At 47.2% G+C, this 143,364-nt stretch overlaps 1 protein-coding gene across 4 annotated transcripts; it reads left to right on the forward strand.

Moving 5' to 3' along the window:
• The first annotated feature begins 37,054 nt into the window (after nt 1-37,054).
• ADD2 (adducin 2) lies at nt 37,055-86,800 on the forward strand. 4 transcript variants are annotated; one of them, XM_040993243.1, is made up of 16 exons: nt 37,055-37,100; nt 40,290-40,404; nt 43,746-43,965; nt 45,385-45,523; nt 50,713-50,864; nt 51,266-51,346; nt 54,494-54,643; nt 55,841-55,984; nt 57,701-57,799; nt 62,176-62,352; nt 66,437-66,694; nt 67,804-67,923; nt 68,898-68,987; nt 70,879-71,026; nt 73,471-73,596; nt 80,584-86,800. In XM_040993243.1, the coding sequence occupies exons 3-16, from the start codon at nt 43,783-43,785 to the stop codon at nt 80,889-80,891; spliced, it is 2,175 nt and encodes a 724-aa protein (XP_040849177.1). In that variant the 5' UTR covers nt 37,055-37,100; nt 40,290-40,404; nt 43,746-43,782; the 3' UTR covers nt 80,892-86,800. The 4 variants fall into 4 exon arrangements, with proteins under 4 accessions (XP_040849177.1, XP_040849176.1, XP_040849179.1 ...); XM_040993242.1 differs by having other exon boundaries at nt 37,071-37,104; XM_040993245.1 differs by having other exon boundaries at nt 37,071-37,104; nt 80,587-86,800.
• The last annotated feature ends 56,564 nt before the right edge of the window (nt 86,801-143,364 follow it).

Below are 143,364 nucleotides of genomic sequence, written 5' to 3' on the forward strand. Positions count from 1 at the left end.
ATATTGGAGTGTTTGGATTCTAGCCCCAAATCCCAGCTTCCTGCTGACTTCCTTAGTAATTGAGTTCCTGCAGTCCATGCGTGAGACCTGGACTGTGGTCCCAATTTCTGACTTTGACCTTGGGTATTGTGGGCACTAGGGAGTGAACCAGAGAGTAGAAGCTCTCTATTTCTGCCTTTCAAATGAATAAATTAAAACAACAACAACAAAATCAAATAAAATAGTATAAAAAGTTTTTGGGATCCTGCAGTATATCTTAACTTAAAATTAAGGGCTATGAAACTGTTTTGAATTTACTGTATTTAGTCCTGTATTGGATATGTCAGAATTTAGGATAGCAAAGAATTAAAATTTCCTCTTAAAACATTAATTATGTTTATGGATGAATTATAATGGCTAGGATTTGTCTCAAAACAAGTTTTTAAAAGACATATTTATTTGAAAGATAGAGGGAGAAGTATCTTCTCTTTGCTGGTTCAGTCTCCAAATGACTGCAACAGTTGGGTCTGGGGCCAGGCCAATGCCAGGAACCAAGAACTCCATTCTGGTGTCCCAAGTATAAATCGGTTGTCTTAAGTTCTTGGGTTGTCTTTTGCTGCTTTCCCAGACACATCAGCAGAGAGCTGAATCAGAAGTGGAGTAGCTGAGATTCCGACCAGCATTTCACTTTGGGATGCTGGCTTTGCAGGTGGCAGCTTAACCCCTGAGCCACAACGCAGGCCCCTTCAAATAATTGGTTGTGTGTAGCGCTGGTGAGGTTAGAGGTGAGCTAGGATAGGCTTTGACCTGATCATAACTGAGATTGAGGGTAGTCTGTCATGTAAACTGGTGTGCTTTTCAGAGTGAAAGGTGTGGCTACTACTTAGTACTTTAGGAACAGGGGCATATTAGGGATTTCCTTGGCAACCAGCAGCCTAACTCTGAGGCTGCTAAATGGTGGATTGTTGGAGTTCATTGTAGTATGCTTTTTAAATTTTTATGTTTTTTTCTTTTCAAAAAGACTACTATTTAGTACTATTTACTGTTTTATAAAAATTGGAGATTTTCTTGTCAAACTGTGATATTAAACATTAGCTTTCAAACACAGAATGAAAATAGAGAATCTTGTGAAAGTATAAATTTATTAAGTTGATTTATAATGATGGGACAAAAAATCCATAGATTATGCAACTGGGACACCCAGGAGACAATGCTTAATTAAATCTACAGTGTCATAAAGCTGATCTGTAGATTCTGTTTATGCAAGGGAACCTGGTTTTTATTGCATGCAGTGAATGGGGTCTGTGGGGATGCTATAGATGTGTGGATGCATCCACTGAAAGAACAGCGCCTCAGAAGGGGCAGTGCTGTGAAAGTGGGGTTCCTACATGCAAAGCAAGTCTGCATGTCCTTGAATAACTGTCTTGATGTGTCTCCTGTTTGAGTCCTCCATGATCTTTCACCTGCTAAGGTGTCTTCTTTAAACTCAGATTTTGAGGGAGCGAGCTTTCACTCTCATTTTGTAATTGTTACTGTCCAGTCCCTGCAAGGACTGGTGATGTGTTTCGCAGCTGCTATGTGAGGCAGTGTGTTTGAGGCCCTTGGACAAGGCTGCAAGGTGGGATCCAACTTTCAGGATGTCAGTCATCTTGATTCAGCCAATCAGAGGGTTCAGGGGGCTGTGAATTTGGAGGTCCCTTGTGCCCTCTTCAAGGTGGGGCTGTGAAAGGTCACCACCCAGCTCTCCGATGGCAGGCAGCAGGGTGGTATTTTAAACTGAGCCGGGGGACCAGGCTGGGTATGCATCACTATGTTAGTACTTTGAGGCTACAGTGTGCTACTGTCGGTCAGACCCAGGTTATCCAAAGATGATTTGTTCTGAGGCTGTACTGTGGGCTTCTTCTTCATCCTCCCGGTGCTGTAGATACAGAAGGCTGCAGTCACGTATTTGGCTTCGCATTTGGTTTTATCTTTTCCAGAATGTCATATACGTGACATTATATGGCCTTTGTATCAGGATGTTCTCACCTTACATAATGTTAATGAGTTTCATTCATGCTGTTACAAATGTTAATAGTTCATTCCTTCAATCACTAAATAATGCACCTCAATGTCGTTTATGTTGTTCCCAGTGTTTTGTGATTATCAATAAAACCATTTTATATCTGTTGGTTTACAGGTTTTTGTGTCAATAGTTTTCTTGGGTAAACACCTGAGAGTGGGATTGCAGTGTGCTGTGCTAAGTGTGTTGACCTTTGTAAGAAACTGCCAAACTGTTCTCCAGATGACTGCACCATTTGACATTCCCATTAGCAATGTATGAGAATTCCAGTCACTCATACTTAGGGCTAAATGGCCCCACTGTAATTTGCTCAGGGAGGTGAAGGGAGAATTACATTACAGATGATTGAGAAGGCATGTATTTAAAACTGCTTGAGGTGTGCTGGTAGCAGTGAATCATTTTTATTACAGTGGTAGATAAGTTTGCAGGGCTCCACTATGTATGTCAGTGAGCTAGTTGAATGACAGTTATGGAGTACCTATCATATGCAAAGATACTGTTCCAGGTGCAGGGGGATGACTTGGTAAGTGAGAAGTTCACACTGTAGGGAGGGCAGACATGGAAACAGGTCTGAGTAGGGATGCCTGATACACAGACGCAAAATCTAGGATGGAGGTTATATGCTTTCTGTATGACAAAGTTTAAAATTTTTAATCCTTTTTTTTCTTTAAGTTTGAAAGGCAGAGAGACGTAGGAATGCAAAGATACAGACATCTTCCTTCTGCTGACTCACTTTCTAAATGCTTGCAGCAGCTGGGACTGGGCCAGCCTGAAGCCAGGAGTCAGGAATACAGTCCTAATCTCCCACCTACGTGGGCGAGATCCAAGTACTTAAGCCATCATCTGCTGCCTCCCAGGTGTGCATTAGCTGAAAGATGGAGTTGCCCACCTGAACCCAGGCCCTGAGACACAGGGTACAGTTGTTCCAAGCAGCACCCAACCACTGTGCCAAGTGTTCACCCTAGCCATGGGGTTTTTGCAGGAGCGAGCCTAGGCACAGGTGGTTATATGGCACAAAGAGGGTGTGCTCTGGGGTGGAGCATGCGGGATGTGGGAGAAGACCCTGTGGGGCAGCCATTTGCTTGGGAGACCCAGGTGTTAGTTTTTCGTTTATAAATCACAAAAATGGACTTTATGTGGCTGGCTTAGGAAGTGCTCCAGAATTGTGTGATTGTTCAATTTGATTGGTTTCCCAGCAAGAAGGAGGGTAAGCAAGGGGGTGTTATTGACTTTGAGCTCTTTAAAACCTCAATTAAGGGTAATTAACAGTATCTAGTGTTGTTTACCAAACTACTTGTCTCATGAGGGATCTCCTAGCAGTTCTCGGGGATTGGAAGAAGAAATCTTGTTTTCGTGTCATTAGTTCCTGCGTCACCCTCAGCCATAAATCTCATGGAGAGGACAGAAGGTTTCTGTCCTTTTGTATCACCGTCTTGCTGTGCGCTGATTCTGTTGTCTAGCCGGCTGGGTTGAGGGTGACCTTTAACGTAATCAAGTGCTTATGGGAATAATGAGAATTGATGAAGAACATGAACATTTTTGTGATTCATGCCTCTGTGTATTAGAAAAGGACAATTTTTTTTGAGGAATGCATGTTATAGGAGGCATCAGAAGGTTTTTTTTTTTTTTTAATGTATGGCCAAAAGTCTCCAAAGGGCAGCCTGCACAGTGTGGCAGTTCTGAGGCATTTACTTCCGCATTTTGCACAATGTGGGATGTGGGCAGGAACTGTAGGGCAGCTGCGTGCTCAGGGCAGAGCCAGGCTGTCACACTGCTTACCTGCCACTAGGAATGATGAACTGGGAGTTCCCCCATCTTTTATCACCAAAGGTCTTGTCCCTCTGACTGCTCTGGGTCAGGTAACCTCTGCTTCCAGATAAGATGAGTTCCATCTCATCTTTGGCCCCTTTCTCTATCCCACCCCAGAACTGGCCTTTCTCTCTTCTGAATCACCATCATCCCCTCTCGCAGTCTTCTCTCTGGCTCTCTCAGGTGCCATATCCCCTGGGCATTCAGCATGATCTAGCATCTCCCGCCTCAGTATCTCTAGCTATAATTTCCATTTCTCTATTTTCTCAGCAAAACTCCTGGAATCGATTATCTTTGCTCCCTGTTGCACTTGTGGGCCCCCACTGTGCAGACAGTGGACCCTGTGCAGACACTGTGCAGCATTGGACTTTTGTCCTCTCTGTCACCAAGGTCAGACTTGGCAAAGTCATTGATGATGACTTCCATATTGCCAAATCTAGTGGCCAATTCTTGGTTCTTGCCTTACTCAAACCATCTACAGAACTCAGCACCACTTCTGGGAACACTCCACGCTATGTGACCTCCTTTGTTCTAGCTTCCCTTGCCCCCACTGGTTGTTCCTCTACTTCCTCTGCAGTTTCCCTCCCCTCCATCAGACTCCTGAGTGCAAGAAAGCAGCCCACCTCTGCCATGGGCCATCTTGTCTTCTTGGTACACTCTTCCGGACAGCTTATCAAGGCTTTGGCTTTAGACTTCATTGATGTACATTTGAACTCACAGAATTCTATATCCCAGACCTCCAAATCAATGCTCCTCAAACTTGAATGGGCATCTAGGAATACTGTTAAAAGATAGGTTCCAGTTGTGTAGGCCTGAGATTTTTATGTTCAGCATGCTCACAGGTACTTCTGCTGCTGCTGGGTTTAAAAATCAGTGCAATAGACTGTGGCAATCGTAGCATCCAATATGATACTGCATTCATTTGCTGGTGGAGTTCAAAGGGATGTCTTCAGCAACTGGGAGGATGGTGTCAGGAAAATGCAGAGAGGAGTGAACTTGAAGAAAGCAAGCAGCATTAGTAGTTAGGCTTAGTTTGAGATGCCCATAAGACTTCTGTGCAGAAATATCAAGGAAGCAGCTAGTGATACAAATCCTCTGCCTCAGTAATCAACACTACTTGTATAAGATTTTCTTTAAAAAAGATACGTTCGGGCCCGGCGCAATGGCGCAGTGGTTAAGGTCCTCGCCTTGCACGCCCGGGATCCCATATGGGCGCCGGTTCTAATCCCGGCAGCCCCGTTTCCCATCCAGCTCCCTGCCTGTGGCCTGGGAAAGCAGTCGAGGACGGCCCAAAGCTTTGGGACCCTGCACCTGCGTGGGAGACCCGGAAGAGGCTCCAGGCTTTGGATCGGCAGAGCATCGGCCGTTGTGCTCACTTGGGGAGTGAATCATCGGACGGAAGATCTTCCTTTCTGTCTCTCCTCTCTGTATATCTGCCTTTCCAATAAAAATAAAATAAATCTTTAAAAAAAAAAAGATACATTCATGTATTTGAAAGACAAAGTTACAGAGAGATGGAAAGGCAGAGAGAGTGAGATCTCACATCCACTGGTTTACTCCACAAATGTCTGCAATGGCCAGGATTGGATCAGGCCAAAGACAGGATCCAAGATCCAGGAGATTCATCCAGATCTCCCGTGTGGATGGCAGGGCCCCAAGGACTTGGACCATGTTCTGCTGCTTTTACTAGGCCACTGACAGAGAGCTAGATCTGAAGTGGAGCAGCCGAGACACGACTAGTACCCACATGAGATGCCGATGTCGTAGGCTGCAGCTTTGCCCACTATGCCACAACACTAGCCCTGGGATAAAATTCTTACATATCGTTGCTCTTCAACTTAAGATGTTCAGCTTGGGAGTTTTTGATCTTATGGTGGTACACAAGCGATTCACATTAATATAGAAACTCTACTTAGAACCTTGAGTTTGGGTCTTTTCCCTGGCTAGTGGTGTGTGGAGGGATCCTCTCTGGGGCAGGGACAGCAGCTGCAGTTCCTGGAGAGCCTGGCCTTCAGTCACAAGAGAAGACACTCTCGGCTGAGCACTGGCGGTTGCCAAGGAGTGTTACATAGCTTTGGGACTTAGGGTTTTTTCATTTAAGATAGTTGACTGGGACGTAATCTTGTTGTTGTAAACCAAGGCACACTTGTATAATTGGACTTGACAAAATTCAAAAGGAGCCCTATGCAGCAGCTGAGGCCTGCTGCCTGTCATCCCAAGCACGCCTGCTTGCCTCCTGAGTGTCTGAGGACCACATGTCAGATGTTACCCATGTGAAGCGTGCCACTGCAATTCCCAAATGTCAGAGTGGAAAGCACAGTGGAGTTCTCCCCGTCCAACCCTTTAATTAATGGAGATCAGACAAATTAAGCCAAGAGAAGAGGAGGCACTGACCCAAGGCTAGAAATAATTAAAGGCAAATCCAGGGTTCCTGAAAAGCTGTTCTTCAGGGCACTTCTACTTATGCATCAGCTTCTCCCTTTTTTAATGGCAGAGTTTGCAAGCTGCCATTTTGATTTTAAGGGAAGGTGACAGGAGAACTATCACTTATGTAGAAAAATTTAAAATATGGCCATGGAGTTGTAGGGGGAGGGGGCTGGCTAGCCCAATCTCGATGTTGAACTTTCATTGTCATCCTCAGGCATGGAGGGTGTGGGGAATAATTGTAGACCATGTTACAATGTTGTATGGGAGGTTTGACTTCTAGGGCCGTCTTACCAAAGTGGGATGGATTGAATAGCTTGAAATCATGAGTATCTGAAATCCAGGCGTTAGCAGGGCCATGTTCCCAGTGAGGGCTCTGTGGAGGAATCCTGCCTTCTCTGCTAAGCTTCAGGCTGCTGCTGGTGATCCTTGCCACTCTTGGTGTTACTGCCATACCCCTGTGCTTCCGTTGTTACTTGGTCTCCTCTGTGTGTGCACACGCATGTGTGTTTTTGCTTGGTGGCTCTGCTTGTCCGCCCTTCTTGATGAGTATGCTGGCTAATCCACTAGGACCTTAACCTGATTATGTTTGCAAAGATCCTGTTTCTGAATAAGGATGTTTTTACAGGCTTCCGGTGCATGTGAATTTCTGGCAGAAAGTCTTCAACCCAATATACAAAGTTATGGTGGTTTTGTTTTGTTTTGTTTTGTTTTGTTTTGTTTTGTTTTTCTCCTCAAGGATTTCTGTTTCTGTGTCTCATGAAGGGTTGTTATTTTGATGTGGTTGGGGTGGGGGTAGAATGAGTGAGCCAGGGAAGAAGGGAAAGGAGAGAGAAGCTGGAGCTTTACTTCTACGCTTGATCTTAGCCAAAAGGCCGAGAAGTGATTGGAGCTTTACTGCTAGAAGAGCATTTAGTGGAATCCTGTCCCTGATAGAGATAACATTACCTGGAAGCCTTCATGGTCCAGAAGATGGGGGAGACCCTTTTCTCTGCTCCCCGCACCCTGCCTGTGTCCCTGGGCAGTTAGGAGGTAAAAGTCCGGGATTGAGGACGTGAATTTACCCTTGTAGTTCCAAATCTTGCAGGATATGGACATCTTTGTCCTGTGTCAGATAAGAATGACCCCCGGCTGCACGAAATGGGAACTCAGCCACTGTGGCTTAGCCAGCTGGGGTTTTTACTCCCCTTACTCTAGAAGTCCAGAGGTTGGCCGATGCTCCATGCGTGGTCCAGGCTACTTCTGTTTTGCCATGCTCAGCTGATCGTGTTTTGCTCTCTGGAAAGCTTGTAGATCAGTCGTCTTACTATCTTCCAGATAGGAAGAAGAAGGAAGATACAGGGAAGGAGAAGGAATAGTAGTCTCATTGGCAAATTAGATTTTCTCAGACATTCCCAGCAAATGTCTGCAGACACACACAGTTGACCAGGGCTATGCTGAATAGTGGCTTCTAACTTCAGGGAATGTAACATTTCAGTTGGGCGCACTGTTCCCAGAACAAAGCTGGGCATCTGTTAGGGAGAAAAGAGCGGAGGCAAGCATTGCCTCGGCAGCCAGTGCCCCCGTCACACATATAGCTTCCTCTGTATTAATAACAGGAAGTTGCCCTTGTCAGGTGTCTGTCCCAGCTGTGCTTTGCAAGAGTGCTTCCTCTGGAACTATAGGTTTGTTACATCAGCCTCCCAGTTTCAGTCTGCTGTTAGTTCACCACAACACCAGCCAAATAGGCCTGCCTGCACACAGGGGGCTTCACGCCTCACCCAGGGCCTCCCTTGCTCTTTAGTGGCTCGATGAGTGTGTGCATTCCCAAGCTGATTTCATTTTTCTAGTATGCTCTAATGAAATTTGGAATATACTTCCTTGCAGCCTCTAGATCCCTCTCTGGGCAGCTGACATGTTTAATGGAACATGCTCAGAATGTATCATGGAAGCAGCAGTGTTTGCTGCGACCAGCATTTAGAGTAGTTGGAAAATGGATGCTTCTGTCCTCTCAGCAGCGGCTGCTGCAGGTGGCTAGGCAGACGCTGTCAGTGACTGTCACCTCTGTGGCTGCACATTCCAGCGAGCACCAGGTGCAGGCCTCCATTCCTAGGAGGAAGTGTTCTGTTTGGATCCAGATAATAGACCTGCAACAAGGAGCCTCTTGTAGGAGAAAGAGCTGTGAAGCTCTCCTTTCCCTTTGGGTGTTCCTTGTTTTCAGCTTCTGTGGTCAGGGGAGTCTGGGGAGGAGCTGCTTATCACAGCAAGTCAAATACAATCAGAAACATAGCACAGATTCCAGAAAGTGATTCGTTTTGTCTTTGAATAGGTGACATTTCCTCTCCAAGGCCTGGAGACATGTGGTGGGGAGGGTGGAACAGACATGACAGCCTTGTCACACAGCTTGTGAACAGGACTCTATGCACGAGGTGGGGCCTGATGTCCTAAGGGACAGCCCTGTGGTGATCACCACTTTTTCCATACCTTGCCGTGAATACAAGCTCACTTGGTCCTGGGTGGAGGCAGCTCATGACAAAACATCTGCTTTTCCTATCAGCAATTCCACATCAACATTTTCTAAAAAACATCTACATTTTATGCTGTTACATAAAATGTGCACTTTCCCCCAAAGTGCAGGTCACAGGCCTCACATCCATAGGCAGCAGCAGAAAAGATCAAGTGCCATTTTGCTGGTTGACCTACCAAAGCACTTGAATGTCAAATGGCAGTCCCACTGAATACAAAGGAAACAATGTGGCCATCACAGAATGATGTATCAAAAAGGTTTGTCTACAATTGTAAGTGGTTCTGAAGCCACTGACCCATAATGGGATACAGAGATGGGTAATGGAGCAGAAGACAGGATGTGGTCCTCCTACTTGAGTGACAGAGCTGTGGTGTGACGGGAGGGCATAGGGCACAATGGGAGTACATGTGGCTTGGTGAACATGGCTGGAGAGCACATGGCTTTGTGGGAGAGCATTTGGCATGACGAGAATTGGCATGGCATGAAGAGGGAGCGTTCTGGACGATAATCTTGAAACTCAGTGTCCTGTTTGAATCCGCTCTAGGACTGTCTGCTCCTGGAGCACAGGGGTCATTGGTTGAGTCTTTGCTGTCTTCCAGTGAGTGTCCCATCTGATCTTCAGAAAGCTGGGAGGTGCATAAAGACATCAGGAGAGAATGATGTCCATGTGCATCCATCCAAAAACTTCCAAGTCATTTGGCTTAGATGCTGTTCTGGCAGCTGCAGGGTATGGGTCAGCAGTGGGAAGTTGAGGCAGGGAACTGTTGGTGCTTGCCGGACAGTGTGGTGAGACCTGGAACTCTGGCAGGGGCAGGGAAATCCCAGCAGCTGGGGAGGGGTCCCTGAATGTGCTGGGATACACAGTGCAAAAATGACCCAGTGAAGACTGGACTGCAGGTGATTTGGAGGCCAGGCTAGTGTTTTTCTATCACACTCTGACAGGGAGGTGGCAGAGCCAGGCTGCCTGATTGTTCCCAGTTACTAGTGGCCTGACCTTGGATGTAGCTTCCCACTTCCTTTACCTCATATCTTCATTAAAGTTATTATAAGCACCGGAGGAGTTGGTGCTTTGGTCCTAGGGTTTCCCCAAGTGTAGGTAAGTGCAAGCTCTGCTACTATTGATGCTTTAAGTATCTGTGTCTTCATTAAGGTTCCAGAAATAAAAATGAATGAGTCGTAGAGAACAATCCAGGAGACTTACCATAAATAATCCGACTGCCCTCCGGTGGATACCCCAAGAGCTCAGAGGAGAGGCCTGTTAATTCTGCTCCCAGGAGCAGAAGAAACTTCACCAAGGGGCTGGCATTTGAGCCAGGCCTTACAAAGCAGGTTTGAATACACCTGCTTTGTTCATTTCCTTCTTGAAAGAATCCTTGTATTAGGTGCTATTTCTCAAGTGCTCATCACAGCTGCAGCCTCACCAACTCTTTATTCTTTGACTTCTGCACAGGGAATGTCTATTATTTACAACTCTTCTCCATAGTTTACATAACCTGTAGGTTTTAAAAATAGTTTCAAGGCAAATTTAGGTCAAAATAGTCCTTATTTTTGGCAACAAGCTACAGTGAGATTTATGTAACCTATACCGTTAATCTGTTTAATTATTGGCTACCGAGATTGAGCTGAATTAATCTCCTCTCTACAGGGTCTTTTGTTGTCCTTGGATACCATGTGCCCCTCAGCATATACAGCTGATGAATCAAAAAAATGGTGACAGTCCCGGGAGTGATTGGACATTATATAAAAAGCACTTGCTGTGCTTTCTCAAGAAAGAAGAGCAGGCAATCTACCAGTTAGTGCAGGCAGCCACTCTCTTGGGATTTGCAGTGAGGTTGCCGGCTGGCTTTGAATGCACATTGCCCTTCCCCCCACATGTGGTGAGATTTTCCAGCTGTGTGCTGGGGTGTTTTAGGAGTACTGAGCCAACCTCGGGGTGTGGGCAGCCCATGCCCTGGAAGGGGACCAGCGCCATTACACCCAGGCGTAATTTCTGTGCTGCCAGCAGAAACCTGCTCCGCCTCCACTTCCAGGCTTTGTGGCACTGTCTGGAAAGGAGTGGGACTGAGAATTCTTAAAATGGGGCCTGTGTTGTGGTACAGCAGGATAAGCTACCTCCTGTGACACTGGCATCCCATAGGAGCATGGGTTTGAGTCCTAGATGCTACACTGCTGACACAACGCCATAACACCTGGGAAAATAGCAGATGGTGGCTTGAGCCCTTAGGTCTCTGCCACCCATGTGGGAGACCTGGCTGCAGTTCTGGGTTTCTGGCTTAGGCCTGGCTCAGCCCCAGCTGTTGTGGCCATTTGGGGAGGGTACTAGTGGATGGAAGATCCCTCTCTGCCGCTCCCTCTTTGTAACTCTGCCTTTCAAATAAATTAATTAAATCTTTAAAAAAGGAAACAAAAATAATAGCCCTCCAGCGGCCTTCTCTGGCTAACCTTGCAGTCCTTGATTCAATTCTCCTAAAAACTAAGAATCAGGGGACACTTCTAGATTAATACCGAGTGATTTTTTCCCCTGAAACACACCAAGGCCACCCTTTTCCTCTGCATCTCCCATACCCCGAGTTCTTCCTCATCACCCCTGCATGAACGTGTCTGCTGCTGCCTCTACTGACCTTCCCACATGCTTTGTTGTGCCTCACCAGGGCTGTGTTTGCTGCTACAGCCAGCATGCTTTCCACGTGTGGATGGCACCTGGCTCTCCTCCAGTGTGAAGCCCAAAGGTGCTTCCTGGAGTAGAGCAAAGCTCCCATCTCTCCATGCTGGTATCTCACAGTGCTTGCCCCATTGCCTGACCCGTCCCAGCTCTCCTGGCCTTTCTGCTCCTTCAGCTCACCCAGGGCTTCCCTGTCCTCCCTGAGATGCCCTGAGAACAGGCTCTCGCTTGGCTAGTTCCCTCTTGTCATTTCTCCATATGTGTCTTGCTTGCTCACTTATAGTGTATATGAGTGTGTTTGGACACACACTCACATATATGGACACACACCCACACATATGTACCCACACAGAGACATTTCCAGGTGTGCTTAGATTTTCCCCAAGTATTTACTCTCTGCTGCCCATTTATTCTCTAAAAGACTTCAGGGTGAGTATATCAAAAGAAAGACATTCTTTTCCATATCCCGATGAGATTTTTAAAAAGATTTTATTTTTATTGCAAAGTCAGATATACAGAGAGGAAGGTCTTCCCGTCCAATGATTCACTCCCCAAGTGACTGCGATGGCCAGAGCTGTGCTGATCCGAAGCCAGGAGCCAGGAACATTTTTCGGGTCTCCCACGCAGGTACTGGATCTCAAGGCTTTAGGACTTCCTCGACTGCTCTCCCAGGCTACAAGCAGGGAGCTGGATGGGAAGTGGAGCCCCTAAGATTAGAACCGTTGCCCATATGGGATCCTGGCACATTCAAAGTGAGGACTTCAGCCACTCAGCCACCCATGCTGGGCTCCCAATGAGATTTTTTGATAATTGTAAACTGGGCAGTTAACATTGATGAACCAGGTAGTTAGAGCTGGTATAAATCTTATCTACATTGCATTCAAATTTTGTGAATTTTACTATTATTGTGTAACAATAAAATCAAAATTTCAGAGGCACACATACACATATATAGGGAGAGAGGGAGAGGAAGGGAGAGACAGTGGGAAATGGAGGGAAGGAGAAAGAGAACCTTGAGGCTGAAGTCAAGAGCTAGCCACTCAGCCTTCTGTGTGAGTGACAGGAACCTGATTCTTGCGTCATTGCCACTGGCTCCCAGGGTTTGTGTTTGCAGGAAGCTGGAGTTAGGAGCTGGAATTGGGCATTGAGCTCAGGCACTCCTATATGGATGCAGGTGCTCTAACCAGTACCTTAATTTGTTTTTGCATCTGGGAACAAATTTTCTGGATTCTGGTTTGATCCAGGGTCATGCCTGTCTGGGCTGCTTCAACCTAGAATAATTTCTTTGTCGTCTTGACACTTTGAGGATCCAGGCCAGCTCTTAGGTTTGTTTGATATCACAGCCAGGTTCAGCTTATGCACTCTTTGGAAGCATACCAGAGAAGACAATCACTGACCTTATTGGGGTAAGTTGGTGTCTCTGCCAGACTTCCATGCTGCAAAGTTGCTGCTTCCCTTTTCCGGTTACTAAGAATCCTGGTGGGGGAGTGGGCATTGGTGGGGGCGGGGTGGGGAGGCTTGGCAACAGTGGAATCATTCTTTCATCATACTTTTGCCTGATAGTTTTTGCAATGGATGATGTTTCTTGCTTGAAACACTTATTATCATTGTGGTGGCCATGATAATAAGGATTTCTTGTCTTTTAATTACTTTGTGATTCTTAAGACTCTGAGATTTAGTAACCATCAAGCATCTGAACTCTTACAAATAGGTTCCTATCTCTCCGTTTTACTCCTGTGTGTCCCTTGATATATCTCTTGATATGGCATTTAGGAGGCTGCTGGTAAGCGTGTTGATTGATGAATGCCATTGCTCCAATGGCTGAATGGATGAGTATGGCCTCATGTGGTTTTGCTTTTATGAGTCTCCTGCGTTGACGTCCTCAGCCTCTTGGCTCTGTGCTTGCTGCATGAGCCTGCCTTTGACGCCTGCTTGCTGCGCTCTGATCCATCACAGGGCCTTTGCACATTCCAGGGTCCTGGCCTGGGATACTCTTCCCTTCCTGACTCTTCTTCCTCCCTGTTATGTCAAATGTCACTTCCTCAGGGAAGCTGTATGCCATCTCCTTCCCTAGGAGACAAGTTCTCCAGCTGTGTCTGTTCTGGTCTCTGCGTGACTCCCATTCCCAGCAGCTGTTACAGTCAGTTCTGTGACAACCAATCCGGTCCCAACTTCTGTAGTTGACTGCGGTGTTGCTTGGTTCTGCTCAACACGCCCTTCTCCACACAGCATTTGTTGATTTCCTTCCTAAATTAAATAGCTGACAACAACCAATAACAAGCAGCATTCATTTCTTTTCTGCAGTTTTTCAGTTTGGAATGATTTGATTGAATGAGCTCCTTAGCTAATTAAATCTTCACTGTTGGGTTGAAAAATTTTCTCCTTGTGCTTTTAATACTATGAAATGTTCCATAATGCTATTAAGATTTTCTTTACCCTTCTGTCAGATGTTTGTCAAGATGTTTTTAACATAATCAAAAATATATTTCATTTAAAATGGTAAGTCTAAGTGTTTTTATTGTCAATGTGAAATGAATTTGTAAGCAGTAACACTGTGACCCTAAATTGCCAAATTAGGCTAATTTAATCTTTGCAAAATATTTTCAAGATATGCAAGCTAAGGCACCTTTGTTATGTTTATTATCCAAAAAAGACCCCAAACTCAGAATAATGTTTTTGTCCTATTTAAACACATAATGCTAACACCTTGTTTGCGGACAGTCAACTTTAAAATAAAAAGGGAATATTCTGGAATGCACTGCTCAAAGTTTGACAAGGACTAATCCTGAGGAGCAGGGCATTTAAACACAAGGTGTTAATTTGTGTGGCAAATTAGAATTTGGTTCCCAAGGCAGGCCCCCTCCTGTCAGCCTGTCTTTGCTGTGAACAGTAATTGTCTTCTGTGATTCTCTTGGTGTTTGCAGACTGGGCTTAGTGAGAAATCAACTGGTTATCTCTTTCAGAATGTTGCAGTCTCATTCGAAATTTTACGTACTTAATGAGAGGAAAAATACATTGCCTTCTTGTGCCAAGCCAAGTATTTTTAAAGATTTATTTTTATTTATTTAAACGACAGAAAGGGAGACACACGTTTCTTCCCCCTGCTGGTTTAGTCCTTGGGTGGCTACAGATGGAAAATGGGCAGAAATGCTGCCTTTGGCTCCTTCTTCAGCCCCTGCAAAACCAGAACTGATCTTTTTCTCTCACTTTAGAGTTGTGCTCCCTGTAGACATACTGTGCTGGAAATCTGCCCCCTCTGGCCACAGTCTCTAACTGCTGATAGACATTAGCCCCTATTCCTTTCTCACTAACGGTCAGCTGCAGCTTCGATTTCTGAACAAACACTATTTAGGCAGGTATGGTTCAGATTGCTAGATGATGGCTTTTTTTGTTGTTAAAACTTGAATACCCTGTCTTTGTTCTGGTTGAAGAATGTGTCTGTGTTAGTTTTTAGGCTTTATGAAAGGTTCCTTAATGGTGTAATTTGCAGCAAGTTTTTACAAATGCTGTTATTCCACAATCTAAGTATCCTGGCTCCAGCCCATGTTTACTACAGTTGAAATGGCTCTGGGGCTGAAGCTGTGGTGCTGGTATCCCATATAACCGCTGATTCGTGTCCTGGCTGTTCCACTTCAATCCAGCCCCCTGCTAATGTGCTTGGGAAAGCAGCAGAAAGCAGCCCAAGTCTATGATGGCCCAATACTCATGTGGTAGATCCAGAAGAAACTCCTGGTTTTAGACTGTCCCAGTTCTGGCTATTGTGACTATTTGAAAAGTGAAGCAGTAGATGAAAGATTTCTTTTTGTTTCTCCTTCTGGCTTTCTCTCTCTCTGTAATTCTGCCTTTTGAATAAATAAATGAATCTTTCGAATTTTATTTTTAATGTTCTTTACGTAGTTGAGAGGGTTGCACACTCATATGGGTCTCTTGATTAGAGTGTGGGTGGTCAAAGTGTGGAGGAAGCTGGGTGGGACAAATGTTTCCATTCTTTTTTCCTCCTGTGTCCCTGGAGGTTGAAGAGAAGGAGAGGGGACCACTCCTTGCTGTCAGACAACATCAGCACTTGGGAATGGGAAATAGTCATTTAATGATGCCTTGGAGACCTCCGAGTGGGGAGGTTACTTGAGTGGTTTTGCCCCTGGTTTTTTAGCATCTGCAAAAAGCAGAGATTTCTCCTGGTCCTGCTGTATGTGCATTGAGTTGCGGCATTGATGTGTCCGGTCCCTTTACTGGTGATGGTGTTGTTGTCTGGAAGCTGCAGGCAGCTGCGGCGGGAGGAAGGGCTGTGAAATGCTTCTTCCCAGAGAGATTCTTGCTCAGATTTCACTGACCTGGTGGTGGTGGCTTCCTGGTAGAGGGCGAGGAGAATCCAGGGTGCCCTGGCAGGAGAGTGGAGAGGAGGCAGATCCTGGAACCAAAGCCTCTGTCACACTTAAGAGCTGCCTCCCTGAGGAGCTGTCCTCCCTAAACACTGTCCTCGCTCCCTGATTGTCCCAAAGCTCCAGTCACACAAGGCTGTGCTTCATGTCAGGCTTTTAATCAAAGGTTTGGGTTTATCAGAATGTAAGTGTAGTGCCATGCCACAAACAGGATTGAAATCCATGTCCACAGGAAGGATTCTCCAAATTTGCTGGCCAGGGCCCAGCGTGGTAGCCTAGTGGCTAAAGTCAGTATCTTGTCATTCTGGGATCCCGTATGGGAGCCGGTTCTAATCCTGGCAGCCCCACTTTCCATCCAGCTCCCTGCTTGTAGCCTAGGAAAGCAGTGGAGGACAGCCCAGCCCAAAGCCTTGGGACCCTGCATCCACATGGGAGACCCAGAAGAGGCTCAGCTCTGGCCATTGCGGCTGTTTGGGGAGAAGATCTTCCTCTCTGTCTCTCCTCCTCTCTGTGTATCTGCCTTTCCAAAATATAGTAAATCTTCTTTTTTTTTAAAAGAAACATAGGCTGGCCATTCTGCATCACCAGGCAGTCCTCAGTGCCTGCTCCCTGCTGGAGGTCTCAGTGTTTGCTGTGCTTGTTGCTTAGTGCTCCCGACATCTCCTATTGTTTTCCCATCTGTTGTTGGTGCACTCCTTCTGAGACTCTCGTTACTTCCTGCACAAGGCAATTTTCTCTCTTTGTTCCCCTGTTCTCCTCCACATCAAGGCAGGGGAGGATTGGCAAGGGAGGGTAGCAACTCCTTTTTAATATTTTAAGAAGCTCATTAAAACATCTCCAAGACCAAAATGGCTTTAAACAAAAACTGCCACTATTGGTTCAAGTATTTGGCCTGGTAGTTAAGACACCCACAGGCCACATTGGAGGACCTGTGTTCAATTCCCTGCTCTGGTCCTGATTTGGATTCATGCTAATGTGCACCCTGGGAAGCAGCAGGGTTATCATTGTTGAAGGAACTGGGTTCCTGCTACCCACCTTGGTATCTGGATTGAGTTTCTGGCTCTCAGCTTCAGCCCAGCCCTAGCTGTCATGGGCATTAGGGGAGGGTACCAGTGGCTAGAAGCTGTCATCTCTCTTCCTCTTAAAAGTAATTTAGAAACCTCACTATTTCCATCTGGATGAAAGATGCTTCCCCCAAAATAAGAATAACTGGCATTTCAGTCTGCTGTAGATACTTGCATGAAATAACTTACTACAATGTAAATGTTCAGTATACACCTCGCTACCTAAATCTGTTATGTTCCTGCTTTACTAAACCACAAGGCAGCAATGAGGGTAAAAACACCACCTTTCAGCTGAAGAATGCTGTCCTCTAAGTGGCAAAGACAAGTGCCCCTTCCAGTCACTCTTTCTACCTGTTCTTTCTGTCTCATGGGTCTTGTGATGTTCCGGTGTTCACCCAGCAGCTGAGCATGGACTAGTTTTAAGACCTTTTTGAAGTGGTTATGAATTATGATCTTACTTCTCATGTGAGCTGTTATTGTTTTCTATTGAAAAGTTAGAGCAAGGTGACTCACAGATTGCTAGGTGGATACTATTCTAAACCAAAATTTCCTCTAGTGTTTGTGCTCATTTAGACATTCTGGTCTTACTGGATTTTTAATTTTGTTTGTGGATAAGTCTCCCAAGTAATGTTGAATCTGTCCTCAGCATTAAATAAGCCATGGAAGCAACTGAATTCCAACTGGTTGTGGAATGAGCCTCTGTCCAGTGTTTACCTCCATCACTTGTTAGCTGTGTGTTCCTGAGTAATTTGCTGTAATTCTCTTGAATCTGTCTTTTTTCCCCCCTGTAAAATGGGCATGATAATTTCTATTCTAAAGAGATAAGAGGCAAACTGTGAAGTGTTAGCCAAGCCATACTCTCTCTTTATCTCACAGGATAAACAGAGCCAGAAAGAGAAACTTGGAAGGATGGAATGTTTCACAACAATATGAATCCTTTGTGTGGCTCTGATGTCTCTCCTTCTCCTGAATTGTACTTTCAGGAACATCCTGGGTGAACTAGTTCATTCTCCCTCCAAGCTGATGTTATTTTAAGTGTTCACTGAACTTTTTTTTTTTAAGTAGAAGTGAGGAGAAATGGATTCTCCACATGTCTAAAGTAAAGAAAGAATTAATATGACTTCCTGAAGGGAAGCGGTTTTTGACAGGCGTCTGATAGCTGTAAGAGTTACAAAGTGAGCTAATAGGAACTGAGTTCACGGAAATGCATCAAGTCATATTCAGTTTAGAAATTTCAACTGTGTGTTCTGGCCAACTTCAAAGAGCTGTTATGCTTATACCATGAAATTGGAGGGGCATTTTGTGAAAGTACTTTAGAATCCCAGATCAGCACAGGTAAGGAGCTACCATCAGTTTTCTGGTTTTTTGATGGGCACAGAACCAGTTTGGATGTTGCCACAGTGTGAGAACTGTCTATGGAAGCCTGACTTAACTGGTGCTGTGCTGCTTCTGCCTGTGTCAATGAGGTTTGCACGCTGTCTGATTTTTGACTGCTGGAGTTATCTGCCTGGCTGGGCTACCTTTCAATTCAGCTCCAAACTAGTAAAGAGTTCTTGCCTTTCCCACTTATGCATTAATACCTGTCCAATTCTGCTTCCTTATATAGCTGTTCTCTATGTGATGGGACAAAGTTATCATCATCTATCTCTTCTCAGCCTGTCTGGCTTCTTTGTCGAGTCGTGTGTCATACCCTTTTGGAGGGTAAGGCATGGCTGCCTTGTCTGGCAGATGTAATGGCAAGTAGCAGAATAGAGACTTGGAGGCTTAAGGGTGGGGTTAAGAAAGGATAAACTGAATGAGCTTTTAAGTTTGCATGAGAACATTGAGGTTGTCAAGAAAGAGAAGAAGGAAAGGAGGAGGGAAAAGAGAACAAGGCAGAGTCATCTGGGCAGAGGAGTTCTGGGGGTGGGGAAGTTGAGGTTTGAGGAAAAAGGCAAGTGGGTAGCAGTGTATGTAAATGCAGTGAATCGGAGAGGGAAAGGGGGTTTAGAAAGTGCTGCTGACATTTCTCTGACAAAGGATCTAAGATTTAGAATTGGGACTGCATAAATTGCAACACCGTGGCTATGAATCCCCCTGAAGTGGCCCAAGTGTATCAATCAATGTCTTGTCCTACCAGCCAACGAATCAGTTTATTTTCAGTTTATCATTATGCAAATCTTGGCACCACGGCCTCCTCTGTGTGTGTATGCGTGTGAATGCGTGTGCAGGGTTAATTCAGAAGGCACACATACAATTTCCCTCATTTCTCCATTCAAGTATCTCCCTATCCCTTGCCTGTGCATATATAAATAACCCCACTGTCCTGTTAGTAACAGCCAGCAATCACAATCATTGGAGCATTTGGATGAAGTACCAAATGTAGGCATGAAAACCTGACTATTAGTGTTGAGATTCTGAGACCAAAGCTTCAGAACTCTTGAACACTGGCTGTAAGAGGTCACATGGGGCTGTGAAGGAGAAATTTATTCACCCGAGCACAGGCAAGCTGCTCTTCCAGGGCTGTGGTAGGAAGGTAGGGCAGACCTGGTCCCCTCAGAGCTCTTTCTTTTCTCTCTCTCATTTTTTTTAAGATTTATTTATTTTTATTGGTAAGTCAGATATATAGAGAAAAGGAGAGACAGAAAGATCTTCCATCCGCTGGTTTGCTCCCCAAATGGTTGCAGCAGCTGGAGCTGAGCTGATCCGAATTCAGCCAGGAGTTTCTTCTGGGTCTCCCACATGGTTGCAAGGTCCCAAGGCTTTGAGTCATCCTCTATTGCTTTCCTAGCCACAAGCAGGGAGCTGGATGGGAAATGGGGCAGCTGGGATACGAACCAGTGCCCATATGGAATCCTTATGCATGCAAGCTGAGGAATTAGCCACTAGGCTATCATGCTGGGCTCCAGAGCTCTTGGTTTTAAAAGACAAAGAAGGGAGCGCTAAAGCCTAGCATTCAAGAGGCAGGTAGATTCTTTCAATCTGTATCAGAGTTCTGGGTTCTAGTCTCAGCTATGGCTCCCTGTTCTGGGAGGCAGTGGTGATGGCTCAAGCATCTGAGTCCTAGCACTCATGGGAGAGCTGCTCCGAGTCTTGGCTCCCTGCTTTGGCCTGGCCCAGGCTAGGCCATTGTGGTCACTGGTTGAGTGAACCAGCAAATGAAACTTTTTTTCTTATCTGTCTCTCTCTTTTCACCTGTGTCTCTATGTTTTGTTTTAACCAAAAGGAAGGAAAGAAAAAATAAAAAGGATAGATAAGACACCTATTGGGATAGGAGTCATGCAAGGCAGCTGGTGCTCAATTCTTAAAGTGGTAGACACATATCAGCTCAGAGAGTTCAGGAAATCAAGCTCGTGGGCTTCCTTTTGGTAGGTCCGTCCTCCACAGGTTTTGGGTCGAGCTGCTTTTAAGTTCTTCCCCGCCCTTGGTTTCCACGGAGCATTGCCCAAAGGTGCTATTGTTTTCCTCCCTTTCCATCCTGACTCCCTCTTCCATTCAGGTCGTCTCTCCTTCCCTCCAGATCCTTGTATCATTCCTGGTTCTCTAGTGTACCCTCACTGCCAGGGAGGGGGTAACCAGACTCTTTACTCCAAAGGTTTCCCCTACCTCAGGCCTGAGCAGTGGGTCTGGCTTGTGGGTGGCTGGCTGGTGTGCTCACTCCCATTTAGACAAATGTGGGGAGAGAGTGCTGGCTGGCATGGGATGCTCCATCCTGTTCCCCTTTTCCTTCCTGGCAACAAAGGCCACTTGCTTATCCCACATACTTGCCAGTCATTCTTTCCCTTTCTCTGTAGATGAACGTGATTTCCACCCTCCCCCATGCCCTGTGCACCCATGTACTGGCTGTTTTGGGGGTTAATGGAGCTCCCCCACCCCCGCTGCCTGCAGTGATGTGTGAGGGATTTTGCTAGAGAAAGGGTTTAAGTACCCCAGGAGAGTGGAGAAGCAGGCCTCACTGGGAGAAGCAGGCAGAAGGCACCACAGAGGCTGCCCAAGCTTTCTAACTCTGGAGCTAAGAACAGACTGGTTTCCTTGGCAACAGAGACGAAGTCGGCTCCTCCTCTGTGGCTGGGGGTGGGCTCTGTGTGTCTATGCTGGGACTTGGGGACAAGAAAGGCAATCCTTTCTTTATCACCGCCGCAAGCCGTTTCTGAAAACGTGCCAAATCTGACTGAATTATTAGCGGCATGGAAGCCTTCCCAGGTGGCACAGTGACATCAGTCATGGCATCTGCAAACAGGGAGTCCAGATATAGAACCTTCTCCTAGCCGCAGCATTGCCTCTGGGTCCCCACGTGTTGTACTGACTCGCATGTTTTAAAATGCCGGTCAAATATGGAGTCACCTCTACTGTTCTCAAAGGCGAACACAGAAGCACTGCTTGTTCCCGCAGTGAGCAATGATTTGTGTGGCTGGGCTCCTGTGATGGAGTTAAAACCTGCACTTGACAAGCTGACGTTGGCTCAGACCTGCACTTGTCAGATGGTACCCTCAGAAAAGGCTTTTCCATCCAAATCCTCATTCTTGGTGCAAATCAGAAGATTCTAGCTAAAAGCTGGTGCATTTGCTCTAACCGCCAGGCCTGGTCTCACAATGGCATGCCCTGGTGGTGGCTGTGGGTTTTAGTCTTGCACCACCCTCCCTTCGTTTGCATTATTAAAGCTCCCTTTAAAAGCAGCCCAGCATCATTGCTTGGGAGGAGAGGAGTCTGTGGTGATTTCACATCTCACAGCGAATAGCAGCATCTGCAGCCAGAAGAAACTCAAGGGAAAGATTCTGCAAATTTGTAGCCTGTAGCAGACTGAGTAGCCATGACCCTTGGTCTTGAGCTTATGAAAAGCAGCTCATTTGTTCAGATGTGTCTTACTTTTTCTGTCAATGCCAGGCCATGGAGTTCTTTCATGCTAAATGATATGCAAGGGAAACTGAGTGGGACTTCTGTGGCGAGAGTGACATTGATGAGCTGGGAATTAATTAGCAGGGGAAGGCAGCTTTAGACAGATGTATGAACAGACAGATGGAGACCAGAACCTGGTTCCTTCTGTATCGCATGTTTCCTCTTGTGAGGCTCACAGCACTGAGGGTCGCTTAGCTTCTGCATGGCCCCCCTCACCCCTACGCCAGCAAATGAACTGCAGCATCCTGAAACCCTTCGCCCAGTTCCTTTGTTTTCTTCCTCTCCCTTAAGGAAAGACACAGGCATCCCCAGGCAAGCCTGGGGCTCAGCCCTGGCAGCTGTGCCCTTTGTCTGAAGGTAGCATCCCTGCCCGGGGGGCCCTTGCTGCTCTGACTTGGACAGAAGCCTCCTGTCTGTTCCCACCTCCCACATCCAGACCATTGCCATACTGGGGTTGCTTGGGGGAGACCCAGGACCAGTCTCCTGATCTTTTGATCTGCCTAGTACCTTTCCCTTATAGGGAAGCCAGCACAAGGCCAGTCCAGTGCCCCAGCTGCTCTGTGTGGTGGATAGCTCATGTGTGTACCCAGGAAAGGAGACAAGCCTTGTCTTAGACATCCTTATGAGCTTGGTGTGTGCAGATCATCAAGACAGTCAGATATGTCTTCATTGGACAAGCATTAACTGCTGACTGCTGGAAGGCAGATTCAGAGCAAGCTATGTGGGTCTGAATCTTGGCATGGGCATCAATGGCTAAATCCAGAGCTATTTGGTGGTTGACAGAAAGGCTTTGCACACTGTGTTTTTGTGAGTTTGCCTTTGTTTCCTACCTCATGCATGTGCTGGTCTATCCAGTGAACCCAGTGATGGTGGAGGGGAGGCTGACAATAGGTCCTACATGACACTGTGAGCATAAACTCTAACAGAACATCAGCAATTTCATTTTACTGGGAGTGATTCAAGAAAATATCTGGAAGACTTTCCCTTTAGTATCTCCTGGTGCCCACCCTGCTGTCTGTTCCGTGATAGAAATGCTTGGTCAAGAGGAACTTGGGTTGCCTTGGTGCAACCTTACTTGCCATTGTAGGTGTCAACTGGGAAGATGCCTGGGTGACATGAAGGCAGTGAGCCTGGGGAAACAGCAGAAGCCCGATAGGACTCTACAGAAGATCCACACAGGGATCTGCAGGGGGACCTTTCCCTCAGAGTCCCATTCGTAACCCTAGCAACAGACTGTGCAGCCTGATCATGGTCAATGCATTTGAGATGTGTTGATCTGTATAATCTGGTTCATTGAATTGATTTTTTTTTTAAACATTGAATTGATTTCTTTCTTGTAGGCAGCAGGACTATAGGCACAAGTGAAGCCAAACAAGAGAATTTCCAGTCTAATGACGGTTGAAAGCCTGTTCCAGTTCTTTGCTATTTTCAGTGAGGAGGTTTCTGCCCCAGGATGTCATACACAGCCCTTAGTTATTTCTGTTCCTTGTCGCCATCTCACCCTTTTGCTCACATTTTCTTTCCCCATAGAGAGGAAACAATTGTGGAACAGAGTAGATGTGGGCGGTGGCCTCTGGTCCAGGCAGGTGGTCCTTGGTGTAAGGCTCGAGTTCATGTTCAGAACCAGAAATCTACACAGAATAATGTTCCACTTAAAACAAGCTTTTATTGGGAGTGCTCACAGGCCAAGTTCAGATAGTAGGTCAAGGGGGGGGGATGGTTTGTGCCTAGGAAACGTGAAGTATCGTTTTATCATGGGGCTGTAACGAGAAAGAGAGGTGGGGCTTAGGGGGTTAAGGAATGCACCATATACAGTGCTATGAAATTCTATAGGTTCCTTTGGGCCTTGGTGAATCCAAAGGTCATTGCTTGGCTGAGGAGGGGGCTGCATTCTTCAGTCTTATCAACCACCTTTCTGAGCCTTCAACTGGGTTGCCCCTCACCTACCTGGCTAGGCCTTACACTTGGACCACCTTGAGGAAGCAGGTGTTCCTCCTTTGGTGTCCCCTCAACGTGTGGGACCAATTTTCCCCAGTTGTCTGGTGCTCCTGTTACAGTCAAGCACAGCAGCCTGTACCCTTCCAGTGTGTCTCCTTAAGTGCCTCTTACCTATGACCTGTCAGCCCCTGAGCCTGCAAAGCACCAGATCCAATGCTGTCCTCCAAATCACACTGATGTAGGAAGATTGACAGGTGTCTGATCAACACTCAGGAGTGTGGGCTTTAAGCATTATATTTGATTTGCCAAGTTAAGTCTCCAAATGACAAAGCATCAGGCAAAGAGGAGTGGGCAAGAATGACTAGACAGAGTCTACTGTGATTTGGCACAAAGCATCCCCACTCCCACTCTGCACCAGTAGGTCAGTTGATCTTGGTTCTGTCTCACACAGGCTGCGACCATTCAGCACCTGGAGGTGCTGTGTGTACAATCATATGCATGTGCCTGGGTCTTGTTAAGTCACTGCTGACTTCTGTGCATCTATGTACCTGTCTTGTCCTCTAGACCCTAGAAGGGATCTGCTGTTGAAGAACATCAGTTGGCAGGGGTCTGTGGGCAGGGTGGGGAGGGTGCCATGCTCCTAGGTCCCTGTTACCCAGTCCCAGCATGGTCACGCTTCTCACACACTGCACTCTCATCACAGTGAGTGATGAGACATTTCGCAGACCCCATCTTAGGGCTGCAATCTGGGAAAGAAGTTGGATTCATTTTCCTGACACTGTCTTTCACCTGTTACAAGTGGTAACAATTGCCTGTGGGGCTCTGGAGAAATTATGAAGTGTTAATTAGTGAAAGTGCTGTATTTAAAGTATATGGCATATTTTAAATAACTCTGAAACTAGACCTACTTTGCAGCATCGAAAAGCCATCTGGCTCCAAATCTGAGGACTTGAATTTTTCTGCCTAAGTTAGGAGAAATTTAAAAATTTTATCTATTTTTATTTATTTGCAAGGCAGAGAGGGAGAAAATGTATGTTTTCATCTTCTAGTTTGCTCTCCAAATGCTCCCAACAGCCAGGGCTGGGCATGGCTGAATCCAAGAGCTCAGAACTCAATCCCAGGCTCCCATGTATGTGGCAAGGTCCAGGTACTTGGGTCATTACCTGCTGTCTCCCAAGGATGTGCATTACCAGGAAGCTGGAATCAGAAGCAGAGTCAGAACTGAACCTCTGGTAGTCTAAAATAGGATGTAGATGGCCCAAGGGGTGAATTTAACCGCTGTGCCAAATGCCCAGCTCTATGGCATTTTTACAGGCTCCAGAAAGTGGTACTGTGGCATTGCTATTGCTTGCTTTGTTATGGAAATGGAGGTCTGGAAGCTGGGGGTTGGGTGTGGACAACTGTGGTCCCAGTCTGAGCTGCTCTAGCCCGTGCATCTCCATCTCCTAGGAAGGTTGGACCCTCCTAATTCCCAGAGGGCTCACTTCAAAGGGGAAAGGACTAGAATGGGGGACTGCTGGATTACAAGTGAAAAGGAAACATGTCCTACTAGATTTTGCTGGGTGTAGAGGAGGGAAGCCCTAAAACCCATCTGAGTCCCTGCCAAGACATTGGACAAAGCATCGGCATGTGTCTTTGGAGGACTACACCCCTCTTGGCTTCATTTTCTTTGTAGGTTTAATGAAAGGGCTGGGGAGGGTTGAGCTGTGTACCTGGGTTTAACAAGGAAAAGAGAAACTTTCCAAGTTTCTCAGCAGAAAAATTTTTAAAGATTTATTTATTTTTATTGGAAAGTCAGAGATACAGAGAGAGGGAGATACAGAGAGAAAGATCTTCCCTCTACTGGCTCACTCTCCAAGTAGCTGCAATGGCTGGAGCTGAGCCAATTTGAAGCCAGGAGCCAGGAGCTTCTTATGGGTACAGGGTCCCAAGACTTTGGGTCATCCTCTACTACTTTCCCAGGCTATAGGCAGGGAGCTGAATGGAAAGTAGAAGAGCTGAAATTAGAACCGGCACCCATATGGGATCCCAGCACAGGCAAGGTAAGGACTTTAAGCCACTAGGCTACCACAAAAGAAATTTAAAGCGAGGAATATACAAAGGTAATTTGGGTACTGAAAACTTAGAAAGCAGTGCTTGGTGAGGTAGTCCAGAGATCAGTTCTCACTGGAAGCCTCACCTCCACTCTGTGGCTGGGGAAGGGTATTGGAGCGAGGTGGTCAGCCCAGGCCAGGGCCTGTGATACTCTGAAGGCTGGGAATAGGCCAGGCCTCTGGTGAGAGCTGGGGCCATGGTGGAGATGAGAGAAGAGTGTCCTGTTCTCCCCTGCCCTCTAGGGTCAGTGTCTCCCACTGCCCCTGACCCAGCAAGGAGCCACAGCTTTTAGGGTCAGCCAGAAAGGCCAGTAAAGGTCCCAACCAAGGGTTGTCCTTAAGGCCCCCATAACTCTGACATCCTGGGAGAGACAGAAGCTCAGTGGGTTTTCCAGGATTTGCCAAAGGCACAGGCATATACTGAGGTGGTCTTGAACTGGACTTCCTTACTTTCACCACCAGAAATGGACTTTGCCAAGGTGTACCTGCCTTTTTCTACACTATATGTGATGGGGGAGGGTGAGAAAGAAGACTCAGGACAGGGATTATGCCTGTGGGTAGAGAGGGACAACTGAGGCCAAAACTGACACACGAAATCCTTATGGGACTGCTGACGTGAATCAGGTGACACTGAGTGAACAGAAGTGTGCTTTCCGTTGGCAGCTAACTCACACCAGGGCAGTGTCCATAGCATGACTGTCAAGATTCTGTAATGTGCTGTTGCCTTTTCTACAGTATCTCCTGTCAGTGCCTGTCAGTAGGCTAGTTTGAGATCTGCTCACCTCATGTCCCCCTCTGGGATTGGGACAGCAGTGTTGTCCATCACACTCTTGACACCAGCTCAAATAGGCTCCTCACTCAGGTGTCTCAGCCGCAGTGCAGTATGAGATGCTGTGGAACCCCTTCTCTGGGCTCACGGCTCCTAGTCTGTAGAGCAGGGGTACAGGGTGTGTTGACAGGGCTTTCCTGACTCTGTCACTTGGAGACCTGTGCCAGAGCCTGGTAGACAGGTCCAGTAGGGGACGGGGTAAGCCATGCCAGGAAGAGACCATGTGAGGGCCAAGGCCAGCTCCAAGAGGTCTGCATTGACAGTACCTCTGTGGCCTCAGGGCTGGCTTAGTGACTAGGAGTTTTTTGTAGTCACTCTAGGTCTTCCCTGCCTTTCTCCAGTGTGAAACAGGGAGCGCTTGGGTGGTATGACGGGAGACCCAGAGTTGAGGCAGGGATACAGAGCTAGACCACACAGAGATAGAGACACAGGCTAAGGGAGTGGCAGGGGCTGCTGTGGGGGAGGAGACCGTTGGTGTGGGGGAGGCTTGGGTGTCTGATGGTAGCTTGATGAGCTTGGAATTAACATGACTTGATTCTGTCATCCTGACTGAAGTGGCACGGTGCTGCCCCACTGCCCTAAGCTCCTGACTGGCACTGGAAGTCTTTCAGGAAGTACATCCTTCCTGACTGTGCCCAGGGCTCAGCTTCCTTGAGGCAGCTACTACTGATGGTGGGCAGTTGACACATTACATTTGAGAAAGCCTCAAGTCTGTGTTGCTGTGGCCAACTAGACATCACTGTGCTTTGTATGAAGCCTGTTAGAAATAGAATTGTGTGTGTGGGGGATAAGTTGGAACATGGTGGGGATAATGCTGGAGAAAGATGCCAGGGGCAGACTGTAGGGGAGATTCAGGATAAGGGATTCCTGCACTTGATTTGGAATTTGGGATTTGGAGAAACGATTTTCTTGCTTTCCTTTTCCTTCTCTTTTCTTTTTCCCCCTTTCCCTTAGCATAGATCCTATTAGTGGGCAAAGCTCCTCACACCCAACCTCATGCTGGGCCAGATATACCAGTGACCAGGCTGGACTGCTCTGTACCCAGCAATGTTAGAGCCCAAGCTGCATCGCAGGCAAATCCTCTTCTTTTGGGGTCAGGTGTTCTTCACCCTCTGAAATTGCAAGGGCAAAAGCCCTGATAAATCAGTTCCTATCAAGTTCACTAGTGGAAATAAATGCTGTCACCCAAGTTTCCATCCCCCTAGGAATTGTTCTGCCCCCTCTGTAATCCATGGATAGGGGAAATCCATTCCCTACCCCCAACTCAAAAGAACATTGAGAGCACTTGTTGGTTGACCCTGTTAGAGAGTGATGGACTGGGGCAGTCAGAACCCATTAGCATCGCCTGAATGAGCTGCTGCTCAATTACAAAGCATTGTTTGAGCACAGGGACAAGTGCCACCAAAGGTCAGTGACTTGCATGCCTCTTGATCTTCTTCAGCCCAGGAACTGGGCTCCTACATGGTGGTTGGTGGGCTTTGCAAACCCTTTGCTCCAGTGGTTTCCTCATAGTCACCGTGGCTGCTGCCACCATGCTCTAAGCCCTTGCCACCTGGCCAGTGGCACCAGCATCACAGGAACCCTTTCAGAAGTGTGCTATCTCAGGCCTCACCCCTACCTGCTGAGTCAGAACTTGCAGATCAGCAAGGTCCTCAGGTGACAACAGTGCACATTCAAGCTGGAGAGATCCTTGATGTGCTTGAGGCCAGGAGTCTGGCAGCATGGGGTTGGCAGGGTGCTGCTCTGCTCCCACCATGGCTCTCGGGGACAGCCTTTCCTTGCCTCAGCCAGCTCCTGGTGGCTCCAGGTGTCCTCTCACTTGTGGCAGGATGCCCATCTCTTCCAGTTCAGACATTTTCTTGGGATGGGAGACTGTGTTAAACCTGGAACATTTCTAGGCAGGGCTCTTCCTGGTGCCTAACAGAGCTCGGGCTGCTCAGCTGGCCTGGCCATTTGCTGACTTTACTGGCATCCATCATGAGCTGCCCAGCAAAACCAACCCTAACGAATGCTTCCATGAGTGGCATTGCCCTAAGCATATTCTGTGGGTGAGCCCATTTAATTGCATCACCTCCTTGGGTTGGCCACCATAAAGTCCATCCTGCCTAACAGATGAGGAAACTGAGGCACAGAGTGGCAGTCTCACAACTAGGGGATGGGCCTCTGCGATACCAGCCAATGTGTGTGGAATCTTCTGCACTGTTAGGAGCAGTGCTTCTAAAACCACAAAGGATTCCAAAGGCTGTATCCCAGGCAGGAAGGAGAGGAGGTGAAGGGCAGAGCTGGCATCAGGACAGAGTGGGCATGAAGGCCAGGTGTAGTGTGGGCATCTGTCCTGCTGTCACTCCACACCTCCCAGAAGTGGGGAGCCCTCATTGCTACTGGTGCCTGAAGGATCCAGGGCGTATCTCATTACCCAGCACCTGTGTCAGAGGAGCACATGTGTATGACCTCATGGGAAACATTGCCCACATTGCTAGGGGACTTTCTTTATCACCTAACCCAGGGTGGATGCTTGGAGGTCTTTATATTTTTTAAACATTTATTTATTTTTATTGAAAAGGCAGATTTAGAGAGAGACAGATCGACAGAGAGAAAGTTCTTCCATCAGCTGTTTGGCTCCCCTAAAAGGTCACAACAGCCAGAGCTGAGCCAGGAACCAAGAGATTTTTGTGGGTCTCCCATGAGGGTGCAAGAGCCCAAGGCTTTGTACCATCCTTTGCTGCTTTCCCTGGCCACAAGCAGGGAGCTGAATGGGAAGTGGAGCAACCAGATGAACCAATGCCCATATTGGATGTCGGCACTTGTAGGCTGAGGATTAGCCAGTCAAGCCATCTCACTGGCTGCTTACGGGTCTTTAGAAGAGAAGGAACTGAGTCCTGCAACCCTAGGTGAAGAGGACTTTATGCTAGGTATATGCTTGCAATGAAGGAATCTCAACTGAACTTGAACTGTGGTTATGCAGCAAGGTGGAGGAATCCACTATGGGGGGAGGAATCCACTATGGTGGGGGGAATCCCCAGTGCCTATAAAACTGTATCACATAATACAGTGTTAATAACAATAAAAAAAAAGGAGCTCTAAAAGTGAAAACAGAGAGCTCAGCAGGGGGCTGGAAGTCACCATGGCAATGCCATCAAGCCACCTTGTGGTGTGCATGGGCAAGCAGCCCTGTGAGTTGTACACCTGACTTGAGTCCTGGAGGGTCCACATATACAGTCAATGCAGGGATGATGCGAGCTTGTACAAAGTAGCCACTTCAAGTTGTACATATCTATGCACTTCATGAAGCTACACATTTCCACAAGCTGACGAAATACCATGTGGATGTTCATCACCAAAGAAGGTTCTGCAATGGATATGTAATGTGGCTTCTTCACTTGATACTTGTGGTCTACACCAGGCCTTGGTCTAACACACTCCAGTTGTAACTAGCCAGTAGATGAAGGCTCATAAAATTTCCTTTAAATCCCACCCTCCTGCACCCTCCCAGCAGTTTTTAGAATAATGCTTTTTGCATTTATTCTCTAGCCCATCTCCTGATTCCCAGCCTTGATTTGCAGGACATTGCCACCTTTCTTACTCCCAGAATGAAAAGCTCACCCCTTGCTCTTAATTTCCAAGCTCGCCTCTCCAAGGAACAAGTGTGTTAGAATGACTGGGCACAGCTTTTTGTGCCAGTGATGAACTGTCAGGCCAAAGAGTCAGGGGATTAGTTGGGAGAACCTTCAGTCGGTGGGCGGGGGGGGTGGGGAGAGGTGTTCTCACCAGTGCTGCAGACAGCATGTTCTGGATAACTTGCACAGATGAAAACATGGACCCCACCAGTAAGTCCCACACCAGCTGGAACTCAAGCTGTGTCTCTAACACAGAAAATCAGTGATGGTAGATCTATTAAGCTGAGTTGCATTGACAATCCTTTAAAGACATTTAATGGAACAGTCAGCTCAGAGTCATGCTTTCTGGCAAGATGAAATCCAGACTTGTGGTTTAAAAAACAAAATTGTAAAGTTACAAGGTCAATAAATCAAAAGAGGGATGTTTTCACAGTAGCATCTAGTACTGTTGGGTTTCTTACAAGTTGATGCTTTGATTTGTTAGCTCATATAACACTATTTCTTTCCATGTGGTATAAGCGAAGGAACTGAGTCTTGGGAAAATTAAGTACATCACTCAAGGTGCACGCAGAACTGGGATTCTATCCAGGACCCTTCGTGCCACCCAGAGCCTGGATTCTTAGTTGTGATGCTGGAGGTCTGTTCCCTGGGTCTTCCATGTAGTGAGATAGTTTGGATTCCCATTAAGTTATTCATCCCTCACTCCACAGCTCTTACTTTCATCTGCCACTTCTACTCTATCACTGGAATAACACAGGGCAGAACTGAGTGGGAGATATGGGCTTTGGGAGGGATGATATAGGGGATCAGAGGCAGTTCCCAGTTGCAGTTTTATAAAAGCCCTCTCTGCTTCCTGGCTGGTCAGATAACCCTTCTGTCATCCTCATTAGAGGCCCAACCAGTGGGGATTTTTGAACTTGGACTTGAAACTTCACAATTAAGTAAAATAGAACTTCTTCTCTTTGTAAAACTATCTTCTCTCAGAAATTTCACTGTCATAATGAAAAGCTGGATCTATCTCCATTTTTCATCTCCTTTCATTGTCTTTTAAGTTTTGGTTTTGGTTTTCGTTTTCTTTTTGTATTTATATATTCATTTTGAAGGCAGAACAGAGTAAACAAGGGAAGGAGGAATCTTCCATTTCCTGGTTCACTTCCTTAATGCTCTCAACAGTGGGCGCAGAACAAGTCTGAACCCAGGAGCTGGTAACTCAAGCCAGGTTTCCCACATGCCTTGAGCTATCAGCTGCTGCCTCCCATCCCATAGCATGCATTAGCAGGAAGCTAGAATTGAGAACAGATTCAGGACATGAACCAGGAACTCTGATGTAAGATACGGGTGTCACAAACACTGTGAACCAAATGCCTTGGCCTTCTCAGCCTGGTCTGATCTCTTCTTGGGATGCCAGTGCTTGCAGGTGAAGGATTAGTCTGGTGAGTCACCCTTGGGCTCAGAGCTTGTTTTGCTCTCTTTCTTTCTCTGCTTCTCAACCAAATACACTTAAAACAACAACAACAACAACAACAACAACAAAAAGTGAAATAAAAATCTGAAGGAGTGAAAGTAAAATGTTGGGGTAGCATTTGATTACAAATCTGCTTGAGATACCCACATCCCATATGGGAGTACTTGGGTTTGACTCCTGGCCCTGCCTCTGATGTCAGCTTCTTGCTAATTAATATTGTTTGGAACATGAACTGGTGAATAGAAGGTCTCTATCTGTCTCTCTGCCTCTCTGCCTTTTAAGGAAAAAATAAATAAATAAATAAAGGAAAAGGTCAGCAGTAAAGCTAGTGAGAGGAGAAATGACACATTTAGAGAAAAGAGATTCAGGGGCCACCTAGTCATCTTGGAACAGACACTAGGATATGTGGGATGAAAGCAGTAACCCAGAGTGAGCAGAAGACCATTTTGGGCTGAGGAACGGGGTGTGTGTATGTGTGTGTGTGCGTGCGCGTGCTCTGAGTGGCTTGCCTGCTGTTACAGCGACCTCAGAAACTCAATGGGTGTCACTGAAGGCTACATGCCTTTGGGGTGGGAGATAAATGGGTGAGGTGACTCCTTACCCCCTTGGGCACAGGGGTTTCTATACACCTGTATCCAGCACAGAGCAGCGAAGGAGAGCAGGGAAGGAGTAAGCAGAGGGGCGGCTTCTCTGCCATAGCCACAGGTTATGCCCATCTCTTGCTTTTAGCCCACTTGCCCTGTCCAGATTGGAGTGTAAAAGGAAATGGGTGCTGAGGAGGAAGTGGGTTTGGGGAGCACATGGCACTGACTCTAATACACAAGTGTGCAAACACACACTCAGAAATGTTCAGAAGCTGGATGAATTCTTTCCTGAGTATCCAGGTGATACAAATCCACGCTGTCATCATCCAGCATGGAATCCTGAGAGAGGAGTGGGAAGTCAAATGTTTCTCCTTTTCTTGCCAGCGTGTCCCTGACACCCTGTGACGGCCCCAGCCTCACTGCTCAGATTTCAGGATCTCTTCCCAGAGCTGCACAGGAGAAGGGCAGTTTCCCATGGGTGCCTCAGTCCCTTGCTCTGTGGGTGTGCTAGCTCCACCTCCTCCTCCTGGTCTTACCAACTCCGCTCTTCTTCCTACCTATATTAGCAAGTCTTCAATATTGAGTAAGTTGTTAACTTTTCTCAGCCTTTGCAGTCTGAAGAGGGGGAGAGATGTATCACTCCAGGCCTAGCTGCAAATGAAAAACAACACCCCCAAAATTACTGAATCCCAACTAAAAGTAACAGAATAACCTAATGTGCTACAAGTGCATTTATTTGCCTCTTGGATGGGCCAGAAGCTGTCTTATTTTGTTAGGCACAGAAGCACTTGCTGGGGTAGGGATGAGGAACAAGGCTGGCCCTGTGTCATGACTCAGGGGGTTACACAGCTCTTTCTTACCAAAGGAGGAATGCTCTCAGCTTGGGCCAAACAACATGAAGCAACTGTTTTGTATTTGAACTTGATTGAGGTGAATCTTTTCAACATGAAGCACCATTGCTATTATGTTTGAACTCGCCTAAGGGTCAAAATAGACCACTGGAAAGTCCCTGTGACTGGGCTCCACATCAGCTCAAGGTGTGGAGTGCTGTACCTGAGGCTGAGTCAGTTCAGTTGGCCTGTGCAGTGTCTGTTGGCTGGGCCTAGAGAACATTGTCTTTACATCATCGGTACTTCCCAAATGCCCCCTTTGTTTCCATGAAAACTCAAGATCCACATAGCTTTGGGACCGGTGGCCGAGGTTCTGATGGGTGGATTAAAGCCCACTGGTGACATCAAGGTTAGGAACCAGCTGGCTGTCTCCGTGAATCTGTCCTGGAGCACTACCTCCTCAGTATTATGGTAAAAATCAAAATGACAGCACCTTTAGTTAAAGATTTTGAATGACTTTATTTCTGATGCTAGAATTTAGCAACACTCCATTCCCTAAAATAGAACAAGTATTGTAGTGAGCCAGGCAGAAGGGGTTGGTTCTCTTGATAGAAAAAGGATAAAGAGAGCAGTAACCAAGAACAAAAAGCATATCTGTCATTTTAAAGTCATTTTCTGGGGCAGGTTTTTGGTGGCAGTTAAGATGCTGCTGGGAGTGCTGATGCAATGGCTCAGCTAGTTAATCCTCTGTCTACAAGGGCCACATCCCCAGTGAGCTCTGGTTTGTGTCCTGGATGCGCCACTTCCCATCCAACTCGCTGCTTTGGATCTCAGAAAGCAGCAAAGGATGGGTCAAAGCCTTAATCCTCTTTCCCTTCCACCCCACCTGCATGGGAGACCTGGAAGAAACTTCCGCTCAGCTCAGCTCTGTCTGTTGTGGCCATTTGGGGAGTGAACCAGCCGATGAAAGATTTTCTCTCTGTCTCTGCTTCTCTCTCTCTAAATCTGATTTTCCAATGAAAGTAACTAAATCTTTTTTTTTTTTTTTTAATTTGCTGTTTGGGACACCCGCGTGTCCTTATTAGAGCACCTGGATTAAGTCTAGGCTCCTCTGTTTCCAATCCAACTTCCTGCTAATGTGTGCCCTGGGAGGTAGCAGGTACTGGCCTGAGTAATTCGGTCTCTGCTACCTCTATGGGAGCTGGTGATTGAATTCCTGGCTTTGGTCTGGTCCAGCCCTGTGTGTTGCAGTCATTTGGGTGAGTGAACTACAGGATAGGAGAAGTTTCTGTCTCTTGAATAAAAATGAAGAAATAAACTCACTTTCCTTGTTCGGTGAAAACAGGGAAAGAGGGCAGTAGAGAAATGGCTACAACATTAGGCTCTCTCTAGCTACTTTCTTGTGAGGATTAAAGTGGGAAAACTCAATATAACGCTGCTAGCAATTGGTCTATTGGCTGTTATCTTTTATTACATTGATCCTTGAGAAGTCAGATCACTTCACTTTAGCTTGGAGATGCAGAACTTGAACACAAGGAACTCATTTGATTTTTTTACACACAATTCCATTTATTTGCTTCTTTAAGACTTCTAAATGTTTGACATTTTTCTGTGTGTGGGTACACAAATGTTTGATTAGTTCAAATGGAAGGTGCTGTATCCCACCATGACACATGCAATGGAAAACTTCTTTGTGGGTGGATCTCAGCCCCTATGTCTGCTGGTGTTCCTCAGTTGAATCTCTACACATTGTTTAACTTATAAGGTACCAATAACCATGAAAAACACAGACTCCATTTCTGAAAGCTGCCCTCGGAGCCTAGGATTGTAGGCATGGTGCTGGTACCATGGACCAGGAAACCTACAAGGCTTGGCCTGAATGGAGGTGGGCCTGATGTTGAGGCCCACACACCGTGCAGTGATTTCTGAAAAAGGTTTCATTGCCTAGGCTGAAAGTTTCTCAGGGTTACTCAACCCTCTAAATTAGTATTTGCACACGATGTTGGAGGCCTAAATCGTTGCATTTTTATTTCGTAGTCTGCTCTGTTTGGGGCATGGTTCCAAACAGTGACATCCAGGGGCCCATGTTGAGGTGCAGCAGGTTAGACAGCTGCTTGGGACACAGGTGTCCCATATTGGAGTGCTTGCTTGAATTCTCAGCTTCTGATCCCATTTCCTGTTTATGTACCTGGGAAAGCATCGAAGAGTGAATAGGGGCCCCTGTTACCCTTGTAAGAGAACTGAATGGTGTTTCTAGCTCCAGGCTTTAGACTGGCCCAGACCTGGCTATGGCAGCTGGGGAGTCAATCAGTGGATGGAAAAATCCCTGCCTCCATCTGTTTAACCCTCTTTCTCTTTCAAATGAGTGAATAAATAATTGCTTCTTTAAAAAAAAACCAAAAATGACATCCTATATCTTATCTTATTCTACTTGAGAAGAGAGAGAATGAGTCAGAATGAATATGAATGCTTTCGTCTGCTGATTTACTCCCTAAATACTGTAAGTCAGTGGCTAGGACTGGTTCAGAACAAAGCCAGGAGCCAGGAACTCCACCCTTGACTCTTTTGTGGGGCTTTGGAGGCCCCGTGGTGATGGCAGGTCCTGGCTCATGACAAGCGGCTAGTGGAAGGATTCTCTTTAAGTCAAGGCCAGAAGGGCCTCAGAAGTGAGCTCTACTCCTCAGCTGCGATCCAGCCTCTGTGGAGTGTGCTGGGCCACCTGCTTCCAGCCACAGTTCTCCCAAGGAGACCCCCAGCATTCTGGTTATCTGGGCCCATGGCCCACCATGCCAGAGTACGTGCCAGGGTTGCTTGTTCACTCTTCAGGGCCTGAGTCATGGAGCCTGGGCTTTGTCCACTAGCTGATTTCTGTTCCCCACCTTCTCACTGGGCTGCTAGCATCTGCTCACCTGCATTCAGGTGAAAGGAAGGAAGGGGAAAGTAAAAAAAGAAAAAGAGGCTCTGAAACCAGGTGGGTTCAAAGCCAGGCTCTGCCCCTTGCTAGTTCTTCGGCAAGGAGGAAGTCCCTCAAGCTTCCTGCAGCCTCGTTTTTCCTGAAAACCCTGGTGCCGTGCACTCTACTGCAGGGCTAGGGAGAGAGACTCAGCAGAGCCATGGCACCTGTTTGTTTTTATTGGCTTCTAACTCAGGACCTTGGTCCCCATAAATGTGGTCCCAATGAGTCATGCCATTCATTTCAAATCACGCCTGGCATTCACATTTAGTGTCCTGCGTGGTGACCCTAACAGTTGAATATCTACATGTACATGTTAATATCATGTTTGTTACATCAGTTGTCATGGTTTCACATAAACATGACTGTGTATCTCTCGCAGCTAAAGTCCATGTCTTAGTTCTGGCAGGTGCTTTTCCTCTGACGCCCAATTCCAGTTCTTGTCCACTCCTAAGCAACAGTAACCATACTTGTCCCATGAGAAGAAATGGAACAGACATTGGGTGTGTGAGAAGCAGACAGACATTGGATTGGGTGCATTTTATAGTAGTGCAGTTCCTGGGGAGCAGGAGAATGGAAGAAGTCGCCCAGCACCACTGGGTTTGTGACCCTTTGCTGGAAGGTGTATAAAACTTCCTGTCTCAGGAGGAAGGATGGCGTCACGATGCCCAGACAGAGGTGCGTGTTGGGGCAATGACAGGATTCTTCCAGCCTTGGGTGTTTGGAGAAGGATGCAGAGAGGGCTACTGCCTTTCTCCCTCCTCTCTTCTCTTTCTTCCTTTGCAGAATTTTTATCCTGAGTGAGCACAGGAGCTGATGCCTAGTGTACAACTGTGGACTACTCAGAAGCGGGTGAGGAGGTGATGATAAGTGCACCCCATCTCCCCGCAAGCAGAGCCATGAGCTTCCGCTTTATCTGAGGGCGTCAGGCAGGGTGTGGTCTAGCTCCTTTATCCCCTACCTCCAACTCCAACTCCTCTGCACAGTTGCAGCCACATGACTGACTTTGTCCGTGGGAGTCTCTCTCAAGGGTCGGTGAGTTTGGGTTCTGTCTTTGAATCTTAGTGGGGCAAAGCTTATGCTGTCTATGCTCAGAGCTGGCCTGTGAGTCGGCACCTGGTGCTGACACAGGGTTGCCTTCCTGGGGGTGCCCTGCCTTAGCTGTGGAAGGCAGCTGGGAGAGATAGCTGTGGTCTCTGGGTACTGAGCGATGCAGGCTAGCTAGGGTTCCACCCACTACAAGGGCGTCAGGCAGATACGTGCCTCTCCTCAGGCTGCAAGGAGCTGAGGCAGTTAAACAGCAAGACAGAAAATGTGGGTGTCTGTTATACCCTGGTCCTTCTCGTCTATTCTTACAGCCACAAGGAATGATGCATAGACATGTGATTTTCTCTTCCAGCAGTTACACATCCTTGGTCTTAGCAGGACAGGGATGAGAATGGATGCTCGGTGACAGGGTGCAGGATTCATGATTTTGTTGTTCCACCAGGTGAGGCCTCAGCAGGGTCTCTGTTGACAAGGGTTCAGGGATGCGTGGGTATAGACCGTTGATGCTGAGTAGGGGCTCCAGAGCTCTCCTGAACAGAGTGGGCAGTCAATGGGGCTAGGGAAGGGACTGTCACAAAGAAGAGGGGAAGGCTGAATTCTGGGAAGCCGAGAGGGCTGCTGGAGTGCTCTGTGCCGTGTATGATATGACCTTCTCTGCTGTGACCAGTGTTATACTGTGTAGCTCTGCTTATGAATGGGAAGGTTGCAATTGGTTGCTGAGATCCTGTTTCACAACAGATGAGCTAAGAGGCTGAGCTGGAAGACAGAAAGAACACTTTGTTTAAGCGGAAGCAATATAGGTACTAGGGCACTTGCTGTGCATGCCTGCACTGACACCTGACACCTTACCCTGAAATGTGCAGCTCTCTAATAGTATGGTCAGCTACCCCAGGCTCTCCTCCCCTCCACTCTGGGACTCTGGGGCCTGGATAGTTCTGCCCCACAAAGCTGGCCTAGCCCTAGTATGTTAGAGTGGTAGTATTTTGATCCAACTAACATTTATTCAGCACTTACAAGGTACAAGGCCCTATGGCAACACCAGGAATAGAGAAATGCATTCCTTACCTGCTAGGAGCTCATTATCTTGGATCATGGCCATTGGATTCTGGGTGAAATAAAAGAACCTAGTAACAGTGATGTGTGAGTCAAAAGGAGGCGGTATAGAATCTAAGATTAGGAGAAAATTATTGAGATACAGGAAGAGTTAAGGGACAGGGGTGTTCTTCACATACCAGTGCCACAAAGAGCAAAGAATCTGCCTTCTGTCCTAGTCTGCAAAAAAAACCCTGGAGGACCAGTGATAGGCAGGGAGGGCTGACAGGCACTGAGAGCCCACAGAGCTGTGGTCACTCAGGGTTGGGACCTTGTTTCCTGGTGGCAGTTCTCCTTTTGGGGGAAGGGGTGGACAGAGAGAGAGGCATGATCCTATGGCTAATCAAGGAGTTTGGATTTTAACATTGGCTAAACATTAGCTTAAGAGTAATTCTGGGGACCGGTATAGTGGTAGGTATTGTGAGTTAAGCCATGTCTGCATTGCTAACATCCCATATGAGTGCCGCTTGGTATCATGGTTGCTCCACTTTCCATCTAGCTCCCTGCTAATGTGCCTGAGAAAGTAGCTGTGGATGGCCCAAGTACTTAGGGTCCCTGCCACTCACATGGGAGACCTACAAGAAGTTCCTGGCTCTTGACTTCAGCCTGGCTTGACACAAGCCATTGGGGACATTTGGGAAATGAACTATTGGATGGAAGATCGATCTCTCTCTTTATCTTCTTTCTCTCTCTCTGTAGCTCTGCCTTAAATAAATATATCTTTTATTTTTTAAAAAAGGGAAAAAAGTTAATTGAAAATTAAAATCTTATATTTAGACAAGGGTGGGAAAAAACTAGCATTTGTAAGCAAATCTATATTTGAGTAAGTTTTGGCTGAAGGAGCAGGACATTTTAAAAGAGATTTACTTTTTTATTAGAAAGTCAGATATACAGAGAGGAGGAGAGACAGAGAGGAAGATCTTCCATCCGTTGATTCACTCCCCAAGCGGCTACAATGGCTGAATCTGTGCCAATTTGAAGCCAGGAGCCCAGAACCTCCTTTAGGTCTCCCACATGGGTGCAGGATCCCAAGGCTTTGGGCCATTCTCGACCGCCTCCCCAGGCCACAATCAGGGAGCTGGATGGAAGTGGGGCTGCCAGGATTAAAACTGGCACCCACATGGGATCCTAGCACATGCAAGGCAAGGACTTTAGCTGCTAGGCTCCTATGCCAGCCCAGGAGCATAAATTGTAATGCAAGTTAAGGAATGCATCCTTAGTGACAGGAAAGGGTGTGGTTCAGCGGACATGTTGTGCTCATCCAACATGCAACTGAGTGCCTGAGTTTGAGTCCCAGCTCTACCCTGGATGTGAGCTTCCTGGGAGGCAGCAGGGGATGGCCCTTACCATCTAACTGGGAGACCTGCACTGAAGTTCCTGGCTTCTGCCTCCTCAGGGCTGCCCATTGCATGTATCTGGGTAGTGAGCCAGCAGCTGGATCATCTCTCTGTCTCTCTGAGTTTCAAATAAATAAATGAATACCATCTTAAAAACGTGCCTCTGGTGACTGGACAGTGGGCCTGAGAGAAGAGGGGCCATGGATAGGGATTGTTTAAGGGATGAACAGACAGGGGTAATATTTAGGGCAGAAAACCAAGACCTTGATGACTGGTTAGACGGATGGGGCCACAGGAAGGAGGAGTGAAGGCTGCCTCAGCAGAGGTTGCTTCCATCTCTTGGCCTGCATCCAAACATCACTCGCACCAGCATCTTTGACTCTAGGAGTAGCAGCACACTGAGGGAGCAGGGCAGGAGTGGGGTCCCTTCTAACTCAGCAGCTTGCCCCGCACCCCTCCACATCCCCCTGGCTGGAAGACAGCCCCTTCCTCTGAACCTTATCCTCTAGCACTCAGCAAAGGGAGATCCCAACTACCCTCTTTCAAAAGAAATTTGACAGTAATGTAAAGGTTAAAAAAATAACTTGAAAAGCTGCCTTTTTAAAAAAATCAACAGACAATTTGCTTTGCAGATGCAAACTCCAAATTTGGGAATGTCCAGCAGCCCTCTAGGGATGGGGCTGAGGTCATGGTGGTTCAGATGAGGCCCTGGTGCCTGATGCCTGTTGTTTTCATGTTTTCCAGGTTCCATCTGGATGTTTGAGGGTGCATAGATGCGGCTGACTTCCCCAAGAGCACAGCAGGGAGAGCAGACTGAAGACTGAGTGAAGGACCTTGGACAGGGCTGGCCTGCTTCCTGGTACGTAAGTAGTTGATGCTTTTTTTGGCCGTGGGGGTGACATACTTGTTCCAACAAGTATGTGCACCAAGAAGGATGAATTTCTGCCCACTCGGGTCAAGGCTAAGGACTTCCCCTGTCCTGCTGGTGGAGAGCTGTTGCAAACCACAGGGCTCTAATGCCCTCAGCTAGAATGCCCCTGTCAATTACCACCTCCCACTTTCAATTCTGCCCCTCCCCCAGTTTAGTTCCCTTCCACAGAATGGCCTAGCACGCCTTTGGGGACAATATGATAGAGTGAAGAGGTGCAGGATCTGGGACTAGAGACTGTCCTGGCTGACTGTGCTGTTAGCCATGTGACCTTGGGCATGTGAACATGTCTGATTTGTTTCCTTCACTTGTAGAGCTGGGACAACATGACATCCACCTCACCCAGTGGTTTCTGGGAGTGAGAATAAACCAGGAATGGAAGTTGCCTTCAGCTTTATGTCATTCAAATGACAGGAGCCTTCCCAGGGGTAACTAGATAACCGGCCACTAGTTAAAGGATAAGGTCACCACAGTTGAAACCACTTGAGCAGGACCCTCAGAACATGCCCCGCATTGAGGACCCTGGGATGGTTGGGAGGGTGGGTGTGTCTCTCCTCTTCCCCCAGATAGAGGAAGAAAAAAGAGAATGTGGAAACTATGGTCTTACCAACTTTCCTGTAGCCCTTGACCCTTTGAGCCCTAATCAACCATGAAAAGATCATTTTTAAAAAGTAAAAGAAATTATACAATAAAATGTCTCAGTCATTAAAAAAAAAAAAAAGAATAAGGCTACTTATAGGACTGCCCTCCATACAGACAGCAGCCATAGGTGGGCCTCAGGCCACCTGCATTCCTGATCAACTTAGCTGTAAATGTGGGGGAGTTCCTATGGCCTCCCTTCAGATTCAGTGATTTATTAAAATGACTCATAGCATTCAGAGTGCTGTACTTGCATTGATTATTTCATAATAAAGAACCCAACTCAGGAGCTGGCAAGTAGAGGAGACACAGGGCAGAGCTGTGAAGTATACGTGGCTTCTTTCCTTGTCGCATCCGCATCCTCGTGGAATCTAGGCACAGGTTATCCTGCCATATCCACCTGTTCAGCAGCCAGGAGGTCCTCCCAAGCTTCAGTGCCCTAAGTCCCAAGCTTTCAATTATAGGTCAGAGGGTTTCACTGCAAGGATATGATGGATGAACTCGTTAGAGTCAATCTCCAGGCCGCCCTCCCTCCCTGGCAGTTGAGGAAGGGACCATGGAGCTAAAGATCTGACCTTCGAATTATGTGCTAAGACTTCCTGGGAGGGCCAGGCCCTCTTTGGAAAACATTATGGGCACATCAGTTACCTTGCCAGCATTAATGGAGGTTTGGTTGGAAGGATTCATTATTTCCTACCAGGGTCAGTGCTGTGGCGTAATGAGTTAAGCTGTTGCCTGGCATGCCAGAATCCCATATAGGCACTGGTTTGAGTTCTAGCTGCACCATTTCTGACTCAGCTCCCCACTAATGCACCTGGGAAAGCAGTGGAAAGTAGCCTAAGTACTTGGGGCCCTGCATCTACATGGGAGACGTGGAGGAAGCTCCCGGCTTGAGGCTTCTTTGCAGTCATTTGAGTAGTGAGCCTGCATATGGGAGATTCTCTCTCACTCTGACTCTGCCAAATAAATAAATAAATAAATAATCTAAAAAGAGACTCTGATCTGTAACAGACATTTTAGGAAAGGGTTTGTAGCTGTGTGCCAGCAACAAAGGCCACATGTGATTTTCCTGGATTGCACCTGGCCCACAGTGCCCACCTCCTCCCATCTTTGGGTGCCTGCTCAGCATCTTGGACATCTCCAGGTAGACACAGTCCCAGTATCTGGTTGGGAAAACAAGGCATTCTCCTTGTCTTTTCCAGGATATTGGTTTTTTTTTTTTTGATAATGTAGCTCAGGATTGAATTAGTTCCGGAAACTAAATCATAGAATGACCGTCCATGGGTATGATAATCCAGACAGACTGTGGATGGGGAGGGTGGAGTCTTGGCCAAGGATGTCACGGGTCGCTCATGAGCACCGAGAATGTGCTCTCTGGCCATCAACGAGGTCTCTTTGTCATGAAAATGAAGGCTGGGGGTAAGCAGGTATGCCTCAGCCAGGCTGCAAAGAGACAGGGCAGACCAAGGTCTAGGAGGCCGGGAACATTCTCCAAGAGAACAGAATACTCTGTCCTCTAATGGGATGGGAGCCCAGCGAGGTCAAGCAAGAGGAGAAACTAGCAGATTATGGAGGGAAACCTACCTGTCCTGATCCCATTTAATGATTACTGGGTCTCCATGCATGGGAGGATGAAGGGGTTTTCCCAAAGTTCTTAGAAAGTATGTTTCCTGGAAAAAAACGAGGCACGGAGCTCCAAATTTGTTTTTGTATGAAAGTAAATGGGTTAATTCACTTTCCATGAACTTTTTTTTAAGTACTCACGTCTGCTCTGAAATTCACTACAGTGTGTCAAGGCCTGTGCCTTCCCTTGCTGAGAAGGAAAAGGCTGATGCTCTACTGAGGCTGCCTGCGGCGTGGTAACACACACTTGAGGGTCCGGCTGTGCTCACCCACAAAGGGAGACTGGCGTGGCAAAGGAAGGGAGGACTGGGATGCAGCCTTACTCTTCGGAAGGACTCCCACGTAGTGACAGGAGACACGCCTCTTCAGCAGTCATGTGTTCATAAAGGAACACAAGAGCAGGAAATAGCCATGGCTCCTCCCCAGCCCCACTCTCTGAAGCTGCCCTGGTCATCATTGCAGGAGTAGGTCCAAGCAGGGGAACCCTGCCACGTGGCTCCCTCCAAGCAGCAACGATTCTTTTTTTCTCAACACCTATTTAGTGATGTTTTGTGTGGAAGCAGGTACATCACTAATTCCTTGCCAGGGTTCAGAGGCCAAGTTCAAAAGCAAAGCACAGAGCTGGGTTTTTCCAGGTTTTTTACCTACTACCCTATTCCTATGACAATTTTCTGCCATCCTGTCTGAAGTTTTGGGCTTATGCATCCATTACATAGACCAGACACACCCGGAAAGATCTGCAGATCTTGTTTCCACTGGGAAACCATCTTCTCCAATCTTAGTGTGACCCCTCAGTGGCCTACCTGCCAGGTAGGCAAGGGCGGTGGTCCCCTGTCTGGAGATGCACCAACGCCCCCTTTAGGTTGGCATGCTGCACAGCTGCCCAGCCACCTGGAGCTCCGACTACCCCCATGCTGGGCAGAACCACATGCCCCTGTGCCTGGCCTGCAAGCCAGCCTTCCTCTATGGCCAGGAGCACCCACCCACTTGCTCGCTCCCCTCCTCCACAGCGTACTTGGAGCTGAGGACGGCAGCCCCACCTGGAGGATGAGTGAGGGGACGGTTCCTCAAGTGGCATCGCCGCCACCCCCGCAGAATCAGCAGTACTTTGACCGTTTCTCAGAGGAGGAGCCCGAGTACCTGCGCCTCCGCGGCCGGGCAGCAGACCTGCGGCAGGACTTCAACCTGATGGAGCAGAAGAAGCGTGTCACCATGATCCTGCAGAGCCCGGTGAGTGCCCAGGGAAGCCAGAGTCCCAGAGGAGAGGGAATGGCCCCTCCTCCCTGGAGCGTGGACCACAGAATGTGATAGCTGCTAGAGCCTCTGCCCAGTCCCCGCTGCATGGCACCCCTGGGCTGAGTGTGGGAGTTTGGCTGGGTGATGGGGCTGGGAAGATTACTACACTTTGTGAGCCGATGCTTCTGACCTTCCCTCTCTGGCTTCCTCACTTGATGCAGGAACTGCACATAAACTCGTGCAGATAGGGGCCTGCAGGGGGCGTCCTTTGTTGAACAGCACGGAGTCAGAACTCATAACCTGGGGCAGGGGTGAGGCGGACCTGGAAGCCCCATGTAGTATAGAGCTCCGTCTATAAAGAAAGGACTGAGGAAAGGAGGTAAGGCCCCAGCTGGTGCCTGCCTTGCATGAATACAGCTCATGCTAGAGAGGCAATGCCTGGAGGAGGACAGGGTGTGGTCCTAGGATCCCTGGAAGAGGAGGCACTACAGGCCTGTTGGGGGTGGGGGTGGAGGGCACCTGAGGACCACAGCTTGGGGGTCTTCAGGAAGCTGCGGGCACTGTGACAGGATGGTATTCTGGCTTCTCCAGATACATGCTATTCAGGGATCAGGAGGATGGGCAGTCCTGCCTGGGGTCCTCCCAGGCTCTGGGCTGCTGGGGTGAGACCTAGTGTGACCTTGACCAACAGGGTCAGCGTGGGTGAATCTCACAGAGGAGCAGCTGAGGTCTTATGGCCCCATGCTTGAGGATGCTAGAGGAGCAGGGCAGGGATTCCAAACACTGGGATGAGGGGTTCCTGCTCCCCCATTCAGCATATAACAGGAGTGGAAGAGGTGGCAGAGTTCACACGGACTTGGGTGTCAGGGCCCTCAAGGGGGAGGTGGGAAGCAGGTCGTGCTGCTTGCTGTCCTTTCATGGGTCTGCCAGCAATGGGAGGGCTCCTTTGTTGAGGTGGGCAGGATGCCCCTTACATGGCCTCAGGGTTGGAATGCTCAGCTTCTGGAAGTCCATCACAAGTGCTCAGGACCGCCCCACCCTTCTGCTCTTCCTCCTGCCCTTTCATTGAGCTCCTGTGGGAGCTGAGGCCTCCATCACTCAGGGGAAGGTCTGTTCTGGCTGGATGTTGTGAGGGGACACTCTTGGTCATCATATAAGCACAAAAAAGACCTGGAGTCTGAATTGCTGCCCACAGGGTCAGGGGACTAGAGGATCCATTGCTTTCTACACAGCTTCTTGGGGAGGCCCTGAGGTCCTCATGCCTGGGGATTCTAGGCGTGACCCTGGCCTGGCTGAACCTGGGGCATGGGGCAGGTACTTTTTTAGAGCTCATCATTTGGCAGTTGGGCCGGGGAGTCCTCGGCCTGCCAGGTGGGCGGCCGTGGGGAATGAGCACTTGGGTGTCCTGTTCAGTCTTTCAGGGAGGAGCTGGAAGGCCTCATCCAGGAGCAGATGAAGAAGGGGAACAACTCCTCCAATATCTGGGCCCTGCGGCAGATCGCGGACTTCATGGCCAGCACCTCCCAAGCAGTCTTCCCAGCACCTTCCATGAGTACGTGGGTGTCTGGGGAGCTACCAGGAGCAGAGGTGGCAAGGTGGGGAGCGGGGGAAGGGAAGCAGGAACTGCAAGGAGCAGCTTGGTTGCCGGGCGACGGCACAAGCTGCAGTCCCATGAGCAATGGGGGAGCTCCACAGCAGGCAGACAGGCAACCGGCTCTGCTGTGATGGAAGACCCACAGCAGGTTCATCCCTGATGCCAGGAGTGGATGGGTGCAGGTGGCTTCAGGGGATGCGAGAAGGCCCTGGAGCCCCAAGGCTCTGTGTCCCAGTGGGTGAACCTGACTGCATCACTGAGGCCTGGGGGGAGACGCTGCAAGAACTTACCTTCCCAGGCTGGGACACTCTTCCCCAGAACCTTTAAAACAGAGTTCTGAGCAGTGCACTCCTTTAACAAGACTCATAGATTTTGATTGAAGATTGGGAAGCTAGTTAAAAAAAAATCAAAATTGTATGACTTTACTGCTCTTAAACACCAGATGGATCTGTATTCCTCTAGCCTTTTTTGCTCTTAACCTCCTGCTTTGCTCTTGGGATGTAGATTGGCTCCATCCTTCTCCAGGCTGGAGAGGGCAGGGTACAGTTTGCCATCCGGAATTAAAGGCATTAAAACATTAAAACCCTTTGTATTCTTTGATCTAGCAAGCCTAGATCATATGAACCAAAACATAGTCCCCCTGTATGTGTATTGTCAATGACTTAGCATATCTTGCACACGTTAAAGTACGGTTCTGTAATATGTTCATGAATGCATTCTGCTGGGTCAGTGCACAACTGTTGGATGTTTGGGGTTGCTTCAACTGTTTTTGCTATTATGAATTATGATGGGGTAAACAAGCCTGTAAATAACTGAATCTATCTGCGACTGGTTTCTTAAGGTGAATTGTGAGGAGTGCACTTGCTAGATCAAAGCGTATGAATGTCGCAAAGACCGTAATGCATAATGGCATGCAACGGCCCTGCTCCACCGTGGAGTTTAAAATGGAAACCACAGAGTGCCACTTTCCTGCAGCACGAGGGGCCGCACCCGCGTGTATTACCTCTTGATCCGAGCCGTGTTTAGTAGCAGTTTCTCTGGGGTTGATATGCACTTACTTGATTAGAAATGAAATTGTATATGATCCATAACTTCATATACATACGATGCACAGGTTTTCCCTCGGTTGTAAATTGCTTCTTCACATCCTTTGCCAATTTTTATACTGGTGAATTCTTGTAGATTTTTAATTCTTTATGAAATAAGGCTATGTTCTCATTGTCTATCAAAGATACTGCACCTGTTTCTAGTTTCTCCTTTGCCTTTTAATGTTACTCTTTTTTTTTTTTTGCCTTTTTGAATTCTTTAATGTCCATTTACTGTAATCTGTCCCTTTTTCTTGGTATGTTCTGGTTTTGGTCCCATGCTCAGCAGCCCATTTCACCATGCTCTTCAGAATTCTGAGAGTGATCTGTGATACTTCTTGCATCATCTCGCTCTCCCTCTGTGTGTAGGCTGACAGTCCCTTCTCATCCCTGGGGCTGCGTGGTTGTGCTTTTGTGACCAGCCCAGGGATTTTCTGCCCCTACTGGTTATTCACTCCTAGATCTCACACAATTCAGTTCTTAATGGTTCTGTTTCCTGATTCTCAATTCCTTCATTTTGCTTTTATATTCATTAATTATTTTTCATAGTTTCTATTTTTTCTTTTTTGAATAGAATAAAATGAATTTGATTTGCTTTTATGTTTGGCTGAATAATAATGATAGCTGAAGCAATAGATTTGTTTCAGAGTTTACGTTTGGATTTACCCCTTGGATTTAGATACTCTTTTCCTTTGGTATTAACTCCTGGATCGCAGTGCCTGTTTCCACATCTTCCAAGAGCTATCTGGGAATGTGTTTTGTCGCTCTCCAGTGACTGAACGTGTATGGTTTTAAGGATTTGTTGATTACACCAGGTTTTACTGCATCCTGTTTACAAACTGTCACTCCTCTCACTTCTGCGCTGAGGACTCACCAAGATTTTCTCTGTGGCCTCCAAGGACCACGTGGAAATGATATATGGATTTAGAGTATGTCTCGCTCATCGTATGTAATCCCTATTTCCATTTCTATTTGATTTTATCAAAAATGACTTTTGTATTATCTCCCATGGAATTTGATTTTTCTCACTTCTTGTTTTTATGACAGTTGTTACCTATACATTTTGGTGATATATTGTTCAAAGCAGAAAAGTTCATGATAGCTATAATCTCATTATGGAGAGTATCATATTAATCAGTGTGAAATGACCTACGAAATGTTTATATCCATTCAGCTATAATTTTATGACAGCTTTTTCTTTTGTTTGTTTATATCTTCCTGATCAGCTTTTGATCCTCCTTTTACTTTTCTCTATTTTGTACCATTTCTTTTTTTTTTTTAAGATTTTAAAATTTTTATTTGAAATACAGATATACAGAGAGAAGGAGAGACAGAGAGAGAGATCTTCCACCTGATGATTCACTCCCCAAGTGACCACAATGGTTAGAGCTGAGCCAGTCCAAAGCCAGGAACCAGGAGCTCCCAGTCAGGGAACAGGGTCTCCCATGCGGGTGCAGGATCCCAGGGCTTTGGGCCATCCTTGACTGCTTTCCCAGGCCACAAGCAGGGAGCTGGAAGGGAAGCAGGGCTGCCAGGATTAGAATCGGTGCCCATATGGGATCCTGGCTAATTCAAGGTGGGGACTTTATGGGCCCTGTGCTATTTCTCTTAATGTATTTAATTCACATTTTCTTCTGGCATGTTTATAACAGAGAAAACTGGAAAGCTTATTTTTGTTACTTGGTAGGTAATTGCAGTTTCCCCCTTGACGTTTGTTGATTTTCCTTTATCCTTTTATGTCAAAAATGTTTCTGGGGCCCAGTGCGATAGTGTAGTGGCTAAAGTCCTTGCCTTGCACGCCCAGGATCCCATATGGGTGCCGGTTCTAATCCAGGCAGCTCCACTTCCCATCCAGCTCCCTGCTTGTGGTCTTGGGACCCTGCACTGGTATGGGAGACCTGGAAGATGCTCCTGGCTTCGGATTGGCTCAGCTCCAGCCATTGCAGCTGCTTGGGGAGTAAATCTCTGTCTCTTCTCCTCTCTGTATATCTGACTTTCCAATAAAAATAAATAAATCTTTTTAAAAAATGTTTCCAAGAAGCAAATGATTGTAGATTTTTTTTTCTGTTGATGGTCTTTTCCCTACATTAAGTCCTTACAACCTGCATACTCACATCTTTTCAGTAGTAAAGAATTTTCTTCTCTCAATCCTGTTCTATCCGCTGGCTCTCTGGTGTATCATAGTCCCTTGCATGGTTGTCACTTTTCTGTCCTTACACTCCTCCAGTTGAGAACATCCCCACTGCCACACCAGTCAGCATCTGCCTGGAAAAGGGACAGGTGCCTCTGACTCCATCTAGTCCACATCCTGAATGTCAAAGGCAGGCGATTCGGAGAGGGATGGTCCACGTTCAGGAGTCCGAGCCCAGAAAGGTTGCTCTCTGTAGCACTGTTTGCTCTGGGACTTGAGCTTTTGGCCTCAGGGTGTCCTGGCTGAGCTTCCAGTGGTCGTGCTGCATCTGCTTCTCTTCCAGTGCTTTCTCAGGCACTCTGAGTAAATGACTCCAGTAGATCTGTGTTGTAAGCATGGCGGTCAGTGAGGGTCACGGGGCTTCCAGCATCAGCATTCTTCAGGCGAATATTCCAAGAGCAGAGGAGGGAACCCCATGGGAGCCCTGTTCTCATTCCTGAGCCCTAGTGCTGTGGGTGGGGTAGTCCTTCACAGCTGAAGCTCCACAGGGTGTGACATGGGTCCTCTTGAGAGGTTCTGGAGCCTGGTTCTGGCTTCCTAGCCATCCCTGGGATACTGTGGTTATTTGTTAGGCAAGGATTCTAACAACCCTGGAGACCCTCCTGGCATGAGTCCCACCTACCTGGTGTTGCCTGGGCTCTTGGAATTTTGATATGCAAAGGGATCACTTCTTGTTTGGAAAACCCACTGAGAGCAAGGAAGGATACCAGACTGACCCATTGCAGTTAGCAACGCCTGACTTTGGAGTTGTAGTTGTGGTTGCCTGTCTAACCTGGTCTTTGGACTCCTGTTGCCCCTCTCTACTCATCTCTAGTTGGCAGAAGCTCTTTGTGGTGGAATTCAAGGCATGCTGTAGTCTCAGGGTATTGGCTCAATAGCCCGCAGTCTGCCATCATGTTTGATGACTGGCTCTTTTCATTTCTACCAGTGACAGGGCTGCCGTGGGGTATTCTTCATGCTGTGTAGCAGTTGGATACACAAAGAGTATAACCTCCCATCAGGATTTTCAACATCAGAATTTCTAGCAGGGAGATAGGTCGACGGCTTCCAATCAGACATCATTTCAGACTGGAATTTGTTCCTACGGATCCTTCTGTTACTTCCCAGACACTGTGGGATCCAAGTGCCAGTGTCCAGAGGCTCTCTGCCCTGGAACTGCTGGCCGTGGTCATTGTGGTTAATGAGAAGGCCTAAACACCAACTCCTAGATACTTTGGGTGCCCTGAGGACCAGTGGATTATCCTGCCTGCCAAGCCCAGCTCGAAGTCTTTTCTAGAGCACAGGCATGCTTTGTACCCTTGAACCAGCTATAGTGCCAGGAACCTCTGGGAATGTAGGACCTTGAAAGAAAGTCAGGAAACATCCTTCCTGGCTACCTTGGCTTTCTATCTGCCCTGTTTCTAAACCACCAAAAAAGTCCCATTACATGGTAGAGTTAAAACAGCATGATAATAGCAAGTATGATGATCTGTGACTTCTTCATTAAAACAGACCAATGGAGTCTAAACCTCTATTCCCAGTCTGAACTTTATTCTTGCTTTTATTCAGTGTCCCTTTTTTTAGAATTTATAGTAAGTTTGGCATTCCAAGAAACTTTTATTCTGTATTATTAAGTTTTGTTTTTAATCATAGTTTTTTTTTTTTAAACCAAAAGCAATGGCATGCTCATCCAAATGAGCAGAAATCAGGCTCCAGTGCCTGTTCTGTGGACCTCCCACAGCCAGAGGCTCAGAGATGGTTTAGCTCCCTGCCTGGCTGGCTCTTGTGTGGTGGTCATGAGGTTCTGTAGCACATTAGAACTAGGCAGGGAAGGGTGGACGGGAGCCCTTGGCCCTGAGCACCCTGCACTGTTGGTGGCCTGTCCCTCACAGACTTCTCCATGATGACGCCCATCAATGACCTTCACACGGCTGACTCCCTGAACCTGGCCAAGGGGGAGCGGCTCATGCGGTGCAAGATCAGCAGCGTCTACCGGCTCCTGGACCTCTACGGCTGGGCCCAGCTGAGTGACACCTACGTCACGGTGAGGAGAGCTTCTGGGCGTGGGGCAGAGCACCCCTTGTGGCCCCCACAGAGTGCAAAGGGAGACATGCTGACCCTTGGCATGGCCATGGCAGTATGGTGGTCTTTGATCAAAGTAAGCCCTGAGCACTTGTTTCCAAACAGCAAACCTGGCAGGCACTTCCTTGTGTAGATTAGGAGTTCCTTGATCTTGGGTTTACAGCTGCCCTTGACCTCTGTGAGATTCTTCTTGTAGCTCCATCTACCTGAGTCCTCCTCCTCTCTCAGGGGTTGCTGGAGGGGGAAGAGTTCATTGAAGGAAGACACAGGTGCAGTGGGTTCAGGGGAAGCAGGTTCAAGCATGGGATCCTTGGAGATGCACCCAGCCTTCCTTGCCTCTGAGCATTTGTGTCTTTCTTCCAGTTGAGAGTCAGCAAGGAGCAGGACCACTTCCTGATTAGCCCTAAGGGAGTTTCTTGCAGTGAAGTTACAGCATCCAGCCTGGTGAGTACATCCCAGCACCTCCCATGTCCCCCTCCTTGTTGAAATAATGGTGGTCCCTCTGCACCTGCAGGGCCAGGTCATCTCCATGAGGACCACTGATCTCCTGTTCCTGGTGGAGCTGCAGGTCTGGGGTTCTGTTTGTGTGGAACAGACTGGGTGCTTAGCAGATGATATGACCAAAAGACCAAATGAAAGGTGCAATGGAGAGGAGTGGGAAAAGGTGTGTCTAGAATCTTAAAATCCCAGCTTGGACTTGACCACAAAGGTTGGAGGAGTATGCTTTCCTGGACAGGGGAATGCATTAGAGGAGCCAAGCAATGTGGTCCTAATGCAAGCGCTGTTAGATATCACCTGTGGATTCCTTTTCAGTGCTGCTCCTTTCAGAGGAGTAAGGAGACTTCCAGATGGCTTGCATCAGGAGGCATTTCTGCATTGGGAGGAGGAAAACAGTAGGAAGGACTGTCTCAGGAGCAAATGATGCCCAAACCTGCAGCTGCTGAGCCATGCACTGGGGCAGAGGAAGGCACCACCTTGGGACCTCTGCTGGACTGTGAGGATTCCTCAGCCAAAATTCCAGGCTGATAAGGCCACAGAATACGTAGGCAGGACAGGACCTCTATATGGCCAAGGCTACTGTGTCCAGAGTGGGTAGCTGACTTGCAGAAGACCACCTAGGAGGTGATGGGCAAGCAAGTGAGAGCTGGGGCCGCAGAGGTAGGAGGACACAGGCTCTGTCTTGGAAATACCTGTGGTCCATTGGTGAAAAACAGGCCAGGATACAATGAGGAAACTCAAGGGAAGTGGGGGAGCCCAGGGAAGGGGATGCAGAAGTAGAGTCCCCCTGAGCCAACAGGACAATCAGACTGAGTCCTGGGGGTTGGGCAGAGGTGTGTCAGAGGTGACACTCCCCTGGAGTGCAGGACATACTTGGCCCAGATGCGTGCAAGATCCCTGTGCATTTGGGGAGACAGACAGGTGGCTAAGTGTGGCATGAGTAATTGATATCTGCAGGGGAGGCTGGGAAGAGGATGGGGACAGATGATAAAGGGCATGCAAGAGGTTGTAGCTTTATTCTGGACCTGTAGCCCCACTGAAGCCCTGGAGAGTGAGTGATGGATGCTGCTGCCAGGTTCCTGTCATGCAAAGGTCACCCTGGTGGCTGTGATCTATCACAGGAAGCTGGGAAGAGAATTCTTAGAGCCTGATTGGTGGGCCTGGTGAGCAGCTGGCTGGTGGAATGTTCAGCAGAAGTCAGTGGACATTTGGTTGTCCTTTACATGGAAGGCGTGGAGTCAGGGAGATCACACATGTGCTGGTTAACTCCTGAATGCCTGCAGTATAGTCCAAGCTGGGCCAGGCCATAGCCAGGTGCTTGGAACTCCATCCAAGTCTGCCTTGAGCTATCACCTGCTACCTCCCACAGTGTGAGTTAACAGGAAGCTGGAATGGAGAGCAGAGATGGACTCAATCCTCAGATCCATGTTTAGGACATTGGCACAGCACTTAGCCACCGTGCCAAACACCCACCCCAGGAGGAGTTTGTTGAGGCAGATGGAGTCAGTGGCATGTCCAGTCCCCACACTCGGGTTGTTGTTCCTGGTCACCTTTCCTGTCTGTCCGGGCCTCTGGAGAGATAAGTAATTTGTGGACCTGCCCTATGTGCTTCATTCAGGATGTCGTGGGTGTTGCAGTTGTCAGGGTCTGAGTTGCAGCAATTTTTGGAAACCGTTGGCTTGTTAACATTCAGGGAACCACTGTAGCCCATGAGTCAGGCAGACTGCCAGCTGCAGGAGATGGTCATTGGGAATCAGGGCTAGGTTCAGCAAGAGCAAGTTAAGCGGCTTCTGGCTTTGGACAGGTGGTTTAGGGGCTGTGGCCTTGGATCCATACCATCATGGGTGGGGTGCATCCGTGCTGGGGGTGTTACAGATTCAACTGGGAGATCAGGGTACTGCCGCCAGGCTTTAGCTGCCTGGAGAAAAGAAGCTGCAATGCCTACATTAGCCGGGAGAGGGGGTATGAGTCATGCTTGCCCTTTACACAGTGTTGTTTCATTGAGCCTGGGCATAATGAAGGGGTGCTTGCTTGTCTCCGTTTTCACAGCCACAATGTGACCTCCTCTAATGTTGGTTTCTGTGACACTGTTGTTAGGTAGGGAGCACCGTGGCCAGCCTTCCAGCTGTCTCTCAAGTGTGCTCACACATGTGCACACGTGTATTTGCCTACATACAAGCACACACATATGTTTTTTTTTCATTAGCAATGGCAGCCTCTAGCCCCTGGAAGTCAAAAGCAGGTTGCAGAATCAGTGGCTATGCCCCACCTGTCTGTCAGACCTGGTTTCCGGTGATTGAGAAGCGGGTGTTCATTATACTCTCCTACCTCTGTGTTTAATTTTGAGAATTCTTTTTGAAAAGATTTATCTATTTATTTGACAGGTAGAGTGAACGAGAAGGTGGGTGGAGAGAGACCACTGGTTTACTGTCCTAATGCCACAAAGGCTGGGGCGAGGCCGGGCTGAAGCCAGGAGCCAGGAACTCCACCAAGATCTTACATATGGGCGGCAGGAGTCCAAGAACTCAGGCCATCTTCTGCTGCTTTGCCAACTGCTTTAGCAGGGAGCTGGATCATATGTGGAGCAGCTGGGGCTTGGACCACTGCTCTGATATGAGAAGACACCATTGCACATGGAGGCTTAACCCACTGAACCACATGCCAGCCCCATTCATCTCAAAATTAGAGGGAAGGGCTCCGCTTACTTTCTCATAAAGGCCTCTCTGGTCCCTGTTCCGCTGGCATTAAAGACACCTCCAACCCACTTCTAGAGAATCTCAGGAATGGCTCTTCTAGTCTCTTCCTACTCAGTGTGTGGCATGGACCACTGCGCCAGCACTCCTTGGGAACCTCTTAGAAATGCAGTTTCCAGGGCCCCACAATGACATTTGAGGAGCCCTCTACTAGCATTTTCCCTGAGGGACTGCAGTCACCTGTGACTCCTATAAGCCTGGGGCTGGGTCATTTTCTCCCAACGCCAAGCCCAGCTGTGGCTCCTAGCATCTGGACTGAGTGTATGGCATCTGTTGGGAGAGGAATGAGGGGTGCCTGCCACCTGCTGCTCCAAGTCTTTCTTCTTCTTCCCTGGCCCAGATCAAGGTGAACATCCTGGGAGAGGTGGTGGAGAAAGGCAGCAGCTGCTTCCCAGTGGACACAGCAGGCTTCTGTCTGCACTCGGCCATCTACGCGGCCAGGCCCGACGTGCGGTGCATCATCCACCTGCACACGCCAGCCACAGCAGCGGTGAGTATGCGCTCCCCTCCCCCTCATCCCCAGGAGCTCCCCGCAGCCAGCAGCCACACCCAGCTGCCAGGCCTCTGAGATTCTCCCCGAGGAAAGGGCATAATCAGTCCAGGGTAGTAGCTATCTCACCATGTAACAGCATCTACAAAGATCTCTTGGAATCAGGCCAAGGCAAGATGAGAGCAGTCCCAATATGGCCAGCCTGTCCCCCGCTGTCTTACTACCATAGCCTTGGTATAAGGTGTAAGTGTGGGGTGTCCATTCCCCAGCAGCATCCGTCCTGCTAAATGCCCAGGTGGGGCCTCTTACCCAGGCCTGTCCTGTGGGCTGGGAGCTGGCTTTAACTCCACACAGAACAGACTAAGGAGGAAAAATTTTGATGAATTCCAATAGGTTTAGGGGAGGCTGAAAGCTGGAAACAGAAACCAGCAGGAAGAGAGCAGAAAAAGTAACCTCAAGGCATAAGCTGTCCCCTGGGCACCTCTGGTCATTTTTCCAGGTGGACTTAAGGTACAGCCACAAGCCTGGGCAGAGGCCACCAGCCCTCCCCCTTCTCCCTGGTACTCAGGCCACACTCTGCAGTGAGGAGTAGGGCAAACCCATCACAAAGCTTGTTGCATTGTTGTGAGCACTCCACCCTCCCAGTAATTGGATCCAACCTTGAGGCTGCATTTATGCTTCATGTCCTCTCTGCCAAGCCCTGGGCTGACGTGAGGGGTAGAACAAGGAAGGGAAGATAGCTCTCTTCTGACCTCTCCCTGACCCTTGCTGTCACTAAGAAGCAGGTGGTGTGGCTGTTTCTGCATTGAAATCACTGAAATCATTGAAATCACAAGGGGGTCTCTACCAGCCCAGCACAGGGGGCAGGCCCCCTTCACCCAACCTAGTGCTGATTCTGCCATAGCTGCCACTTGCTGGAGTCCGAGACTGGAGCAAAGCCGAAGGAGGGGCAGCAGTGGCTTGCTCAGATGCTTTCTTTGTAGCAATTGGACAGGTAATTTGTGGGCCTGGCTGCTGTGAAGCCCATGATGAGAAGGCAGGAGCAGGTGGGGAAGAAATAAAGGCCTGCTTCCCATGCCTGCCCCAGGCCCTTCACAGCCCCCAGTGAAGAACTGGATGGGCCACGCAGAGGAAAGGGCAGACATGGCAGAGCAGGACTTGGGCTGCAGGTCTGACCAGTCCATTGTCTCCATGCAGGTGTCAGCCATGAAGTGGGGTCTCCTGCCTGTCTCCCACAATGCGCTGCTGGTGGGCGACATGGCCTACTACGACTTCAACGGGGAGATGGAGCAGGAAGCTGATCGCATCAACCTGCAGAAGTGCCTTGGACCCACCTGCAAGGTTAGCACTGCTCCCCTGGGGAAGGTCCCTCTAGAGGCATTGCCAAAAACCCCTGCTGTGAAAATGGCACATGCTTATGGTGACTCTTCAGAAGCTGCAGACCAAAGATCTGTCATGCTGCTCGGAGATTTTAGTGCATGCCCTGAGTCGAGTCACGTATGTTTACAAGGCTGGCACCATGCAGTAAGTTCTCCGTTTTCCTCCCTAGCAATAGGCAGAAACTGCTTTATGTGTTACTGAGTATTTTCTCTCAACTGTTGTTTTAAATAAAACCTCCTTGTGGGAGTTGTGGTACCACTATATGCCTCTCTGATTGTAAGTTGGAGGATGCTTTTCCCCAAATGTCGTCTTCGTAGAAACAACACCAGCGTGAAAGTGCTTCCAGCCACATGTGAGGCTGGATTCCTAGGCAGCCACACTACCGGATGTACTCCCCTCTCCCCCAGCCCCCCACTACCTCCTGCCATGGCTGCTGGAAGAGAAGCTTGTTTCCACAATCTCCCAACACTTTAGTGCTCTCGCATTCACATTCGCTCATTTATGGGACTTTGCCAGCTTGCCGGGGGAAAGCAGTCTTACTGATGCTTGGTTTCAGCCTAAATCCCCGTTTTGTAATAGCATGTGACTGGGGCTGGTCAGCGCTGTACAGAGGAGCTTCAGAAATAGACCTAGTCCTTGGGTGCCTGTGCTGGTGAGAAAGATGCTCACTGCCCCAGTTAGTTCCCATATGAGCTCTTGTCTTCCCATCCCCAGTACTGTGAGAAATCCCACCTCGCTCTCTGTCTCGCTAGGATACCCTTAGGGGTTTAAAGAGAAGGAGGAGGTGCCCACCTCTGTGAAGGCTTTGAGAACTGGAGGGAAAGATGTTTGTTGTTGGCAGTATCTGGTGGCTCAGAGACATCGTCTCTTTGCATTTGCCTGGTGCCAGCTGTGATGTCCCAGAGCCACAGGCCTCAGCCCAGGGTGTGCAGGGGCAGATCTGGTGCATGGATCAGCATTCCAGCTGCCAGGAATATCACTTCAGAGCGTTCTGGAGGGTGTAAATCCATGTCTGGTCTTTGCCCTGTCTTATCCCCTCGCCCATGGCTGAATCAGAATCATTGTACCCGTAGTCACAAGGCACTCCTAGTGACTCACATGGTACTCCTTGCTGGGCCTTCATTCCGATTCTGCACCTGAATAGCTGAGTGACTTCCAGTTTCTCAATCTGTTTCCTCCTCTGTGACACTAGTGACTCAAATTAGGCCACCATGGCTTCCTGCATGGAACTATGGGGTCTTGGAGCAGGCCCAGGGAGGAGATATGATGGACTTGCTTCTGCAGAACCACCTTTTCCAGAACCACGCCTGGGTTTTGACTAAGACACAGACAGCTTTGAGGCTGGATCCTTTCATTGGACATCAATTATTGCCTGTACTTTAACATACAAACCAGTTTGTAAGACTTCTAGGATTAAAACCCCAGGCACAGCTGGAAGAAATCCAACAAACTACTTGGTTTCAGTTTGAAGATGCCTGTCCAGTTTTTTTGTGTGGATGCTGTGTGTTGCAATCCCATGTACGGCTGCAGGATAAAGAGTTGGAGGCAGCGATTGAGAAAGGCCTTGACTGGATGTGGGAGTTGATGTAAATCAAACGACAGCTCTCTCTCTCTCTCTCTCTCTCTCTCTCTCTCAAGCCTAGAGTGTTTACAGTTTGATTACTTACTCCTCCACAGATCCTGGTGCTAAGAAACCATGGAGTGGTTGCTCTGGGTGACACCGTAGAGGAGGCGTTTTATAAGGTTTTCCACCTGCAGGCCGCATGTGAGATACAGGTGAGTGCATTCTGCTGGGAAGTGGGCCCTAGCAGGGACCTTTGAGTAAAGGTGGTGGCTCCATTGGTGTTAGCTTAACTCATCTTTTGTGCCCCACTGCCTGAAACTCTTGCTGTTTCTCTGCTGTGGCACCTTATACTTTGAAAGTTTCACATTCAAGAGTCAGTTCTGTGGGTTTGAAAAATGTATCACCATCGTCTGAACAGCCAGCACCCAGCTCTGGGAGGTGAGACGCTTACCATGCTGTCCTGTTATCTGAGAGCTACCTAAAGCACCCAGTCAACCTCATAGATGATATGCACAGATTTTCTTTTTCTTTGTTTTCTTTTTTTTTTTTTTTTAGGGGTGTATGAATTTAGGGACTTTGCAAGGGCTGGGAACATGGTCAAATTCAGAAAGAGAAGTAGAGAGCCAGCCAGATGGAGTGTTGATGCAGCAGCCTGAACAGCCAGGGCCACCCAGAGTAATGCCAGGAACCCATCATGGAGTCCCCCAACTGGCTAGAGGTGGAAAAGGCAGAGACATTACTGATCCCTGAGCCCCTGGAGGTATTGGTAGAAAAGCAATAGGAAAGAGACCAATTCGTAGTTCTACAGACAATAATACACTCACTGGAGAGGCTTGCTAACCACGTGGGTGGCTGCATCTCTCGGCCATGTGCTGCTGGGTGGGAAGATTTGTCCTCCACACACTTCTGTGTCATCAACTGTACCCTGGAGCTTAGGGGTTGCTGTAAAGATAGGGTTTTGCATCCATGGAGAGGTGTTGCCCATGGTATTTTTATGGCTGGGTTTGACAAGAAGAAAGGCTGGGTGCAGGATGAGTCAGCTCTTTGCAGGGGTCTTCTGGTGTCCTTGCTGCCCTCTGCTGGCCGGTCTGGGTAGAGCAGAACCTCTCCCGGTCTGGGTTAGAATGGAGAGGAAGCACTTGGCAGGGTGGAGGAGGATGAGATGGGCCCAGGAAGATGGCTAGTGCAGGCTCCAGGGGGTTAGCTTGTCCATGTTTTTTTAAAGGACTACATCCAGAGGACAGCTGTGAAGACAGTGATGAAGAGCTCTTAGAGAAAGGTGGGAGATACCGTGCCCCAAACAGGATCTGGGTGATGCTTCTCTAAAGTGGTTAGGTACCTCCATCCCTGCTTCCACCAAGACTGCTGGTTCCAAACTCTGACCACTTCCTGACAGACCCTCCTGGTCAGGGAGCCCCTGCTTACAAAGGGGAATCCTCTTGCTTTCTCTCCTGGACTCCCCATCTTGCTTCTGGAAAAGAGGCTTCCACAAGAGAACGGTTCAAGGACAAAATTTGTAAAGACAGCATGGTCTTGAATGTGAATGGAGTGCCACGCCTTTGTCCTCCCCTCTCCCTGCCTTCCTCTCCCCAAAAACAGTGAAGTGTGCCCCTCCCAGGCTGCAGACTCCAGAGGTGGCTCTTGGGTAGCTTCACCAAAGGCAGAACCCAGAGTATGATCACAGGTCAGGCTCCCTCGCTGCTGCCCCCTTCTTTTCAGCACAGGTTTGATATGCCCTTGTTAGAGAACCTTGGGCCATGCAGCCAACCAGCCCCCAGCAAAGCACCAGTGGCTTCTTTGTTTTTTTTTTTTTTACCAGTTAGTAGAGGAGAAAAGCTTCTAGAGGGAGAAGTGGAGGTGGAAGATACAGAAGGCAAACAGGAGAGATGAGAGCAGAGGCATGGGTGGATTAGGACATGAGAAAACCAGCTAGTGGCTTCTGCAGGTGGCATTGGGATGGGAGTCCCAGCCAGGTTATTTCTGGGTGTAGCAGCTTACACTGAGGCTCTTTTCCACAACAGACCGAGGTTTCCCCTTCAATGACCTTGGCAAGCAGGCAAATGTGGCAGTCATCGTGTTAGCAGAAAGCCTCTTCAGTTCTCCCCATCCCCAACTGGATGGGGAGCAAAAGAGAAGAAGAAACTGGGTCATCCCCAGCTGAGAGAAGCAGCTCCTGCTCAGCTGAGAGGCAGATGGGAAGAAGCTCTAACAGTCCTCCATCTGCTGCCCATCACCATGGAAACCGGTGGAGGAACAGGGTGGGGAGCGGGCAGAGCTTGCAAGGCCATAGGCAGCCCTCCACTCTCTCCATCTTCTCCATTAACAGCGGGTCCCCAAGGGCTCATGTTTCTCAGAAGTCATTTATCAAAGTCGTTTCTATGGTTTTTCATGAATGGGGCAAATGCTGTTCTCAAGGGTTCTGCCACTGTTGAAAGACTCCTCCCAATGGTGCTGCGTTTTCCATTTTATAGACCAGGAAACTGAGGCATGAAGATGGTAAAGAGTTGTCTGCAGTCTCACAGGGAGGGAGGGAGTGATGGTGTCGACATCTGCACCCTATTGGCTTGATTGGCCTTCAACCAGACCGGACAAGTGGATAATGGAAGGAGAAAACTGTTCCCATTTGCTTCCAAGCACTGAGTGGTGGGAGTCACATAGGCAAAGGCTGTCCAGATCACCCCAAGGCATGTAGGGGATGTTTGTTAATACCAGCAGATTTCCCACATGTAAGGCTCTGTCCTGAATTATAGGCCTGCATTTGTAGCAGGCTACACTTAAAAGCATTTGTTTTCAGCAAAAAACGAACTGTCCGAACAACACTGAGACACAGAAGATGCATAGCATCTGAGTAGTTCGCTGTGGTCGGCAAGCCTGCAAGCTCCTGTGCTGAGATGCAGTGCAAGGCACCGGCTCATTACCTCAGCCACTCCAAAGCCACAGTGTCTCCCCTCAACCTGACTTCTCTAGGAAGCCACATCCTAACCACGAATAGCCACGTGGTGGCAAGACAGGATATAGAGCGGCTGTCCCTTGTCCTTGGGGGGACACATTCCAAAACCCCGAGCAGGAGCCTGGAACTGCAGCTGGTTCCAAACCCCGCAACATAATGCCGTTTCTATCAGAGCCAAGCACCGAGCACACACAGGGGTTGAGTACTTTCACAGTTTGAGATGCAACAGCAAAACTAACACTCCCCACCCCCAACTCTTTGTCCTCCTTCACAGTTTCACAGATGGAATGTTCCTGCTTAATGTAGATCTTAGCAACTGCAACAGAACCTTAAGAATTGATACCTTTTCTCACAAGGGAAACATTTGTTATAGCTTGCCACTAATGTGAGTTGCGATCATCACTATTCTTACATTTTAGAACAGGGGTTGCATGAATAGAAGCCCTACAGTGCCACCATGGTCACCATGGTAGCTGAGACAGCTACTGAGGAACTATTTTGGGTGGGTCGTGTGCACAATGTGGGTGTGCTGAACACAGATGATTCCTAACACAGGCTACAAAACCTCGTCGTGCTATCACAACACATGTAAATTAGAACTTAAGAACTGTTGCTTTCTGTTCTTTTTCCATTCAATATTTCTGGATTTCTGTATACCCCCAAGTAATTAAAACTTCAAAAAGCAAAATCACTGGGAGTGGGGCTACCTCCATACCTCTGTCTACCCCCGTATATCCATCACCACTTGCCACCAGGTGAACATGGGGTTAGAAAGCTAGGGAGAGGATTCCTTAGGTGAGTAAATGTGTTTTTAGGATCCTACTAAAAGAACCTGCCATGTACACAACACGTTGTCCTGCTGTTCAGCATCTGTAGCCTGTGACCACCTACATTGTGCCCCCCACACTGGCGCCCAGGGGGAATACTCGACAACCCCTACACAGTATCTGGGCCTGCGCTATCACCAGTTCTTTTGCTTTCTTTTCCTGGGTCTCTGTGGTTACTTAACCCCTTGGGTGAGGGCGTGTTGCCTCTTTAGAACTGTCAGCCCAATCCATCAGGTTACACTCCAATTTCATTGTCATAGAAACCAACCTTTTTTTTTTCCAAGTGACTTTTTTAAAGTATAAAGGGGAGGGTATATTTCAGACACATTGGGAAATGCAGAGACTAACACAATAGACACCCACCACCCATCACTCAGATATAACAACTCTTTGCTCTTAAAGAAGTAGTGTAGCACAGAGAACTGACGTCCTGTGACGTCCTTAGCAGTTTCATATCCCCGCCCCCTCCCCAACTCCCCCTGACACACAGAAATAACCACAATGCCAAGTTGGTTGGTAACTTGGCAGTCCTCTGTATGCCTTCTTGGGATTGAATACTTCCTGGTTCTTTCTGTAGTCTGTGGGAGTGGTGCCAGGAGAGGAACCACTGATGCCTCTTTCCCTGGTAGTGGGTGTGTGCCCAGCAAACTGGGTGGGGGGGGGGGGTTAAGGCTATTTCTTGGTTTCCCCAAACATTTCTGGTTTTTGAGTTCTCCTCTGCAACTCCCACTGTCTCATGGCCTACTGGAGCAGAGGTAAGCATGGTGCTCCCACAAACACACGGCCTGAGACTCTCTGTTCTTGGCTGCAGGTGTCAGCTCTGCCCAGTGCTGGGGGAGTTGAGAACCTCATCCTGCTGGAGAAGGAGAAGCACCAGCCTCATGAGGTGGGCTCTGTGCAGTGGGCCGGGAGCACCTTCGGCCCCATGCAGAAGAGCCGGCTTGGGGAACATGAGTTTGAAGCCCTCATGAGGATGCTGGACAACCTGGTGAGTCCCTGGCCGTTGGCCTTCAAACCAGTCCATAGGAGTACATGGACTTCCTACACCAGGCGGTGCAGGGAATGAAATTGAGCACAGGAACTGCCTGCATCATGGGTAAACCATTGAAGCCTTGTCAATTGGCAATTTAATTTAGAATGCTTAGAATTACATCCTTCCTGTAGGAACTGAGTTTTCTCAAACGATGGCATCGTAGAGGCAGAGGGCTCACTGAGAAGCAGGGGTCCAGAACCTGGTCCAGAACCAGGGCCGCTCTAGGATTAGGACTTTGTTTGCCTTTTGTAGGCAGGTGGTTCTGCCTTTCTTATTTCATGACTTTAATGCAGGAAGCACATAATAGCTATTATTATTCCCTGGTAGCAGCTTTATAACCATGTCCTGTTGTCAAGAATGAACCAACCATGCAAGAAATTAACTGATATCTGTCCAGGAGTGGGTTGGCTTTTTTTTTTTTTAAGAAAAAAAAAAGAACATTAAAAGCAATTTTAAGACTCTCTTCCTTGTTTAAGGGCTAAGAATGTAGTTGGTGATATGAGATTAAACAGGAGATGATTCATGCACAGAGGAAAACATCGACAGTAAGAAGCTCATGGCAGCCAATGTCTCAGGGCAGTGAAAGAGGAAAATGTCTTAGTAACATTTCTGTCTGATTCGTTCTCCCGTCCTCACTGCTGTTACCTTAGACTCACTTTATTGTGTCAAGAGCATTGCAGTCTCATATCTGCTGATTCATTCCCTAAATGCCTGCAATAACTAGGGCTGGGCCAGGCCAAAGCCAGGAGCCAAGAACCCTGTCTAGGTGTCTTGTGGGGAGAGCAGCAATCCTGGTACTTGGGTCATCACCCGTTGCCTGTCTAGATACATCAACCAGAAGCTGGATCAGAAGTAGAGGGGCTGGGACTTGAACTGGCAATCCAGTATGGGGTGTAGATGTCCCAAGCTGTGGTTTATTCTGGTGTACCGCAACACCTGCCCTTCTGTTTTAACCACTCTAAGAAAAGAATGAAAGGACACTCGGCTGTAACAACGAAAACCCATTCAGGCAAACTTTACTTCGAATGCTGATGAAGACTAGCAAATACTATTGAGTGTTAACACTAGATTAGTAAAACACAGTAGCTAATGACTTCATTATTAGAATTCAGAGGTGGTTGATGCAATAAGTCTCTCAAATATACAAGTATTCCTTGAGGCTGAAGAACGAAAGTATTAAAAACTTTTGATTATGTTATCATAAAGTAATTGATACAATTTTACATCAGCTTAGACAAATAATGGCTGTTAACTAGGACAGGAGGACATATAATTAATATGATTTAAATGATTTTTTTTTTCAAAATAAGAATCTGGTTCATGGTAAAACACTAGAATCAATACTCCTTAAATTTTGAAACCTGGCAGAGATTTCAACTCTCAGCATTGTTATGTAGTGATCTGGCATAATAATGGAACTTCAGCCAAGGCACTGAGACAGAAAAACAAGAGGTAGAACAAGTAAGATTACTGTTCTGATAAATAAAGAATACTTATGAAGTCTAGGAAAATCAGCTGAAAAAAATAAAGCATTTTAAAGTGGCCAATTCTGAGAACATATATAAAAACAGTAGCATTCATGATCTCAGTATGAACTGCTTTGAAGATGTAGTGGGAGAGAATAATCCTGTTTGCAAATGCAGCAAAATCATCAAACACAAACATAGCTCCTTAAAAAGCATAAAGTTTCGCCAACAGACGTCAGGGAAAACCTGAAATCAGTGCTGCAGTTTATTCTTGTTTAGAAAACTTCAACTGAACGAAGCAGTCATTTCCCCCCAAATTAATGAGCAAATCGAATGTAATTTTGTTAAAAATGGGAGAAGGTACAAGAACTTAGCAGAAGTTCCTCCATGTGACACTCAGAATGACTAGGAAAATGCTGCAAAAAGGAAACTAGTTGGGGATGCCGGTCCCTTACCCCCAGCCAAGGTAAAGCACAAGAAAGGCGCAGTAACTCGATGGTGCAGCGTTAGCAGAACAGACAAGCCAACCAATGCAACAGGTGAGAGAATCCAGAAATAGGCCCCGGGTGCACAGATCTCATTGTGCTCGGTAAGATAAATCCCTGATTTATCAAACTGTCAGCCTAAGAAGCAAGCTCAGCAATGTTCAAACAGATTCCTCTGTTTGACAACCTTGTGTTGATAGAAAAAGCCTTGTCAAACATGGCAGGAAAGTCGGAAATTGAGATGACAAATCTTAACAGAAGTGATTGCATTAAACATTTGCACCTTTCAGTTCAGTAAATTATCATAAACAGAAACAAAAGACAAATTATGGGGGAGATATTTGCATCTGCAACAGTCCGAAGATGAATATTCTCATTGTAAAAAGAGACATTACAAACAAACCAATGTTAAAAAGAAATACTTCATTAAGAATAAAAACAAATTACAAAGGGAGAGATTTAGGTGGATGTTATATGTAATTAAAAATATTCAATTTTACTACTCATCAGAACATTAAAGCATGCATGCACACATTACAGGGCACTTCCAAAAGTTCATGGAAAGTGGAATCAACTTTTTTTTGGTGCAAAAAAAAAAATAGAAATCTATGCATTTTTTTGTGGTACATATTTTCCATGAACTTTTTGAAGGACCCATGTATTCAAATATTTCAAAATTCTTTGACATCAGAATAAACTTAACTTTTAATCCCATTTTCCGCAAATATCTTGAGGTCCTCTCATACGTGCCTATAATATGTGTATGACAATGAATGGAAGCATTTTTATTGTTGTCTCTGAGGGTGACATTTTGCATGATGTTCACATTCTTCTTGCTTTTATATACTTATATATTAGATAAATTAGATTATATAAATTAGATTTTTCTGTAATTCTTGCATTTTCAAAAAGATTTCTCTTATTTTCATCTGAAAATTAGAATTACAAAGAGGAGAGCAGAGAGAGAGGTCTTCCATCTACTGGTTCACTCCCTAAAGGATCCCAGCAGCCAGAGCTGTGCCAGTCCCAAACCGGGAGCCAGGAGCCTCTGCTAGGTCTCCCATGTGGGTGCAGGGCCCAAAGACTTGAGCCATCCTCTGCTGCTGTTCCAACAGAAGCTGGAAGGAAGAAGCAGGTAGCTGGATAGGAAGTAGAGCAACCAGGACACAAATTTGTGCCAATATGGGATGCCAGCACTACAGGTGGATAATTAGCCTGGTGTAACATTGCACCAGCCTCTAAAATTATTTTTGTGGCTGAAGTTCTCGCCTTGCACGCGCTGGGTTCCCATATAGGTGCCGGTTCTAATCCTGGTGGCCCTGCTTCCCGTCCAACTCTCTGCTTGTGGCCCGGGAAAGCAGTCGAGGAGAGCCCAAAGCTTTGGGATCCTGCACCTGCGTAGGAGACCCGGAAGAGGCTCCTGGCTTTGGATCGGCATAGCATCAGCCATTGCGCTCACTTGGGGAGTGAATCATCGGATGGAGGATCTTCCTTTCTGTCTCTCCTCTCTGTATATCTGCCTTTCCAATAAAAATAAAAAAATAAATCTTAAAAAAAAAGAATTAGAACTCTGTGGAGTCAGCTTGAGGAATCAGGATCTGGCAAAGCATGGGAGCAGAGTTTAATTTTCTGCACGAAGATGTAGCCACCAGGAGAGACAGTGCCGGTCCTGAAGGACAAGGGGAGGAGCCTTAACGGGGAGGACCTCCTGACAGGAGACGGGGCGTTCAGGTGAGCTACAGATGTGTGCAGACAACGGGAAGACAGAGCTTGAGATGTTGCACCTGCTGATTTGTATACCCAGGTTCCTGTGACAGCCTGTGATGGGCTGAAGCCAGGAGCCAGGAACTCCATCCCAGACTTGCATGTGGTTGGCTGGAAACTCAGTACTTAAGCCATCACTTGCTGCATCCCAGGATGCACAGTGGTAGGAAGGCAGAAGAGAGTGGAGCCTGGATTCAGATTCAAGCACATGAACATGGGATGCAGGTGTCTCAAGCAGTGTTTTAGCTGATACACCAAATGGCTGCCTGGAAAATCACTGTTGTGAGCCCCACAATCAGTCATTTCTATTTTTGTCCCTTTTAGGGCTACAGAACAGGTTACACGTACCGCCACCCTGTTGTGCAAGAGAAAACCAAGCACAAAAGTGAGGTGGAGATCCCAGCCACGGTCACAGCCTTTGTGTTTGAGGAGGACGGGGCCCCGGTGCCTGTGCTGCGGCAGCATGCGCAGAAGCAACAGAAGGAGAAGACACGCTGGCTCAACACACCCAACACCTACCTGCGGGTCAACACAGCCGATGAGGTCCAGAGGAGCATGGGCGTGCCACGACCCAAGACCACGGTGAGGGCAAGTCAGCAGGGAATTGGGGTGGCGGGGACAGGCTGCACTGGTGGGGTCAAGCAACTTTGGAAGGAACTGGACCCTCCCCTGAACACGGGCCTGTGTCCGTTTTCCCATTAAGGCTTCTTACCAGGTATCTGGGGTAGCCGCTCCGGCCCCCAGGCCTTGGCCCTGACCCTTTCCTCCTGTTCTGCTCTGTTGTGGCTTGGAGAGTACATTTGTTCCAGAGGACAGCTGGCCCAGGCCATTCCTAATAGTGTGACCCAGGGGCATTTGTTCTTTGCTTCTTGCTCCCATGTCCAGGGAGCAGGTTTTTGAGAAATGCAAGGGGTGATCACCTAGCAGTCGCCGTGCAGAAGTGATGGAAGCCCAGCAGGTGGGCAGCATAGTCATTTCTGTTAAGTTATCTTCCAGTGCATGTGTGCTCTCTTAAATGCAGGTCTTTTTTTTTTTTTTTGAGATTTATTTTTGTCTGAAAGGCAGATTTACAGAGAGAGAGGGAGAGATAGAGAGAGAAGGTCTTCTATCCAGTGGTCCATTCCCCAAATGGCCGTAGTGTCCAGAGCTGAGCTTATCCAAAGCTGGGAGCCAGCAGTTTCTTCTGGGTCTCCCGTGTGAGTGCAGGATCAGAAGCACTTGGACCACCCTCAACTGCTTTCCCAGGCTATAAGCAGAGAGCTGGATGGGAAGTGGAGGAGCCAGGACATAAATTGGCATCCGTATGGGATGCTGGCACCACAGGACTGAGGACTAGCCCATTGAGCCACGATGCTGGCCCCCAATGCAGGCTCCTTATTAAACAAAATGAAGCCCTCCAAACTCAGATTGTGTTACCCAGCAGAGGCCCAAGTGGTAGCCTATCTGTCTGAGCAGGTTACCACTGTTGGGAGCCTCTCCAGGATCCTTTAAATATCTTGGGGGTCTTGGGGTACCCAGTTCATCTGTCATTCATCTCTGCCCAGAAGTGCAAAAAAGAGCATGTGTGTGTGTTTGGCTTGTTAACCTCCCACACAGAATGGCAGTCCCATGTCTCATGGGCTGGATCCCTGGGAGGAATCATGGGCCGTCATGCTTTGGCCTCATGCATGCACCTGACCTTGTGTCTGCAGTGGATGAAGGCTGACGAGGTGGAGAAATCCAGCAGCGGCATGCCCATACGGATTGAAAACCCAAACCAATTTGTGCCTCTCTATACCGACCCCCAAGAAGTGCTGGACATGAGGAACAAGGTATGCTAGTGGCTACTTTCCCCAGGTGTCTTGGGTCTACAAACACAAGCCAAGTTCCCAGAATGTGCCTCATAGGAGAAAGAGCCTACTGTGTTCCAGGCCTATGTGAAGTGCTGCGCTGCCTCGGTTCTATACCATAGGACTGCTTTGTGCCTGACACTGGAGATGTGTCTGAAGGACCTGCCCACAGATGAAGCTCTTAACGCTGTTTTCCTTTTTTTTTTTTCTCTCATTTTCAAGGTTTTGAGACCCTTAGTGTTTATTTCCAGGCCTGTGCCTGCCAATTCACCCATTTCTATTTCTGAAGTTCTTTTAACAACTTGAGCTGTAGGAGACCACCACCCCTAGATCAGTAGGAGGCAGAGACATCCTCAGTGTAGGGCAGGCTGCCTTGGGACTTGTTTCTAGGTTCCTGTGGGTGCAAATCTTCCCTTTCTCCCCTGGTTATCTTGAAATATGTCCTCAGTTGTTGCAGTTGGGCACGGTTACGTTTACAGAGAGGGAAATGCTCATTGCCACAACTGCATCATCACACACTGTACACACATCTTGAATGATTACAGTGCATGTGCATAAGCACAGACACTACAGATGTTTAAAAGAATTGGAAATAGTATATGGGGAAAGGAAATTGTAGAATGAAGGATTGTTTGCAGAATGAAGCCCAGATTTCTGGGTCATTAACCTACCCCCAAGAGATTCTGATCCCATCACTGTGGGTGGGGTGGCCCCAGGGATGCATGCAAACAAGTTTTTCAGGGTCTACTTAGGGTTATTAAAACTGGGGAATGCTCTTGCAATGTCTGCTTCTAATACTTGAATTCAACAACCTCTGAACTATCAAAGATGGCCTTTTACATCAGCTGCAGGAGGTGGGTGGTGGAGTGGGGCTGTGACAGACCCTCACCCTCCACCCCAATTCCTCACACTGTACTGACCTGCCGGCTCACTGTCACTCTGCCCTTCCTGCATAGATCCGAGAGCAAAACCGACAAGACGTGAAGTCAGCGGGGCCTCAGTCTCAACTCCTGGCCAGCGTCATCTCCGAGAAGAGCCGAAGCCCGGTACAGCAAAGGCCACCCCCGGCTGGAGGGGAAGCGTGTTTGCCTTCTGGGGCCACAGTGCCAGGAGCTGGGCAGCCACACCCCTGAATCCTTGTGTCCACCTGCCTCAGGGATCTTGGCATGGGTGCTGTCACCGCAAAATGGAGCTCTGCCGCCTGGCGGGGCTGTGACCACCTCTACCTCAGACAGCCCCCTTTGGGCTCCAGGAAGGAGAGCAGTGGCCCAAGGGAAAGGGTGCCAGCCACTCCGATACCTTCCACCAAAAACTCCACTTTGCTCTTTCTTAGCACCCTGCCAGATTAGGGACTTGAGCCTTGTGGCCAGAGGCTGCCTGGTGCCCCAGGTCTACTCAGACCTGTTTGTTTCTCACCTCTGACCATCGGGCCTCGTTAGCTCTGGGGAGGTGCTCATGTACCCATGGAAAGGGGATGAGCAGGAAGGACCTGTGCTCCCAGACTCAAGATGGCCAGAGACAGTTAAGTCAAGTTAGTTGCTCACATAAACCCACACAGAAAGTATAAAGTCATCTTGTCAGATTTTTGAGACAGGATGTGTTTCATCTAATGCTTAGAGTGAAGTTCAGAATTCTGGCTGGACCTGACGTCCATGCTGCCTGTCACAAGGTGGCAATGGCTGTGGCACTTTCCCCAGCAGCACAAGGTGGGGGAATACAAGAGACACCTCTCAGCAGAGCAAACTGAGCTATCTTAATGCTTTCAGATAAGGCTGCAGCCCACAGCACCCTGAAGGGTCTAGTTGCATACCCACCTCCTCCGTACCCCCGCACTGCAGAGGTGGGGGAACTGAATGTGCCCCTGGGATCAAGCATAGAAATAGCTTGTGCTTATGGCGGGGGGAAGGCTCAAATTCAGTGTAATGACCATAACTGTCAAAACGCAACTCTGCCATTTATGGTCAATGCTCTCCTGCAGTTGTTGAGATCTCGATCATAGCAAGATTCCCTAGAAGTAAGCCTACCGTTGCCACTGCTTCCCTTTTGGGACAAGCTTGTGGGCTTGTGGCCAGGAGACCTGATGGGCCAGGGCAGAGAGAACTGGAGGTTGCAGGAGAACATGGGTGGGCTGGCTGCCTTGGGCTCACCTCCCTCTGCCTCTGCTGCTTCTGGCTTCACTTTCCTTTGCTAAGGCTCTGCTGCATTCTCAAGGCCGTGGTGAGGATGTCAATTAGGGAAGAGTGCTGTGGCATCTGAAGTTAAGACCCTGTCTTAACCTGTCTGGCTGATCAGCTTCCCAGAATCAGGGCCTGTACAAAGGTGCTGACACATGGTCCTTATGGGAACCCATACAACAGGCAGGTTGAAGAGCCAAGTCTCAGAACGTTGGCCCTTGTATAATTTATGACCATGTGCAAAACAGGACTGATCCATGCACTGAGAACGCTGAAGCTGCTTTGTGTTTTGCAAAGGATTTGATGCTATGTGTTGTGGTCTGCACTGCTATGGGGGATGCGGAAGGGTGGGGGTGGAAAAGGCTGGTGGGAAGCTTGCTTGAGTCAGTGCTGTGCTTGCTGGGCATTGGCTGATTGACAACTGTATTTGTGTAGTAATGGCTTGACCGAGTCCACAGGAGGGACTGCAATAAAGGTGTCTTACTTCTGTTTGGGAGCATTTTCTGATTTTATTTCAAGGGCAGAGGACATACCCTCTGTATACACCCAGGCAGTGTAAATCAGGGTCTGGGGTCAAGGGAAGTAGCAATGGGGAGGAAGGAACAGACCCTACTCCAAGATCCTGAGCTATGTGCAAGGAGCTGCATGCTGTGCTGTCCCTAGCAAGACCCCTAGCAACCACCTGAGTGAAAAGGAAGCTTGGGCCAGGGCCCCAGCTGCGGCATGCAGAGAGCAACACGCACTATCTGTGGTTAACTTTCAGTCTACAGAGAGCCAGCTGATGTCCAAGGGCGATGCGGATACCAAAGATGACTCAGAGGAGACAGTGCCCAATCCCTTCAGCCAACTCACTGACCAGGAGTTGGAAGAGTACAAGAAAGAGGTGGAGAGGAAGAAGCTGGAGCTCGAGGGTAAGAAATCCCAGGCCGCCTGGACTTTGGCATTTCCTGGGGTGGAGCAGAGCATTCAGCCTCCCAAGAGGCTCCACCAAATGCTACTTTTATGAGCCTAACACTGTTAACTGCCATAATGTCTCTTATTACTCTGTGACCAGCAGTTAGATGGTGGTCTTATGACTTTATTTGACCTTCTCATGGCAGCAGGGGTGGGAGAGATACGAAGGAGTTCAAGCTTCAGTGCTTAGAAAAGTATGTGTGGATGTGGCCTATGTTCATAAATATCAGCTGTGGTAAACATGTTAATAAGCACCACAATTCAGTTTTCATTTCTTTGAAAATCAGAGACCCAGAGTGACAGAGGTGGGGCTGGGCAAGGCTGAAGCCAGGAGCTTGGGCCCCAATCTAGCTTCTCACACAGGTGCCAGAAATGCAAGTACTTGAGCCACTGTCACTGCTGCTTCCCAGGGTGTACCCTAGCAGGAACCTGGAGTCAGGAGTTAGACATGAGCTGGACTGCAGGGGGTCAGTAGGTCAAATGCCTGCCCCAGTGGTCCTGATTATTACATGTTACCTGTCAGATCCAGGAGAGTCCTTTAAGCCTGACAATAAGACCGTCTGCCAGCTGACCCTCTCTGCTTTTTCTCACTCATTTCCTTCAGAACCTTTGGAAAGGTCAGATCTACCTCTTCATGTTCATGCTCAGAGCTTATGTGTCCTGGTTCATGCCTTCGTCCCTTTCTGGCATGAATTCACCTCTCAACTAGCATGCTCCATGTCATCCATGCTAGAGGCTACATCTCAGTCCCCCAACCTCCCTCTAGCTAGGAGGAGCTCCCAGGATCCTCCTCTGTCCACCCAAACAGCAGAGCTGTCTCCTGCCTTTGCTTCAGTAGCACTCGGGCTCTGGCACAGAATTCAGCCCTCGACTGTGTCCACGAAGCAAGACTGTCACTTGGACTTCAGGACAGGGTCTTTTCTGCTACCACACCTCCCCATCCATGGTCAGCCATCCTCCTAGACACAAAGCAAAATCCCTGATTTCTGCATTGGAGGTCCACTGCGCCACTTGAAAACATGAATAAGAAAAATAGGATGCTTTTTATCCTTAAGTATTTTGGGGGCAGGAAATGTAAATCCAGGACAGACATTTGGCATAGTGACTTGGTGTGTCTTCATCCTGTGTTGGTGTACCTGAATTCCAGTCCCAGCACACCTTCCAACCCAGCTTCCTGCTAATGCTCAGCCTGGGAGGCAGTAGGTCATGGCTCAAGTGATTGGGGTCTCTGCCACTCATGGGAAGTGTGAATGGAGTTCCTGGCTTCCAGTTTCTGTCCAGGGCCAGGCATGGCTGTTGCAGGTGTCTGGTGAGTGAACCAGCAGATGAACAGTCTCTGCCTCTGTCTCTTTCAAGTAAATAAAAAATTAAACTGTGTAGTTGACAAATTAGCTAGTTCTATACACACAAATCAACTTTTAAGATTGATTTATTTTAAAAGCAGAGTTGATAGTGGGGGTGGGGAGGGAGGGAGGAAGAGAGGGAGAGAGAGAGAGAGAAGGATGATATTTTTCATCTGCTGATTATACCCCAGATAATCAAAACAGCCAGGGCTGGCCAGTCCAGAGCCAGAAACGTCTTCCTGGTTTTCCATATGGATGAGATGCCCAAGCACTTGAACCACATTCTGTTACTTTTCCCAGGCCATTAGCAGGGAGCTGGATAGGAAGTGGAGCAGCCAGAACACAAGCCAGTGGTCAGTATGGGATCCTGGCATTGCACAGGCATCTTTACCCTTTATACCACTCTGCCTGGACCCATAGGTCTTTCTAAGGGGAGTTAGTGATTCTGGTTCACCCTGCCACCAGTGGGTTCTATGTACACAGCATAAAGCAACTGGCTGGTGACCCTCTGTGGAGAGGGGATGTGATGAAAGCCACCACTGGTCTGGCTGTATGGGAGTTCTCTTCCACCTTGTCGGCCATTTCTGGAATAACATTTTCCATCAGTCAATATGTTTTGATGGAGGAAATAATGTGGCTCTCATTTTTCCCACTTGTTCCTCCAGGGAAGAAGCAAACATGAGTCAGGGAAGCAGAAAGTTCATCATTAGCCAGGAGAAATGACCCCAAAAAATGTCTTTTAAGATTTATTTATTTGAAAGGCTGTGGAGAGGGAGGGGGAGGGAGGAACTCTTTTCCATGTGCTGATTTACTTCCCCAAGTGGCTACAACAGGTAGGGCCAAAGCCAGGAGTCAGGAGCTTCTTCTGGGATTCACATGGATGCAGAGGCCCAAGGACTTGAACCATTGTCCCAGGTGTATTAACAGGGAGTTGGGTCCCAAGTGAAGCAGCCAGGACTTGAACTGGCATCTGGGTAGGATGCCAGCCTTGTAGGATGTGCCGCAACTCCGGCTGTCCTGTTTGATCCTTGTCCTGAAGTGGTTTTCTGTGTTTTCAGGAGAGAAAGAAACTACCGTGGAGGAGCCTGGCTCACCTGCAAAGTCTGCACCTGCCTCTCCGGCAGAGAGCCCAGCAAAGGCTGAGACTAAGAGCCCTGCGGTCTCTCCTTCCAAGTCCGCAGAAGGTGAGTGCAGCTGAGCAGGTGGGAGGAGCTGTCTGCAGGCTGAGAGGGCCGTGTGGAAGTGGGGACAAGTAGGTTCCCATGCTGCAGGTGCCTGCTTCTCTGTAGGTGTTGCCACCTTATCCCTAAAGCTTTTCCTCTTCTCTTCCTAGGGCTTCTGAACCAGGTGTCACTAAGTTTCAGCCCATTTCTTTCACTAGCTGTGACAGTACATGGTAATTAGCACAGTGTAGGGGTGACTAGGTCAATGACGGCCGGTGGCCTCAACCTTAACACAGACATGACAGCTGCTGGGCCTTCCCCAGGATGCTGGTCCATGTCTCTGGTGTGTAAGGACTACCCGGGGAGCTTGTTAAAGTTCAGCTTCTGATCTGTTAATTCTGGGATGAGGCCTGGGACTGTATGTTTTCCAAGTGAGGCTGATGATGCTAACTGTACTTGGGCCTCACCTAGAAGCCGTGAAAACCCGGAGGTCTGATTCTCACGTCTGGTGTGGGAGGTGCAGGATGGAGTAGAGTTTAAAAAACTGAATAATCCCTTCCAGGAACTTAAAGGATGGTCCAGATTCAGAACAGCTCCATTCAGAGAGATGCTGCTTAGAGAAATGGGTTCCAGGCCCAACAGATCTGCTAATTAACAGTGACTCAATTGCTAAGTTTAGCAAACCAGATCACCCCTCTATGCCTCAGTTTCCTTGTCTGCCAAATGAGGCTGCTAAGATTTTCCCTTTTTTAGGGTTGCTGTATGTATAAGGGAGATGTTAGTGAAAAGGATTTCAGAGTAAACACTTGCTTTCACTGTGAGGCTGCATTGTCATAATGAGTAATACATTCACTGAGGGGTCATCAATGTGTCTGTATTGAGCTCTGGGAATCATTCTGGCCAGGCATGAACACTTTTCCCCAGGGAGACCTCAAGAGGACCCCCGACCCACCGAGAGGGCTCCACTGATATCCAGACAGTAGCAACTTGGCCTGCTGTACCCCGCCCCCTCCCAGAGGCCATCTGTGTGGATCCTGACGGATCCCCCAACCCAAATCTAAAGAAACACATCTGCTTGAGGCCAGAGCCCAAGTAGATGTCTCCAGGTGTGTGTTCCCATTCGCTGTGTCTCATCGTGGTCTCCTGCCATCCACTTGTTGCCACAATGTCTCCCTTTCTCTTCCCATTTGTGCCTTCGTTGCAGGAGTTTCCTCTGATTCTGAATGCTTATCTCTATAGTAAGTATAGAGAGGCTGCTGACTCACTCTTGGCACCTGCAATGCTGGGGGGCAGAAACTCGTCAACAAAATTGATTTATTACCTCCTCCCCTTTTTATTCTTTTGGAACTCATAACGCTGTCCTTAGGAGGTCTCCTGGCTGTAAAATTCATGACCAACTCCACATGTGCTGTGCATGGACTAGGCTTCCTGAGAGACGTGGATGCACACACACAGGGCACATGCACACCCACACAGGGCATACCCTCATCTGGGAAGCATCAGGTCCCACACTGAGTGGGTGGAGGGCTAAGGGCCCTCAGCGACTCACCCCATCTCTGGTCCCCACATTCGGGCACCCTGAGGAGCCCTAGATCTCTTCTAGGGCTGCAGACCAGCTCCTGAATGCTCTTGGGAACCTGTTGCCTTATAGGGATGCATAGAAGGCCTGGGCTAGCCAGGTCTTCAGCATCCACTGGGACCTAGGTACCAGCTATAGGAAAGAAATCCAGGGCTGATGGGAAGCTCATGGCAGGAGCAGGACAAGAGGGGACAATCCCATGTCTGTTCCTGGGAGAACTGTGTGGTGGGTGAGACGATGTTTATCCACTTCCTGGGATTGCACTTGCTGTAGCAGCATTCCTCCTCCCCTCTGGTGCAGATCCATGCCCCTAGGATGGTGTGTGTCCTCGGTGTGTGTATCCAGGTCTGTGGTGGAGTTCTTAGAAAAGTTAAGGCCTTTGCAGAAGGTACTTCGTATAATGCAGACATGGCCGGAAAGCCCAGCCTCTTTGGAGAAGGCCCTGCAGGCTGAGGGCTCCCGTGGAAGTTGCCTAAGGGCTGCCCTTGGCCACCTGCCCAATGGCTGGCTCAGATTCCCCGGGCAGACAGAGCTCACTGGTCAGATCAGGGATGGTCTTCTCAAGCCGTTCGTTGCTGTACTCTCCAACGCTCTGTGCCAAGCCACCTCAGTGTCACTCCTCATGGGTCTCCCCTCAGGCAGAGGGTTGGATTTGGGGTTTTCTTCCTTCATGTCTGGCTACCTGTGCTAGCTCCTTCCCTGTTGTTAGTTCCTGCTGACTCCCTTCCCCTCAGCCTGCAAAGGAGCTGTGCTGAACTTGATATCAGGTTGTCAGCCCTGCCACTAACTGATTCTGTATCTCAAGTCACTGCATTCACGCATTTAACACCCTGACAGAGATAGCTGGAAAACTGGGCTCATACGGGACACTGAGATGGCTTGGTCTGTCTCCCTTCCCCTTCCTTTCCCCCTTTCCTCCTCCCTCTCTTCCCCCTTGCATTTGGTCTCAGAACCTGTCCACGTGGCTTCTCCTTCTGTGTCCTTCAGGGTATTCAGATCTTATACATGGTGGGCTAGAGCTCCCCGCACTGTTAAAGCTGACATTGCTAGCCCTAAAGTTTTGGCCTGAGGCTTGCTGTGTCTCCTTTCCTCTGCATTCTATGACAAGCCATGTGGCAAGTCCAGGTTCACTGTGGGAGGGGAGTGTGCACACACCTTGAGATAGCTCACTGGGGCTACATTTGCACTCCTACTCTACTCCACACAGCAAGTGTGTTTGGACACCTGTTTGCAAGAAACTCATCTTCCTTTCTCAGTCCTTCAGAGAGAAGGATTCCCAGTGGTAACAAGTGGAGCTCTTATATCAGAATTACTTAGGGACCAGTTAAAGTAAGTCTAGGCTCACCTTCAGGGACAAGATTGTAAAGCCGAATTTCCGCCAGACCCTTGTGTGGCTCCTTCAAGGCATTGCAGTTTCCAAATAGAAGCTTGATTGCACCCTCTTGTCACAGCCAGCATCCAGCTGGTGGGTCGGTCACAAAGCAGTTCTGTTTGCTGGTCTTCCCCAGCTTCCCTGGCTGTATTTTGTGTATCATAAGGGCCTTTAAAAAATGCTTTAAATAATTTACTTATTTGAAAAGCAGAGAAAAAGAAATAGAGCTTCTATCCACTGATTCACTGCTCAAATGCCCATTGACTAGGGTTAGGTTTGGGCGATGCCGGGGACCAAGAAATCAACACAGGTCGCCAACTTGGGTGGCAGAACCTGAGTATATGAACTGTCATTGCTGCCTCCCAGGGTCTGTGTTAGCAGGAGGCTGGAATTGAAAGTGGAGGCCCTCTAGTGTGGGACACAAGTGTCTTGCCTTCGAGGCTGGATAACTGCCTTGGGAGTCTTTTTGACCATTGCTATGCAAACATCCAGCTGTTATATTAACAAAGGTCATAGAGATTTTTTTTCAAGGCTTTTCATGTGCTTTTCTATGGTTCCTGTGTGCATGTTGTGGAGCTGTGTTTTCAGGAGGGGATTAAATACAGTGTGTGGTGTCGGGACGCTCCATAAACACACAGGTCATAATCCATCTTGGTTTAGAGCACATCCTGCCTCCATACCCTTCAGTGCTGTCTCCCCAGCTGCAGAGATGGCTTCTCTCAGCTGTGAGGTGTGGTTGGTGGGGAACTCCTTGACCTTGGAATGTTAGCAAAGCAGATCCATCAGGTCAGGAGGGAAAGGCAGTCTTGTTCCTTCAGGTAGCAGGACCCATACTCCTGCCCACATCCTCATCCTAGTGTCCAGACACAGAAGAGCTAACAGCTCCCGGGGCTTCCATGCAGCCTCTGGTCAACCTTCGTCTGGCCTTGGCCTAAGATTTTGAGCACATGGTCACTAAGTTGGGTAATGGCTGGGAGAAGTAACAGACAGCTTCCATCCCAAATGCCTAAATGGTCTACTTGAGTGAAACTGTCCTTTTTAAAATTACTTTTATTTTATTTGAATGAAAGGGGTGGGGAGGGGAGAGACTGATATCTTCCATCTGCTGGCTCACTCTTGAAATGCCCCCACAGCAGTTCTGCCTCCCTGCCACCTGCAGTGTCTGGCAGCTCTCAGCCCTTCATCTCCCGTCTCGCCAGAGACTGGCTGTGGACCCTGGCCTCCCAGTCCGAGCTTGCTCTCTGCTGCCTCCGCACTGGGATAGAGCTCCCAGTTCTCCAGCCCCTGTCCTGCTGCTGTGCGTTGTTCCCAGAGCCCAGCCTGGAGACAAGGCCAGTGGATTTTTGAGGAGGCAGGAAGGCCCCTCACAGCCCAGTCCTTGGCTTCCCTTTCCTGGGTTGTTAACAGAGCTGGAGTTCAGTTCTTGTTTGTTCCCAGAGTCTCAAAGCATGCTTCTCCTGGGACCCTGCTGCCCTTTCTCTCAGCAGTAGAATCCTCCTTCAGGCTCTGTGCCTGTGCTTGGGGGAGTGGGGAGAGACCACGGTTTGGAACCTGGCTTCTCCAGGCCCCTCCCCAAATAGCTCATGATTTGGGGTCATCCTCATTTTCCACTCTGTGAGAAGAACCCTGAAGGTTACTCTGCTCAAGTGACCTGTAAGGGAGACTGAGGCTGCAGATGAGGTTGATAGTGGAGGAGTTGGGGCTAAGGGACATGGATGAAGGGCGCTGTTGGAGTGAGGGCTCTCATCACCACTGGAACAGGAAGTGACACCTGGACAGGAAGTGGGAGGTCTGGGTCAGGCATTGGGTGCAGCAGTTAAGACGCCAGTTGGGACACCTGCATCCCATAATCAGAGTGCCTGAGTTCAAGTCCTAGCACTGCTCTCAATTCCAGTTTTCTGCTAATGCACACCCTGGCAGACAGTGACGATGACACAAGTCACTGGGCACCTGCCACCCGCATGGGAGACCTGAATTGCACTCCTGGTTCTTGACTGCAGCCTGGTCCCAGTCCCAGCTGTTGTGGGAGCATTTGGGAAGTGAACCAGCAGGTGGGCGATCTGAGTGTATGTGTGTATCCAACTCAGAACGCTCGGGCTGGGATAGACAACAAAGAAAATGAGGTGATGATGATATAGAACAGAGCCATTCACACATTCATTTATTTGCCTGTATATTTCACCATCAGTAAATTCTATGAACACTTCCTGAGAGTCATCTATGACCTTGTAATGTAGTAAATCAGACAACAGTCTTGCCCTGATGTGTTTCAGTTTAGAGGGCAGAGGAGATAGGCATGGATAGTAAGTGTGCTCTTTTTACAGTTTTGTGGTGAGAGTGCAAGGAGAGGAGGCCGAAAGGGAGGAGGAGTGAGCTGTTCTTCATGGAATTGGGGGTGGGGATCAGGAGAACCTTTCAGGAAGAGGAAACTGACAGGCAGGTTCATTGTGTATGGGGAGGAGTGGGGACACAGACAGAGCAGGCTAAGCCCCTGGAGGAATGGCACCCTATAGCCAGAATCCCTGGAAGTGGTCTGGGGCTTGGAGGACCTCATAAGGAGGCCTTTTCCAGGAGTTCAACCCACACAGCCTGATTGTCTTGGCTGGACCGTCCCTCCACTCCCCACTCCGTCCCACCATCCTTGTGATCATGAATTTCCCCACGCCTTAGTCTCACCAAGAATCCAGAGTTTTTCCTGAAACGTTGCTTCTTAACCTACTCCTTCATTGACACTGGTATAACTGTCTCCTGTGCCACCTCCCGGGGTGGCAGGGCAGGCCAGATACCTTCCTGTGATGTGGTAATGGACACCCACGCATGCCTGCTTTCACACAAACACATGCCAACATAGATACATTCTCTTATGCTGACACCACGCATGGTTGTACATGCTGTCACACACACACACACTAACACCCATTCATGCCACTTACTAATGTATGCATGCCCTACGCATATTCTACACATGTTCACACACAAGTAAATACCTACATGTTTATACACTCACACACATCACATGCTAACATCCGTGCATACTCAATCATACCACTCAAGCCATTCTCACGCTTACACACGTATGCACATATACATTGATCTCATGATCACACACACTTACACATGTGCCCTCACATATTACATGCCACACACTCACAGTCCTCTCAGTTCACATGGTGAAAAGAACACTGAACTGACAATCAATAAACAGGCCTGTCCCTATTGTTTTCCTTTTATTCAGTTTTCCCAGCTGTGAAATGGGTGTGGGGAAACCAAATTAAATTGATTTCCACTCAAAGTCTAGGGTTTTATAACTTTTCCTCCTGCATGAAGGCAGGGGTGATGGGATCGGCTGGTCGGTATCAGGAGGGTATAGTTCCCCAGAGGCTGAGCAGCTCTGCGCTTGAACCTGACAACAATCCCAACAGGTTCCCCAGGTGGAAGCTAGGCTAGGGACCCCTTGTGGGCATTAGAGTGGGCTGACAGGGGTTCCCCCTTACAACCTGGAGGTGCATGGGGTCCATGTCCCTCAGGGAGTCCCCTTCCTCCCCCTGCACTCTGCCCTCTGAGGATAGTCTTGTGTTCCCCGAAGACCTTCCCTGGTGTGGGAAGCAGGGTGCTATAAAAACATGAGGCTTCTTTCTCTTTCTTGGCAAAACTGAGCTGCTTAGCGTTTGCAGATGCCTCCAGAAAGGTGCCCTCCCTGCAGCCTCTCTCTACCCTGGGTCTGGAACCTCTGTCTGTGCTCCTTGTGCATGGAGCCTCTGCTGGCCCCTGCTGGGTCCCAACACCACATCTGCTAAAGTTTGTGGAGAAGAGTCCCAAGCTCCTGCCTAGCAGAGGGGGCTGTTCCCTAGACCTCAAGGCTGGGGGTGCAGGATTTGGCCATGAACCCCTTCCTCCCTGTGCCTCCAAGTGCCTGCTTCCCCACTGTGTCGATATGGCCTGCTTCGCACACTGGACGCACTTTACAGAATCGCCTAGAAACAGTTCTGTTGATCGAGGTGGATGTTCACACCACAGTGAAGTCTTAAGGGTCATGATTATTTTGATCTTTTTCTAGAAGGTGCTAAGACGACAGAGACAAGCAAAGACACCTCAGAGCCTGAAACAGCGCAGCCGGAAGGGGTGGTGGTGAATGGGAGGGAGGAGGAGCCGTCAGCAGAGGATGTCCTGAGCAAAGGCCTCGGCCAGATGACCACCCACGGCGACACGGATGTCGAGACCTCGAAGGACAAAACCGAGTCGGTCACCAGCGGCCCCATGTCACCCGAAGGCTCTCCTTCTAAGTCTCCCTCAAAGAAGAAAAAGAAATTCAGAACCCCCTCATTCCTGAAAAAGAGCAAAAAGAAGGAGAAAGTGGAGTCCTGACTTGGGGCACCCAGGGGCTCCACTTTGCATCCTCTTCCTCTTCCCTTGCCTTCTCCCTTCTCTGTCCCTGAAGGCTCAGGGCCACAACGGGGCAGAACTGGACCCTGGCTCCCACGTGCAGGGGGACCCTGCAGATTGCCTGGCCACTCCCTCATTTGAGAGTCCCCACAGTGAAATCAGGCGACTTGCCCAAGGTCAATAGCTCGTTCACCTCAGAGCCTGCCCTAACATCAGGACTCCTGGCTCCCAGCCCAGCATTCTTCCCACTAAACAACACTGCCTAGGTGTGGGCCGCCCTTGTTAGGATGTTGCCCACCAAGCTGAGCCCAGGGCAAGAAGGCCGGAAATGGGCTGAGAGGCCTTGAAGGCTCAGATTAAGTCAGACAGGTCAGGGCTTCCTGCATGAGGTCCACTTGCATGCAGGAATCCAGCCTCCTGCTGGTGGATTCTCTCTCTCTCTCTTTCTCTCTCTCTCCATTTAGAAAACTCTTTTCCAGTTGGGTCCCTGTGTTTCTGCTCAAAGTAACCAGACACTTTGACTCGTCCCCTCCAACAGAAGTTAATCTTTGTTCCCAAGGGCTGATGGCTTAGCATGTCTTTCTCCAAATCCTGATCCTGAGCTTGCTTCATGGAACCTCTTGAACGAAGGATGGAACTGTTGTCAGAGTCGGCAGACACGAGGGCAAGGCAAGGAAGCCTGAGGATGGGGGCTGGTATGAATGATTAGTACACACCAGGAACTTGACCCCATTTGGATCATACAATCTCAGGCACTTCAAAACTAAAACCAAATTGTGCATAGGCAAGAGCTGTCTCAGGGCAGAAGTTGGGAGAAATTGAAATCCTTTGGTGGCTTTGGGTTGTGCAAGGTAGATCAGAAGCATGGAGGAAGTGTTGTCGTGCTGTGCCTTCCCAGCTGTGCATGGCGAGTGGTGTCCCATCTCTGTGGTCCCGTGTCAGGGGCTTCTGATGCTCCCTCAGACCCAGGAGCACCTGCTCATAAACCATGACTCATCTTTTCCTTGGCACCTGGACCCTGGCTCCTTTGGTTTCAGCTGGTCCCCCTGGTCCAGCAGAGGAGGAGCAGAGAGAAGTCCTTTGAGGCTCATCCTCGGAGTGAGGATGATCCCAGGCCTGCCACTCTGTGACCCTCCCAGGGCCTGAGAGAAGCCACAGGTCTTGCTTTAGCTTCTATCCTACTGATTTCACTTTTGTCCACAGGATGCCCATGTATGAGTGCTGTTGACTCCTCACAGTTAGACAATCCATCCTCTTTAAAGCACTGTGTCTTCCCCTTTGTCTTGATTATTGTAAAAATATTTTTGGAAATTCTTAATCACAGTTCACCCAGTTTTGAATATTTTCTGTATATACACTGTGTCGGCTTCCCACCCATTATCCTTAACGCTAGTAATACTCCTGTGAGGCGGCCAAGATTAGTCCCATTTTGAGAATGAGGAAACTTAACCATCAGAAGGCTTATTGACTTGCCCTGGGTGGCTTGGGTGGAAGGCTCTAGGTCCCAGATTTGAACTTGGGTCATCCTGAGTTCCGGCTCTAGTGAATGGACAAATTTAATTCCCAGGTGTGACTGTTCTGAGCCTGGTCTTCATTGCATAATGTCAGGACTTGAAAGCCAGGTGTGTCAGCCTACCAGGTTGTAGCCACAACAGGGCACCTGAAGTTTCTGGTTAGCTTAGACTGGGGCAGTGCCCAAGTAGACTTCTGGAAGAGAGGCAAAGCAAGAGCCCATGGTCCCATGATGACTATGTTTTGAGAAGCAAAGAATGGATATGTGACTAAGGAAAGCCTACTACTCCATGTCTGTCATGCAGATTCCTGATGACAACCCAGGACCCCTTTCTCTGTTCTACTTGACTGGGGTTGCATCCTATGAGGGAGACCCCAATAGTCAAAAGATCTGTGTCTCAGAAAAATCTGTTATGTAGGACATGCCTTTAAAAAGCCAATCATGTGATGCCTTCTATTTAAAAAATAGATTATTTATTCATTTATGCATTCACTCTTCCTCAGTATTTGTTAAACATCCACTAAGCATTTTGCTACATTAAAAGAAAGGAATCATTGTGCCTACAACAGTAAGTGGCAGACAGTGTTAAAGGAAGAGTGCAGTGGACACAGCCTCTGCCAAGGCTGTTTGCATATGAGTGATTGAAGCAGAGACAAGGATGAGTGATGGCATCAAGGCAGTTCTTTTCATTCCCTTTGCAACAGTGACATGGGTATCATTGATATGAAAATGCCAGGGCCTTGCTGGAGCAGCTTCCTAAAATTCATGCCATGGGGCCTTTGTACATTCATTAATTTGTTCATTCCTGGTGTAAAGGGGGGAAAAAAACAGGCACTGAGGTTGGGTCATGGCAGGGTATGAGGGTAGGACCTCTAGTTCCTGCCTTCAGGAATTTTATGAGCATAGGAGACATGTAGATAAATTGTAAAATGGGCCAGGGTACAGAGACATGAGGAAGCAAGAATGAACTAAAAATTCATGAAAGGAATGATCACTAAGCTAGGTTTTCCAAACAAGGAGGAATTTCCCAGGAGAAGAGAGGGTTGGTTCGGCATTCCATGCTGAGAGAGGAACATGGGCAAAGGCATAGGAATGTGGTGTGTTCCACAGGGTGGCACACTATAGCCAGAGTGAGCCCCAGGTGGAGGGCCCCAAGTGCTTCTTGAAGTTAGACGGCTAGGTCCTCAAGTAACTTGTAGAAAGTGTGGAGGGCCTATGCTTTCTTATGTAAGTAGTTGGGTGCCTTGGAGGGCATTAAGTCCACATGGCATCTTGATTAGACCTGAACCAGAGACTGGAAGGGACAGGGCCGGGGGTGTGGAAGATCTGATGAAATGTCAACATTGAAATGCAACTCAGAACCACGTGTTTGACAGCCCATCTCCCACCACGTTGTTCTTCATAGCCAATGGTGACCTTCCAGTCCAGAGTCCATTGTCATAAAATTTTTTGGATAAAGCATCTTTGGAAAGATTTTCAGCAAGAAGAGAGGAATATTCAAAGAGCCAGTGGTTAGTTTCCAATCCTATTTGTTCTTGGTGTATAATTGCTTCGATAGCTGTTGGACCCTTCTACCCATGTCCTCTTCCCTGGACATGTGATATGCTTAGCTCCAGGCTTGAGGACGTGTGCCAAGTGCCATAGAAACGGACACTCAGTCCCAGCACGACCATAGCTGCCAGGGTGAGAGGAAGGCATTTCGGTGGTTCTGTATGAAAGCTGGCTGAATGCTTCAGATTGTACCAGGAACATCTGACTGGAGAAAATGCATATCTGAGAGCTCAGCAATTGTAGGCTATGGATTTAATTCTCAGTGTGTCACTTAGAGTGCTTGCATCTTCCAGACAAGGGATGTGAAATTTTGAATTTCCACTCTGTGGCTGGCTGAGCAGGGAAGTGGGAAAGTTTCTAAACCTGCTTTTGTGGGAAGGTGTCAGGAACTGGGACAGGGAGGAAGGAGGGATGAATGGTGAGAGAAAGAAGCTTGGCTCCAGACTTTCTTGTGTGCCATTGACTGATCCCCAGTCCCAGGGTGGGACAATGATCCTCCCATCTAAGCTTCAAAAGGCTGTTTCCACTTCCTGACCTGCAGATGACTCAGGCGACTTCTTGTATGGGCCAGGTTGTACACAAAGAAATAACCCACTTAGCACTGTAGTCACAAAGACGAGTTTCTGCTTCTATGTGTGGATGGGTTCTTTATAAAGGATTTGGATGAGAAGCAGGTTCTTAGAGTAGAAACCCCACTGCGTAAAGCTCTGCCATGTGCCAGGCATTCATGTTGACTGAGCCTGCATCCTGTTCCCCATTGGGTGTTCTCTCTCCCTCCCTCTCCCCCTCCCTTCCTCCCTCATAGGGCAAGGCAGGCAGTCAGATGCAGTTCTTCATTGCTGTGACAGTGTGCCATCACTCTTGTCATTATGGGAGAAGTGCTATCAGTCCATGTCTTTAATTGTGGCAGATTTTAAAGAGCCATTCACCTGACAGAATGATTGACTGCGAAAAGTCTAAGGGGTTAAAAATAAGGTTGGATTTTTCCACAACAGAATTCACAGCAATAGACAGACAAACATCCTGCTATAAGCCTACAGACCAGACTTTTAAATAAGTGAGTTTTCTTTTTTCTAGTTCAAGACCCAAAGTAGACAGTCCTTGATCATCAAAGAAGTGAGAGAATATTGCTCCTTGATTACGTTTGAACCTGTGGGTTGGCAGAAGCACCCTCGTTGCTTGGCTTGGTTGCAGCAGACTTCAAGCAGAACAGGCACAGGGCTTCTTAGGTGGTCCCAATGTGGGAGCTCAACTGTGTCCTCGGAGAAATTCTGAGAGGGAGAGGATGCCTTGGTGGCCTCCACTCACAGAGGACAAGCCAGGGTCCAGTGCAGAGTCCGATGGCGCAAGATGTCATCTTCTGTACACCTGTTCTGAGGGGATCATTTAATGTAGAAAGAGGCATGAAGGGACTTCAGGTTTAGGAAATAGGCTCGCTGGCCATCATCCATGCACAGTTGCATTGCGATATGCAAAAGTGTGTGTGTGTGATGATTCCCAAAGCCCCTGATTAGGACCCACATCCTCTGGGCGTGACACCCTTGTGGTCAGAAATGAGAGTCTCTGTGTAGAGCTCCAACACTGAGGCATGTCCAGCTCTCCTTTGCCTTGCAGGAAGCCATACCCAGCTCACTGGCGGGGGTGGGATGGGGGCTGCTGTAAGGCAGGGCATTCTTTGGTGGCCAAGGCCCCTTGCATTGTGTTTATACAGACAGTCCCTTTGAAAATGTAGTTTCCTGTTCTTAGGAAGAATTTGCAGTTGAGTGTTCTTAAAGATGCAGAAGTGATGGTTTGTGTTGCTTCCCACTTAGGTGGCATGAAGAGTTGCCAAATTGGTGTTTGGTGGCCCAGTTTTCCCTGGTAAGGTCTGGTCCCTTTTTCCTTTCTTGCCCACTGTTACCCATGCACCAGGATGAGGACAGCTGTGATGGACACATCGCCTCCTACAAAGACCCTGCAAGCATTGAAGTGGGGATGCTTGCCGGCTGGCTGCAGAGAGACCCTCAGCTTTCCTCTCTGCAGCAAGCTGTCTTATGGAAAAGCCCAAGGGACACTTGAAAAGTGTCACAGCCCCTTAAAGAATGGGCAGTCATTCTCCATCGTGCCCACCTCACACCCACGGTTCTCTCTTGGGTAGGCAGCTGATACCAACTCTTTAAATTCCTGCCATCTCTGTCACTGGGAACCACTGGGTCCCAGGGCTCACCCTGTCACGGGAGTGCAGGGCAGAGCTCAGGAGGTGGGGATGGCCCAACCGGGGTGCATGGTAACAGGAACCCCATCTAGACCGAGGGTGCAGTGTTCTCTAGCGAAATGTCTGTGTCTGACAATCGTCACATGTGGGTTCTCCTCTTGTTTTCCCTTGTACATACATGGTCTGTGTGTAGCCTTCCTAGTATCATGTGGTTTCAAATAGGGGTTCCATGTAAATATTCTTTGTGCGATTGAAATGCTGGCCGCCCCACCTCTTCCGGTCCCAGATCCTGTGTCACCCCACAAATGGTGTTGCCTCTATGCTAACACGTTTTGAGCCACTCACATGCAGACGGATGATGCATTTCTTGGGCTTTTATTTTGCAATTTTATATATATACACACATATATAATATATATATATATTTATGGATTGGTTTTGTATAGTTTTCTGTTTGAATCTCTGAGCACCAAAGCTGCCCTTGGATGTTCACTGGATTTTCCCTGAGCCCTTCCACTGCTTTGGTGTCTGGCCGTGTTGTGGGGGCCGCATTCTCGCCCCTGGGTTTCTGTGCGTGTGTGCTGTTCTCTCACCTGCAGGCATTGCCCTAGTAAATCAAACGTGCTTGGCTTCCCTGCGTGTGTGGCCCATTTCTGTCCATTGCTCGGGTCTCCCTGGAGAGCAGCAGTCCACGAGGGGGACCCGTTTAGGGAAACAAGACCACTCATTTCTCACATCTAGAAAACTAAACTCATGTATCCTTGGCTTCTGACTTGGAAAGGGAGATAGTAAAAGGCTAGAATCTTCTACAAAAGCAAAGGCCATGTGGGTTTGAAAACAAGCCTGCAAAGGCCAGTGGTCTGGGCACACGGGGATGGGCCTGCAGAGGGCGCAGGCCAGACACAGAGGGCTGGGGGAGCTAAATAGTCACCCCAAAGAGTGAACAGGGAGTGGAGATGCCTTGCGGGGAGAGAGCAAAGAGCTGCTTCTGCCCTCTGCGCCCCCAGCTCTTTTGCACTCCACAGAGTGCCACAGGTTCTTGGTGTTGGTTGTCCATCCACCCTGTGCTGCTTGCTGCAGACACCTTGCACCCATTGCCACATTCAGTGCTCAGGAACCCAGGGAGAGAGGCCTGCCATTTCCCCCATTTAACGGAAACCAAGGCCTTAGCGATTCAAACCACACCCTTCCCACAACTTCCCACTGCCTGCGTGTCCTCACAGGGCCTTACCCTCATCCTGGGACCACTGCTCCCACATGCTGCAAGACCCCAGGCTTGGAGTCCTGACACATCTTCATCCTCTTGCCTCCTGGTACCCGCCAGGTGGCCACAAGATCCTGTGGACCACACAGCTTGAAACCCAGGTTCTCCCCTGCCCCAAAGCCGGCGCTCTCTGCTCTGCCAAGGTCCCCAAAGCCCCTTGTTGTGAAGTTGACAAATGCTGCACTATGAAGCTCCCAATGGTTCAACAAGGAGAGATTCTTATCTGAACTCTTCCTCCTGTGCAATTCCTGGGCCAGTGACTAGGGGCGTACAAACCTGGAGACACAATTCTCTCTGTTCAGGAATGTTCAGGAAGTTCTCCAGAGTAGGTGTAGACAATGCGACAGGTAGAGCTGCAGGGCCAGCCCACCTGCACTCAGTGTGTGTGTGTGAGGAAGTGGGGAGGGCCCACCCTGGACGGCAGCTCCCACTGGCAGCAGTGAGAGGGTCCCAGCGGCCTGGCAGTGTATAGCAGGGCCAGTCCTGCTCTCAGGGAAGCAAGCAAGGTGCCTGGGTACATACTGCTGACAGCCTGTTGGCAAGGTCTAAGAAACAAGAGGTGGGGACTCCTGGGAGGATCTGAGAAGGGTGCCAGGACCTCAGCTAACCCTGGCCAGCTGAATAAACCAAAAGCACAAAGCTTTCAGCCATGTGACTGTGGGTTCCCTGACTGCCAGGATCATGAGAAGTCCGTTCTGGCCCAGGAAATAGAGAACTCCTTTTCTCTGCATGGAACCTCGGCGTAGGGAGCCATGCACCTCTTGCAGGAACCAGCTGCGAACAGGATAGAGTGGAGCGACTGGAGCACCATGCTGCTTTGCCCAGTGTCCCCTCCCCTCCCTGTCATCCTCACTGTGGCCCCTGAGTAGGAGACAGCAACATGGTGCCAACTGAGAAGTCTCCAAGAAGACCTGTCTGAGAAACTGTAACACAAGCCTGTCAGGGCAGGATGCAGGAGGAACGCTCAGGGATCGCAATAGTGCCCGAATCGGGGCGGGTGAAAAAGATCTTCAAACGTGAAGGTGAAAGACATTGGTCTTTATATTTATAAAAGCTGAAAACATCTATCGCTGGGAGAAGCATACTGCAAGAAACGTTGAAGGGACGTGTTCACACAGAAGAGAGACAGACCATGGAAGTGCAACTATGTGCAAAAGAGAAGAGCCCTGGCATGCTAGTGAGGCTTTTGCCACTCGAGTTCCTCTAAAAGACAAGGGGGAGTATCATTGTGGCGTTGGGTTTATAAAAGTCAAGTGTCAGACAACAGTAATACAAAGATGGGTAAGGGTCCTGCCATAACACCACATATGATGGGGTATAATCTCTCTAGGGTGACAAATTAGATATAAATCCTAAAATACCCCCCCAAACTATAACTTTATATAAAGTTACTCTAAAGTTTCTCATCTTCAACCCTATTCAATCTGTGGGACTGAATATTTCAGACTAAGAAAATATTCAAAAAGCATGCTTTAGGAAAAAAGACAAGTATCCAGAATACAAAATGAATTCTAAGAACCCAATCATACAAATTTAAAATGCCATTGAAAATGGCAAAAGATTTCAACAGACACTTTACCAAAGAAAATTTATGGATAGCAAACAAACAGACTTGTGAGAATGACTAAAATGAAGAGCAGATGAACGCACATGTTGACGAATAAATTGGGGAAACGAGTTCAGTCAATGTAATGTGCATGGTACAACTTCGGGAATACTTCAGCAGTTTCTTGTTTTTCAAACGTCCACCTTGTCTGCGTCCCAATTATTCCACTCACATTTAACGAAAGGAAACAAAAACATGCCCAGTCAGAGACTTCAATACAAATGTCCGTAACTTTGTCATATCTAAAAACGCAGATGCCCTTCGCCCAGAGGAGTGGGTACTGACTGTAGCATATACACATTGGGATAACATTCAGCCAGGGGACAGAATTTAAAAAGACAATGTGTGTGGAGGAACAGGGCTGGAGATGGCCAATGCCTTGTCAGAAACAAGGCACATGGGGAAGCCAGGGGGACATGTTTCAAGTACGGAGGAAGAACACTGCCGCTTAGAATTCCCTACCGAGGGTGTTCCACTGATGTATGCCACAACAGAGACGGGTTTCAGAGTAACAGTGCTTGGGGAACAAATTCCCTTAGGATTCCACTCACAGAAACTGCTGATGAATTACGAGTGGCAGAAAATAAATCGGGGGAGACGATACCAACGGGACCTACCAGAGGGAGTGAGGACGCTTTGGAGGGCGATGGCGATGTGTGTCGCCTTGGTTGGTGACAATTTCTCGGGTGTCTGCAAATTCCAGAAGACCTCGTAGTGCATATGTTCACAGACATTATTCATGTGCCCTGGGCCGCACGTTGATCATACCTCCACAAGGCTTTTCATAATGAAAATCTGTGCCAAAAATCAGAACAAAAGAGGGGATATGAAAATGGAAACCATAAGCCCAAACAGGGCTGAGTATAGAAATTCTTAGAATAAATGGACTAAGATATTCCAGTTTTTTAAGGGAGGAGGGACTTCAGCTTGCATTATGAAACAAAAATTTCTTGTTTGCAATTCAAATTATACACACCTATCAAACTGAACCTGTGAAAGGGATATGCAAAAAAAAAAAAAAAAAAAACTTCAGAAACCATAAAAGAAGGAAGAATGAGAGGAGTGATATGATGTTATAGAACCGCAGGAGTCAGGGGCTTGACCCTAAGTGGTCCAGGGGCCGGATTATACAAAGCTCTAAGTCCACAGTGGCGCCAAACTAGCTCAAATGCTGTCTACTGAGATGGTAAAACAAACCCGGATGAGGGTGTGAAGATGGTAGCAAACTTCTCAGAGGTAAGACTTGTATGAGCACAGAAGATCTAAAGGATATAGTAATTCAGACATTTGACTTAATGGACAACTAGTCTCCCAGCAACACACAAGTTCCTTTCAAACATCCATGGATTAACAAATGATCTTCCACCACGATTTATAGCCAGGCTCCTCCTGCCACTACCAGAGATGCCCACCAGGGGGCGATAGTTCCTTTCTCAACTTCCACTTTGCAGAGGCCTTTAGGCTTTTAGCGAGCAGCTGCAGCAACACTAAGCGATTGGAATGAACAATGCTTCTCCTTACTATCCAAGACCCTACAAGCCCCCTGACCACCAGGTCTGAGCAGCTCTTAACCCATCTCTAACACTGAATTTTCTCAACCCAACTTCCTGAGACCTGACCCGTTGGGCAGTAGGCCCCACAGTATTCCAGGCCAAGAGACCCTACCCAATGATGGAGAGCAGCCTGGGCCCCTGGAGTTAAACCTGGCTCTGGGGCCACGGTAAGCTCGTTCACTGCCAAGCTAATTTGGCCATCTGCTAAATGGAAGATGTGATGGTGGGCAAATATTTGAGGACTGATTTGTTGTGATTTGAGGTTATTTTTGTTTTGAATTGTTTGGCTGGGAACAGTTCATTTCCACTGCTTCAGGCCTCCAAAAGCTGGCTTACAGGCTTGGCGACCATCACTGTCCAGTGCCAGCGACATGATGCTCTTCTCCTGTCTGTCCCTGAGAGTGGCACCATGGACTGAACGCAGGGAGGTGAAGGGACCAGACTCAGTGACTGCTTTCCGGTAGGGGAATGGGAGGAAGCTCCTGGTCTTACTCCTCACCCTGTAGGAGCAAAGGCTGGGCACAGCCGGGCCCTGGAGAGCTTCCTCCTGGGGGCTGAGGAGAGGGGATGCCCCTCACCATTCTACCACTAGAAATCCAGCATCTTGCACACAGATCAACAAATGGGGGCTTTGGGCCCAGCAATGCCACTGCTGAGGCGATGCGCAAAGTAGGATGTTGACCCCAGTCTGGCCTCTTGGACTCTCCCTCCCTCCACCTTACTTTTTTGTGTAGTGCAGGGCTCCTATATACATGAGTCATTAGGATTTTCCTATTGGCCCCTGAATCCTCATGTGCCAGGCTCTATCTACTGGCAATGAAGTAGTTTCTGATCTGCAAAATGGGTCCCCATGGTAGCCCCGGCCACCTGGAGGCGTGGGCTGTACAGGCTCCTGAAATTGACAGGTGCAATCTTCCCTGATGTCGGCTGCCTGCAAGTCCCTCCCAGAAGTACTGCCTGTCATCACATTTCCTCCCGCTATTAAAAAAAAGTTTTAACTTTTTTATTTTCAAAGATTTGCTTATTCTTGTTTCAAAGACAGAGTTACAGAGAGAACAGGAGAGATTTTCCATTCACTGGTTCACTCCCACGTGGCACAGCAGCCAGAGCTGAGCTGATCCAAAGTCAGGAGTCAGGAGCTTCTTCCAGGTCTCCCACGCAGGTGCAGGGCCCAAGGCCTTGAGCCATCCTCTACTGCTTTCCCATTAGCAGGGAGTGGAGCAGTGGGACACAAACCAGCACCCATATGGGATACCAACACTACAGACAGAGGCTTAACCTACTCCCATTTTTTAAAAGTTTGTGTGTGTGTGTGTGTGTGTGTGTGTGTGTGTGTGTGTGTGTGTGTGTTCATTTATTTGAAAGAAAAGTGGAGGGGAGGGGAGAGAAAGATCTTCCGTCCTCTTGTTCATTCTCTCAGTGGTCCCAACTCATGCCAGGAGCCTAGAAGCCCATTCAGGTCTCCCATGTGGGCGGCAGGCACCCAAGCGTTCGGCCATCTCCTGCTGCTTTCCCAGCTACGTTAGGGAGCTAGATTGACGGTGCAGTAGCTGGGACTCAGTGCTCCGATACGGGATGCAGACATTGCACGTGCCCCCAATTTCTCTCATCTTTAACACAGTGAACCCCGGAGACTCAGCTAAGGAATTTACCCAGGAACCCTGCACTAACAGGGTTGAGGCTGGAGGCCAGGACTTCATGTCTGCAGCCTGGGGCTGAGACGCCCTGTCTTGGTGACAGTGTGACAGCCACATGGATCTTCCTCAGAGGAAGGAAGGTGTAATTAATGCTCTCTGCAGGCTGCAGATCTGCACATGAAAGGAGTGTCAAGGTGTCATTATCGATGTTTTTCTCTTATCGCTAGCTTTGATGTTGACTGTGATGGAAAGTCTGTGCCCTCGGCTTCCCCTCCCTCCTCACCAGCTCTCATGCCTCCCCTTCTGAATCCCGCCTGCTGGGGCTCCTAGTGAGCAAGCCATGCCTGTGGTCCATGATGAAAGTGGAAGAGAATGTTCCTGAAACACTTACCTTCAGTCCTTGGCCATGAGCCTGCTCCCTCCTGTTGCCACAGTGACCTGGAAACGGTGGCCCAGGGCTATGGGTCCCTTGGCCAAGCGAAAGAGAGATGGTCTCACCCTGCAGCATGACACAGTCCTTGGGGCTGGAACGTGCTGTCTGGTCTTCTTTCCATTGAGACCACGGGCCTCTGCGAGTGAGAACAGGTTGTCAGGTCATGCTGTCCTGCTGGTATTAATTTCAGAAACCACAGAAGCTTTCTGATGCCTTTGTTTAATGACTGGACCTGAGGCTGGAGACGTTTGTCTGGAGACTTCTCTTCCCTCCCCTGCAATTCCTCAGCCCCTTTGCCCCTTCCTTGTGCTGGGTTGCCCCAGGTTCTCTGCATTAACCCCAACACCCCTCACAGGAGTCTTCCCCCACAGCCCCTGCTATGAAAGGTTGAAGCAGGGAGGGGAGAACGCGAGGGCCAGGAGCCCCCCAGGAACCAACATGGGGAGACTGGAAAGGGCTCATCAGAAATGCAATTTGAATATCAGGATTTTCTTGGGTCAAAACTCCCCTTGAAAAACATGTATCTCCTCCCCCCCCCCCATAATATGCACCTTCCTTGAGTTTTTGAAGGCTGCTCAGGTGCATAGATTTTTAAAGAGTTTTTGAAGCTATCCCATGAACACACCTCTCCTAATCTCAGGCCCACCAAGTACCCCGTGCCCTCGCTGGCTGCTCTCTGGGCTCCCCGCAGAGAAGCAGGTGGGAAAAAGTAAACTTATTTAGAGTTCTAACAGCATAAGGACTTAAAACAGGGGCCCTGAAATCCCATCCAGGTCTCCCACCTGGGTGGCAGGACCTGAGCAGTGGGTGTGCAGGATGGCTCTGAGGTCAGGAAAGCTCACGATCGCTGGGCATATCCCACGCCAGACTCAGAAGAGTGAGCAAGGCTCCCTGTGAGAGCATGTTCTTGCCTCTCAGAGGGCTGTGTGGTAGAGAGCTGGGCACAGACCACCCTGTGGAGGAGCCTGAGTCCTTCAGGGTATCACAGAGCAGGTCCCACGATGCTGGGGTGGGAGTGGGTGGGAAGGGGTGGGAGAAGCTGGGAGGGAGAAGGGAATGGGAGGGGGTGGGAGAGCCCCAGGTAGCAGGCCAGGGCTGCACATCTGTCCAGGAAACACGGCTGGGCGGGGAGCATGTCTAAGGTCCCTCAGTATTTGGAAAAGGAAATTAACTATGTGGTGAATGATAATGATGGAAGTTGAATGTTGTTTTAGACTCTTCTTGCCTATGGATTTTTTTTTTTTCATTACCCAGATGTTTGATATCAGGCCCATTTCTTTGAAATGATCACACTCGTAAGACGCCACAGCTGTAGAAAACCAGGAGGCTGTTTTAGGGGTGGGGGTGCAAGCAGCTCTGTCATCTTTCTCCAAGCCTCACCGTTGAGCCAGGGCAGCCAGGGAGGAACTACAGCATACAGAGGCAGCCGCAGGGCTGCTCTCACTAGTGGAGAGAAAATGGATTTGGTAAATTATTTTTGGTTTTATCTGTGCATGTCAATTCCAAACCTCCAAGGGAGCTGAAAGACCCACAGCCACTCCTGGTTGCTTGTCCCATCTCTTCCCCACTCCACCTGCTCTCCTGCCCAGAGGAGCACTTTTAAGCTCTCTCTGTTCCTGGATCTGCACATGTCCTGGCTTCTAAGTGACGTGTCCACACCACACCCCTGACTTTGTCAGTGTGCACTGCCATCGACTCACTTCCTGTTGTGGTACAGAAGGAGGACCTATGTCTCGGACACCACCATCCTCTTCCTCTTCTTCCTCAGCCCCACTTCCCGGGCAGATGGGTGACAGTCCTTGGCCAAATCAGCACTGTTTGTTTACGTCGTGGGGCCTGCGCAAGTGCTGTTTACCTCCGAGCATTGCAGTTCTCTGTAGTTATGTTTCCCTTCTTAATTTTTGTTTTACTTACAGTTAATAATGACCTTCTTTGTGCACAGTTGTGTTGTTCTTATTGCTCATTCATCCCTCCACATTCAGAAGTCTCAGAATGCATGTTTTTTTCCTCCCAAGATTTGTCCACTCATTTTGAAAGTCAGAGTTACAGACAGGGAGAGAAAGAGAGAGAACCTTTCGTTCATTGGTTTACTCCCCAGATGACTTGAGGAAGTTAGGTCAGCGTAGTAGTTAGGCCAGGCCAAAGCCGGGAACTTCATCCAGGTTTCCTGCTTGGGTGCCAGGGCCCCAGCACTTGGGCCATCTAGCGCTTTTAGGGAGTTGGCTCAGAAGTGGAGCAGCTGGGACATGAACTGGGATACGGGCACTGCAGGTGGCAGCTTCTGCTACACTGCAGTGCCGGCTCCCTAGGACATGTTTCTGTAAGGCCAACACATCCAGCCATCTAACCGTTCCTTTATTCGTTTCCCTTTCTTTTGACCGTGCTGATGGCGTCCCTCCAGACAGCCGGCTCTTTCATGCTGGGCTGGCTCTTTCTCTAGCTCACTGCCTGGGGCTGACATCTCTGCACACTCACCCTGGGAATTACTTTTGCCTCTCTCATGGTATCAAAGTCTCTGTTTCATTGATGTTCTCTTTTTAGCTTGAAGGGATGCTTGCTCCAGTTGTTTTACGGGGTTAAAAAGATGGTCCAAGTGTGGAGGGCGCAGTGATGGACAAACCCACCCTGCTGCCCTTTGAGACACTGCTCTGGTCTGTCCCAGTGTTTCCCGATACACCTGCAGCATGGCTGCCACCCTGGCATTCTGCTCATCACCTTCCTAGGGGTTCCTTCTTTGCTAGCTCGAAATTCATTTTCTTTATCTCACGTCCTGCTCTTTCCAGTAGCTTCCAGTGGCTCCCTGAGAAAGAATATCTGGCAGGGAGATTTTGTTTGCCCCTTGAACATAGTCATATAAGTGGGAGAAAATCCTAGTAGTTGTTGGTGATTCTAGGGGTGCTGCTGCCGCACTTTTGTGCTTCCAGTGTGGTCCCCGAGAAGCTGAAAGTGGCCCCCTCGAGTGATGTGGTTTTTCTCTCTGGAAGCCATGGGACCTCTTCATTGTCCTGACTTCTGGAATGTCATGGTGCTGTGTCTGCATGTGAGTTTGGCTTTTATTGATTTGCTGGGTTCCCACTGGGCCCTTTGAATCTGGAAGTCTTGCCCCCAGTTCCTGGGATTTGCTTCAGCTCCCGTTAAGTCACACTGCTTGCTCTCCTCTCTCCTGCTTCATGCTTGCCCGACCAGGAGGATGTTTCAGACCTTCAAAGCTCTCACTCTAATACGCTTCTGTTGTCATTCCTATTTTCCAGTTAGCTGTCTCTTTGCTCCATTTTCCAATAATTTCCAACTCTTCTGTTGAGTTTCTTATTTTGCTATCAAATTCTTATATTAGTGTGCCTTTTGTTGTTTTTAAAATCACACACGATTCACGCCTCCTTTTTCCGAGAAAACCAGTGACACTTCCTCCCTGCCCCTTCCTTCTCCCCTCCCCTCCCCCCGGCTTTCTAAGGGTGCTGACTGAAGGGAAAGGTTCTAGATGCTGACATTGGGACCTGAGTCAGGGAAGTGATGTGGGGGCCTTGGTGCTCACATCCCGTTCTTGCTTTCTGTGCTGGACACACACTCACCTCTGCCACAATGTCTCCCCTCTTCTCAGCAACACGTTGAGTCCTCTGCCAGGAACCCAACTGCTTCCCTGCAGCATCCTCCCCCTAGTTCTTATTCTTCTCTTCTGGAAAGGTGCAAAGCAGCCATTCCCAGCCCCATAAGGAGCCTTTGGAGGGAGCCTAACCGGTTCTTCACTTTCTCTACAGACAAGCCAAGACCCAGCTCTCTGAGGTTAGCGCCACTCGGCCTTCTGCTGTCCGGCTTCATCCATCTCACACGCCATGCCCATCTTCTCCCTTTGTTACCCCTGTCTTTGTGAGTTTATGGCTTTATTTTAATTTCCTTACCAGACAGAAACTTTTGACGTGTTTCGATTCAATCAGGCATTTTAACCTGGCAGTCCTTGAAGCTGATCTTCCAACCTGATGATAGCCAATATTGATCGATTATTTATGATGATCCAAGGAGTCATCTATTTTACATTTCTCAACTAATTTGATCCCTACGCCAGTCAGAGGAGGTACTGTTGTTATTAAATGAGGAAACTGAGGCACACAGAGGTTGTGTCACTCGTCTAAGATCTCCTAACTGGCAAGTGGTGAAGCTAGGTTTTAAGCCCAGGATGTTGGCTCCTCACCCAGTACGTTCCATCTCGTCTAAGAGATGCTAGTATTCTTCTCTTTCATCTTCGGAGACCTAGTTATCAAAGACAAAGAGGATCTGTCTGGGGGTCCCTCCAGCGGCTCTCTTCCAGTTATAGGATATTTTTTGCACAGTCCTCCCTTCATCTCCAAGCATTCCTAGGTGGTAAGTATTGACAGGTGCATAATATATAGGAAATCATGGAGACTGAGAGATGTTAGGTAACTTGCTGGAGCCTCTCGTCATGATTGACGAGCTAAGGTTCTAGTCCAAGGCCGCGGGGCTTCAAAGCCAGCGAAGACCATGTGCTCAGAACTGTGGGAGGAGGCTGTCCACGAGGATAGATGGCATTTATTAATTCAATCTGGCATCTTGATTTGGCTCTTGAAGCTTGTTCCCTTTCTCTATGCCCAGACATTTAACGAAGTCAATCTTCATGGCTTGTCTTTCTGGTTTTCCTCTTTGTGGCTTCAAGTGACACACACATTTGGGTCTCTTTGTCTGCATCTCAGACACTGTTTTTTCTCCAGTCTGCTTTAAAATGTTTTAAAAATATTGCTTGACTTTCTCGTTTCAATCTCCTATGTCTCTTGTTTTCCATAGTGTTCATTTTCATTTTTTTCCAGTCATGGTTTATTTCTTTCGGTTTTTTCTTGAACTCTGCCGTTTCATTTCCATTTCCTATTTTTTTTTATCATTTTTTTCCCAAGCTCCTACGTCTCTTCTTACTTCTCTTACTTTATGGAGATAATTGCTCTTGTTACCTTTTTTTTTTTTAATTTCAAGGTGAAATCATTTTATCTGCTCTGTGATAACATTTTTAGGTTTCCTGTTACATGTTTTCTCTCCTTCCCCCAGTTTTCTGTAGAAATTGTTCTGCTTTTTTTTTTTTTTTAATTATTCATCATTGGACAAGGTGACTACCCTGGACCTGCTATTTCCGTGAGATTAACAGGTGAATGGGACCAGGGCTACTTCCCAGATTAACTGGGAATAGTATGTTTATGCTTGTTTAGCTTTTCTTGCTTATAACTGATGGAGAATAATGACCTTGAAATATGTTTGTTTTAATGCCAAAGAAAGAGACCCCTCTCAATAATGACACTTTACTGAGACAACTCTTGTTCATGGTATGTGTATTTGGGAACTTCTCCAGATAGCTAGGCTACGCTTTAAACCTGATGAGAGGACAAACATGTGGGTTTTCCCGGACAAGGGTCCTCACCTATGCCCACCTCCCCACCCCGGCATTCAAGCCCGGATCCTTGCCAGATTTTCCCTAAAATCTGTGGCCACAGGATCTTCTGCCTGCACCGTCCTTTCATTCTACAGACACCTTTGTTGATGGCAGTCCTTTTTTACCTGGCAGATGGCCTGGTGTTTTAGCTACCCCTAAGAGTCTCTTAACATGGACTGTGCACTTTTGTTTTCCACCCTCCTTATTGCTTTTGGATGAATTCCAGGAAGAGTAAGGGGAAAAGGTTACTTTGAACAACCATCTTCAAACCAGACATCTGCTCTCGTTGCTTGGTCAGGCCTGTTGCACAACTTCCTATTTGCTGAGCTCCGGTCAGGGCTGCCATTTATATCTCACGTCTTGCTGTTGTTTGTTTGCTTCTCTCTTCCACCCCCACCCCTGTTTTTGCTGACTTTTCCTTGAGAAATACACATAGGTGGTAAATTTTCTACTAGTCTGAGTCCGAGAGGTTGATTTCAGGCAGGGTGAAATGTATCTACGTGCAGAAAAACAGCTGGCTAAAGCATGGGAAGCTCTCAGAGCACAATGTAGGCTTGCCCCTGAGTGATGGAAAGACAGAGAGAGGGTTGTGTAGAAGGATTCTAAATTTCTGTTAAGTCCAAGGGAGGGTTAGGCAGAGACATTATGGAGTGTGCTTTCCCCTAGGGGTTGATCTTAGTATCTCTGCAGTATTTAGCCTGTGCCTGGAGGAGTCATGGTATACCACATGTCCACAGAGCCCATGGTAAGTCACATTCATTTAATCAGGAACCTGCAGGATGCTTTCTTATGGTAGCCACTCTTTCTTGGTGTCACATTTCTGAAAATGTTTCATTTCTGCTGACATCATTTGATAGTTTAGCAGGATATAAAAATCTAGATTCAAAGTAGTTTTCCTTCTGAATTTCAAAGGAATATGACCCATTGTTTTATAGAAGCCTGTGGCTGATGAGAAGTTGGCTGTCATTGTGATTTCTCATTTTCAAAAAATTCTCCATTTCTCATTTGCTTTTTGCCTCACTCCTGTCTCCCTACCCCCATCTTTCACCCTGCTTTTACGTATGGCCTGTCATCCCCACGTGAGAATCTTTAAAGATGTGTGGTTGTTAACATAATTTAACATAACAAATAATGTAGTAAATTTCTTAAATATAAAAACAGTGTCATTTAAGACCTTGAAAAGTGTCTTACATTAGTTGATCTATTTTTTTTCTGTTTTCTCATGAAAATTATTAGATAATTGATTTTCTAAATTGTTTTTAGGCCTTCTTCTCTTTCAGATGTTCATCTGTTCTGGCTTTTTCTTTCAACAGCTCTAGCTTTCTGACTGTTCTTTTTAATAGCATTCAGATTTCATTGTGTTGATATACATGCACAACTCAGAAATTCTGAGGATATTAATCGGCAGTCTACATGTTTTCTTCACTAAGTTACCTGTTTCTTTCAGAGTGATTTCTTCTGTTTGCATACCTTTGTCATTTCACTCATAGCTGTTTATCTCCTCTCTAATGATTGTCAAGCCCTTCTTAATAATGGGGAATAATGTTGGTTTTTCTCCAGGGCTACCATGGGCTTCCTTGCTTGTGTAGGGTGTGTCTGTTTTCCTCCCTCCGTGTCTCCTAGCAACATGGATGTGGATTGGAAGCTCTGCCACGTTGGCAGAGCCCCGCTGTGGACCCACTGCTCCTATTGATTGGGGTGTGGACAGACAGCCTTCCAGCTAGGGTCCCCTAAATGCCTACATGGGAGGTTTCTACTCAAGAACCTCATCCATACTGGGAGTTCCATTGGGCCTCTGGAAGTTCAGTTTAATCTACTCAGAGAAGAATCCTATGGTTTCAGGACTGAAGGAAAATGCTGGGATTCCTCTAATCTGTTTGATGGGAATAGAGCTGGAAAGGGGAAGTGGGAGGAATCCAATGTGGAGTTAACCCTTCATGTTAGGCTTCTCCTCTCTGCCCTCCTTCACACCTGCAGACTGTGACCTGCTCCTGGACATCCACAGGGTATCTTGAAGCATCAACTTTCTCCTTTGTTGATGTTTCTTCCTAACTGTAATGAGAAGCTTTGTCTCACCACGTTTCACTCATCAAATACCTCACGATGTCAGTTCACGTACAAGGAACTTTCTGAAATCTCTCACTGATGGTCCCTTTCCCACTTCTACAAGTTTATCCTTTACTATCGTTTTACTGGAATCAGGTAGAAATGAAAAAAAAAAAAAACCCCTGTGTGCTCAGGTTGCCAATTTGGACTTAAAAGCCCCATGCTACTTTGTCAGTTACACAGCAAGGAACAAAATAAGGTGCTGCTTAACTCACTTTATGAAAACTCACCCTCTCCTAAGAACACTGTCTCCCCTGCGCCCTTCCTCTTACCTCCTGACACCTGTGCCTGGCTGGGCATTAGCTGAACGCTTTACTTCTCATTTCTGGCATTAGACTAGTCTTCTCTCCCTGTTAGTAACATCTCAAGTCATGAAACTCTACCACCTGCTACCCATCTAGTGCCAGTCATCCACCATCATTGTGACAGTTTATGTCCTGTGGCTACCTGAGCCTGAGCAACATGCAAAGAAACCAAGTTGACTTAGCTAAAAATTACAGAGGTCCAAGAACATGACAATAGCACCTGCTTGGTTTTTGCTGAGGGCTTCATGCTGTGTCATAGCATGGTGGAGGTGTCACATGGCAACACAGAGCAAGCTTGCTAGTTCAACTCTCTCTTCCCCTTCCTAAAAAGTGACTAATGAAGCCACCAAGATCCTGTCCTTGTGATCTCACCTAATTCCAGTTATCTATCACAGGCCCCATCTCTAAAGGACATTAACACTTGCCCTCGAAGCTTGCTCCCAACACACAAATCTCAAGGGAAATATCAAAACCAAAGAAACCTCCCAGTTACTTCTGTGGGTTCCTTGCGGATTTCATCCTGGCCCACAGTCAATCTCTTCATCACTACTGCTTTCCTAATGTGTGATATTTCAGTAACCACACAAATGGCATTTCCTACATTCAGCATCTCAATTCCTTCTTCCACTCCATTGATCCTATTGTGTATTTATTTGCACACTTTCTCTTTTGTGCTCTTATTTTTGTTGTTGGTGGTGGCCTTACCTAGCTTAAACTTCATAATCAAATCCTGTAATTTCTTCCTTAAAACTTATGCTCTCCCTAATTACACTACTCACTTGGAAAAACCCCTAACTTATATAAACCAAACTTTTCTCAGCTTTGTGCCTCACTGCACACAATGATTCAGATTGGATAGAACAGAAACTTTTTGGGATCAGAGTGTGGCTCTGAGGGTTAAGCCATTGCTTACAACACTGATGTCCCACATGGATACCAGTTTGAATCCCAGCTGCTCTACTGGTAACCCAGCTGCTTGCTAATGGACCGGGAAAGGCAAAGGGAGATGGCTCAGGTGCTTGGACCCCTGAACCCACATGAGAATCCCAGAGGAGCTCCTGGTTCCTGGCTTCAGTGTGGCCATTGCAGCCATCTCTGGAGCAAACCAGCAAGTGGAAGATCTGCCTCTGTCTGTTTTTTCCTCTGTAAGTTTGTCAAATAAGTAAATATGTCTTTTAAAATAAAATATTAACAACTGGAAACATAACATTTATTTAAAAAAAGAAAAGAAAAACTTTCTGACTGGTGAGAATTTGGATTCTCTTCCCTTTGCTGAAGCTTTTTCTGTGGTCCAGAAGATGATAATAAAGAGACTTCCAAAACTGTGGAAGTTGCCTATTGTGGAAAAATATGCAAAATTTCAAGTTCTTGCATCAAAATAAACTCATCATTTAATTTCATCTTCCCAAGAGCTGTTTGAAATATTCTCACAAATCTTAGTGAATGTTCCCTGTGCATGCAAAATGAGCGCATGTGGCTGGGCATTTGGCCTAGTGGTTAAGACACCTGTTAGGACACCCACTTCCCATATTGAAGTACCTGGGTTCAAATCATGGCTCCTCTCCTAAGCCCAGCCTCTGGCTGATGTACACCCTGGGAGGTGATGGCTCAAGTTGTTGCGTCTCTTGACAGAGAGACAGAGCAGACCTGGATCCTGTTGACTGTTGCAGGCATTCGGGAAGCAAGCCAGTAAATGGGAACTCTCCCTGTGTGTCTTTTCATTTCCCTCTCGCAAATAAGTAAAGGAAATGAATGTTGAACACTTTATAAAGATGAGTGTGTGCAGCTGAGTGTTCTGTTGACATGGAGTGGGCCGCGCTGCTGCTTGGGTAGTCAGGGTCTTGTGTCATGTGACTGGTCTGCTGACCTTTCCAGATCCTTCAGTTCATAGGAACAACTCGAATTGTGGATTGCCTAGTCTTCCTTTCCGTGCTCTTGATTTCCACTTCATTTCCTTCAAAATCCAGTTGCTAGGAGCGTATGTCATTGGGATCATGTTTTTGTTGTGATTTGGTCATTATGTGCCCTCTCTCTTTATGAACCCTTGTAATCTTTTCTTTGAGGACTTTGGTATCAATACATGGAGAGTAGGATGACCATCCTTGTTGCGTTGTGTGTCGTATGCCAACCTCCCTCCCCACTCTCCAACTCTGCTTCAAGTTTTCCTCCTTAACACTGGTCTTCAGCAGCCTACTCTGTGATGTGTTTTGGTTTGGTCTGTCTGTATATTTGAGGTGTTTATTCTTCTTGGTTCTCTGAGAGCTTTGGACCTTTAGTTTGATGATTTCTTTATTTGTATGCAACTCTTAACTACTCTGGTAAGGAGTTCTTCTGGCTGTTTCCTCACTCTTCTTCCTCTCCGGTCAAGGTCAGAGCCCCTGGGGAGGGGTCCTACATAGACACACTTGCACCACCCTGGAGGGGGGAGGGAATTTCTCCCATCTTTCCCAGGTCTTCCATCTTTCCCAGGAGCATCTATGCATGTGAGGGGGAGCAGCTGGTGAGGGAACACGGAACCCCCTGGGGTAGGGCTGATAGCCCACATTTGGCCTTGGTAGTTGGTTATGATATTGGCCCATTTGTTCTTGCTCACCCTTGCCCTCCGTCCTCTGCTGTGACCAGCGATATGTGGCTAGTAAATCCAGTTCCCCTTCTCTCCCCCTTGCCCTTCCCACTTCACCTCCCTTCAGTCCTGGACTTTAGGTCATTGACCTCAGCTTTGGTGGTTTCCAGGAAACGGTGAGTGTGTAGCAGCTGAGGAGGGGCTGAGATGTCAGCAGCTTTCCTCAGTGAACATGACGTCTCCTACTCTGGTGTCACCACAAGGTCACCACCGCACTCACTCTCCTGCTGCTGGGCTGGCCTGCTGCATCTCCTGGGCACCCCACTCTCCTACAGGAGGATTAAAACCCCACAACTCCCTGTCAGCTGAAGAATTTGTTTGCTGTTTCACCGGTAAAATGGAAAGAAATCTCCCTCCCCGTCTGCCTGGCTCTACGTTCAGCTGCCCCGCCCTGCCTTCCTGTGAATGGTCCATGACCCTAGCAGAGGGCAACACCTTGTTTGTGCACCTTTTTTCCCCTGCCAGGGGACCTCACTCTGCGGGTCTCTGTCCTCATGTCTTAGACTTTTCCCAGATTTTCTCTGGCCAAGAAATATCTGGAAAATGTGACAAATCCCACTGAACGTCTTTGAGCTACTGCTCCTGTTCCTTCTCACAGTCAGAGCAGCACTTGTCAGATGAGTCATCTCTGTTCGCCTCTCTCCCTCTGGTTTGCAATGAAGGCGGGCACAACTCAAGCCCTCTAGCTCGGCCAGGCTGCTCTTGCGCTTGCTAAAGCTGGGGTGGATTTCCAATTCTCACTTGATTGCCCACAAGTCTCAGTTTGCCAGAATGTTCCTAGGTTATAGCAATTCTCTGGCTCTGGTTATTAAGAGTGTCCAAAGGTGACACAAGTTGTATAATGAAGCATGTTGGTCATCCTACTCTCCATGTGTTGTGTGTGCGAGTGTGTGTGTATGTGTGTGTTTGCGAAAGAGAGAAATAGATCCTGTCTGCTGGTTCATGCTTTTTCAACAGACAGGGACGGGCCAGGCTGAGCCCAGGAACCGGGTCTCCCACGTGGGTGGTAGACATACACGTGCTCGGGTTATGACTTGCCGCCCCCACCATGGCTTACGTTACCAGGAGCTTGACGTCAGAGCGTGAACCCAGGCACTCAGATATGGGCATCCCGAGGGGTGTCATGACCCTTAAGTCGAACCCCAGCCCCATCCACAGTGTTTGACATATTTGATTTCTTAGACTTCCCTCATATTTCTTCCTTTGTCCTCTAGACCCCACTCTCCTGGTTTTCCTCCTCCTCTCTTGTTTTTGCTACGAAAACTAAACACTTACCATCTACCTGTGCCCCCATGACCTGTCTGATCTCGTCTGTTACGATACTTAACTGTGTGGTTATTTGATTCCTGTACCTGTCAGCTATCGCCACCATCGTGCTGTGTAACAAGCAGTCTTGAAATAAGTGGCTCCTTTCTGCAGACTGGCTGTGGTTTGGCTGGGGTAAGCTGGGCTGGGCTGCACTTTGGGCTTCCAGGGGACTCAGGATGGGCTGGCCTCACACCACCCTCCTCACTCCTGCTCACAGGCCGGACTGCCCCTGCCAGAGGCCCTTCCGTTGCTATGCCTCTGGCCAGAGCACTTCCCCTTGGACACCTGCATGGCTCACTTGCTCACATCTTTGGAGGGGCAAGAATGGCTTGACTCTAAGGGTACCTGATTTTTGTTTCAGTTGGACAATCTTAACCTTTACCTATTTATCAAATATTTAATATCCAGTAATGATCCCCTATTCATTGGATTATGCCTGTGTTGAAGGTTCTATCCCGTTCATCATAATCCCTATATAGGGCTTGCAGAATACAAGAATAAAAAGTTTTTAAGTCACCAAACAAGGGTTTTAGTGAAAATCAATGCAAGCATAATTTATTTCCTTGCCAAATCCAGGGCAGGTGTTTTAGTTGTTCAACAGCCCTTAATTAAGATACATCGACCTGACAGCCAGTGCTGTGGTGCCGCAGGCTAAGCCTCTGTCTGTGGTGCCAGCATCCCGTATGGTGCCAGTTCATGCCCTAGCTGCTCCATTTCTAATCCAGCTCCTTGCTTATACCCTGGGAAAGCAACAGAAAATAGACCAAGTCCTTGGGCCTCTGCATCCACATGGAAGACCTGGAAGAAGCTCCTCAATCCTGGCTTTGGACTGGCCCAGATCCAGCCATTGCAGCCATTTGGGGAGTGAACCAGTGGATGGAAGATCTCTCTGTCTCTCCTTCTATCTGTAACTCTGTTTTTTAAATAAAAATAATCTTTTAAAAAAAAGATACAACGCTCTTATAAATAAAATGGGGTGGGCCTGGCACAGTGGCCTAGCGGCTAAAGTCCTCACCTTGAATGTGCCGGGATACCATATGGGTGCCAGTTCTAATCCCGGCAGCCCCACTTCCCACAAAGCTCCCTGCTTGTGCCCTGGGAAAGCAGTGGAGGACGGCCCAAAGCCTTGGCACCCTGTACCCGCGTGGGAGACCCAGAAGAGCTCCTGGCTCCTGGCTTCAGATTGGTGCAGCACCGGCTGTTGCGGTCACTTAGGGAGTGAATCATCAGATGGAAGATATCTGACTTTCAATAAAAAGAAACAAATCTTTAAAATAAATAAATAAATAAATAAGCAAACAAACAAACAAATAAATAAAATGAGGTAAGGATACAGGCCTCAATTGAGTTACAATTTATTCCTCTACCACTGCTGCTATTGGATCATTTATTAATTTAAAAAACAAAGCAACACCTGAAATTTTCCAGGGATTGTAATAAATAATGAAAGCTTGACTTGCATATTTTATTTGTTTTCCTAAAGGCCATGTGGGACTCTATTGTCATTTGTAGACATGAAAGTGTGTCTACTAATTTGCTTTTGAACTTCCAAATTTCTAATTCTGTTACTGTGGATTCCTGGAGGTGGGCCTGGGAATTGCTGAAATTACTCGCTGTTGCCAGCAGATGGCGCCCTCCTCGTGCCAGGGCTCCCTGCAGGAACACCATTCAGAGAGTCGGGAAGCTTCGATTTGGGAAATATTTACCCTGGTTTCTGCTTATCGTGTTTCCCAATCAGGCACCTGTTTAACTGGCATTTCCTGGCAGGCACCACCTTCACATATTCTTTGTCGGCTTTTTGCTTGAAGAGCGGTCCCGGTGATTTATGATCGCACACCGCCCAGACAGCAAGACTTCCTTGGAACCCTAGCTCCACACAGCGCTGGAAGTCAACACGGTCTTGAGCAACTTGACGTGGATCGTGCAGTGATACTAATAGGGTGTTAATTAGGAAAGGGCGCTTAGCTTTGTTACCGCCAACCCAAACAAACTGGCGGTGTGTTTGGCTGTGAGCCCTACAACCCTATCTCCAGGTGCTCCACAAACATTCATTAAACGCCTCAGTGCACATCCAAGTGGGAGGCAGCACGCAACCCTTTTCCAGGATGCGGGGAAACGGATGCCCTAAGCCAATGCATGCCTTACTTAAGGTCAGGAGAAAGCCGGGGCTGGACTCAGGACCCTGTGAGTGATTCTACGCACTTGCCCACCTGCCAGCACCCTCTAGCCAGCCGCTGTCCTCCAGCCAGACATGGGCTGTCTCCGCTGCAAGCAAATCCAGAGTTTCCGGGCTCCCAATTGATTTCTTGCTCCCTGTCCAGCTGTCCCTTTGGTACATTGCTAACCACCCCCTAATTTCTGTTTCAGAAGAAGCAGTCTTTGAGAGGGAGGATCACACTTGATGCCCACACTTAGCCTGCTTGGAGAATGCTTTCCAGGAACTACTAAGCACAGGCACCATTCCCACGGTCACCTACGGGCTGTCCTCTTTCAAAAGGTGGGCTTGTCTCCCCAGCGTAACTGGGACCCAGCTCCTGGGCCATCGCAGGGCGTGGTGGACTTGGGCATGGAAATGTCACCAGGAGTACAGGGCTGCTCCCGGCTTACACCCACCTAAGGTTCCTACCCTCTGGGTATTTGTCTCCAGCTCTACCCCCCCCCCCAAAAAAAAAACACACAAGAACAAAAATACACAGTAGGTTCCCAGTGCCTCCCGAGACCACGTGCCCACAGCAGCCTGTTCACGCTCTGCCCTGCCTGGGGAGCTGTGGCTCCAGACAGACAGGGCCAGTTTCAAACAGAACGGAGTAGAACCACCTGCTGTGGTCAGAGGCCAGCCTGTGGCTCCGGCTCAGCACTTCTGCTCCCTCTGCCCCTACCCGTGTTGTGGTTAGACACCTGGAAGCTGCAACACACCCTGGGCTTTACTGCCTGGTTCTGGCTGTGATGGAAGGCTGACCCGTCTAGCTGGGGCAACCTCATCCTGTCCCTCTGCTGACTCAGCAGAACATTCGCAGAAGAGGTCAGAGAGCAGGTGAGTGGTCTGAACTGAAGATGGGGTCAGCTGTGTGCCCATGAGCCTGGCTCCTCTTCCAGGAGGAACACTGTCCCCTCTGCCATCCCTGACTTCACTGAGCAGGGGAACCTGAATGCCAGCAGGGCTCAGAATACCCAAGTGGGCTGACTGAGCCGCCTGCCTGGGGGGCCGAGCAGGTGCTCCCTGCCTCCCGCTGCCATGGCTTTCAGCACGCCCCAAGACACAGCAGATACTCATTAACATTTAGCCCCTTAACAAGCTCAGCTAATAAAGACTAGAGAGTTGGGCTGAGGCGGCTCTGTAAAGCAGCTACTTCATGGGTTTGCGCGGCCTTCGGCAACACCCTGCGTGGATCTCCTGACTCCTCAGCAGGACACACAGGTAAGTCAGACACACACGTGGCGTCTTTTCAGCCCCTGGCTATGTTGGCCTTGCTGGAAACGTGAGAGAGTGGGCTTACACTGCGTGTGTGTGGGCCGAGCCGGGCTGGACGCTGTAGGAGAGTGCTTGCCGTGAGCCCTCCCCCTGCAGACACGGGATCCCCCACCTTCACCTCCGCCTTCCAGCCCTCAGCTCACTGAGGTGTCAGTCCCCGTTGTTTCCCAGGGCCGGCGAGCCAGGTCACCATGCTCTGCTCCAGCAGCCCAGACAATGGGGCAGTGGAGGTCGCTGAACCCCAGGAAACACCTGTCCCCTTGCACAAATGAGCCAGTCTGGGCAACATCGCGCCGGCCAGGGGTCCCTGCATGGTTCCTGGAGCCTGGAGTTCTGTGAGGGCTATGGGTCGGGGGGGGGGGGTGAAGAATGGCGCAGAATGTGTCCCACCCATCCCACTGCCCCCAGAGGAGGGAGGAGAGGAGGAGAAGCTCCAGAAATATGGTTAAGTCAATGCTGACAGTCTAAGGTTGCCTGTCTCAAGATGGCCGCAGGGGGAGACCATGCAGACCAGGGGTGAGCCCTAGGATTCCTCAGCGGCCAGTTAGTATGTGTTAGTCTGTGGTCAAGTCTATGACATGTTGCAAGGCACAGTACAAGTCACCTCTATGACGGACTGGGCTGGCAAGTGTCTTCCAGGAAATGCTAACAAGAACGTAGGGGAAGTCTCTACGAGCAGGAAGCCAGAGAAGTGAGTAAGAAAGATGGTAGTGCACCTTTGCACAGCTCACCATGACCCGAACTTCATGTGTGAGGCCACACATAAGGAGAGGCCATTTCCAGACTGGAATGTCATGTTGAAGTCTCAGTAAGGTGACAACCAGAGGTAACGTTATCGAGGTGCGGGAGGAATGAGAAGTTTCAATGCTAGAAAAATGAAGGCAGCAAGAAGAGGCGTTTCAGCTTTGGCTCCTCCTCCCGACATGAGTCAAAGCTGACCTCCCTACTCTTGGGGCCCCACGTGTCCTCCCCACGTGGTTCAGAGAGCCTCCAGCCTTCCCTGCCAATGAGGAACACATGGGCGTATTTGGGCAGAAGTAGATGGATGCCTGCAGCTTTCATTGTGAGGCCTTCGCAAAACAAGACGGGTTGAAGGACCAGAGGAGGCAAAGGGTGGAAAGGATTACGACACAGCTGAGGTGACGCAAAGCTAATGGTAAACTGTGGCGGCAAGTGTATGGTGTCTTCGTGACCCCTCTCGTCCACAAGTGTGTCATAAGCGCCCATGTACTGAGGTCTTGGTCTTTGGTCTTCTTCATAGCTTCCAACGATATTAATATTTTTTAAGTTTTGTAAGTGTATCAGTAGGATTTAAAAATATCTACTTATTTTTATCTAACAGATTTTACAGAGAGACAGATGGCCACAATAGCCAGAGCTGAGCTGATCTGAAGCCAGAAGCCAGGAGCTTCCTCTGGGTCCCCCAAGTGGGTGCAGGGGGATGGCCCAGGGGAGGCCCCTGTTAGTCCAAGCCACAAGCAGGGAGTTGGGTCAGAAGTGCAACATCTGAGACACACCGGTGCCCACACGGGATGCTGATATCACGGGTGGAAGATTAGCTTGCTACACCACTGTGCTGGGCCCTATCAGGAGGAGTTTTAAAAGACATTTAGTTTTCCCTGTTGCCAGAATTTAACTTTTAAAATTTGGAATTTTTTTTTTTTATATTAAAAAAAAAATCTTGGGACTGGAGCTATAGGACAGTAGGATAAGTGGCATTCCAAATGAAAGTCAGTTCCGGTCCTGGTTGCTCCAATTCCTATCCAGCTCCCTGCTAATGTCCCTAGGAAAGCAGTGGAGGGTGGCCTAAGTCCTTGAGCCTGCCACCCACGTGGGAAACCTGGATGGTGTTCCAGGTTCCTGGCTTCTGCTTGGCACAGATCTGGCCATTGCAGCCATTTGGGGAGTGAACCAGCAGATGGAAGATCTCACCCTTGCTCTCATTCTAACTGTAATGCAAATAAATAAACAAATCTGCATTTAAAAAATAAAAAATGTGAAGATCTGAGAAGCAATTTCTAAGGGATAGAGTGTTCTAGAAACCGTAGCTATACATTGCCTTGTATCTCTTGTGTTAAAACACAACCTTTGAACAAGCCATGATCCTTCAGCAATTCAAGCAACGATTAAATGCCTAAGGAACCACACAGATGAGTTACCAAGTTTGGTTCTTTAAGGGCAATAATGGAAGAGCACATATAGGCAAGTTTATACATACTGAATCAAACCTTCAGCACTAGGAATCAGAGGCATCTTATCACATAACATTTATATGTGTTAACAACACATGTTAGCATGTTGTAAAAGTGCATAATGAGCCATCAGCATTCAAAAACAACTTTCTCAGGTGATCAAACACCCCACAGTGTGTGTGTGTGTGTGTGTGTGAGAGGGGGGATTGTCTGGGGCATGGGCTGTACAAGATATATAAAACCATTTGCTCTGGCTCTGCCAATGCACCTGCAAGTGGGACTCAAACTTCAGTAAGTCCGTAGCAGGCAAGAGAAGGACTCAGATTCAACTGCCTGCAGAGCTCCAAATGTGAGTACCTCTCCCACAGCTCTGTAGTGGCCCTCGGTGGGAACTACTCGCCATCACAAGAGTAAACAGGTCTGTGGGATTCTTTAGCAGGTACTTTAGGAAATGAAGATGAAAATTCAGGAATAAAGCAAGGTTGTTCTCACATGGAGTGTAAAGGCCAGCACGGCTCCACATCCCAGGCAGGACCTGGGTTCCCGGGGGGTCATCTGCGAGGACTTCAGCATCCTACCAGTCCCTAGGATTTGTGGAACAGTTGAGACAATCCTATCAGAGGGTAATGACCCAAGCCAGGCATATTCTGGGTTCTTCTGTCCTAAATAATGCTGCATTGATAAGGTGGGTACTGTGAGAGCTACTGTATCTAACAGTCCATCCCAAACCCATCCCTTAGCAGGTGATACTACTCCATCCACCTTGTCCCCAGGAAGTGTAGTTGTAGGCATTTGCAGGGAACTGAGTTAACAGTTGGTTTCTTGAGTGGCACTGAGTGTAACACGTGAGCGATGGACAAGGGGGAAGGCAGGGAGAGTTATGCTTCGCAGTTGAACACAGCGCATCACCACTGCACTGGTGGTCACAACTTCCATGCCTGCCTCCCAGGCCTCACAGGGAGTGAGCTGGGGTGGGACTTCTTAGGGCCTGGGCACATGCACAGGTGGGCTGGGAGCCTGGGAACAGGACACTTGACGGTGGCTTTGGGTGGGGATGTCAGAGCTGAAAGGACTAAGAGATGCTATGCTTCTCAGAGGGTCTATCTCAGCCTCGGCTGATGACTGCAGGGCACTGCTCGGTGCCGAGTATGAGGAAGGTTGCAGATTATCCCTAGTGGAAAGATGTGGAAGGATGGAGGTCAGGCTTTGAGCGCGGTTCTGTCTGACTCCAAGTCCTTGCTCTATCCTGTTCGGGCCACTTGTTTACACACACACTAATTTTTAGCCATCATATTTAGCAAAAGACAAGGGGTAGGCATGTGTATCCATAAGCCCAGGCTCTCTGGAAGCCCTCAGAACACATTTTTGGAGTCAGCAATTCGATTTGTGTGATAGAAACATCCGAAGTGTCTGAAATTTATCTTAAAAATACAACTGGAATGTGGACTAAGTTGTGTGCATATTTGTTGAATTTTTTGTGAGGTTGCAAAAAAAAATGACTAAAGTAGATTTGTTCAGTGAGTAATTTATAAATCCACTCTGTGACATTGTGAAATGCTCCGAGTTGGTCTTCCACCCCATTTCCTACCTCTGATACAGCTCATCAGAGCCTTGGACTGTCTGGGGTGACGGTGGCTTTTGTGTGCTAATGGGTGCCTGGCAGCCTTGAGACGGCTTCAGAATGGGCCATGCTCGCTGCTACTGGCTGGGAAGGCCACAGCAGAACTTAAAGGGTGGGACCCTCACTGTAACCCCCAGCCCCTCGGGGAAGTCAGCCAGGCTGCAGGTGAAGCCAGTCAGTGATGGTAATGACTTCATCACGCCTGAGTGAGGAACTCTCCAGAAACAGCAGAGGGCTGAGCTCAGGAGCATCCACCCTGTCCTAACAAGGCACCATGAGGGGACTGCAGGGTGCTGGGCCTGGAGAAGGCACAGAAGTTGCGAACCTATGGCCTGGCCCTGTACACCCCTGTTTCTGTTCCTGAGAATGAACTAGTGAATGTGGTTCCAGGAGTGATTGAGATCGTAGGAGCGCTGACTTAGGGTGGGTCCATCTGAAGCACAGGTGAGACACTTGGAGGCTTGAAACTGCCCTCTGACGGTGCTCGGGACCCTCAGGACTGGGCTCTCAGCCTCTCCAGCTGACGGCCTCTCCAGGCAGACGGCCAGCAGGTGTCAGCTGCAGAGCTGACCACTTGCTTGCAGGTCAGGAGAAAGCCCCGCAGTTTATCCTGGGAGACTTTCACACTGCGTGTGGGTGACGGAACGCTGCTCTCCTAACACACTCGGGACAGCACAACGTAGTTTTTCTAAATGAGATTTTTTAAAAGCTATTTCTTAATAGGAAAAATGCTTATGATATACACTTTTAAAAAATTGTTTTGTTTGTATTTATTTGAAAGGCTGAGTCGCATGCATACACAGTTCTGCAATGCACTGATTCAATCCCTGAATGGTTTTAACAACCAGACTGAGCCAGGAGCTTGGAATTTAACTTGTAGTGACCCGAGCGCTTGAAACATTACCCACTTGTGGGGGAAGCTGAGTCAGACTCGATTCTAAGTGGGAAGAGTATAGGCGTGTTTCTTGGTCTGTTTCACTTGGAGCTTGTGGTTTTTATCAGGTGGCATAGACTTATTTCATTACCCCTGGGTAATCTATATTTGTACCATCTTTACATCTTTTCCTCTGGTTCTTGCTGATCTGATAAAACATTTGGTATCAGCATTCTTTTCCAGGATACAACTATTTAAGTAAAAGCTTTAGTTAATTCTCCTGGATAATCCAACCAGCTCCCAGTTAGGTAGACAGCATTGCTACCTGCCATGGCATCCCCTTCTCTGCCAGCTTGTCTGATTGCCTGCTCCTGAATTGCTCATAAAGAAGTTGCTGTCTGGTCAAATCCAAGGTGTTAAACAGACCTTGTTTATGAAGGGCTCCCTGAATGAGCTACATGACACCCATGCCCAGTAAAGACCCACCTGAGTACACTGCCCATCCTGTCACCTCCCTGTATCATGGGGACCCCCAGGAAAGCACAAGATTCCAAGACGTAAGCCCACGGAGGAGTCCCACACAGGGATAGGGGGCTCAGGTTGCCCCAGGATCTTACCAGCTCCCACGAAGCCACGGCCACTTCTGTTGGTATTGGCTGAGCCTGCAGCACGCCCTTCCAGCTTGTGTGGCAGAGCAGACTCTGGGCAACTTCACCTCCTCTCTACTTCCTCCCTCCCATGGGCTCCATGTGGCGGAGGGGCAGGGACTTCTGGAGCCCCAGCCCCTGTACTGTCTGCTCAGCTCTCTCTCATTGTCAGTCCTGAAGCTCATGCTGGGCACTAGCTGTCCCTGCACCTTAGGGTGGTGCCTGGCGCTGGGCCAGAGTAGATGTTTGTGCCCCTACCCTCGCTTCCTCCTGCCTCCACTTTATCCTGCTCAGGCTAAACTGGACTGGCATTTCTCCTCCTTCTAGATGACTCCAGTTCACAGAAAATGGCCAGTCACTTGGAGGGAGGCGGGCATACCCTTTTATCCATGTGCCAGGCAGAAGGGATGGGCAGAGAGCCTTGAACAGTGTTCTTGCTAAAACAAGTTGTGCCCCTTTTGACCCATCCTTTGTGCCCATAGGGTGCACAGCACGTGTCGTGGAAGCATCTTTTAGGGGGTTAGAGGTGGTGGTAGTTTGAGCAGAAACAGCTGGAATAGAAGCTGTTACCTTTCTCTGGGAATTTCATGAGCCAGAGAGGAGCAGTGAGCAAGGCAGGAGGGTTTACTGGGGTAAGGCAGAACGGACAGACCCCTCTCCAAATGACCGCGAAAGAATGCCAATTGCTCATACTGGAGTAAGCAAAGCTCCAAAGTTTAATAGAATACATCTGACCAGCAGCAGGCATCTCCGCAAAGGACGGAAAGCATGGTTTGCAGACTGGAGCTTTTAAGGATGTGGGGTTCTGGTCTCTGCCCTGTTTCTGCTCCCCACTCATCCACTTCTGGGACTGAGGGATTGCTGGCTGTGGAAATTCCTCCCAGGGTTTATTACCCCATGTTATCAGCACTGAGTGCAGAGGATTTTCTGGTGAGTTTCCTTGGGAGGAAGGCAGTGACCACCTGTAAAGTTACCCAGGACTTTGAGTGTGGGGAACAGGGCCGTAGCCAAGATGTGCTCTGGAGGCTTCTGTATTCCCTTCTGCAGGTGCTTGCTTTGTCTGGGGCCCTTTTCATATCCATAGGCTCATTTCTGTCTTTCTACTTAACAGTAGGATGTTATCCCACCTAGAAGGAAATAGAGAGCTCCAAATCCAGGGGAGCCTCTGAAACTTATGTCCTTAAAAGCTACTTAGACAATTTCATGCAGCATGGATCATTAGAAACCAACCCTTCACTGAAACAACACGGGGAACTGCGATGGCCCTGTGCCTGCAGGAACGCGCACCCCGTGACCTGCTCACCCCCAACATTCCACAGAACCTGGCTTGCAAGAAGCCACGTCGCACTTACTGCTTCTGAAAATAGAAGTCATTGATTGCTACCTAATTTGTTTTTTTGGTAAATTGGTCTGCTTGGAATGCAGCTAAATCCCTGAATTTTTTGACAATTCGCTTTGTCTTGACTGGCAAAAATGTCCCTAAGGTTTTCTGTTGCTGATGGTGTGACTGTTGGCTCTGTGTTTCTCTCTCTTGCCATGTTAAATGAGTACTCTTCTTTCTCTAGTTTGTAAAATATTGTGTTGGTGTTTTTATCTCTTTTAAAATCAATGTTTCTAGTTAAAGCTTCACTTTTCCAAATCTATTAAAAGAAATTAATACAAATTCTGGGTCCCCCCAGCAACTCACTGTCAAAGCTTTGCAAGTGAGTCTCTTGGTGGGAGATTTCACATTTTCTAACTCACACACCACTCACTGGCTATGTAAATGACTCCCCAAGGGAAAATAGTTTTATTTATGTGGTGCTTAATATATTCGATCAGACACAAAAAATCCTGATAAATGTAATAAAAATTAAATCTTAATAGCTCTGATCTTGCAAGAAAACATTTTATTCTGGATATTTAGGAAAATCAGACAGTATTGTTTGTACTTGGAAGCCGTCACATTAGCAAACTATTCTGACAGGTAATGAATTAAAATTCACCATGAGGTGAAGGTGTTTTTGCTTTCAGTCGATTATCACCTACAGTTGACAAATCTGTTGCAATTTCTTATAACAATAACAACAAATCCAAGCTTTCCCAAAGTTCTAGAAGGAAGAATTTTTTAATACTTCTTAATTTTAAAGAGAGATCTTCCATGTGCTGGCTCATTCTCCAAATGGCCACAACAGCCAGAGCTGAGCCCATCTGAAGGCAGGAGCCAAGAGCTTCTTCCAGGTCTCCTGCATAAGTAAAGGGGCCCTTGGGCCTGGCACCGTGGCCTAGTGGCTAAAGTCCTCGCCTTGAATGTCCTGGGATCCCATATGGGCACCGGTTCTAATCCTGGCAGCTCCACTTCCCATCCAGCTCCCTGCTTGTGGCCTGGGAAAGCAGTCAAGCACGGCCCAAAGCCTTGGAACTCTGCACCCGTGTGGGAGACCTGGTAGAAGTTCCTGGATCCTGGCTTCGGATCGGCATAGCATCAGCCGTTGCACTCACTTGGGGAGTGAATCATCGGATGGAAGATCTTCCTCTCTGTCTCTCCTCCTCTCTGTATATCCTACTTTCCAATAAAAATAAATCTTTAAAAAAGAATAAATAAAGGGGTCCAAGGAATTGAGCCATCTTTCTCAGGCCATAAACAGGGGGAGGGACTAGAAGTGGAGCAGCTAGGTTATGAGCTGGTGCCCATATGGAATGTGGATGCTACAGGCAAAGGTTTAGCCTAGTGCAACACAGTGCTAAATTTTCAGTATTTCGGTGTCCTTTTTTTTTCTTCTTCCAGTGATCCTAAACTTGAAAATACTTGAGAATTCCTGGGTTTTATATGCAGATAAATGCCTCTTTTCCCAGAGTATATAATGAATCATCATTTTGTATTATGACTTTAAAAATAATGGCTATCCCCCACTCTCCCACATCCCCTCTTCTTGCTCCCCCACCACTCCATGGATGTCCAACACGAGGCTCTCTGAGTGCTGGGGTCTCAAAGCCAGCATTAGACCTGCTGAAGAGCAGGGGTAGTAAGCCTCATTGTCATCTTTGGCTCTTCTTTTGAAGATGCATAAACTTCTGCATATGGGCTTTCGGGCTTGGAGGCTTGAAGGGAATTCCAAAGCCCAGCTTGGTGTAACTTGGTCAGATCACTTTCTGGATATCCTGCACTCAGTGGTTTTCAGGAATCTCGGTCCCTTCCAGACTTACTGGTCAACACATTCCTGTTGATCCTGCATGAGGGTCAGGCACTTAGCGCCTTCCTAGGCCCAGTGGCCACCGTGTCCTTGCCTTCAGCATCTGCCTCTCGCTGGAGGCTCTTCTATACATTGTTCATTTTGATTTACGTCTTTCTATTTCTTTAGGCTAATTGAATTAATAGTCTGGGTGATCTGAAAGAATTTGTGATACTGAGTTAGTACCAAAGGGTCTTATTCAAGAAGATATACTAGCCTTTAGAGATCACTGCACGTATCTCCTATGTCAGGCTGTAAGATGTCATTGAATTTAATTCTGGAAATCAAGTTGCAATGTACCTAATTTTTACAGAACAGTAATATATATATATATATTTATTAATATATATATATTTTAACACACCTAAGGCCATTTAGGTAATCAGGAAAAAGGATTAAACTGCAAAACCTATGCTTTTCCTTACTTATTCAGGTGAATTGGATAGGCATAAGAAAATGAGACTAAATTGACCCAAATATCAGAGGCTCAAGTAGAATGCCTTGAAGTAAAGCTTAAAGAACAATGGACAGTTATAATGACATGAATTCTTGTAAGCAGTAACAATCTCAAAAAGCTGTTAACAAGTTATATGCTAAGGGGTTGTGTTAAATGCAGAAGTATTATTTCATTGGCTCCTTTCAACACCATGGGGCAGGTGCCATTGATTTAACACAAGATGCTGAGGCCGGGAGAGGGTAAAGGCCTCAGGATCTCTAATGGGTGTTTACCTTCCCACCTGCAGAACCCGTTATTCACACTGCTCTACCCTTGGGTGTGCGGCTAACTTAGAGGGCCTGGAAGTTGTGTGGGACCAGCGCCCCTCTGCTGAGCCCAGGTGGAACTGGCTCCCTGGGGAGCCCAGTGTTCGGGACTGATGGTGAAAGCACTGCCCTTCAAGTTTCTCCCTCCTTTCCTCTCCAATCATGTGTCTCATGGTGCATTTAACTTCCTTCCTTCAAAAAGCAAACTAAATAGTTAATGTAAGGGAGGTTTTCTGGATTGAAATATTCCAGCTGTTCAGCTGAAATGAGAAGATAAGCAGATTATCATTGTCTTGTAATTCACAATGGCTTCATGGATATGGGTAAAAATCATAACTGACTACTAGCATTACAAAGAACAAGACAGCAGACATTATGTGTCTCCTGATGGAAATACACACCACCACCTAAGCTGTGAAAGTGGCAACATAGGGCAACAAGAACAAGATGGTCTCCAACCTGTCCTCACTCCAAGTACTTGCTATCCAGCTTCCATTGTTACCAGTTGTGGTCAATATTACATAATCTTCAGGTTCATCTGCTTTTCCTTCCCCCTCCAATTAGATTTATTCCATTTAACTTTTTGACAGGTATTGCTGAATTGCTATCCATAGGGGTTCTAGCAATTTCCACTCCCACTAGTGATGAATGAAAATGCCTGTTTCTCTTACATTCTTACCAGTGTGTGATAAAAAATTTTTGTCCTTGTCAGTTTGTTAGTTCCAAAATGGTATTTTCTTGCAGTACTAATTAACCAGTAAGACAATTGAGGTTGAGGATATTTTCATGTGTTTGAGAGAACTTTCTGGGAAAATCCTCTTTAGAAATAGACAAATTTGAGTGACATCTGTGAAAGTGATGGGGTAAGGATTTCAGAAGATCCTAAAAACAATAAAAACACAGAAATGTCAGAATCAACATTTTCAAAGCTCTAGAAACTAAACAGAAGTTCACAGAAACTTTGGGGTCATTCATGCAAGTAAGACTAGCTGAGTCCCCCTCCCCCGCAAACAAAACAAACCAAGAAAAACCACCCATTGACCCTTGTGACTTAATTCACCCTCATCCCACCCACTTTCCTACCAGAGTATCAACCTTGAAGATAATAGTCTGCATTCTTAGTAGTTGAGGAAGCAAAATGTTTGTCATTTTTAAAGCAGTCTGGTGGTTTAACAGTATAGTGGAAAATCCCTCTAGAAAACTTGACCTGCATTTGATTTCATTAAACCCACTCAGGGCTGAAAGCTTCTCCAAGGTGGGGGCATTTGTGAGCTGGCTTAACAGTGTGGCTGCCTGAGGCAATGGACAATGTTTTGAGCAAATAATCCACTAACCATAAGCTTAACAGAAATAGTTGAGGAATGATATGTCCCTATGGGTTTTTGAGAGCTCTGCGTGTGGGGCAGGCATTTGACACAGTGCTTGAGATAAAAGCCTTTATTTCATATCAAAATGCCTGGGCTCAAGTCCCACCTGCCCTTCTTAAAAAGATTTCCTTATTTTTATTGCAAAGACAGATTTACAGAGAGAACGGGAGACAGAAAGCTCTTCCATCCACTGGTTCACTCCCCAAATGGCCACAGTCACTGGAGCTAAACTGATCCAAAGCCAGGAGCCAGAAGGTTCCTCTGGGTCTCCCACACAGGTGCAGGGTCCCAATGCTTTTGGCCAACTTCTACTACTTTCCCAGGCCACAGTCAGGGAGCTGGATGGGAAATGGAGCTGCCGACACATGAACTAGGACCCATATGGGATCCCAGTGCTTGAAGGGGATGGATTAGTCAGTTGAGCCAAGTGCCAGGCCCTCACTTTCACGACTGATTTTAGCTTCCTGTTAATGCTTACCTGGGAGACAGTTGTGATAGCTCAAACAGTAAGTAGCTGGGTTCTTGCCAGTATTTCAATGGGCCACCAGGGTTGAATTGCTAGTTCCTGGCTTCCTCCTGGCTCTGTCCCATCCATAGCTGTTGGGGCACTTGTAGGGTAGACCAGAGGATAAGAGATCTATTCGTGTCTCTCTGCCTTTCAAATAAAAACAATTTATAAATTCAAGTTCTTTCATATTCTAGAGAACTTAGAAATCCATGTGCATCTCAGGCAAGGCCACAATATACCTTAAACACTGTCTGTAGGTGGCATTAAAGCTCTGTGTAGGTGGAAGTCAAAGTTATAAGTTGGCCAGATACTGAAGGCATGCCCCAGTACACACACACACAGAGCTCTTGCTAAATACCAAAATATGGATATAGGTGTTCAAGGAAATCTGTCTAACGTGCTGACCACAGACTTTAGTGGTCACCCACAACAAATATAATAGGCTTTACAGAATGAGTTCGAAGATGTCATTAGATTTTTCAATATCAATAAAAGCAACAATAAACCCAGGCCAGAAGGTTAGTGTGATTTCCATAACTGATACATTTTGTAGTGTTTTTTAAATGTCCAATTTTTAGCCAAAAAAGAAAAAAATTAGATAAATCATGGCTGAAAGGTGAGTAAATGCCAAACATTGGACCTACTATCCGAGACTTAGACTCTTTAAAATATGCTCACAGAGATAATGAGCAACTAAAGGAAACCATGAGAATGATGTTCCACTGAACTGATAGGAATTATAAAAAGAAACCAAATAGAAAACCTAAAAATGAAAAGTAAATAAAAACTGAAAAAAAAAAAAAAAAAAAGCTCACTGGAGAAGTTTAGCAGCAACTTTGAGCTGGAAGAAGAACTGAATATGAAAAGTTCCATTCGGGCCAGTCAGTCTTGGGGCTGGTATTGGGGCATGGCTAACTAAGCCACTGTCTGTATTGCTGGCATCCCATGTGAGTGCCAGTTAACTGTGCTTCTGATTCAGTGTCTTGCTAATGCACCTGGGAAAGCAGCAGAAAATGTCCAACTACTGCCACCGCAGGGGGAGATGGGAGATGCGGACGAAACTCTTGACTTCTGACATCAACCTGACATTGTAGTAATTTGGGCGTGAGCCAGCAGATGGAAGATACCCCTCTCTCGCTGATTTTCTCTCACTCTCTGCCCTTCAAATAAATATTTTTGTTATTTATAGAGCAAAAATTGCACATATTACTACAGATAAGTTAGGATAAATCAATATTAGATTGTTATAAATTAAGATATTAACTATAAACCTCAGCGCAACCACTAAGAAAATATCACAAAATACATGGTAAAGTTATTGAAAGGAAATTTAAGTGATTTTCTAGAAAAATACCAATTTTACACACAAAAAAGTGTAGGTGTGTGTGTATGTCTTTCCCTCTCTCCTTGTTACTCTGACTTTAATTTGTGAAGCAGTCCATATTTTTAAAAATAAAAAAAGACAATAAAGGGATGGAACAAAAACAATATGTACAGAACATTAGATATAAATACACATACATAATCACATTGCATATAAATGGACTAAAGTAATTAAATGTCATAGATTAACAGAATGGCTTTTTAAAAAGAAAACAGCCCATCAGACTGCTGCCTCTAAGAAATTCGTTGTAGGTTTCAGCTGAATTACTTCCAATAATTCGCCCAGGTGATGAACACAGAGAGGAGAGGTGCCTGTTCCACAGTCTCCAGGCCTTTTAGGAAATGTAGAGTTGTTCCTTTGGCTATGTACCCATGCATTTACAAGAAAGGTAACCTTGTAGACATCAAGGGAATGGAAAAGGAATGCCCCATAAACGTTGCCATGGCAAAACTACTGGCCTTGTAAACAAGGGCAAGATGCTTGCCCAGAGAATAAATGTGCATGTAGAACATAGTAAACACTCTAATTGCTGAGACAGCTTCCTGACGTGTGTGAAGGGAAATGATCAGAAAAAGTAGATCAAGATCCCTGGGTTTGGCTGAAGCACCTGCCTTCTCTACCCAGAGCAGCCCACCTTGTCAGAGCCCATGGACAAGAGTCTGAGCTGCCACGGATCTGGCATTGTAAGGTGAGAAAAAGAAGACCTCCAGACTATAAAAATGTTTCTTAATTCAGTAGAAGTGTGGTGTTCTGTTTCCCAAAGGAACATTTAAATCAAATTTGAACTGTGTTCTTGAAAAAGGGGGGGGGAGGGGAAGGAGGGAACAAAAAAATGAGGAATGGATGGAAGGAATTCACTTTAGGTTAATTAAACACACAAATTGGCTAAAAGTTTTTAATTTCATATTTATTCGAAAGGCAGATTTACAGAGAGAAAGAGAAAGATTTTCCATCCACTAGTTTGCTCCCCAGATGGCCACAACAACCAGAGCTGATCCGATCCAAAGCTAGGAGCCAGGAACTTGTTCCAGATCTTCCACGTTGAAGCAGGGACCAAGGACTTGGGCTATCCTCTGCTACTGTCTCCGGCCATAAGCAAGGAGCTGTATGAAAGTGGAGCAATCAGAACTAGAACCAGTACTAATATGGGACGCCAGTGCCAGTGCTGGCAGGTAAAGGATTAGCCGGTTGAGCCACTGTGCTGGCTCATAAAGCTTTTATTTATTTTTTTTAAAGGTATATTGTACAAATTGTAACAAAGAACTAGAGTGGCTATGATCATCTCAAAAGCAAGTTTTAGACCAAAAAAAAAATGTTATTAGAGACAAAGAAGTACATTTTATAATGATAAATGTATCAATTCATCATGATGAAATAAACTCATAAACATGTGAACCTAGGGGCTGGCACCATGGCACTGGAAGTTAAGCCTTCACCTGCCAGCATCCATATGTGTGTTGATTAGATCCTGGCTGCTCTACTTCCTATCCAGCTCCCTGCTAATGTGCCTGGAAAAACAGTGAAAGATGGCACAAGCCCTAGGGCCCTGCATCCACATGGGTGACCCAGGGAAAGCTCCTGGCTTCAGACTGGCCCAGCCCTGACTACTGCAGCCATTTGGGGAGTGAATCAACAGAAAACCTTAAGAGCCCCAACATACAAAAATGACAGAACTGATAGGAGGAAATGGGCAACTCAGTAATAATAGCTAGAGGCTTGGGTATTTCGCTTTTAATAGTGGATGGAATAATTAGACAGTAGAATGTAAGGGGAGTAGCAAAGTTGAAGAAACCTATTAGCCAATGAGGCCTGAAAGATACCTGCAAAATATACTGCCCAGCAACAGAACATACATCTTCTCTAATGCACAGATGTTCTCCAGAAGGATCACATGTGAGGTCCTAAGACATATCTCAATACATTTAAAAGGTTTAAAATCCTATAGAGTATGTTGCTGACCACAAGGTAATTGCACCCTAATGACAAGAAATTCACAAAATGAATTCACAAGTACGTGGTCATTAAGAAACAACCAATGGTGAAAGAAGTAATCACAAGGGAAATTGGAAAATACATTTAGAAAAATGAAAATGAGTATTCCAAATCTTATGAAATATTGTGAAAGCTATGTTCGGAGAAATGCAGGGTGCTTCAACAATTCCTAGAAAAGTAAAATTAAAAGAAGTTTATTGGAGCCGACATTGTGGGATAGCAGTCCTGCCCCTGCCCCCAGCATCCCATATGGGAACTGGCTCAAGTCCTGGCTGCTCTACTCCTGACCCAGCTCCCTGTAAATAGCCTGGAAAAGCAGCAGCAGCTGGTCCAAGCACTTGGGCTTCTGCACCTACGTGTGAGACCCACAAGGAGTTCCTTGTTCAGGTTTCGTATTAGCCCAGCTACAGCCATTGTAGCCCAGGGGTAAACCAGTGGATGGAAGATCTCTCTGTTTCTTCTCCTTCCTCTCTCTGCAATACTGCCTTTCAGAGATAAATTAATAAATCCTTTTAAATGATGTTTTGGTGAGAATATATTGAATTGCATTCATAGTTTTTTTTTAAATGAATCATGTGTCCATGAACTTTTTGAAGACCTGTCAGATAAATAGGTTTCAAGATATTTTGCACCAAAATAAATGTATCTTTTAATTTTCCACAGACTTCTTTGGGGTCTCCTGGGATTTTTAGTTATACTGACTGTAAGAAGAAGAAAGAGTACAAATTAATAACTTTTGCCTTAAAGGAAAGATTATACTTAGTACATAGTAAGTGGATGGAAAATCTTATCAAGATTAGAACAGAGTAAAACAAAAGAGAAAGTAAAATAGAAAGTAGCAATACAGCTAAAACTAGTTTCTTTGAAAACCTCAGCAATATTGGCAAACTGCTTAGACTAACCAAAATAAATAAGTAAAAGACTCAAACTATTAAGTTCAGAATAAAAGTAGAAACAGACTTTAGAAATAGAAAGATCACAGGAGAATACGGTGACCAACAGTGCCTTGACAAACCAGGCAACCTAGAAAAACTAGATTAATTCTTAGATGGACACAAACTACCAAAACTGGCTTAATAAGTAAATAAACAGGCTTAGAACAAGTGAAGTTCAAGCCAATAACCAAATCACACCCTACAAGTGAGACCCAGGATCTTATTTTGTCACCTGTGAATTGTACCAAATACTTAAGAAAAAGTTAATGCTAATCTTTCAAAATCTCTTCCAAAAATAGAAGAGATGACACTAAAATTTGTCCTATAATGCCAATATTAGCCCAAATACCCAAATCAGATCAAGATACCACAAGAAAGCAATACAGAATATCCTTGTGAGTATAATGCAAAATGCCTCGAGCTCTAGCAAGCCAAACCCAGCAACATATGACAAAAATGGGCCTTATCAGAGGGCTGATTCAATGTAAAACCAATGTAATATACCAGATTAATAAAAGGAAAGCAAAAAGGCTGTATAGGTATCTCTACAAATGAGAACAAGTATTTGGGGAAAAAAAATGACAAAAATCATAAATTTTGAAAACTCCAGCAAGCTAGAAGTGGAAAGAAGCTTCCTCAAGTGTCTGCATGGGTTAGTTGTGTGCATCCCAGTGTGATTCTGGGTTACCTGTCAGGATGTTTCTGGATGGACCTAGCATTTTCACTGACAGATCTGGGGAAGCCAATTGCCTTCCTAAGGCATGGGCTCCCTTGGTTGCGGGCCTGAATAAAGCCGGAAGAAGCTCCTCTCATCCCACCATTTTGTTCTGGGACCTTTGGTCTTGCCCTTCCAGACTCAAGCTGAGAAATTGCAACTACCAATCCCAGGTTCTTCTCATAGCCTTCCTCACTCGCTACCTCCTCCGTTGACTCACTCTCAGGAGGCACTGGGGCTTGGCATGCTCAGGTGTGGGTTGGGTGGCTGAGAGTGAAGCATCAGACTCCAGGAACTGGGAAGGCTACAAAGAGGTTGGCTTCCTGAGAGAATCAACCCCATTACCAATGGCAAATATTCAGGGTGTTATGCATAGAAAGCAGTTTTTTACTTTCATCTTGTGACCACAGCACGGGTAGGAAGCTCCCCTGAAAAGCCAGCAGGGGCGCTTCCTTGTGACAGGCCATTGTGCAGCTCAATTAAAGTCAATTCTATTCAGCAAGGATGTTTGGAGCAGTTGCTCATTCTTAGTACAATGCTATCATTGTGGATCCAGCCAGGATGTCTCATGATTTTGAACTTGTCCATAAAAATAATTTATTACATGGGAAAATTAATGGGTCCTAGTTCTTATTCCTCATTTCTTACACAAATCAGAAAAAGGCATTAGCCTGGCAATGACTCTTGACTTGGTTTCAAAATTACCAAATCCCTGTCATTAGGAATGAGGTCACAATTTGAGGTCCTTCCTAGGACTTAGCTGCTGAAATCAGGAACAAGTGTAAAACAGATAATCTAGGCAGTGAACACCATCAAGTTCAAAGACATTGAGTGGTACCTTTTCAAGACTTATAAAAATGAAAAATGTTCATCCCACCCCCTAGGCCATTGGATAGATGCCCACTTGCTCTCTGAGGTCATTCAGTCTTGACTTGCAAATTCCTGTGGCGTCTAAATAGGCACCCTGAGCAGAAAGAAACACAAAGCAGGTGACTTTATGGGTTTCTTTGTATAAAATGGAAATGTATTAATAGGCTTCCAGGTCATAAAACCAGAGTCCTTCTCCCAACTCCATCACTTCTATTTATGTAGCAGTAAGCAAGTCTCTTAACCCCCTTAAGATCCCCGCTCCCTTCCACTGTAGAACATTAGTGCTTGCACTTGCTTCACAAATTGTCAAGTCAAAGGAAGGCCTAGTTCAACAGTAGTGCTTTACAGGCAAAGTTATGGTTTGCAAAGATGGGGTTCCTCAAACTCATGCAAACATCAAAACCCCAAAGTCTTAGGTTAGTAGCTAAGGGATTAATGTTAATGCTGAATGGATTAAGGGCACAGACTTGATATAATCATGGGACCTGGGAAATGGACTTAGCAGGAGCGCTTGGCATCCTGGGATCAGGGACTTGCTCTCAGAAGCAGTGTTTATGAGAGGGTTGGTTTTACCCACCAATTCTCTTGCTTGTGTGTCTCTCTGCTTGCTGCACTGCCATGTGGTCACCCCTGTGCCATCATCTGGCCTTGCCAGGTATCAGACCAATGGGACTGCCCACTCTTGGGCTACAACTATCCAAATTGTGCATTAGAATAAGCCTTCCTCCTCCCTAACTAGATCTTTTTCAGATGTCTTGGTTAATGTAATGAAACCTAATACAAAATGGGTAACAACCATTGCTCTTAACAATACCTGATGATGTGAGGGAACCTTTGGAATTGGTTTACTGGGAAGGGTCAGATGGGCTTGGAGGAGCAGGGGAGGGGAAGACTAGGATGCTGGAAGCAGAACATTGTGGGTGTTTCTGATGAGGATTTAGAACATTAAAATACTAATGAAAGTGCAGACACCAAAGACCAGGCTGATGAGATATCAAGATTCTATGAGGATTGAACTAAAGACTTCCTTGTTACACGGAGACAGGGAATTTGGCCTTTTGTGTCCATGTTCTGCAAGGCTGAACTTAAAGATGAGAGAATAGTTAGGAAGAAAAGATTTCCAGGTATTAAAGCCTTCGTGGTGCATCATGGGTGCCATTGGTGGCCTTTGGTGAGTCTTGTGGTGAGAGTCAGGAGTGAAAAGGAGCCAAATGGAAAGATCTGGAAAATTTGCAGTTTGGCCAAGAGGGTAGGGAAGAAGTGTGTTTGAGACAGGAAAGTGAGGTGGAGCAACTGCTTGCTAAAGAGATTGGCACAATGAGGTCCTTGCTGCAGCAAGTTAATCACCACCTGATGTGGGCAACCCACTTGGAGCACCAGCTAGAGTCCTGGCTGCTCTGCCTCTGATCCAGCTCCCTGCTAATGCCCCTGGGAAAGCAGCACAAAATGATCCAAGTACTTGAACCTCTGCTACTCATGTGGGAAACCAGGATAGAGTTACAGGCTTCTAGCTTTGACCTAGCTCAGCCCCAGCTACTGTAGTTACTTGGGGAGTGAACCAGTGGTTAGAAAATCTCTTTCTCTCTCTCCTTTTCTGTCACTCTACCTTTCAAATAAATGAATCTTTTTATAAAATGGGAGAGATTAGTACAAGTATCAAGGAATTATGTTAATGATAAGACAATAAGAGAAAAAAAAATCCCATAGCATTTTAGAGATCTTAAAAGCAGCTACTTGGGCCCGGCACGGTGGCGCAGTGGTTAAAGGTCCTCGCCTTGCACGCCCGGGATCCCATATGGGCGCCGGTTCTATCCCGGCAGCCCCGCTTCCCTTCCAGCTCCCTGCCTGTGGCCCAGGAAAGCAGTCGAGGACAGCCCAAAGCTTTGGGACCCTGCACCTGCGTGGGAGACCCAGAAGAGGCTCCTGGCTTCGGATCGGCATAGTATCGGCCGCTGCGCTCACTTGGGGAGTGAATGAATCATGGGATGGAAGATCTGCCTCTCTATATATCCGCCCTTCCAATAAAAAAAAATAAAAATAAATCTTTATATATATATATATATATATATATATATATATAAAAAAACAGCCGCTTCCATCATGGGCCCTTGAGAAGCCTAGGAATATTTGTTCTAGAGAATTCCAAGGGCAGAGCCCTTTCAGGGAAGAGCCCCACAGAGCTCTGCTTGTCTGTATCCAGGTGTGGCTCCTGCTGGTACAAACCTTTGTCTCATCATCAGGATGGTGGTTTTACAGGCTACAGATGCACAGGGTCCAGCAACTTCCACCAAAACTGCAAAGGAAACTCTGGTAGGCCAGACAGAATTGAACTGCAAGATTGGAGCCCCTGTATGGAGCTGTAAAAGCCTCAGAGAACAGCCACTGGGTTGGTGAGCAGCCAAGCCATGGAGACTTGGGGAACTCCTTCTGTGTTTCCAAGGAGATTTTGGACAAGCTGGAAGTCTCAAACAGAGAGCTGCCATAGGAATAGAACTGCTTCAAGGCAATGCCAAGGTGAAATGTGGGGTTGGAGTTGTCACAGAGTCCCCACCCAGAGCATGCCTAGTATAGCTACAAAACTGCAACCTGTGGGAACTGAAGCATCACGGGTTGTGAGCAGCAAAGCCATAGGCATGGGAATGCACCTGCCGCAGTGTGCCCAGCATGCTGGATCTGGTGCTTGAGGATTTAGTGTTTGCTCTGCTGCCTATTAGACTGGTTTGGGCCTGATGAATCCTTTCTGTTTCTGTCTGTCCTCTTTTGGAGTAGAACGCATACTCTGTGCTTGTTCCACTAGTTTCTCTTGAAAGCAGGGAACTTCTGTTTGATTATACAGGGTTGTGCGGTTAAGGGAGTTTACTTAGAGACAGACACTGGAGTTTGGACTTTTGGATTAATGTTGGATTCAGTTAAGCCCTTGGGATTTTGGGGGGCTGAAACGATTGTGCACTGTGTGTGAGAAGGACTTGAGTTCTGGGGAGCCAGGGGTGGCATGTTAGGATTTGAACAGGACTGGACTCCTCAAACACATGCAGATGTTTAACTCCTCATTTTTACAAGAACAGTTAACGGATGAAGGTGGAGACTTGATTTAATTATGGCATGTGGGAGGTGGACCTGGCAGGAAGTCCTGGGAGCCTTTACAGGGTTGGTTGTATGACTGGGCACACATCCTATGTGTCTGCATCCGGCTCATTGTAGGATCAGCCCTCTGTCATCCTCACCACATGCCAGGCTGATGAAAATACTCAGTCTCAGGCCGTGAATTTCCAAATTGTTAGCTGAGCTAAACCTTCTCCCTGCCTAAGAGCTTCTCTAGAGTATTTTAGTTACAGTAATAAAAGGCTGGCAATATGGAGATTGCATAGCCTGCTCTTAGTCCTGCTGCAATGGAGGGAAGAAAGGACCCTAGCCAGCTGATGACCAATGGCAGACTTCCCCCTGCCTGGGGAGCAAGTGAGGCTCCCTGGGCTCCCCCTTCTCCTGGATTTGCTTGAATCTCCAGCCTCGGGCCTTTATTTCAATAGGACTTCCTTGCACAATGGAACATTCAGCCTGGAAATACAGTTAGTTTCCCTCTCTCACTGCCATTTTGGCCTTTCTTGTTAACCTCCTGAATAATGCATGAATTCCTTAGACAGCTTGGCTTCCTTGCCTACTCCTCCTCTCCCCGCCCCTCACTCCCTGAGCCAACCTCAGTCACACTGCAGCAGAAAGAAAGCCATACATCTTCCCTCCACAGAAACTGGCCTGGCCTGGAACATGGCCTGCCTTCTCTGGGTCCGGGCCTCTCACCTCCCAGTCTGACGTCACCAATTCCCTCCCCGAGGCTTGCATGGATTGAATGGAAGATCCGCAGTGCGTTCCCCAGCCCAGGGGTTTTTCGATGGCCATCGTGTGTGGACCGCAAGGCGTCACATGTGTCGCTGGCACCAAGTGTTTGCTGATGTGGCCTGAGGACTGCCGGGTCACCAAGTCAAGTGCTGAGTTGGCGGTAGTTCCTACAAGTACAGGGGGCAGGCTTCCACGGGACATAAAGAGGAGCATTGTTTTGGCAGCAGAAGAAATGGTTGGATGAATAAGGCTAGTGGCAGCACTGCCCATTATTACCTGACCTCAGTTGACTTTGTGCCCAAACAGTGAAATATGGTCAACCCTTAGGATTCCTTTCTTCATAGTAATTCCATAACATAGACCACACAAGCCTGTTACCAGTGATTTGTGCAAATGGATGTTTTATAGACCAAATTTCACAGGAAGATTTTTTCTCTGCATTGAAAATCTACCACCAAGACGTCACATTCATTTCCTTCTTTTGTCTAGGGTTTATAACTGTACTGTCCATACATCACAAATTAGGATATGTGAATGGCTTGTGAATCAGTTGGTAAACTGCCAGTTCTTGGCGGTGAGGCTGGTCCAGTACGGTCTGTTCAACTTGAACTGAGTCCTCACACCCAGCTGACAATGTGTTTTCTTGTCTGTGGTCAGTGTCTTCTCTCATCCCAATTCCTTGTCACCATCTCTAAGGATTCTATCCAATTGTTCCAGCAGAGGGCCTACCCACTTTGTAAAGAACATTTGACTGGGAGGGGCCAGCATTGTAGTGTATCAGATAAAGCTGCCACCTACAATACAGGAATCCTATTTAAGCACCAATAAGTTTTAAATACACTAGATTCCATTTTGGTCACGTTCAAACCCATAAACCCTTGAAATAGTTTGTGTAGGATAAAAATAGTATTTCACTTCTCTATATCATAGAGGTAACAATTTTAAAAAAAGGGTTATTTATTTGAAAGGCAGATTTAAGGCCTGGTGCGGTAGCCTAGTGGCTAAAGTCCTCACTTTGAGTGCCCCAGGATACCATATGGGCATCGGTTCTAATCCCGGCAGCCCCACTTCCCATCTACCTCCCTGCTTGTGGCCTGGGAAAGCAGTCGCAGATGGTCCAAAACCTTGGGACCCTGTACCTGTGTGTGAGAGACCCAGAAGAAGTTCCTGGCTCCTGGCTTCGGATCAACGCAGCTCTGGACATTGCGGACAATGGGGAGTAATCATCAGATGGAAGATCTTCCTCTCTGTCTCTCCTCCTCTCTGTATATCTGCCTTTCCAATAAATAAATAAATCTTTAAGAAAGGAAGATTTAGAGATCTTTACTCCCTACATGGCCAGAATGGCAAGAACTGGCCTAGTTCAAAACCCCAAAGCCAGAGGTTTCTTCCAGGCTCCCCACGTGGGTACAAGGGTCCAAACATTTGAACCCGCTTTTGCTGCTTTCCCAGGAGCATTAACAGGGAGCAGGATTGTAAGTGTAGCAACCAGGACTCCAACTGACACCCATATGGGATACCAGCACTACGTGCTGCAGTTTTACCTGCAAAGCCACAGCACAAGCTCCAGGGGTAATAAATTAAAAGTTTAAGTTCTTGCCTAACTTCTGCTTGTGGGAAGATTGAGTAAGCACACTTGTTGCTGTTAATTACAGAGAAAACTCCTGGGCTTCAGACACAAAATGAAAATTAGATGGTTGTGAAACACACTCAAAAGAGGGCAGCAGAGTGGCTCAGAAAAAATACACTATGCAAGTAGTAAAATAAAAACCAAGTAAATGCAATTGGTTTAACACCAGATAAAGTAGGTGCGAGAGCAATTTACAAGAGACAGGGGAGCCATTAAATAATTGTAGAAAGGTAGTCCACCAAGAAGACCTAGCAATCTTAAATAGGTATATACTAATCGACATGACTGCAAATTATGGGAAACAAGGCTGATAGAACTGAAAGGAGAAATAGACACATCCATAATAATACTTGGATACTTCAAAACTAGCCTCTTTGATCCGGCATGGTGGCATAGCGGCTAAAGTCCTCGCCTTGAGTGCCCCAGCATACCATATTGGCATTGGTTCTAATCCCGGCAGCCTCGCTTCCCATCCAACTCCCTGCTTGTGGCCTGGGAAAACAGTCAAGGATGGCCCAAAGCCTTGGGACCCTGAACCTGTGTGGGAAACCTAGAGGAGGTTTCTGGTTCCTGGCTTCAGATCATCTCAGAACCGGCTATTGTGGTCACTTGGGGAGTGAATCTTCAGATGCAAAACCTTCCTCTCTGTCTCTCCTCTTCTCTGTATATCTGACTTTGCAATAAAAATAAACAAATCTTGAAAAAAAAACTAGCCTCTTGAAATTTTATAAAACTCAAAAAGGATGTAGAAAAATGCAGGAAAATCGTCAACTGAAAGATTAGATTCTGTCGGCATTTAGAGAATATTCCATTCCTAAGCAGCGTGACATACATTTTTTCCCAAGCATCCACAGAACATGTACCAAGATAAACTAGGTCCTGAGCCATAAAGCAAACCTCAATAGATGTAAAAGAAGTGAAGTCACATTAAGTGTCTTCTCTGACCACAATGGAAAGAAGCCAGAAACCCATACAAAAAGAGAACAGGAAAATCTCTGAATGCTTTGACACTGACACACTTCTAAATAATTCAGATGTCAAAAAAAAAATAGTCTCAGGGAAATTTAAAAAATGTATCGAACTCAAAATGAAAACACATCAGATTTGTGGTACATAGTCAAAGCAATGCTCAGAGGAAAATTTATAGCGCTGCATTTGTACAGTTGAATCAGAAGAATAAAGTCTCAAGTTTGAAGCAAAACTAAACTCCAGCATCTGGAACTTAGAGGCAGGGACAGCATGTGGAAGAGTGGGTTAAGTCACACTGTCATGCTGGCATTCCATATTGGAGTCAGCCCTGGCTATTCTGCTCCTGATCCACCTCCCAACCAGGAAAGCAAAGGAAGGGTCACTGCCAGTCGCATTGGAGACCCAGATGGAATTCCTGGTTGCTAGTTTTTGCCTGGCCCCACCCTGGCCATTGCAGCCATTTGGGGAGTGAACCAGTGAGTAGATAGAAGATCTGTCTCTCTCTGTATATCTCTCTCTCCATCTATCTTTTTCACTTTGCCTCTCAAATCTTTAAAAAATAAGTTAGAAAAGGATAGATTTTTAATCTGTTGGCTCACTTCCCAAGTGGCCACAATGACTAGAGCTGAGCCAATCCAAAGCCAGGAGCCAGGAGATTCTTCCACACAGCTGCCTTCCCAGGCCACAAGCAGAGAGCTGGATGTGAACTGGAGCAGTTGGGACATCGACTAGCACTCATATAGAATTCCAGCACATGCAAGGCAAGAATTTAGCCACTGAGCCATCATGCTGGCCCCTCTGCCCCTTAATCTTCTATTGGAGCCTATGTATTCTTTGAGTTCTAATGATGTTTGTTTTATGAAACCGAGTATCTGGAATTAGGTGCAAATGCATATATATTTGCAATTGTCTGCTTTCCAAATTGATCCCTTGATCATTTGTTCTTTAAAAATCTATTTTTAAGACAGGGTTGCAGAGAGAGGAGGACAGACAGAGAGCATGAGAAATCTTTCATCTATTGATTTATTCCCCAAGTGGGCTGCAATGGTTTGGGCAGGGCCAGGAAGGAGCCAGGAGCTTCCTCCTGGTCTCCAACATTGGTGCAGGGACCCAAGTACTTAGATCATTTTCTGCTACTTTCCCAAGCACATTAGTAGGAAGCTAGATAAGAAGTGGAGCTGTGGAACTTGAACCAGTGCCCATAAGGGATGCCAGCATTGCAGGCTAACTTTTGATGTACTACACCACATGCTGTCCCCTTAATCATTCATTGCTGCACATCTTTATCTCTTCTTGAAATTTTTGCCTTAAAATCTAATGTGTTTGCTATAAATGTAGCTACTCAGAAATTTTTATTTCTGTTTGCATGGAATCTTTTTTGAAATCCTTGTACTTTCGTTGTGTGTGTGTGTGTGTGTGTGTGTGTGTGTGTGTGTGTGTGTGTGTGTGTGTGTGCTGGCAAAGAGAGTTCCCTGTTGCAGCATATCTGAGTCATTTTTATTTTTTTATCCAATCATCTAGTCTATAACTTTAAACTGAAAAGTTTATTTATTTGCATTCAAAGTCAATATTGATAAATTGTTTCTGTCATTTGTTAAATTTCTTCTGTTTTTGATATCCATTGTTCTAGTCTTCCTTGGGTTTGATTCATCTTTATAGGTTGATGGTTCACTGCATTGATAATGTTCGATTCCTTTCTATTTATCTTGCATATGCTCTTCTAGTGGGTTTTGTAGTTTTGCATGTTTTCATAGTAGTAGTTATTTTTCCTTGGCTTTGGGTGCTCCTTAAGCATCCTCGGTAAGGCTTGGGTTATGGTCACACACTCTGTCCCTATCAGGAAACCTTTATTTCCCCTTCTCTTCTGAAGGATAGCATTGCTAGTGTTCTTGGTGGGAAGTGTTGCCTTCAGAACTTGGAATATGTCACTCTAATCTCTTGTGTCATGAGATTTGTGCTGAAAAACCTGCTATTGGTCTAATAAATAATCCTTAAATATAACCTTGAAAATCTTGGAATGCTCTCCTTGTCTTGTGATTTTGACAGTTCAATCCCAGTACACCATGATGAGGTTCTTTTCTGGTCATTTCTATCTAGGGCCTGAGAACCTACTGTACTTAGATGCTCAAATTTTTCTCAAGATTGGGGACTCTTTTAGCTGTTATTTAATTGAATAGACCTTCTATGTCTTTTACCTTCTAGAATCACCAATATTCAAATAGTTATTTGTTCAGTGGTATTTCAAATGCCTCCCGAGCTGTCTTCATTTTTTTCATCTCTTTCTTTTTGTTTGAGTGGGACATTTCAAAAGGCTTGTTTTCAAATTTAAACATTCTTCTGCTAGAGCTTGCCTGTTATTGAGACTCACAGCTATGTATTTAATTTGGCTAATGAAGTTCTCCATTTACATTTCACTCTTTTAAAGTATTTCCTTGCTCAATTTCCCATTCATAGCCCAGGAGCTATGATGCATACAACGGTGGATGTGGGGTGCCCACTCACAATGACAGTGTTGGTTCTGGTGTGAGTGACTTCTACACAGTGGTAGCCTTGGAGGGTATGGAGCTTGTGTTTTCAAGCTGAGCAGGTGCAGTGAGCTTGGGTGAGCTTGGCAGCAGCAGTAGCAGGGTAGGAGGGGCAGTGTGAGAAGCACATCAGACAAGTTGGGCTGTAGTTGTGGCTGCCTGGCTTGTGAACCCTGCAATGTACCCCAGAGGCAATGCAGGGTCTGAAGGCAGGTGGCAGCACAGTTCCACAACTCTAGGCTGCTTCACTGTAGCAATCTGGACTCTGGGGGTGGGAGGAGACAATGCAAGTCCCTTCCTTGATGGGAAGCTTCAGTGTGGATTCAAGGAAGCTCCCTTCACTTTCCTCCAGGTCAGTGACATCTGTGAACTCTGTCACTCATCGTGGCAATGCATCCCACTCTCGTCTTTCCTTTCTGCTAGGGTAGGGAATTCCTCTGACCAGGAAACTGGGTTGGAATTGTTCATGTACCTTATTCCACTCCCCACACCTCTACCCCAGGGTGTCTGTTTTCCAGTGTCCCTGTCTCTCCTATACGTGGTATGGCGCCACTCACTTTGAATGCAACTAGTCATTTGTTGCTCTGATCCTCTTTATGGAGTACACAGGTGCTGGATACCACTCATCAGCCATCTGACAGGCCTAATCTTTTTTCTTTTTTTTTCCTGCAGTATAATTGTGCTTATTTGGATGCACTAGCATGGCAGTGGTCTGCAAATGGCCTGGATTTTTCAGGTTCTATTTAGTGAATTTGTCTGGGTTTTTGACTTAAGCTATCACCTTACGCAAATTACCCCCCCTCAAACTGTAATGGGAACGCGTTTTCATTGTGTAGAAGAGCAAGGGTTCATGGAACAGGAGTTGTGTGCTTGTGGCAGAAGCCCCATACCTGAGTCTGCTTGTCCATTGTTTAGGCATTGGGGATGAATGGAGGCATTTATCTGTGCATAGTGCACAGCAAGCAGTGTGGGTGACTGTGGCTTAATTCCTGGACTCCCAAGTGGCTAAGGATAAGGAATCTTGTAAGGTGAAGTTAGAGTTGAGCGGTCCCTGATCATCCAGTGTGCAGGTCTCTGATCTGCAGGGCTGTGGGCCTCCTTCGATTGATTAATGATAGGTCAGTCAACATGTATTTGAGGAGATCGTAACAAAATGGGCTCTGGCCAATCTGGGAGCTACCTGCAGGTGGCTGTTACTTTGTTTCCTCATGGCCTGGGGTTCCTGTTAAAACAGAAACTCTCAAGATAGGACCTAAAATCAAGACGCTCCCTAAAGAGGAGGAAAGTAATCTCATGAGGCCAGGCAGCCAAGAGCACTGCTCCCTCAGTTCAGTGACATAGTCTTCAGAAAGAGGTGACTTTAGCCGTGAAAGCAGGGCAAAGAATCTCTAAGCACAGGGAGGGAGATGGGGAGAGAGAGAGGCTAGTACCTGAGACTCCGTTTCAGGATCCCTGGAAAGTTATCTTTATATAGAGGGAAAAGATGGAATCTATGTCAAAATCAGGATTAGGTACAGAGTTTTAGACCAAGATGCATGTAATGGAGAACTACATTTTTGTGGCTTTACGCAAGCTAGACTGGAGAAGCTTCAGGAAGCTGACAGCAGTGCAGGCTGAGATTCAGCACTTACATAGAATCAACCTGTGTAAATACACAATTTCTGCAGAGATGGAGAACTTGATGGATGAGGTCAGTGGCAGACATGCCTGGACACGTTCTGAATCTCTGTCCAGCTGCTAGAAAGCATAGGGTCATCGAGGGGGCAGAGATGTGGGAACCCACCTGCTACCATGTACATCCAACCTGTGGTCAGACACCCTTTCAAGAGATGCAGGCTGGCAGATCCCAGAGTTGCAAGTAGGGGAGAATGAGGGCGTGATGCCCCAGCCCTGATAATTACCGTGGCGCAAACCCACAAAGACAGGCTCTGCGGCAGGTTGCCTGCCAGTCGTAGCAAAGCTCTACAGCCAAGCAGAGACGTGCTGGAATTCAGAATTCCCAGCACTGCACGCAAGGGGAAGGGAAGTTGGGAATGGTATATGTGGTCAGGACCTGAACACTTCTGCCCCAGTTCATTCAAGGGCACAGCTGAGCACTGTTTGGAAAGGCAGAAGCAGCTGAGTCAGGTAACCCAGCAACAATGAATGGTCAAGTTTAAGATCAAAATTAGATTTCCCTCAAGAAGCCTGATTTGTTGCTATTGGGGAATCTAATTGAGAGAGAAAGAGAGCCCTTTGACTCCCCGTGAAGAACCTGTTAGAGCTAATATTGGGGTAGGGCAGGAAGCAGAATTCAAACCTGGGTTCCAATAAGGATGATGCCAGTGTGACTCAGCCTGCCAAGGTCAGGTCCCAGCAAGACAGGTTCCGGTGGGTGGTGATGACCTGATGGCAGTGGGAGATTGCTTTATGTAAAGAAATGTATGCAGTAAACAGATTTAAGGGGTAGTAGTACGAGGGGGAAGGATCTAAGCAGCTGCTATGAGGAGATTCTTCGCAGAATCTTTTAGGAAATATTGCCCTTTCATAATGTGTAATGAAATTCCTCTTGGAAGTCTTCAGTTTGTCCACATCCCACCCACCTCCCTCGCCCCAGCAAATACCAATGCTACTGAGAAGGCTGAGCTCATTGGCAGCTTAGACAGGAAAAGGGATTTTGATCATTCTACAACTCTGTTAGGTCAAATTCCCCTTTCACAAAGGGTAGCAATTTCCCTATTGACAACTGGTCAAGACACCCTTTTTCCCACTTGGAAACTGCCTCACTCCAACATTGAAAACACCAGGGCAAATTAAAACTACAATCCTGGGAACTTGGAGTTGGGCAGAGGGGTTGGAGCCCAGCTCTCCCATCCCACTCTATCCTCATTCTAAGGATAGCTTTAAGGAGAGAGATGGAAGAGGTCCCCCTTGTGGTCATTCAGTTGGGTGTTGCTCCTTCGCTGGCTAGCACCAAGGGATACCAAATGGCCCCCGGGAAGGTCAGAAACTCAAAAGCTGTCCTCCCTTGGGCCACAGGGGCTTCCCCACTGCAAGTTCCCTGACTCAAGAATCTGTGCTCTAGAAAATGTCCCTGGGCTCTCTTGCCTAAAGGATCATTCGAGCTTTGCCACCTTCTCTCATGCCTACTGAAGAATGAGAATGCTCATCTTTTTGCCAAGCAGTTGTTCCCTGGGCACTCCCTTCGCAATGCTCTGCCATCTCAACCTCCTGTTATTCAGGCGCCAGAGGGGTTCAAAGCTCTGGGGATTCAGACTGAGCAAGTTTCAGAGCTGGAAGGAGGGAGAGAGAGAAAGCGAACAAGCCTGTCACCATGTTAACTTGATGGAGGTAGAGATGAACATGTCCTTGGGTCACCTCTAGCCTGAGGTGGCCTTATCTGCCTCCTTGGCCCTGGGTCCTCTATGCTCACTTGCATTTCATGCCCCAGTGGCAGAAGAGTACCCACATAGCTTCAGGTTGCTTTCTCTCGCTTCCTCCTTTCTCCCACTGGAAACCCAGGAAGCCTTTCTCCTCTTTTGAAGTTAGATTGGACTTTAGTTCCTTGTGGCTATATCTTTCCCCTGTTGCCTGCAAACATACATGCTTCTAGCATGTGTTCCATGGCACCAAAAGAGCCCTTTTAAGAATCTGACTTCCCCTACCAGACTGAACATTGCCTACAGACAGAAAGAGTGGCCTCGGGATCTTTGTAGGCTTTGCCCATGATAGCTCCTGGCATGTAGAAAGATATCCCATAATGCTTGCTGTTCAGACTAAAAAGAAGAGGAAATGGGCTGACTAGCCCATCTTTTACAGCATGGGGATGTGTATAGTGGTTGGTGTAGTCTGGGAGATATTATTGTTCTTTTGAGGAATCTGCCACTGTGGGAATCTGGATGGGATATTTATCCAGCATCTCAACACTTGTCCTCCCAGATCCCTACCAGCTCAAGACTGGGTGGACGGCTAAATTAAGTGATGGGAAGTCCTGCCAGGGACCGCACCTTGAGGAGGGGGCGCAGGGAGCAGAATGTCTGGCTGTAGTCACGGCAGCAGCAGGATTCTTAAAAGGCTAATCTTGATGTGACATTGGTCTGCTTCCTGCCACCTGCCCACTTCTACCACCTGGTTCTCCAGATCGTCTTGATTCTTATGATTCACCAAAGATCCTTCCACTAAAATGTTTTTCTATTCAAGTTGACAGAGGACTTTTCTCCCATGCCGAACAGAGCCCTGCTGGTATAATTACCCATGCTGATGCAGTGATGCTCAATTTTGAAAAAAACTTTGCAGAGAGGAACAAATACATGGAAGTATATGTGTAGCCTAAAGATATACATAACCTAAATGCATATTTATTTATGTATATTTGTTCTAAAGGTAATCAGGAATAGGATAAAATAAAATGCACAACTTGCAAATTGCTAAAGACAGCGAATAAAATATGGCCAATATATGGAAAAAGAGGAAAGAAACATACACATGCATAAATATGGGAGTGCAGAAGTTAGCTGAATATTATTGTCACAATAAGTTACATAATGAGTTACAACAGCCATTTGAAACAGAAGAATTCTCAGAATCCAAAGCCATAAATAAATCCAACACTTTTTATGGCTGACTCCTGGGTTAGTTCTACTCATTTCCAATTCATTCTACTCCTATATGAAGAGGTTATAAAACTGAAAATCACCTTTTCCTGAAGCTTTCAAGGGTGATGGCTAAAAATTAGTCTGGGGCAGTCTGATGTACCTGGGGGACCTGCAGCATGTGGATGTGATGTGGAAGCCACCTTCTTGCTGTTGGACAATGAGAAACAGGTTTAGACCAAACTGCTGGCTGTGACCTGTCTTCCCCTGTGCAGTCACCAGCTCCAAGTGCTGTCGGTGGCAGCAGTATCCTATCTCATGGGCAGCAGATGTGGCATTGGGAACCTGGAATTAGCCCTCTTCCCTATTCCTCCCATGTGGGGCCCAAGGACTTGAGCCATTCTCCACTGCTTTCCCAGCCATAAGCAGGGAGCTGGATTGGAAGAGCAGCCAGGACTAGCACCATTGTCCATATGGGATATCAGTGCTGTGGGTGGAATTTTAACCTACTGTTCCATGGCACTGGGCCCAGTATTTATCATTTATTTCACAGTTTTTGATGAATCCAATGACACAAAAAATAATTAAATAATTAAGAAGCCTTTCAACATTTGTAGTCCATAAACACCCAATTCATATTTCTGTAAGATAGCCAAGGGACATTTTAAACTATAGTAATATAATGGAGCATAAAAGAAATGGCAATAAATTCTTAAAATAAGCTCTCTTTCACTATAATACAACACAAAGACTTAGGAAAATACTTAATAGTAGAATTAACATGCCAGGAAATTAAGCAATATTCATCTAAATAACTCTTGGGTAAGAAAGGAAATAAGACATGCAATTAAATACTGTTTTGAAAATAATAATAATAACAACAGACTTCAAAACTCCTGGTGGATGACAAAGCTCTATTCAGAAAAAAAATCATATTCTAAAGTGCTATTATTATTTTTAAGTGAATAAAGAAAAAAGCATTCATTGCAAGAAAATATTTTAATGTCAAATAAATGCAAAGCACAACTCTAAAAGATATTCATAAGCTAGGAGTTGAAAAAATAGAATTAATAATTTAATCCTGGTTGCTTTTGGTACAAACAGAAACAAAAAATTCAACCTAAATCAAAAAGCAATGAATTAGACCACTTCTTTAAAGTCTGCTGAATAGGAGAGAGAGGGAGAGAGAAAACCATGTTTGAGTATTTGTGAATCTTGGGGAAAGAAAACCTCATTACACTAGAGATCTTTAAGGACCCTAGAAAGTTTTAAGAGAAAACTTCCACTCACAGAGTTTGGAGGGTCAACTGGACGCCTCTAGGACACCCTGTGAATCCTCAGCTCTTGTCCCACCCAAGATGCTTTGAAGAGCATCCAGCAGATACAATCTGACAGCATGGTAGCTCACATTGCCCTAGGGCTTCTCTGATACCTCTCCATGCAGTGGCTCCCTGCCTGCTTACCTAAGGTAATGACTAGCTAATGTCCTTGGTGATAACCCTCAATCAAGGGTTGAGGGTGCACTTGGGTGAATGTTTTCCCTCCCTTTCTCGGGGAGCAATGCCTTGAGCTCATGTCAACATTTCTCTGAGTGTCTGTGGGGAGAGACACGCCATGGCAGCCAGTGAGCTTGATAACACACCTTGGTCGTGACTGTTTCCATTTCCTTGTTTTACACTCTCCTGTCCTAGATCTGCCAGATCGACCCTCCCAACGGAGTGTTCACACAGCAGCCTTAGTCTCAGGTTGTGCTCTTAGGGGAACCCAGGCTAAGGTATATGGCATCAGGAGCAGTCTTGGAAAGTGAATCTTCATTGACACACAGTGGGAAAACTTTAAAATATTAGTAAAAAATTTAATAGTGTTTTTATGGAAATATGCTACAGTATTATTTTTAGGATTTATTTCAGCTATAAAGGCTTATTTGAGGATGCAACATGGCTCAATCATGGAAAGTATATTATAATTTATCACTTAAATGTTTTAGAATAATGACATTTAGCAACCTTACACACTCACACTGTGGAGCAATGGATTCAGCTGCCACTGCAGTACCTGTATTCTATATGAGCACAGGTTGGAGTAAGCTCCAGTTATGATTCAGTTGCTTGTTAGTGCACCTGGGAAAGCAGTGCAAGATGGCCCAAGTGCTTGGACCCCGGCACCCAGCTGGGATACCTGGATGAAGCTCCTCGTTTATATCTGGCTCACCCCTGGGCGATGAACCAGAAGATAGAAGATCTCTCTCTCTCTCTCTCTCTCTCTCTCTCTCTCTCTCTCTCTCTCTCTGCCTCTACCTGTAACTTTGCCTTTCAAATAAATAGACAATTTTTAAAAATAAAAAGCTCAACAAATACAGAATAGAAGAATTTTTTCATTCTGGGGAGGGTTTTAAAAAATGATTTATATATCTATGAGAGAAGGAGAAATACAAATCTTCCGTCTGCTGGTTCATTCCTCCAATGGTTCCAGAAGCCAAGAAATTTATTCTGGTCTCCCTGAGGGTAGCAGAGACCCAAATGTTTGGTCCATCTTATGATGCCTTTCTAGGCATTTTATCAGGGAACGGATTGGAAGCAGCGCAGCTGGGATTCAAACCAGTGCCCATATGGGATGCCTGCATTGCAGGTGATAGCTAAACTCTATGCCACAACACAAGTGCAGAAGGAAACACAAGTGCAGATAATTAACATAGTGATTTGAAAGAAGCTATAAGCAACAAATTCAGCATTGAAAAAATTAGATGCATTCTAACAGTGTCTAGGCTGAACATAAGTCTGCTGTGTATGCTTATTTAATCATTAGAATGTATATTGAATGTAAACACACACACAAAAGAAAAAACATGCATAGGAAGATTCATTGCACGTATTATCATGTATCAGAAAATCAGAAGGGACCAAGTTTTAAAATATTAGAACTACACAGGGACCAGGGCAGGTGGTGTGCAGAGACCTCATAGGATGCTCCTGGACTTTGGTTAGCACCAGGTCTGAACTGGGAAGTTATCACCATTCGGTCATCCTGCTTAGTTTACTGCTAACTCCTTCAGCTGGTGACAGTTTTAGCCTAGCTCAGCCCTCTTTGGACCAGAGCTAAGTATGAAACTCAAGCATCCTTGATGTTAAGGAGGAGGACTAGCTGCTCAGTGGTCTGTCATTGTGGTGATGGAGGGAACTCATGTGTCCACAAAGGAATCTCCTGGTCCAGACTGCCTTCTTCAGTGCACCGGCTTGGGTCCCAAGAGCCTTCATCACCTGACTAGCATATTCTGAAGTTCATTGTAAGGCAGAAGGTGTCCTCCTGTGGGAAACATGTTAAATCTTTCTGTTAAAAAATGTATATCCCCAAATATAGCTCTTGTCCACAAGAAACAAGTCCTATGTCATCTATTGGAATAAATTGCCTTTCTCCTTTTGTAGAATACTTGAACTGATGAGACAGTTTAAGTAGTTGTTATGTTCTAAAACATACAGATGAAAACTTGCCTGTATGTCAGTAATATGTATCTTTAAAATATCTGATGCAGAGTCTGGCACATTGGCTCAACTGGCTAATCCTCCACTTTCACACAGCAGAATCCCATGTGGATGCCAGTTCATGTCCCAGCTGCTCCACTTTCTGGCCAGTTCATTGCTTATGGCCTGGGAAAGCAGCAGAGGGTGGTCCAAAGCATTGGGACCCTGCACCCAGCTGGGAGACCCAGAAGAGGTTCCTGGCTTCTGATCAGCTCAGCTCTGGCCATTGTGGCCATTAAGGGAGTGAACCAGTGGATGTAAAAAGCATAAAAAATAAAAATTAAAAAAGCATACAATGAATAGGCAAAAAGACAATTTGGGAGGAAACTACTACTCTTGTAAGGGAAACAAAGATTTGATATCCACAATATTAAGAAATGCTCTTAGGAATCAGTGGAGCAAGCGAAGGCCCAGCAGGGAAATGGAGGAAGGCATGAGCCTGCGATTCAGAACTGAAGAGCCAGAGCACCAGCGCTAAGTGGTCGAACTCCACCCTGACTAGGAGAATGCCAATGAACGGACAGGAGGCATCCTTGTCATTAGCATAATTGATAATATCTAAACAGGAGAAGAAAGATGTGAAACGGTACCCTTGTGCTGATGATTGGAATATAGTAGGCAGACTCTTCTGGACAATTCTTATATTTTGAATCCGGTACTGCATACAGGATCCCATGCCCAAGGTATTTACCTTAAAATTATTGACAGAATAATTTCATCATAAATAGTAAAAACAATTAGAAGCATCCTACATCTGCAATAATAGTATTAGGATAATGATATTAACATTTGCTTAACATTATATTAATTTTATATGCTCTATATAGTAATGTAGCAAGTGTACTAATTAATGTAGAAATAATTTTATTTCCTATGACTTTTATAGCAAATATGTATTGTGCAAAATCTTCTGCAGCCATGTAACATAATTTTTAGGACCATTATTAGTGATGTGAAAACAATGATGTTATTGGGCCTGGTGCAATAGCATACTGGTTAAGGTCCTTGCCTTACATGCACCAGGATCCCATATAGGCACTGGTTGTAATCCCGGCAGCTCCACTTCCCATCCAGCTCCCTGTTTGTGGACTGGAAAAGCAGTCAAGCACAGCCCAAAGCCTTGGAACCCTGCACCCATGTGGGAGACCCAGAGGAAGCTCCTGGCTGCTGGCTTCGGATCAGTGCAGCACCAACCATTGCAGTCACTTGGGTTGTGAATCATTGGACAGAAGATCTTCCTCTTTGTCTCTCCTCCTCTCTGTACATCTGACTTTCCAAGGAAATAAATCTTTTAAAAATAAAATGATGCTATTAAATGAGAAGCAAGTTTACCAGC

This window comes from Ochotona curzoniae, unplaced genomic scaffold, assembly GCF_017591425.1.
Source record: "Ochotona curzoniae isolate NIBS_2020 unplaced genomic scaffold, NIBS_Ocur_1.0 contig_883, whole genome shotgun sequence".
Taxonomy (NCBI): Eukaryota; Metazoa; Chordata; class Mammalia; order Lagomorpha; family Ochotonidae; genus Ochotona; species Ochotona curzoniae.

What these genes read in the sequence shown, in the direction of transcription:
- ADD2 (XM_040993243.1), top strand. Translation starts at nt 43,783, where the DNA reads ATGAGTGAGGGGACGGTTCCTCAAGTGGCATCGCCGCCACCCCCGCAG. An exon ending in ACACGCCAGCCACAGCAGCG is followed by an intron (nt 54,644 to 55,840) that starts GTGAGTATGCGC and finishes GTCTCCATGCAG; the next exon opens with GTGTCAGCCATGAAGTGGGG. An exon ending in GCCTTGGACCCACCTGCAAG is followed by an intron (nt 55,985 to 57,700) that starts GTTAGCACTGCT and finishes ACTCCTCCACAG; the next exon opens with ATCCTGGTGCTAAGAAACCA.